The 144,179-nt window shown below is 40.3% G+C and overlaps 6 protein-coding genes and 1 non-coding gene across 9 annotated transcripts; 5 read left to right on the forward strand and 2 right to left on the reverse strand.

The window, feature by feature from the left end:
• Positions 1 to 7,763: 7,763 nt before the first annotated feature.
• On the forward strand, positions 7,764 to 7,835 carry trnaq-uug (transfer RNA glutamine (anticodon UUG)). Its single transcript has one exon. It is a non-coding gene; the product is annotated as a tRNA-Gln (tRNA).
• Positions 7,836 to 8,874: 1,039 nt separating this feature from the next.
• calcrl2 (calcitonin receptor-like 2) lies at positions 8,875 to 48,915 on the reverse strand. Of its 2 annotated transcripts, none has more exons than XM_084917441.1 (13): positions 48,807 to 48,915; positions 27,869 to 27,926; positions 27,554 to 27,728; positions 20,275 to 20,382; positions 18,613 to 18,725; positions 17,781 to 17,872; positions 17,435 to 17,564; positions 17,087 to 17,240; positions 16,530 to 16,590; positions 15,307 to 15,373; positions 13,207 to 13,425; positions 12,935 to 12,976; positions 8,875 to 12,759 (listed from the first exon to the last, which is right to left on the reverse strand). In XM_084917441.1, exons 1-13 carry the CDS (start codon positions 48,854 to 48,856, stop codon positions 12,496 to 12,498), a joined length of 1,533 nt encoding a protein of 510 aa, XP_084773567.1. In that variant the 5' UTR covers positions 48,857 to 48,915; the 3' UTR covers positions 8,875 to 12,495. The 2 variants fall into 2 exon arrangements, with proteins under 2 accessions (XP_084773567.1, XP_084773566.1); XM_084917440.1 differs by lacking the exon at positions 48,807 to 48,915 and adding an exon at positions 28,059 to 28,514.
• An 881-nt stretch (positions 48,916 to 49,796) lies between these two features.
• Positions 49,797 to 75,894, forward strand: itchb (itchy E3 ubiquitin protein ligase b). Its single transcript, XM_084916314.1, has 24 exons — positions 49,797 to 49,955; positions 52,819 to 52,910; positions 54,854 to 54,995; positions 57,080 to 57,204; positions 58,962 to 59,096; positions 59,436 to 59,481; positions 59,604 to 59,785; positions 60,480 to 60,726; positions 61,530 to 61,625; positions 61,851 to 62,025; positions 64,321 to 64,390; positions 65,049 to 65,133; positions 65,346 to 65,474; positions 66,641 to 66,713; positions 67,172 to 67,243; positions 67,421 to 67,509; positions 67,640 to 67,799; positions 69,475 to 69,608; positions 71,336 to 71,476; positions 71,601 to 71,721; positions 71,799 to 71,903; positions 72,004 to 72,100; positions 72,350 to 72,422; positions 72,781 to 75,894. Exons 2-24 carry the CDS (start codon positions 52,841 to 52,843, stop codon positions 72,878 to 72,880), a joined length of 2,667 nt encoding a protein of 888 aa, XP_084772440.1. The 5' UTR covers positions 49,797 to 49,955; positions 52,819 to 52,840; the 3' UTR covers positions 72,881 to 75,894.
• LOC146364145 (uncharacterized) lies at positions 67,820 to 69,468 on the forward strand. The gene has a single exon (XM_084916317.1). It carries the CDS (start codon positions 68,071 to 68,073, stop codon positions 68,704 to 68,706), a length of 636 nt encoding a protein of 211 aa, XP_084772443.1. The 5' UTR covers positions 67,820 to 68,070; the 3' UTR covers positions 68,707 to 69,468.
• Positions 75,895 to 77,216: 1,322 nt separating the features above from the next.
• znf341 (zinc finger protein 341) lies at positions 77,217 to 85,956 on the reverse strand. Of its 2 annotated transcripts, none has more exons than XM_084916313.1 (16): positions 85,865 to 85,956; positions 85,131 to 85,241; positions 83,847 to 84,037; positions 83,417 to 83,566; positions 83,009 to 83,329; positions 82,740 to 82,923; positions 82,498 to 82,588; positions 82,326 to 82,416; positions 82,083 to 82,248; positions 80,028 to 80,245; positions 79,699 to 79,907; positions 79,293 to 79,389; positions 78,957 to 79,089; positions 78,377 to 78,488; positions 78,215 to 78,285; positions 77,217 to 78,085 (listed from the first exon to the last, which is right to left on the reverse strand). In XM_084916313.1, the coding sequence occupies exons 1-16, from the start codon at positions 85,893 to 85,895 to the stop codon at positions 77,544 to 77,546; spliced, it is 2,718 nt and encodes a 905-aa protein (XP_084772439.1). In that variant the 5' UTR covers positions 85,896 to 85,956; the 3' UTR covers positions 77,217 to 77,543. The 2 variants fall into 2 exon arrangements, with proteins under 2 accessions (XP_084772439.1, XP_084772438.1); XM_084916312.1 differs by having other exon boundaries at positions 82,498 to 82,591.
• Positions 85,957 to 86,192: 236 nt separating this feature from the next.
• e2f1 (E2F transcription factor 1) lies at positions 86,193 to 96,011 on the forward strand. Its single transcript, XM_084916316.1, has 7 exons — positions 86,193 to 87,777; positions 88,029 to 88,128; positions 89,030 to 89,249; positions 89,414 to 89,566; positions 89,846 to 89,960; positions 90,051 to 90,333; positions 92,584 to 96,011. The coding sequence occupies exons 1-7, from the start codon at positions 87,526 to 87,528 to the stop codon at positions 92,823 to 92,825; spliced, it is 1,365 nt and encodes a 454-aa protein (XP_084772442.1). The 5' UTR covers positions 86,193 to 87,525; the 3' UTR covers positions 92,826 to 96,011.
• Positions 96,012 to 99,411: 3,400 nt separating this feature from the next.
• LOC146364148 (protein-glutamine gamma-glutamyltransferase 2-like) lies at positions 99,412 to 109,721 on the forward strand. Its single transcript, XM_084917556.1, has 14 exons — positions 99,412 to 99,455; positions 100,079 to 100,273; positions 100,670 to 100,912; positions 101,006 to 101,124; positions 101,221 to 101,349; positions 101,439 to 101,616; positions 102,076 to 102,211; positions 103,229 to 103,332; positions 103,563 to 103,802; positions 103,967 to 104,008; positions 104,530 to 104,742; positions 104,885 to 105,045; positions 107,662 to 107,801; positions 109,006 to 109,721. Exons 1-14 carry the CDS (start codon positions 99,419 to 99,421, stop codon positions 109,157 to 109,159), a joined length of 2,091 nt encoding a protein of 696 aa, XP_084773682.1. The 5' UTR covers positions 99,412 to 99,418; the 3' UTR covers positions 109,160 to 109,721.
• Positions 109,722 to 144,179: the final 34,458 nt, after the last annotated feature.

The raw sequence follows: 144,179 nt of genomic DNA on the forward strand, positions 1-144,179 counted from the left end.
CCTTCAACTACCGCAGTGGAGCAGCAATTTTAACACTATCCTGGCCACTTATGGTATATACTGTGTGTGTTATATTGCAGGGGGCAGTATTACAGATCTTGTAGCATACCAGGTTCAAAAACAAGCAAAGGATAAGATTCACTGGAAAATTAGCTTGTTTGGCAAAAATATATTTTTGCTTGTTTTGATCCAAATGGCCTTTTTTGTGTGATAGTAACTAATATTCAAATGCTGATTTGCAAAACGATTGTCAGAATAATACTCTGATGTGTCTTCTTGCCTTAGACGCCTTCCCTTATGACTCCATTTCATTTGTAAGGCAGCCTCACTATTTTGCACACACACGCACGCACACACACACACACACACACTGAATCCTTGCTTACAGTGTGAGCCTGTCTGTGGGAGTTCTTCTCAGTACAGTATGCAGTCTGTGGGTTTTATCAGAGGCGTCCCACCTGGAGGGAGTCTGGAGGCAAAAACACAGCTTCAGACAGATTTAGAGCTCTTTCTGCTCCACAGGAATGAACGAGCGGTGTTTGTCTTGCACCGTGTTTGAATAGTTCTCTTTTTGGGAGCGAGCCTCCCATTGGAAAGTGGCTCCTGGGGTGTGAGGATGCATAATGATGCCGTTGGATAAAAGTCTTGCATCTGTAAAATGGTGACAGAACACACAGAAGCAACAAAAAGATTAGAATTAAAGGAAAGCAAAGTATTTCTGCACTTTTTCATTATTATTATTCAGTGAAAAGTTAGCCTTGACTAATCTTTGACATGTCAAAGAGTTTTTTTCATCCTATGAATAACAATGTTAAAATGTGTTTTGCAGAATTCCAGCCTTTAATGAGTAAGAGAAATGACAAAAGGCCTCAATGGAAAAAAACATTTTTTAAAAAGAACGTTGGAGTCAAGCATGTTCCTGGTTTGTTAGCTATTAATCTCCCCATGCAAGGCTTTCCCCATAACTTTTTAGCACCTTGTTTAATGTTGGGTAAAGAGGACACTTAAGAAAAGATGGAACGCATAAATGTTCCAGTTTAAGAATTGAATTGCAACTCTGGGCATATCCAGTCATATATTTTCTGTGGATGGATGAGGAAGACGTGTTCGGCAGCTGTCACCACTGAGAACTGTGTATCTTCTTAAAATATAGTGAAGGGCCAAAAATAGGTCACATGCCTGTTTCTGAGGCTGATATGTGCCTCGGATTTAATTTAGTCAGGCTGACTAAGATGAAAACCAAAATTAAGCCTGGCACAAAAGCCTCACCTAATGTGGTTATGCTTTTTTTTTTTTTCTTTAACACGTTTAAAATGCACGAGTATATGCTTTTTTAATGACTTGTCAAAAGTGCATGTGGTTACAATCAGAACACATGTCTGTTTATAGTCTGTTTATAGGTATGCCACATCATAATGATTGCTCTCTCTCTCGCTCTCTCTCTGATATATATATGTATCAATGCAGGGAAACCAAATCAGGTGACCTCTCTATGAGCAGATTCATGAAGCCTCAGAATAAACATATAGCACGTTCAATTAATGTGATAAATGATCATTATAAATCCACAGTTCTCTGTGATGACTCTGAATGCAGTGGAGCTCAGATTAATAATGCCCCTCTTCATGGTGACTGTCTCCAGTGTAGAAAAAGCATTTTGTATTTTTTCTTTTGCTTTAATTTGTGAACTTATTATAATTCTATACATTACGGCTTTGAGCAAAGTGGAAAAGTTGTGAAAGCTGTCGTGTAACTAATAATTTGCCATCATCTACATTTGTGCCTTTGTAGTGCAACTATTGTGTCCTTTAGCTCAGGTCCCCCAGGAACAACAGCAGACTGCGAGGCAATTTTAGCCCCCTGATCACGCTCTAAATTTCACATCACGTGACCATCACAGAACTCGACATGTATTGTTCTCACCGATGGCTACAAAAGAAACGCAATTGGAGCCATTAGGCACACAAAAGTGTCACTGAGATAAAGGGTTTGTGAAGTTTTAAAAAAAATGTTCAACCTATGCAGGCAGGGATCAACTTAGAGGCAACTTAGAAGATTATGCCATGTGCTAACATAACATTCATGGCACACATATTAGCATTAGCGCTGATAAGGATCTGATGTACACTCATAGCTACTGACATCAAACTTTATATATAGCCTGAGTTTTTGTGAGTTATTTTTCTAGATTAAAAAAACAAACAAAATTTTTGATAAAAAGATCAAACTTTATTTATCCCAAAGGACAATTCTTGTACTGCTCAGAAAAATCACATTGAAAAATAATAAAAAATAGAAGAATATATATGGAGCAATAACGTAATAGATTAACATCAACACCTAAAAGTATGACCCTAATAAAAAGTATTCATTGCAGAATTTAAGAGAATCTTAAATTAGGATTAATGTAGGATTATTTATGTTCACTTTATACTTGTACGTGTTTGTTATGTAAAATAATGACAACACAAAAAGTCAATACGTGAAACAGCTACAACAGACAAAAGACAGAGAACTAGGCAATCTGCACAAAGTCGTGAAAACAAGGTTAAAGGGATGTCCTGGCTGCTGTGTTTACAATATTGTTATTATTAGAATATTAGATAAAGCCTCAGAGTGATCCAGTAACTGAAAGTAAAGATGATACAAAAATAAACCACTGTGAAATCGGAGTAAATAAAACAGAAAGAAAGCGAGTATTAGCGGAAAGGCTACAATTTGCGCTGCTTCTGGTTTCAATTTCATCTCATTATCCTGAAATGAGAACATTCTCAGAGCCTTATTTTGAGATACCGCTCACAGTTTTCTAGTGATTATAAATTTGCCAATCTTGCACATGCTTTATGGTTGCATATTTAAGCAAGGTTTAGTACAATTTCATTTTCATTTTGCTTTAAGTGGCCATTTAGAGTGTGGATTTCACTAAAGTGCTTACTGTGACTGAGGTTTAGTCACAATAAAAAACCCACAAAATTTCTACTCATGGTAGCAAGGAAGGTTTGATCTTTGGATGACATGTTCAGCTTTTTATTATGTATTGCTGCAGTATAAACCAGAATGGTATTGGTTTTTTAAATGTATTTACTTTTTCTTTCTGTTTCTGCTGTCTCCTCTGTGGCAATCAGGCAGGGTGACTCTCACCAGGGCCAGGCAGGCATGGAAGCACAGACAGGAAGTGACTAGATCACATGTGACAATACTGCACTGAAGGAGGCCTGCACGTCTACCACTGCGGACAGAGTGACATTACGGAGACATAGAAGGGGGTGGCAGTCGCTGCCCATGCAGAAGTGAACACAAAGGAAGAGGTTGTAATTGGTTCATATACAATTTCCATCACCGTGAAAGCAGGAAGAAATACTAAAGTGATCTGTAACTGTGAGTCTGTGTGAAAAAAAAGAAAATCAATTTGTCAAGAGACCACATCTCAACCGCAGGGAGCGAGAGACGTGTTAGAGTGAGATCAGGAGAGATTATAAGAGCAAGCTGAGAAGGGGGGCGTGGGTCCAAAGGTGCTTATCTGAAGCTGTGTGAGTTACATAAACACTGACCCCTGCCTGCCTGCCTGCCTGCCTGCCTGCTTGCTTTGCTGCTGGATGGAAATCAGGTTGCAGCATCCAGTCAGAGCATTTAAGGTCACAATCATGGCCAGGACACTATGTACAGCCAAGAGGTGACACAGCAGGCTGAGACACCAATAATATCTACAGTACACCAGAGTACACTGAAGGGCTAGGAAATATGTTTTTGGCTTGTTGCCTCATAGCGGTGTTCACAAGTGCTCTGCACTCTTTGCCTTTTGAAAACTAACCAAGATGAACAGATTTTCTGGAGATTAGGGGGGGAAAGGCGTAATTTTGTAATTGTTGTTAAAAGTTGTTTAGATTCATCCTGTTAGGGATACAATGTAATCCCATCCCAAGACGCTGTACCCTTAGTGTGGTTGAAGATATTGCTGTGCGATACTGCACATTTTGGCACCAATCTGATGCCAGATACAGGGCCAGTATCACCAATACCAATACTTTTGATATATAATGGCAGTTTATGTGAGGGAGAGCAGTGTGTCGTGATGAGATGAATGGTCGTTAATTTGCCAATTCTGAACACATTTTAATGACCACTAAATCACTGTGATTTTTACTGTACGTTATAATTAGCTAATACAAAAAAACACATCTTTTAGCTTTTTGTGGGGTTTGGAGATCTGGATTGCAAATATGCCTGTCTCTACACAAAAAGATTCACACATTTTTCACAGTGCATGTTTGAGGTATAGTTTTTTTTTATAACCAAAAAAGTGTCGTTCATGTGTGGCCCATTGGACGCTGCCTGCATTTGCTCTTTCCTGCAGCACCTGCAGTACCCACATTGCTCGAGCCGCACACCTTACATTTTACGAGCTTGGCTAACATCACAGAATATCAGATTAAATATGTGATGGCTTGCAAGGGCGAAATTTGGACACGCTTCAGTTAAAATGCCAAAGAGGGAGCGAGTGTATTCATACCAAGAGAGGCTGCACAGCCATCAAAGAGCTAGATCACAAATCTCAAGAGACACTGCAAAGCGCACCTGCGTACAGTAATGGGGGTTAGCTGAGGTGCCTGCCTGTAAATTTGAAGTTCAGAAGAAACAGTGTGCTTTACTGTCTTTTTCCTCTCCTGAATTTACTGCAAATGCGGGATCTTACTTCATTGTCTTTCGCCAGACCTTTCATTGACACTTTTTCCTGTGAAAAACTGAAATACTATCCCATTGTGATGTTGCCACAAAAGATAAGCCTTAATAAGACCAAGCCTTCCCTTTAAATCAATAACAAATATTCTCAAGAGTAATCCACCTTTTGCAAATCACACCCCTTTAAAATCAGACCAGACAAACCCCAGCTAGACGCTGCTATCTGCAGACGCTGCTATCTGCAGTTATGGCCCAAAGAGCTACATGAAAGCTAAAGACGCTGTTTGCAGATTTGAATTATGTATTTGCAATATGTATTGCAGTATTGCAATACCTGAACTCCTTTTTCTGTCCATAGTGTGTTTGCAAAGAGAGACTTAGGCGATCGGAGCAAATACTTTATGCTGTCAGTTTTGATTGGTCACAAACTAAGCAGTGACATTGCTCACTTAGCTTAGACACTGAATTAAAGCTTTGACATTTATTGTAACACAGGTATAATTCAGCTACAATTTAGTAGCTAAAAATAATGTTTTTCTCAGAATGCTTTTCATGCTCATCTTAACAAATGATTCACTTAATGCTTTTGAAACCTGTTACCTTCACTCATTCTTTTCCTCACTGTAATAGTGAAGGGCAGCAGCAGTTAGGAAGGAGCCATCATTTTACAGCTAAGAAGGACTTAAAAATGATCGGCAGCTCTTTTCTTTTCTCTTTGAAGCATGAACTTTCTGGCTTTGTCTGTCAGACATGTTCTTATAATGATAATGCCTTAAGCTCAGCCTCCAATTTCTTAAATAATAAAGGTTGAACATTTTAGTGCACTGCACGTGTTATACATGAAAGAGTTTTTTTTTTTTTAAAGCTTCAGAAGATTAGATGGTTGATTTGTAACTGATTTGTGTTGATAGAGCTGGGTTTTTTTTTTAAAGCTGTTGACTCATGAAACAGTATTAAGTCAATAGATGTGAAAACTGGGTGAAAAATAAGTCCACTGACCCACTTATCAATAGTTTATGTGCTAACTTGGTAACACTGATTCTACCCCAGTTCACACATGATTAAAATAAACTTTACTGATGCATACTATAGCAAAAAAAATGACTTAAAAATACTAAAACTATAAACATTGTAAAAGCGCATTCCATAAAAATGAAACAGTGTATAGTGTGTAGAACATACTGAAGGGCCACGCATACCATCTTGTCTTGCCTGGACAAGAACTGAGGCTATCACTAAAACAGGATTTAGCCTAAATCTGACAGGCTGAGATTAAAGGAAAAGAAAAGAGGCTCATAGTCAAAGGAGCTTGCAAAGAAAAGCGTCTGGACTTCTTTAAGTTACTTGAAGACGTTTCACCTCTCATCCGAGAAGCTTCTTCAGTTCTAAGGTCAAATGGTGGAGAGTCCCAGATATATACTATGATGACCTGGATGACTGAGAACCTTCACAGACAAAAGAGGCTCATCTACTCCTGTGCCTGCTCACATGTGATGTGCATATGGGATTTATTCATGCTTGCACTCAGCAGTTTTTCACCTTGAATGCTTCAAATGATCTTTGATCATGAAACTTTCAAAATGTCAATAAATGTGTGTGTAAATTTAAGTTGGGTAGAGATAAACATAGCACATCAATAATGACCCTGCATCTGATAATTGGGTGAAATTAAAACTATCAGGGCTGTTCTCAAAATAAAGATTGAAATGATATCTTATCTATTTCCTTCTGTGTGGCTGACCTACTTCTATAGGGGTTACCACAGTATAGGATGATCTGCAACAAACACTCCACTAAATTGATTTCAGTCACATTCCTGCATCCAAAGTTCAACACCACATTGATTTCCCTCTGATCCTTCTTAGGTCGAATGTGAGTGTAACCAAGGGGCCTGTTTGCTTAAACATACGTGCATTAAAACCAGTCTTTAATGGGGCCGAAGGTCAAGCGGGAGGCATCCGCTCACATGCTAGAGATTGTAACGAGTATGGCTGCTTTAAGCTGTTAGTATAGATAAGCTGTGGGGTATCAAGTGAATGTATCACCATAGCACCTCTCTGTTACACTATGTGTGGATGGAGCTGTATTGGATGGACTTGCAGAGCTTATACAGAGAAGCTCATCCACAGCATTCTGTAATTATCTAGGTCTGCACAACTGGGGCAAAACCAGTCGTGCTTATTCGGCTGTAGTGCATAAGCTCAGTGACTGTGGAAAAGTGGAAACTTATTTTTTAGGTTTGATTAAAATATAATCAATCTCATTTAGGGGGAAAATGTCATTACAATAGCTTAAACAGTGTAGGGACAGAACTTGTAGCCTGCCTGATTGCCTGCATTTTCAACAAAGCATCCGGGGGTGGTGATTTAATATGCGTGGAATTCCTTCCTGTACAGCCCAATAAAGAGCACGGTTTTAGTGAAATTATATAATAAAAATGCAAACGATACAAAAACATAGAGAAGTAGACGACGGTGTGGAGTGTGGTTAAAAACACATCCTCTGCTGCCTCCACGTGGCGTATTGTGTTACTACAACTCAGCAATAACCAACAACACCTAATGATAATAACATAACATAACAGATGTATATATGTACTTTATTCTCACCCTGCTTTCTGATTTATCATTCAGTTCATTTCAAGCATCCAAAGTAATTTACGTGTGCGGTAAGAATGAACCTGGAAGCAACGGTTAAGGTTAGCGGCGTTTCATATGAGAACTCACGGTAGTTGTTCTCAGTCGTTGTGTTGTAATGCTAGCTAGTTATACTACTGAGTACACGTAAACTACTACTCATATAAAAGCGCATAGAATCAACGCTGCCTTTTCAGTCTTTGGCATGTTTGAATTAGCTAAAGGAGCTCGCTTAAACTTACAACACGTCTTTGCAGCTAACTTCACTCATATCCTGTTAGCTGTCTTTTAAAAAAGCTATAAACATAAATTACAGTTTACTGTCATCGTTTCAGCTGTGTCGTTGTAATGTAGCTGAACGTAAATAAACAAATACACCTAAAATTTTAAGCAGAGAGTCTCTTCGCTTTCTTCAAAAGTCGACGACCCACACTGGCGATACCATCCGGTCCCATGGTGTAATGGTTAGCACTCTGGACTTTGAATCCAGCGATCCGAGTTCAAATCTCGGTGGGACCTCGTCCTTTTCTACTACAATAAAATACGGTTTTCTTTCAGAAAATCGACATGTACTTAGAAAACAGCGAATAACCTTAAAGCAGATATGTATGCCCATGTTTAAGATATTTTACAAAATAATGTATTATACACCTAAATACTTGGGGAAGATTGTCCTGTCGTATCAACCAAGTGATTTGTTATTTGATGATCTAATGGTAAATGGCCTGTATTTGTATAGCGCTTTTCTAGTCCCTAAGGACCCCAAAGCGCTTTACACATCCAGTCATCCACCCATTCACACACACATTCACACACTGGTGATGGCAAGCTACATTGTAGCCACAGCCACCCTGGGGCGCATTGACAGAGGCGATGGTCAATGGTCAATGGAATGGAAATCTAAATGAATAATTCTAAATGAATTATCAATTCATTAACAAATGCCTATAATGAAAAACGAATTTACAGAAAAAACTCTAAACATTAAACTCTCAATAAAACCTAAATCTATTTAAAATTGCAATTTGCTTTCCCTATTAGCTGCTGGATTAACTATTCAATTAACTTTAGTATTTCAGTGACTATTTTGGTCCTCAGAAATGATCAAACAATGAATTGGTGTATTAAAGGTGGAATATTAATGTGTACACAAATTTACTAATGCATATTTTACTGCACAATTCATTAATAAATCAGGAAACGTTTCATTTTGATGCGCATGACTCTGCTGGTCATCCAAGCAAACCGCTTATTTCCCAACATATAATCTCAATTAGCTGTTAAAGTTAATAGTACTTATTTTAATTACTTTATATAGTGTTGGTTTACACTAAATAAGATATATTAAATAAAATAAATAATAAACAAACCAAAAAAGAAATAAAGTAGCACACAGATTGCCATATTAAATATGCGCCAAATAATAAAGTAACTAGCAAAACTTAAAATAGTTTAATGGGAAAATAGTTGAGCATAAGTATGTAAAAGAAACACTTATGCAAATTACAAATATTCCCAAAATAACCCAAAGTATAGAATAGTAACAGACACAGCAGGATTATAGTCACACAAATTTATTTCCACACATAAATGGCAGTGTTAAAAATATAAATACAGTATTTGTCTGTGTAGGTTCTCAGTCATCCACGTCATGGCGATCTAAGCAGCTGTGAAAGAAACACGACTGGAGTTCTTTAGGGTTCTTGAAGACAGATGGCTTGAAAGAGGAGTGAAAGACGCTATCTATGTCCACTGTGAACGACCATCCTTGAGTCGCTTTTCTTTCCAAGCTCCTTAGAGTAATATGTTTGAAGTGAAAATTTGTTTTGGCACTTTATTGGAATGTTTCTCAAATTGCTTTGCAAATGCATCCATGACAGTTGTTTCTCTGCTGAGCAGGCACTTCCCAAGTGGGTGGGATTAAGTGAAATAGCGCTTTCACAGCACTTTCTCATGCTTAGTTAATTTCCTGTTACCTCACTATATTCACACTGGAGCCTTTGTTTTTCTATTATGATGTGTGTGTATGCATGCTGTAATAACAGCTAAATACATTTGCTAACAGCTCACCTTTAACAATAAGACTTGCTCAGTTTTCTAGTGGACTGTAGCCAGGATACATACAGTGCACTACTATTAAATTGTATTTCTGTAAAGTCACTGTAAATGCATAACTGTGCAAAGGGAGGGGGAAAGCATTGTGTAACAATAATAAGCACTCTTTGAAATAATAAAACAGCAACACTATGGAAAAACTATAACAAAAAAGGCACACCCATCTGTTACGCACAAACTCTTCTCCTGTCTACAGAAGTTAGACAAAAGCTCATCTTCATTTCATCTGAAACCTCAGGGTATTAAAGCTTTACATCAGATCAGTATAACCTGTTCCATTACAATAAAAGTAATATAATTATAAAAGAAACATTAATGGCAGACATTAAATAAGTGCATTATTTTTATACATTGTTCACAAGAAAGTATTGGGGAATTTGTGAAGAAACAAATCGTCTGATACCAACAATTGGTGGTTTAAAGTTCGACATTCCTTTTTTTCCCCTTTAAACACATGAAACATGAATAGATTTTCCTTATATTTTTGTTATGTGTAGCTATTTATTTACTTTTATATGCTCTGCCCAGCTGGTTGTGTTTGCTTCATTCCAAACAGGTGTGTTACCAACAGGGAAGTTGCAGAGTGCCCCCTGGTGGACAAAATATTCATCATCAACATTCATGACATAGTTGAAGGGTAGCTCTCCCATCTTGTTTTCTTTTACAAATTTGAATGATCAACTATATTTAATGTCTTCAGTACCAACAGATTGGCTGAGATTGGCTGATAGTATTGGTCTGCCGATAAATTGGTCAGGGTCTAGTGCACACACTATTTATGGAACTTCTCTGAGCCTTTCCTGTACTTAAACCTCAGCCTCAGAGTTTTGAGCCAACCTAGTTGAGTCGTTCTAGTTCTAATCTCATTGTAGAGAAACTGAAACCGGAGCTCAGCAAGAGACAATGAGAAAAGACGAGCAAAATAAATATTTTTTTGCATATGTAAATATAGTTTGGATAATATGTAAATAAAGTTTCGAAAAATAAAATACCACTCCTGCATTTTAGCTCTTTTGCTGACTGTCCAAAACCCCCAACATTCTGGCTGCTCAGTTACAGATTGAAGTTAAGGGATAAAACTCCAAACTATAACTAGCTACGACAAGTCTAGTTAAACCACAACACACACAATATTGTTTAGTCTTTACCTTACATTCTCTTGAACTGAACTAACTGAATTACATTGTGTAAGAAACAGCTAGCATAGCAGTTGCTAGCTTCACATTTTGCTAAATTTTAACTTGGTTCAGCTTTTCACCTCAGTGGGTTTGCTTGTGTCATTTACTTAGGTGATGAAGTACCATAACGCCACTTCAATTTACCAAAATTGGTATTTTTCGACAAAATGCTAAACAATAAGTAGGGTTTAAGTTTCAGATTATCCAGCTGCAGCTATTGGGCCAGCTAGCTTAAACTTTGGATATAATTTTTAGATTTACATGTCTAGTTAGCTGCCTTTCTGTATCATTTGGTTTTGAAACAAAAAATTAACATCTTATTCTTATTTTTTTTTCTACATTGTTACAGTAAAAACCAACTCAAACTAAATATTACAGCATTTTGCCTTTTTTTGCATTTTGTATAAGGCAGATTAGTTCTATAACAGTGTATTTTCCAAACTCTCTGGGCACAGCACTCCCCCTGGTAATAAATTCCAGCTCTATTATAGGATTCACTGTGGTGTGAAATTTAATATGTGAAACAACTTAAATGGCTTTCAAGACAACATGAGGTGTTTTTATCTTTCTTAAATAAAAGTTTGTAAAAAAAAAAAAAAAAAAAAAAAATCACATCTCTGGGCTACGACATTCACTTGGTCACTCTGATATACAGTTAAGCATTCGGTGGCTCTATGGGGCAACTAATGACACAAACACTCACCTGAAAATATGCATTAACTGTTTAGAAATGAGCAATGTTTTCATACACAGTTATCAGAGGCTTAAATAAGGCTTCAGATAAAATATCTGGATTGATTGCAGTTGCTGGAACTCTTAATATGAGGTCCCGCAAGGTGTCCATGAAAGTGAAAGAGGAAATCATTCCCAAAAAATAAACCTATCAGACAGATAGCAAAAGCTTTTCAAGTGGCCAAATCAACAATCTACTACATTTAGTAGAAAATGTAGTGCTGACCATTAACAGCACTAAAAGATCTGGAAGCCCACAAAAGGCAACTTAAAGAAGATGATTGCAAATTCTTTCCTTGTTTAGCAAGACCCTTTGAATTTAGCTAACCCAAGAACGCTCTCAGGGAGGTAGCTGTATAATTTTAAAGTCTACAATCAAGCTAGTCACCTCATCTCAGTCTAATAAAGCATGCTTTTCAGTTACTAAATACAAAACTAGAGGCAGGGAAATCCACAAACAAGCAGCAACTGGATGTGGCTGCGGTTAAGACCTGGCGGAGCATCTCAAAGGAAATGCACCATTGATGATATCCATAGTTTTTAGACTCCAAAAGGATTTTCATCCAAATCTTAAAAAAACTAAAATTTAAAGTAATTGGTTTATCCAATTACTTAAAGAAAATAGGGGACAATGTAATAAAATGGCTGAAATTCCTAAACAGCTAATGCAATACTTTTATTAATCACATCTTGATTGTTTGATTTGCTGTAGATCGTGTTTGGTGGTGTAGAGATGTGTCATTGTCCAAAAATCTATTTTCCTAACTGCATCTAAGATACAGCGTCAGGATTGTCATCTTTCTCTATTTTGATGAAAACTACAAAAAACAAACAACAACTGAAACTTGACTTGACTGCAGCAACATAACAAAACGTTACAATACGATTACTGGATATTACTGGATATGATGAACGACGATGATGAACGCTTGTTTTTTTCATCAGTTCCTAAAAGTCCAAAAACGTAAGCGTAGAAATGTGCCTGTGTGAGCTACACATTACATGCTTTTAAATCGCTCTCCAGACATTATGTACATACATACAAAACCTAACATTTATTGTGAAAACTCTCCGTCAGTCCCTGTTTTTTTCAGTGTGTGTGTTGTGTGTGTGTGCATATGGCACTAAAACCGTCACCTCTGTGTTTTATCCAATCAGATTTGAGTGGTCTCCAGCATGTTGCTTATCTCCCCATTGGTGCATGCATTGCTCTTCTTCCTGCTGGCGTTTTGCGGCACCACGGAGTTCGAGTCCTTTTTTTCCGAAGGTGCATTGGCAGGCGGCTCTATGTTCATGGTGATGCGGCTGGTTTCGGTGATGGAAGAGTTGGTGTGGTAGTTAAAGTGGTTGTTGGTGAGAGGTGTTTTGCCCCAGGCAGATTTACACTGAAACCACTTCCTCCGCACTGCTGTTTGAGCCTGCACATCAACAGTGAATAAATGTCATCTTATCTATGCTCTTTAGCCAATTCTAAGTCAACATTTTGGAAATTCGGACAGAATTTATATCGAATGAGTAAAAAAAAATCTGCATTATTTGTGTCATGACTGAAGTCTTAGTCAGTTTGGCACTTTGAAAATTTCTTAGACATACCTCAGCATTACAGAAACAGAAAATAGATGCCACCAGGAGTCCCTGAAAAGTAACAGCCACAGATTCAATAGCAGTAAAAAAACATTTCTCAGTGAGAGCACTATATACATGGTAAATTTGGAATGGGCTAATATTAATACACAGTGCTTATTTATGCAGTTTTAGGAGCAAAAAGTGCTCTTTGTCACTGCATGTTGCAAATTATCGAAAGCACTCTTTGGTTTGATCACAGAGTTTAATGTATCTCAAGTGTGCCATTGTTTTGAGTGTACCTGGAAGTGAGTGAAGATGTTAACAAAGAACTCATAGACAGCGTGGCTAATGCGTCCATCCGGTGCCCAAGGCATGAGGATATACTGGATTCCCAGCAGAGGGATGAGGATGAGCGTGGCTCTAACTGCTTTCATGTAGGCCGTGGACTCAGCACAGTGTGTCTCTTTCAGTTTGGTTATCAGAACCCGGACGATATTCAGGAGAAAGAAAAAGTTCACCTGGATAGATGGATGGAGGGGGATAGAGAAAAATATATGTGGTTAAAACAAATATGGAAGAGAAGAATGAGACATAATGTTTATTATGAGGCTTTAAAAAAAAATCTCTTATACGTAAAATACAACAAGTGGCCTGATGGTGGCACTGGAGTCCCAGTAATTAAGGAGACTGAAGTTTAATACATGACTACTTACTGTCTACATTGTGTGCCTTTTACAGTTTAATACAATCATTTTGGCACTCGTTTCAGAACCTGGATGTCATGTTGGGTACTACGTGCTAATGTGTAACATATTTTCAGGCCAAATCTGCTCTACAGTAATACTTTTTCTCCTGTAATTATTCCAGTGGAATTGACACTAAACCAGGCAGAGACACACTCCTAACTGATGAACAATAGTTGGCCGTGATTGGCTTCTTCTGCACCAGAAGACAACTTCAACAATGTGGAATCTGTAAGTATGCCAACCACTGCACATATGCTGAAAAGGTACCGAATTTCCCTAAAACAGCTCTACTATGTGCTTTTCGAGAGAAATGCAGACATAGAGAAGCAACAGACCATTAAGTATGTTCAGTTTATGGCTCTGGATGCAAGTAAAAACACTCTTAAGTTCATTTTTGTGGCTCAGGCAGGCTTCCAACAAGCCAAGACAAAGAGCGAGGTCAGAATTTCATTGGCCAGTGGAACACCATCACAGTATCTTGACAACGTGAGGCCAATATCACATGTCTGCTGCTATATTAGAAGATGGTGTGGTGGGATGCAGATCTTGTGTTGGCTCATACAATGCAGAGCTCCTTGTAGCATTCCTTATGAGCTAAATCTGGTCTCTGGGATTGCTGGGGAATTCTGTGATACTGTGTGGGACAATGTTAATTTGCATGATGCTTTCAGGTGGAGCCATGGTTTCAGGATCATCCACAGTTCACCACCATAGACTTGCCCATGCACTCTCCTTTCCTTTGTGCGACTGAGGATTTTTCCCCACATGGAAGTAGAAAATATGTGACAGGCATCTGCATCAACAAGTGATCATCCTCCAGACATGCAACATGACAGCAGACAAGTGTTGGGCCTAGACTCGCCAAAGGTTCTTTCCAATATGTTCCAATATGTATATTATTTTTAGTAAATTGCTTTCATTTAAAGGGAACCACGCTGTTATTTACAGTGTATTTTATCTATCTAGTCGACTATTTTTCTTCACTTATCTGGGTCCCAGTTGTGGGGGCAGCAGACTAATTGGAGACCAAGTTTTTTCCCAAGCCAAACGAGAGATGTAATCTCTCCAGCATGTCCTGGGTCTGCCCCAGAGGCCTCCTGTTGAGTGGAACATGCCTGGAGCAACTCATCTAGGAGGTGCATAGCAGAGGCTCTCCTCATCTTACAGTGGATTTCATTAGTAAATTTAACATTTCTTCATTGACTCCACTGCATCTGTTGTATTCTCTCTACTGGTTCTTTTACAGCAACGACATATGTGTACTGCATGTACTCTAATATTCAATGATTTTCTGAACAACTAAACAGTGAAACTGTACCAGTTTTCCTTAAAAACATATGACCGCAAATGCAGTGTTTTGAACGAGAATTTTGTTTTTAGCGTTTTGAAAAATGACATCCAGGTTCTGAAACTAGTGCCAAAGCTATGATTTGAAAATTGTAGCATTTTATCATTTTACTGTAATTATGCTGGCAATAGTTATCATGGCACTTAAAGGCTGACACAGCGTATTTGATCTCTCTGTTAATAAATGAATGTGTATCTGGTATATTGTCTATGTCATGTATCAGTGTGTGCAGCAGTGTAATGAGCTGTGACTCAATATTTAAAATTTGGGTAAAAGATATTTAAAACGCACTGTTATCAACTCACAATGAGTGCAACATGAATGGGGGCGTGTATGATGTAGAGCAGCTGAGTGTGTATGCTAATCCAGCACCTGAAACAAACACAAAGAGGAAATCATTGTTCATCGTTTGTGCCACACTCAATGAACACTGCAATTTGATGAGATAATTCTATATTTTGTAATTCCTCTCAACAAAAGACTGTACTATGAGGCTAGAGTAAAGACCTGCAAAAGCACTTTATTCTTTGAGTCCATACCGGAGGCCGAACAAAGGATCACAGTGTTTTTTTTAACATTCTTATATAGTCTCTTATGTTTTATTGTATAAAAATATTTTACTGAAAAAGCAGTTAAATTGACAGATATTCTAAAAAAAAACCTCCCCAAATTTTAAAAACTTCTGAACAAAGTTCAGATGGGAGAAATTTTGTAATTGAAGCTCTGATTCAACCCAAATTAGATGTGACAGATGTGGGCAGAGGGTTCTTCTACGTATCTGAAAAAAAAGAATATAAATATCATGATGGACTGATTGAATAGAGCGCTACATATATAAAAATATAAAGATCAGTAAACACCAAACATTTTTGGGGGGAGAAGGTCTGACTGTGATGAATCCAGCAATATAAACCATGTGACTGTATCAGGTGAACTTAATATTCTACATTAAAAAAGCACGTAGCAAGTAAAATAAAGGTGTGGAAGGGGTGGAGCTATCAAATTATCCAAAAACTATAACTGACAAATTAAAAATGTAATACCACAATATATTTTACTCAACTAATGTCAAAGGTGTTCATCTGCTTATAATAATGATGATGGCAAAACATCTTTTACGAAGCTGCTGTAGACATAGTCACTATATAAACTATCCCTATAAGCCACAATCTTTATCAGTGTTTTCGCAGACTGTAAAGATTGTGGCTTATGGGAATGGGTCACATTGCAGCTTGTACATGTGGATTACAGTGAATCAAATTACTCTCAGCGAGTCAGGCTTTGTCAGTCATTAGCTTATATCCATTATATACTGACCTTAGTTTGTTGAACATTTTTCAGTCAAATATTCCTATACAAGAATCCACTTCATATTTTAGAGACTATAGAAAAGATGAAAAACTCTCTTGTGCTTTGCTCTACTTCCAGTACGGATATCTCTACACGTCTTACTACATTTCTCATCTTAGTCTGAGCTTCTGATTTACAGAGATGACAATGGCAAAACAGTAAATGTGCTACATCTTACGGGTCGTTATGGAAAAGCCCACGAGCCACAGCGTATGTGACAGCAGGAACGATGGGAAAACCTTTGGACAGAGAGAGAGAAAATCAGAAATGAATACTAGTCTGACACCCAGGATCTCTGCAGAGGCTGCTGCAGCTGCAGCAGTACATCTTAGTGTATTAGTGAATGAGGATGTATATGTATGTATAATACATGTTCACGTGTTTGGATACAGTGCCGTGAAAAAGTATTTACCCTCTTCCTGATTTCTTAGTTTTGTTTTGTTGTTTTTTATATATATATATATTTGTCATGCATGTCATGTTTCAGATCATCAAGCAAATTTTAATAGTGGACAAAGATAACCAGAGTAAATAATTAAGAGGAAATAATAATAATAATCCCCTTAACAATAATATTAAGGGGGAAAAAAGCTATCCCAACCTACCTGGCCCTTTGTGGCCAGAGCCAGGTCTGCAAATTTGCTGCTAACATGATGCAAATTCCTACATAACTAGACTAAGCAACTCCAAGAAGAATTGGAAAAGGCACAAATGTGTTTGATCCTCCTGACTCACCCCACCCCAGGATGTAGTACCAGAAGAGCTGCTGTTCCCCAACAAAGACGGCCACTATGATGAGTGTGTGGAGGTAGATGCCTTCACACAGCATCCAGAAGTAGGTGGAAGTAGAGGTATACTGAGTCAGTACAGCCAGGATCTTACAGTTCACCTGATGGAGGGGATATCGTAAGTCCTTATATACTGAATATGTTATAAGCAGATTTTTTATAAATATGTAATTAAACACAAACAGAGGACCACAGGTGAAAACTGAGAAAGGCACTAGACTATGGATTATAAGGCCTTTTTGAAAACAGAGAAAAGTCATGAGTGTAATGAGATAAAGACTAGTTGGTAGCTCACAGAGTTGCTGGTGTCTGTGCCCTGGTTATTGACTATGCTGAATGTGAGCCATATCATAGTAACAATTGAGTTTAAGATGAAGGAAAGAAACATGTTCTTATGAAGGGAGATTCTCTGGCAGCTAAGGCTCCTGAAAGAGAGCAGAGAGAGCAAAGGATCAGCATTAGTGGACTGCCGTATTAGTTACGGGTGCTTCAGAGTGAACTAATACTTTTCTCAGGTGATTATTATTCCCATTCAAGCAATCGCCATTATTTTCTATGATAATTTAATCATATGATTATGAAGAGGGAAAAAACAAGAAGCAGTCAATTAACCCAGACAGAAGAAACCTCCCATGACTCACTTGAAGTAGGAGAAGATGGTCAGACTGATGACTAAGGACACAATGGAAAGACTATGACCGACCATGGCCATGTAGTAGAAACTGATGGCAAGCTGCAGGGAAAAATTGCTCAGCTATGATGAACGTAAATAGATTTATCGCTGATTAAGAATGATTTTCTTTTAAAATTAAGATGTTAGCCAGCACAGAATGCAATCTTTGCATCTTCTCTTCACAGTATGTGAAAGCAGCACACAGCAATGCAAATAAAACAACTGTAAACTCTCTTCTGAGAGAGAAAGTATTTGCTGGATGGCCATCAATTAAGATGCACTAAACAGTAATCATTGCTGGAGAAATGGCATGGGAATTTTAAATTGATTAAAGACAATATACAAAAGGTCTGACAGGCTTTAGAGATTTGTTTCTGACAGGAATATTCTTCAAACAACTGGCTTGTTCAGTCTAGACATGAGGTCGATTAGACTAAAAGCAGATTTGAGCAAGGTGAAAATTTCTATCAGAACTCTACTTAGACAGATTTTTGAGGGTTAGATGAGTTTGCAAAGTTTTATGGCTTTCTAATAGTTAAATTGGCATCTCCAAATCAGATCAAATGAGATAAGATAAAATTGCAAGTTTAAAGTTGAAAGTGCGAATAAATTCTAACTCCAGTCAGAAAATTTCACAAAAAACATTCATTTATTCAGAAAAATAGCTCCCGAAACAGTGGCACACAGAACCACGCTGAGTCCAGATTACAGTAAAGGCCAATGCTCCAATTTGGTCAATTCAGCCAAAACCAAACCAAATTAAACAAATGCAGTAAATGGTGAAAATAGCTCCATTTTACCTTGAGTTTGTGCTTAGTGTGTGCAGAACACATGGTGTAGTTAGACCAGATTCTCTTGCTCTCTGGGTGATGGAACCACTGGCCATCAGGATTACAGACTTTGGTAACCCTCTCTGTTGAATGAACAGATTTTACATGTTGTCATAGTTGGCAATGATAGGCCCATTATACATGAAATACAGCACGTGGACGATTTGTAGTACATGCAGTTAGGTCTGTTCTTTGCTGCACAAAGGGACAATTTTTGCAGTTTTGCCCCTGTAAACCACCACAGTGGATTTTAAATAAAACAATCAAATTGTCCTTGAAGTGAAGGCTTTTAGCTTTAATTAAAAGGGTTTAACAAAATTATCACAGTTTAACAATTGCAACAACTTTTAAACACAGTCCCCCATTTTTGAAGTCTCTAAATTAGTTAGACAAACTAACTTAATTTTTAAATATCAGGACTGTTTTTAATACTTACATGAAGTCAATGACTGCCTTAAGACTTTAACCCATGGACATCTTTAAATGCTGTTTTTTCACCCTCGAAATGATCTGCCATGCGTTTACTGTAGCTTATGTAAGTTACTGTTTGTTTGTGGAACTTTCTGCATTTAACTAGCGAAAGGGTTGTTTTTGCAATATGCTTTGGGTCATTTTCGTCTTACCCAACAGTTTTGCAGCATTTGGCTGAATCTGAGCAGAGAGTATAGCCCTGTTCCCCTCAGTATTCATCCTGCTATTTCAACTAAAAGTCAAAACACCATTCATCACTAGTGATCTAGTTCCACTAGCAGCCGTACGGGCACATGCCATAACAAAGTCTCCACTATGTTGGACAGATGATTCCGCTTTCTCTTCCTTTTCTAGTAAATTACCCTTAGTTTCATCAGATTTTTCTGGAAAGTCAAATCTGGTTTTCAGGTTCATTAGTGTAACCAGTGGTTTGCACCTTGTTGTAAACCATCTGTACTTCATTCATGAAGGTGTCTCTTGATTGCAGACTTTTGACAATGACATGCCTACCCCCTTGAAAGTGTTCTTGACTTGGCTAAATGTTTCAGAGTTGGTTTTCTGAACCAGCGACAGAATTCTGTCATCATCCTCTCTAGTTGTCTTCTGATCAGTGCAAAAAATTGTTTTAACACTGCACAAGATTGTTGATTTGGCTACTCCTTTAGTTTTTTCGATAACACTAATAGATTTATTTTGGTTTTGATCCTAATGATGGGCTTCTTCACTTGCACTGATAACTTTTTGAGCCTTACATTGACTAAAATGACTAAAAAAGCTATAAAACACAAATTCATTACTTTGAATGAAATTCAGACATTACGTGTCCTTTATTTCTCACGAAATAGCAAGGGAATGGACACCTGTCCAAGAAACTTCTTGTCAGTCCAATGAAAATGAAAATTGGTGACTATGTATCGACTATGTATAGAAATGCCTCTAATTCCTAAACAAATAATACAACATTTTTGTTAAACCCGTTTGATTGTGATTTAGAGATCAATCACATCTTCATTACTTGATTTAAAATTAACTATGTTGGTGTAAATTCAAAACTATAACTATCTTTGTTCAATCTATTATTGACTTAACTGTATCAGTACAAAAAAAAACGAAGAATACAAAGAGACACATATTTAACATGTGTGTCCATTACGGCCTTACCAGTAGGGTCAAAGTCCATAAAATATGCTGGGCACATCTGCATGACAGTTCCTGGAGCTGAATCATCCCAACATAGCCAGCCATCCCATGTACGGTTACAGTAAGGACCTAAAGAGGGCAGAGGAGAAATGTCATTGAGATTTGCATGTCTGTGCAGTGGTAATTTAGGGAAAGATAACCATAAAACACACACACACACACACACACACACACACACACACACACACACACACACACACACACACACACACACACACACACAGAGAGAGAGAGAGAGAGAGAGAGAGAGAGCAGCTGGATAGTGTAGTGGTAACACTATAAGCCTTTTGGAAGTTCTAACCAAGTGGTGGCTAAGATGAATAGGCACATAGACAGGGGTGCACATAAGTGGTCCGCAGGTGCGCATTCGCTGTCAAAATAAAATTGAGCTATGTGCACCCCTGCACATAGCTCAATACAGCGGCACACAGAAAGGAATTGGCAGTAATACCAGAGGGGTAAAACACCAGGCACTTGTAGACAGGGCAGTTCCTCAAGACTGCACTGCCTGGATTGACTACAAGAAAGCGTATTACTCAATGCCCCACACATGGATCCTAGAATACCTAACACTATACAAGATCAACAGGACCTTAAGAGACTTTAAAGTTTGTAATATTTGCAGATGACACAAATATATTTTGTTCAGGTGTGGAATTGCCACAGGTTTTGGAGATGATCACGCAGGAATTAACGATATTAAAGAAGTGGTTTGATATAAATGAATTATCATTGAATCTAGATAAAACCAAATTTATGTTGTTTGGAAACCAAAATAAAAATATCAAAGTAGAAATATGTGTTGACAATGTATATTTAGAAAGAGTAAATGAAATAAAATTTCTTGGTGTGATCATTGACCACAAGGTCTGTTGGAAACCACATATTACTTATGTTCGAGGGAAATTGGCACGGGGCATTGCCGTCCTGGGGAAAGCAAATAATATATAAAGTAAGAAATAAAATACTTCCAAAAGAAATCTGTAAATTGTTTATAGAAAGAGAAGGTGGGTGTAACTTAAGAGGGAAATGGAATTTAAAAACTACAAAGCGCTAGAACAACTTTAAAAAGTATGTCAATCTCTATAGCAGGAGTTAAATTATGGAACAGTCTAACAGAAGAAATGAAAGAAAGTAACAACATAAACTAGTTTAAAATGAAATATAAAAAACAAATTTTTAACAAATATAAGAATGAAGAAAACAGGGTTAACCCAGTGCGGAAATGTTGTTCGTAATAGTGTTTTAGTTTGTTTGTCTCATCATTGTCTCACTCAGTCCTTATTTACTATACTGTGGTGGGGCTTGTTTATTTGTTTTGTTTTGTTTTGTTTTGTTTTGTTTTGTTTTGTTTTGTTTTGTTTTGTTTTGTTTTGTTTTGTTTTGTTTTGTTTTGTTTTGTTTTGTCTTTGCTTTACTTTTACTTCATATGTTGTTTGTTTAATTTAAGGCTAAAAGAAAATTAAATCAATGAGAGGCAAAATTTGAGGGGGTAGGGAATAATAAGTGTAGACTTCTGCCTACTCCTTTTCAAACAAAAGAATGGAATGATATTTTGTAATGAATGTGAAGGCACATGTTTGAAATAAAAATGAACTGAACTGAACTGAACTTCATTACGAACTCAATGGGGACATGGCAAACAACTCTAGAAGCCAACTTCAAGCCAACTGCATTGCTGTTCTGCAGCCTTAAACCCCTTGCTGAGCAATGGCTATGGATACCGACTATAGAATGGAGCAATTGACGGCCACCTCCTCTACATGGATCACATCAAGCTATATGCCAAGAGTGAATGAGACATCGATTCACCAATCCGCACCACTAGGATCTACAGCAGTGACATCGGAATGTCATTCGGATTGGAGAAAGTTGAATAGTAACAAAGAGAGCGAAGGTAGTCAGAAAAGAGGGGATCAAACTACCAGAAATGAATTCCTCAGGCAGCAGAAACCCAAGAAAGAAGAAGAGCAAGGAGAAAAATCATCATGGTAGGACAGGCCCCTTCATGGTATGTATGAAGGCAGATTGAGGAAATTGTATCAGTGGCTGGACAAAGTTGGACTGAACGACAATACAGAGGCCCTAATCATGGCACCACAAGAAATAGGTCTTAGTACGAGCTCAATAGAAGCAGGGTTCTACCACACCAAGCAAGATCCCAGGTGAAGGCTGTGCAAAGATTCCCTGGGATACATGGAACAACATAAACAAGTGGCTAGCATATATACAGAAACATCCGTGCTGACTATGGCCTGGAAGTCCCACGGTCAAAATGGGACATGGTTCCTAGGGTGGTTGAGAATGACCAAGCTAAGTTCCTGTGGGACTTCCAGATACAGACAGACAAACTGGTGATAGCTAACCAGCCAGACATGGTAGTGGTAGACAAGCAGAGGAAGATGGCTGTAGTGATAGATGTAGCTATACTGAGTAATAGCAACATCAGGACGAAGGAACACAAGAAGCTTGAGAAGTAGGGCTGAGAGAAGAGCTCAAGAAGATGTTAAGGCTGAAGGCAATAGCTGTTCCATTGGTAATCAGAGCACTGAGTGCAGTGACCTTGAAGCTTGGCGAGTGCCACCAGTAGATCCCAGACATCCAAGATTTCTGTCCAGAAGAGCGCAGTCCAAGGAACAGCAAAGATACAGCTAAAACTGGATCCAAGATGGCGCCGCGTATGGATGCTTCAGTGCGTTACTTCTGTTTTGTTTTTGTGCATAACTTCTGTGTCTGGGCACTCCTCTGGATATTCTTACACCAGAGAAGAGCTTCTTAACTACAGGACTACAACACCTGTGGATTACTTCCAATATTTGTCGCATCTGCGGCAGATTTACTGCAGACTCTGATCAGGAAAGTGAGACGCCGAAAGAGAGGTAAGCAAGCCGGCGCACTCGTGCGTCTGAGGAGACGCGGACTGCAAACTGCTCTTCCTGGGATCTTCCTTTCCAATGTGCGCTCACTCAGGAATAAGATAGATGAGCTGGCCCTGATGAGAAGCATGAACAGAGACTTTGCCTCCTCCTGTGTCTTATGTTTTACGGAATCGTGGCTCTGTGAGGACATCCCGGACAGCGCGCTCAAGCTGGAGGGCTTTCATCTGCTGCGCGCGGACCGGCAGGCCTCTCTCTCTGGTAAGACCAAAGGTGGAGGTGTCTGCTTCTACATTAATAGTGGCTGGTGCACAGATGTAACAGTGATTGCTCAGCACTGCTCTTCCTCTCTGGAATACCTTTTTATTCACTGCAAACCGTTTTATTCTCCGCGGGAGTTTGCTTCATTCATCCTGGCCGCTGTTTACATCCCGCCAGATGCGGATGCGCAGGCAGCTCAGTGCGCACTCGCGGAGCAGATACTGCACATGGAGCGGACATTCCCGGACTCTCTCATCATTGCTCTTGGGGACTTTAACAAAGCCAATCTGAGCCATGAGCTTCCCAAATACAAGCAGTATATTAAATGCCGGACCAGAGAGGAGAGGACATTAGACCACTGTTACAGCACGATCAGCGGGGCCTATCGTGCGGTGCCCCGCGCTTCACTCGGACTTTCTGACCACGTCATGATCCACCTAATCCCCGCGCACAGACAGAGGCTGAAGCTCTCCAAACCTGTCGTGAGGACCAAAAAACTGTGGAGCAACGAGGCTGTGGAGGAGCTTCGCACGTGTTTGGAGTCTACAGACTGGGACACAATGAAGGCTGCTTCTAACAGCTTGGACGAGTTTACGGACACTGTCACCTCCTATATCCACTTCTGTGAGGACAGCATTGTGCCATCACACACCAGGGTGAGTTATAACAATGACAAACCCTGGTTTACTCCTAAACTCAAAAAGCTGTGGCTGGAAAAGAGAAAGGCGTTCAGAAGCGGAGACAGGGACTGCTACAGAGAGGCCAAGTACAGGTTCACTAAAGAAGTGGACATTGCTAAACACCAGCACTCTGAGAAGATGCAGCAGCAGATCTCAGAGAATGACTCGGCCTCTGTGTGGAAAGGTTTTAGGAATATCACCAACTACAAGCCTAAAACCCCCCACTCCACTGATGACTTGCTCTTGGCCAACACCATTAACGACTTTTACTGCCGTTTTGACGAGCCATCAGGCAGCCTTCACACCTCCAACGGACCCAACAATAGAGACACTTTGGACACTCATTCCCCCACCTCTCCCCCCTCCATAGAGCCATCACCACCTTCAAACACTTCACCTACAACACCCCCCTCCTCACCCCACACAAAAGAGGATTTCACACCACCTCCTCCCACCACAACTCTTCATATTCATGAAGCAGGTGTGAGGAAGCAGTTTAAGAGTCTGAATGCTCGAAAAGCTCCCGGCCCAGACGGTGTGTCTCCTGCCACCCTCAGACACTGTGCAAACGAGCTGGCCCCAGTGTTTTCTGGCATTTTCAACTCCTCACTGCAGGCATGTCATGTGCCTGCCTGCTTCAAGTCCTCTACCATAATCCCTGTCCCCAAGAAACCTAGGATCACTGGACTAAATGACTACAGACCTGTGGCTCTGACATCTGTGGTCATGAAGTCATTTGAGCGCCTGGTTCTCTCCTATCTCAAGACCCTCACGGCCCCCCTCCTGGACCCCCTGCAGTTTGCATACAGAGCCAACAGGTCTGTAGATGACGCCATCAACATGGCCCTACACTTCATCCTGCAGCATCTGGACTCCCCAGGAACCTACGCCAGGATCCTGTTTGTGGACTTCAGCTCTGCCTTCAACACCATCCTTCCAGACCATCTCCAAGGCAAGCTTTCCCAGATGAATGTGCCTGATCCCATCTGCCGGTGGATCACTGACTTCCTGACGGACAGGAAGCAGCATGTGAGGCTGGGAAAGAATGTCTCGGACTCCCGGACCATCAGCACCGGCTCTCCTCAGGGCTGTGTTCATTCTCCTCTGCTCTTCTCCCTGTATACCAACTGCTGCACCTCCACCCACCAGTCTGTCAAGCTAATCAAGTTTGCAGATGACACCACCGTTATTGGACTCATCTCGGACAGGGATGAGTCTGCCTACAGGAGGGAGGTTGAACGTCTGGTGTCCTGGTGCAGCCACAACAACCTGGTGCTGAATGCCCAGAAGACAGTGGAGATTATTGTGGACTTCAGGAAGCACACAGCTCCACTCCCCCCCATCATCCTGACTGACACCCCCATCACCTCTGTGGACTCATTCCGCTTCCTGGGTACCACCATCACCCAGGACCTCAAGTGGGAGCCCACCATCACCTCCGTCATTAAGAAAGCCCAGCAGAGGATGTACTTCCTGAGGCAGCTGAAGAAATTCAACCTGCCAACACGGACGATGATGCAATTCTACACTGCAATCATCGAGTCCATCCTCACCTCCTCCATCACCGTGTGGTACGCTGGAGCCACTATCAGGGACAAACAGAGACTGCAGCGTGTTGTGCGCTCTGCTGAGAAGGTGATTGGCTGCAGACTCCCATCTCTGCAGGACCTGTACACCTCCAGGACACTGGGGCGTGCAGCTCGGATCTCAGCTGACCCTTCTCACCCTGGACACAGTCTGTTTGACCTGCTCCCCTCAGGCAGGAGGCTCCGGTCCATTCGCACCAGAACCTCTCGCCATAAGAACAGTTTCTTCCCCTCTGCTGTTGGACACATGAACAATAACCGTATGACTGTTCCCACCACTAACACATGACCCTACGCTGTGTTCACTGCATCATTCCATGTTTGGCACTGATCACCACCTGCACTCATGTATATATCATGTATATATCTATCTACTTAGCACTTTTAATTCTTATTCTTATTTTTATTTTCATGTCTATTTAAGCGTAATTTATGACAGTATGTTTGCACTGAAGCACCGCAGCAATTTCCTAATGTTGTAAACCTGCTCAACATTTGGCAATAAAACCCTTTCTGATTCTGATTCTGATTCTGAAAAGAACACCCGCAGGGGCGAGAGGCACCCTAAAGTGATTATACACCAACTGTTCATTTTGAATTTATTTTATCATCCACAGGCAACCCTTTAAATTATTATTACTATTTATATAGATTTTCCATTCATTATAAATAGTGTGTTACTCTTATATAGAGAGTGTAACCACAGCTGGGCTAAACAAAGCTTCTCAACAATACTCGGAAATTCGCTTATACCAGGTCCCACAGAGGCATGCTGGGAATTGAAACACACAATAACATTTCAAAGGCAGTGAAGTACTGAATGGGAGTAACAGGCACTGGGGAAATACAAAGGGCAAGTTTCCTTTCTTTCTGACTCACTTCCTCTCTCTATCTCTTCCTCTCTGTCCCTCTCTCTTTCTCTTTTCCAAGGAATGTGCACACACCAAATAGGAAGGACTGCCAGTAATACACCTCACTTCCTTACTATTCAACTGCTCTCAGTTACTTAATATGTTATATGTTGCTTTACGATATATATACACTACTGTGCTGTAAACAAAATGCTGTAAACAAAGAGTGCTTTCAGAAAAATAAATGATTGTTTATTGGCCACAAATGTATTCTGCAGTAGGATAATGACCCCAAACACACAGCCAAAGTCATTAAGAACTCTCTTCAGCGTAAAGAAGAACAAGAAGTATTGGAAGTGATGGTATGGCCCCCACAGATCCCTAATATCAACAATACAGCAACTGCTTGATCACACAGAGAGGTCTACACAATAGCAATGGACTCCTTTACTGCCCCCGAAAGGTGGAGGATGGAAAATATCCAGACTTTTGTTGATGGTGGTTCAGGGGTTTATTTCAAGCCAGTTTCACATTCTAAAACAACTTAGTGGGTTAGCGGTAAACAACCCCACCTCATGTGTATGCTTGCTCTACGGAGCTTTTAAATGCCATTGCTACCAACATTTAAAGTCTTCCGATATAGGTGAGGAATTTGAGGAGTTTTTCTTCTGCCTTGGTGAGATCATGAGTGAAAGTTTTATTTCCCTTTCCTCTTCATTTACTAGTAATGCAACAAGTCATCTGTTCTAGCACTGGCTCTGATATAATTATGTGGAATGTTTTCCAAACACAACAAAAACAGATGAATTTTTATTAATTAATTTTATTAATTAATTGTTTCATGCATACTGTGCATGTTTATATTTGCAGAAGAAGGGATTTCAATGCTTCTTTAATACTGCAGCATCCTCCATCTACCAGGAATAATATACTTAAAAGAAATTCATCCAGCTGGGATGGAACAATGGGTAAACTGTTATCATCACCTTCTTCTGTTACTGGATCGTGGATTATTTTCAAGTAGCATTCAAACTGAGCAGCCAGGATCTGCCGTCTCGACTGTCCAAGTAAGTCGGCCAAATCCATGTTAGTAAAATTCTCCTGCCGTGGCATTGTTTTTTCAGTGACCGCCAGGGACTCCATATCCTGACAGTGGGCCACCTGGGCAAGGTAGTCATCAAAAACAAAGAGTATGTTAGAGATACTACAAATCTATGTCCTCTAATTTAATCAAAGCACATTCTGGCTTTGACATAAAGCATTAGACACTTAAATAGCTAATGGGTGAAAGGAGTACTCACCTCTGTGAAGAGTGCCAGTGCAACCAGCAGGGAGAGTGTTAGGGTTTTCCACATTTCTCTAAAAGGAAAAGAAGAACGTGAACAATGTAACAATGTGAAACATCTGTACGCTAAGTCTCCCACCATATGTACATGTGAAGTGGCTTCAGCTGCTTCATTCAAGTACGACATAAAACCACCACTAGCATACATGAAATCAAGCGCTCCGCATAGCGTCACTGTTGCAGGCCGAACCCAAATGCCTCTGTGTGAACGCATGGTTTTATAAGCACGTCCGTGTATGTTTATTCACTGTTTGTGTATCTTCTCATTTATCAGCAAAGGAAGTTCATGCTCCCGCAGTCATTTCTCTCTACTGTCCACTCAGGGTCGCAGAAACAGATGTGTGTTTATTGTTATTTTGGGGCAAAAGAGCAGCGAGTTCCCTTTAGCTTTTCATCTTTAATGAGCCAGCCAGTTACAGAGTCTCTAACAACAAATACACAGTCAGTGCTTTAATTCTGTTGTTCTCGCTCTCTATAGTCAGACTTTGTTTCGGGGATTTGCTCAATGCAAAAATCTACAGCTGCATATTCTGTTTAATTTTTCCTCGAAGCAAAATGTATTGTGAAATGGAGGCATCTACATTTTTTTTAAGATTTCAAATGATTAAAGTCAAACACAACTGATAAAATAGCAACATTTTATCAACATGGTTACAAAAACATTTTGCCAGATGTGAAAGGGATATAAACTGAAGAGTGTATGAGAAAAATATCTGAAAAAGCAATAAGAGTTCACATTATTGTCAATAAATTCTCTGTAGGGGACAGAGTAATGAAAGCATTTTGACAGATGCGAATAAGAGAGATAGAAAAGCAAAAGGGGAAAGAAATGTGTGGAAATGTTGTGAGTCAGTGGTGTTGTTTCTCTAAATATTCAGCTTTATAATTATTTTTGTGTGTGTAAAAGAGCCTGGAGAGAAGACCTCTCAGAATACAGGCAGACTTGATTTCATCGTCCAAAATCATCTGCGTGACTGGATCATTTTCCCCCCACTCAATCCAACAGACTCATATAAGATGAAAACGTTTACAACTGAAATATTCTTGTTTGATGCTTTTGTCTCTGTTGCTTATTTACTCATTGTGACAATAGAATATATAAAAAATAGTTTTGTAACTCTCATGAAAATTTACCGTAATTCCCTTATTTTTAATTGAACATACACTGGTGAAGAAAAGAAAGAAACAAACACTGAACAGAGTAGGTGTGGACAGTAAGCAGGCTTGGTAGACAGATTAACAAATAACAGGACCCATCAAACCCTTAGTTATTCAAATAATTAAACATTTAAGAAAACATGCTTAAAATATAAACTTAATGTATATCAATTAAGTAAATTTCATTTGACCAGATTCCATTATATGTAACATTTTATATTCTACACAAGTAAAATGACCATATAATAAAATGAAGTTAAGTCAGCATTATCGACATCAATATTTTTTTAGTGTACTAAGCATACCTAAAATAAACTCTAATAACACAGAAAATTAAATGTATGCTGATTTCTTCACAGATTACAGCTTGTTCAAAATGCTTCTATCACTCCAGTTCTTGCTGACTTGCATTGGCTACCCATCAAATATTGTATTAATTTTAAAATCTTGTTGCTTACTTTTAAAATAATAAATAATATTGCGCCTAGCTATCTCACTGACCTTCTCAGCCTGTACACTCCTAGTCGAGCGTTAAGATCATCAGGTCAGTTACTCTTGGTGCAACCTAGGTCTCGGCTGAGGACCAGAAGACGATCGTGCCTTTGTCTCAGCTGCACCTAACCTCTGGAACAGCCTTCCTGCTACTACTATTCGTGCCTCGGACTCTATCCAATCTTTCACATTACGGTTGAAAACTTACCTATTTAATCTGGCATTCCCGACTAGCTAGTGCCCTCATCTCATCTATTTTAATCTTATTATTGTATCTTTGTTTAGCCTCTTAGCTGATATTATATTTGTATGAATTGACCCTCCGAATTGAGGTCTGATACCTACTTTATTTAAATCAAATTCAAATTCAAATTTTATTTGTCACGTACACAGTCATACACAGTACGATATGCAGTGAAATGCTTAGACAACTGCTCGTGACCTAAAGAAAAAAAGAAAAGGCTATGAATAAGATAGGAAATAAATATGAAAATTAAAAAGGGTAAATTTAACTAGGAAGGAATAAAATAAAATATAAAAATTAAAGTTAAAAATGAAATAACTGTACAACACAAATTAGAATGAAGGGTAAATTTAACTGGGAAAGAATAAGATAAAATATATAAATTAAAGTTGAAAAATAAAATAACTGTACAACAAAATACACAATACACAGTATAGAACTATATAAGAATATATGAAGAAATATATATATATATATATATATATATATATATATATATATATATATACAATAACAGCAGCTGTACAAGTATTAACTATTAACTGGAAATGAAGAATATAATGACCAGTGTTGTGCAATCCACATTATTTAGTGTCTTGTGCAGTGCAAATATGCTTAAAGTGATTAAGTGATGAAGTGAAAAACAATGTCCAGAATTTCCAGTGTGTGTGTAAGAACTATATGTGTGGGTCAGTACTGTGTGGTGGTGTGATTGAAAGACCGTATCGCCTGCGGGAAGAAGCTCCTCCTCAGTCTCTCTGTGTTGGTCTTCAGGGAGCGGAATCGCTTTCCTGACCTCAACAGAGAGAACAGTCCGTTGTTCGGATGGCTGAGGTCCTTCACGATCTTCCTGGCCTTGGTCCAGCACCACCTGCTGTAGATTGAGTGCAGGTCAGGGAGCTCAGAGCGGATGGTGCGCTCAGCTGACCGCACAACCCTCTGTAGAGCTCGCCTGTCCTGCATGGTGCTGTTCCCGAACCAGGTTAAGATGTTTCCCGTCAGGATGCTCTCTATGGTGCACGAGTAAAAGTTCCTGAGCACCTTGGAGGGCAGTTGGAAGTCTCTCAAGCGTCTGAGGTGGTAGAGACGCTGACGCGCCTTTTTCACCACGGTGTTGATGTGACAGGACCATGACAGGTCCTGCGTGATGTGAACTCCGAGGTATTTGAAGCTGTCGACTCTCTCCACTGGGCACTCGTTGATGACGGGGGTCTGGTAGTTCCTCTCCTGCTTAGTGCTGAAGTCCACTATCAGCTCCTTTGTCTTACTGACGTTTAGAAGGAGGTTGTTCCTCTGGCACCAGTTCTCCAGATTCCTAATCTCCTTCAGGTAGGCCGTCTCGTTGTTATCAGAGATCAGGCCCACCACGACGGTGTCGTCAGCAAACTTGATGATGGTGGTGGAGCTGGTAGTGGCCACACAGTCATATGTGTACAGAGAGTACAGCAGGGGGCTCAGAACACACCCCTGGGGGGCTCCAGTGCTGAGAGTGGTGGAGGCTGAGATATGTCCGCCCATCCTTACTGCCTGTGGTCTGGCAGTTAGGAAGTTGGAGATCCACTGACACATAGATGAGCTGAGTCCCAGATGCTCCAGCTTGGTGGTGAGTGTGGAGGGAATTATGGTATTAAATGCAGAGCTGTAGTCTATGAAGAGCATTTTAACATAATTCCCTCTTCTAGTGTCCAAGTGAGTAAGTGATGTGTGGAGGAGATGAGAGATGGCATCGTCTGTGGAACGATTTGGACGGTAAGCGAACTGTAGTGGGTCCAGTGTGTCTGGTAGTGAAGAAATGATGAAGTCTCTGACCAGGCGTTCAAAGCACTTCATCACTACTGAGGTGAGGGCTACAGGGCGATAGTCATTGAGAGAAGCAGGGTGGGGTTTCTTCGGGACAGGAACAATGATGGACTCTTTAAAGCATGTGGGGATCACCGACTGAGATAAAGATTTGTTGAATATCTCAGTGAACACAGGAGCTAGCTGGTTTAGCCCACACTTTAGCTCACACTTCTGGTCTAATTAGTGCTTCCCATCTGTTAGTGTTAGTGCTAGTGCTTGTTTTGTATTTTGGTAATGCCTTTTATATAAATTTATTTTGATCTATTGTAATATTGTGAAGCACTTTTCAAGCCTTTGGTTTTAAACGTGCTATATAAATAAAGTTGTATTGTATTCTTATAAGTCTGGACACAGACTGGATGTCATGTACTTGTACTGCGTAAAACAGCTTAAACTACACTTATTATAATTAAAATATCAGTTCGCCAGTGTTAAATATTAAAGTCAAGTGTTTCTCAAATACTCATGAGTCAGTCGCAAGCATACAAAAATGACTTGTAACTAGGTTTGAAGTGAAGGCAACACACAGGAAATGTCCCAAGCTCATTACAGTAAAGCTTGCCTGCAAGATTCTTTCCGAACTGCTTGCTTCTGCAGTTTTCCTCCACCAACCCAGAGAAAGTTTTGGTATTGCTGAGTCTGCTAAGATCAAGTGCAACCACGGATTACTTTAGATTGTTTAACCACAGCTTTTTCCCCCAGCTGAGGAGTATTTCAAATTGACTGCAGCACAGGGGGAATTTAATGTGAATATTGATCTTGAAGTAACTTACAGAAGTCAAAAAGTCACTTATGTTTTTGCATTCTTTACATTAAGAATCATAGACTATTATCTTTACTATTACCCTGTGCAAATAGGTTTCTGATTTGGTCTTTTAATGGCGTCCTACCAGCGAAGAACAACATCGTAGCCACAGGCTATTGTAGCCTGCCCTTACTTTTTTTTTTCTTCGCATCACAAACTGTGCTGTGACAGTTTTTCCCATGAACTTCAGTTCTGAGTTTCTGTCAGTGACAATGATGACACACACAAACACACACAAATATTTATAATTATGATTCAATCCATCAAGAACCAAACAATGATTGCCCCTCTTTCTGTTTTGTACACAGTTGCCTCTTGTAATGTATTGTTCCCCATCAGAACATTGTTAACCCAAGGACACGCACCCGCACATATCATAATGCCTTGGCAAGTGCTCGCTATGTGCCATTGTCACCAATAAACACTGCTTGCAATCTATCTGTGAATTGTAGCCAAGTGGTTTGGATTGTCTTTGTTTTGCGGTAACAAACTGAGATGCTATTGCTGATTCGTCACTTCCTTTGTCCCTGTGGTTTTATTGTCTTTTATTTTCTCCCAGGCCGTCACCTCTCAATTTGAACTTAGGTGATCCAGATGCATGCCGATTTGACTGTACCCAGAGAATTCAGCCAGACATATTAAGATGCACACATACAATAAAGCCAACACCCTTTCCGCTTGATCTCTTTCTTTTTCTCTTACTGCTGCTCTTGAAGACTCTTCCCCTCAAACTATTTTTTGTCCTCTGGTTTTTCTCATCCTACACTGCTTCCTGTCAGCATTTATCTCGGTCACACCGGTTCATCTGGTGAGAACAAAATCCCGAAAATCACTGACATGTCAGTGACACTGAAGAATATTGTGACTGCTTTTCTTTTACGGCTATGAAAAAAAGCTGGGAATCACTGCTGACCAGTGTTTGAACTCAGAGATTCAAACAGTGTTTAAAAAAGAAAAGTCGTACTGAGTGCAGACATAAAAAACACACCACTTTGACAAAGCATCAGCACATGCAGCTTACAATAACCTGGTTCATGAAGAAAACAATGAGTCTTTATACTGTAGCTCTAAACGCCATTACCACTGTAGCTACAGCAGGCCAGCTGGGACAGTATCACTAATACTGTGTAAAATAACAACAATAACATTTCCCCCCTAATTTAGTTAACCTTTCCACAGCATTATATTAAGAAATTTTACTTTATAACTCACTATGCTGTCTGCTTAAGTATAAACAGCAATAAATCTAACAATCTCCAAATTTTGACCATGTTTATTAAAAGTCCCAGCACTGTCTGCAGTACATGTAGCAGAGTAGCATAACAGCTGAGCAGACACTGATGTGGGTCAAGTCACTGTGCTTGTGCTTCTTGTGTTGCATCGCATTACTTGGATAGATATTTATATTGCACTATTCTACACTTACCCAGCGCTCAAATATTTACACTGTAAAACCAAAAGATCCACACACATACACGGAGCAGTTTCTATGCCCTTTTGGTGCATTTTGTCCAGCACACGCGCACTCATTGCCACTACATGGTGGTTCGGTAACTTGCAAGAAGGTTCCCCCTGATTAGTAGACCTAAGACACGGCTTTGGTTTTAATCAGCTGTGCTGTGATTTACACCATATTTATACTTGAATGATCAGTTTTCCACAGACGAGGTTTTTTTCTTATCAAAAATAATTAAAAGTCTGTTAAGGCTTTCTTGTGGTTCCTTGACTTTCCAAAATTAAAGCCTTCATGTGTCAGGCTCCTCACCTGTGGAATCAACCCTCAGTTTGACTTCAGGAAGCAGACATCCTCTCTACTTTTCTGCTCATACGCTACTTATCCTTTTCTTTTCTCAAACCCAACAGATCGTGGTAAAAGACTCCCGCCTCTCTGACCTTGATTGTGCTTGAGGTTTCTTCCTGTTAAAAGGGAGCTTTTAATTTCCACCGTCACCTACTGTTTTCTCACAGGTTATCATTTCCCCATTGATACTGTACGTCTTTACCCTACAGTATAAACTGCCTTAAGGTGTTGTTGTTGTGAGCTGGGGCTAAACAAATAACCCTGAATTAAATTAAATACTTTAAAGATTAGGTTTCAAACTTTCTTTTTTATCGGGCAGATCTTGTACACTTAGGTCTGTTGATCAGCACCTATTCGTAATAGCAATTTTCCAGTGGACTTGCACAGCTGACCCTGCATTCTCAGTCATAGCCCCAAAACTCTGGAATCATCTCCCTCCTCAGATTAGGTCATCTACCCAACTACCAATCTTGAATTCCCAACTTTAAACATTCTTCTTTTCATTTTCCACCTTCTGGCCAGCTTCTGTTTTATTTCCCCCACTGTCTCTTTTTCTTTTACTATCTTCATTTTTAGTATTTATCAAAGTTGTTATGAATTTATTTTTATTATTTTTTTTTTATCCTTCATTTGTATTGTTTTCTTTTTTTGATTGATTGATTGATTGATTTTGATTTTACTGTTGTGCAGCATTTTGGTCAATGTCTGTTGTTTAAATGTGCTGTAGAAATAAACTAACTTGACTTGACTTTTTGATAAAGCTTACTGTTACTATGGATCACGCGATCCACTAGCTGCTCACATTACAGTCCTCCATGAGGCTGATCCCGATCTTGGAAAAACTTCCTTCCAGGCTGATGAATAATGACCGTTTAACTGGAAGTGTATTCCTGTTAAAAAGGAAGGCTTGCTCCACATAGTGCTTGCTCATAAGGGATTATTTGAATGTTGGGGTTTTCTCTCCAATATCATATCTCAATAAAACTGAATTTAATTGGAATTAGATTGACATGTATATGATTATTGAACTAGTGACAAAAGCACTAAAATTAGCAACAGCAAGATGATCTGAAATAAGACACCCATGCTATCAAGGTCTGATGGTATATATTTGCAGTTTTTTTTTAAATAAAAATAAAAACATTAGCAAAATTACATAACAGCAACTAAAGTCCAGTATAGGTCAGGCTTTTTCCAATAGCTCAGTGCATTCCTTTAATAGAGTTCTTTCTTTCTTTCTTTCTTTCCCTAGTGAGATGTTTAGATGGTCTGAGAGCGGTCACTGTCAAACTGGTATGCATTGCTTGCTTGTCTGGTAACAGCTGTAAAAACAAATCAAGGCCACCGGTTCACCACATGTAGCAGCCTCACACTAGTAACAATGAAAAGGAGTAACAGCAGAGAGTCATCACCTATTGGAAGTGCTAATAACAGAAAATACTAACATGAGTCCAAACACGTGTCAGATGCTGTAGCCTTTCTTGGCAACCACAGAACTCAAGGTGATGTTTTCAGTGGATGGCGAGGTTTCACTCACAGACCTCGCAACATATGCGCAGCAGTTCGAAGTAATTAGTCCAAACTGCTACTTCACAAGTGATTTTGGCAAATGAATTCTGACTACATTAAGATAAACTGTCAGACTCTAAAAGAAGGAACGACCTAACAATAAAACCTAACACGTTTTATGGAATAGAAAATGAAGAAACATACCAGGATCCTGATGTCCTGAGGTCATAAAATGCTTTAAAAAAAGGATCAGTCATCTGTGATATTGTGAGAAGCCTTTATTGCTAAAGACTTTTTCTCTCCTTAAATAGAAGTGTTTCTCATTATTTTTGTTAAACCAAAGTGACTCTAATAAATCATCCCTTTCCCTCTTTCTGGAAGACAGAACATAAATATGTCTACATCTGAAAAAGTACAAACTGTACCTCTTGATAGTTCATGAGAAACAGAAACATGGGAGTCTGACTGGAGTGGCCTGCATTAAGCAAAAAGTCAGAGAAAAATATTGATAATGTAGAGATAGCTTAACAATAACAACAACCGTGCTATGTTTCTTTGGCCTGTGTTCCACCCTTTCATTTCCTTCCAGTGTTTGAATATCACCACACTGTAATGTTTTTGCACAAAATACACAAGAAGAGCAATCCTGCCCACAAGAAAACCACCACCCTGTAGCTTTAACGCTTCTTGTAATGAGGAGCTTTGAAATGGTTGCTGTTCTTCAGATACAGCAGGCATCAAAACCACATCAACATACTGAAGATTGTGGCCCACATAAAGGACCCCTTGAGCTCTCCTGCATTATCCAGGGCCCAGGGGAGAAAAAGCTTGACCTTGGCGCTTCTAAAACCAATACAATTGTTGTAGATTTCCATTTTTGAAGGAATGGATTACACCTTAAATCGGTGAGGTCATCTTTGCAAAAAAAGCCAACAGTGCCTACATTTTCTGGGGGTGAAAAATGTAAAAATATACAGTCATCAAAAGAATTCTGCAGGTCTTTTGTAAGAGCTTCAGTGATAGCTTGATTTGTAGCTATGGCGAACATTGGCACAATCCCCTTCCGAAGAACATTTGGATCAGGAATACAATAATCGTACTAGATCGGGAATCACGAAACACTTACAGGAACAAACTACAGTTAAATGGGTTAAATGAATCAGGACACAACACACTGTCTACAGGATCAGTACACAATTTTTCCAGCTGCACATAACCATAGCAAGTTTCCCATCAACCTCCTGGTACTTGGACTGGTACTTATACGTTAGAAAGGACTATATCCAGTCCATTTACTAATACTAGTCCATTTACGATTTATCCTTTGCCTTTTGGACACACACTGTTTTATATTTATCTTGAACTATGTCTATAAATATGTCTAATACAGTCAATTCCATCTGAATCGAGCTATTTACTGACAAGCTCCCTAAACGCCTACTTTTTCTCAAACTGCCTTTTCCTTTAAAATCAGTTGTGACGTCCTATAGTTTCCACAATGCCAGTTTGACAGCATCCAAAGAGTGGTCATTTCCATCATGAAGTTACATGTGCAACATGTGTAGGCAGGAGAAGCAGTGGTGATGTTATCAGCAGAAGATACAAGAAGACTTTCAATTAGGGGGGAACTACGAGAGACACAGCATGTCTCATAACATCACTGCATTCCGGTCTTTTGAGGTAACTGTTTCTGAGAAATAGTGTTTCTGTAGTGTGGTCAGTATGTCCTGCAGTCCGAGCTTCTTTGGACCTGTATAGCACTGTTTTCCCTGTTTTACTGTGTTTGCTAAAATCACCTATCGTAGAGTAAGAGTTTAGACCTTCCCCAGTCCTTAATGAATAGATTTAATTCATTATTGAATGTAGTTCTTCATGATCAGTGATATTGTAGCAAAATATATTCAATTCAGTTCAGTTTTATTTATATAGTGCCAAAACACAACGCCAGTCACCTCTACCCACATAGCAAGCAGGTCTGGCCTGGATCTGGTATCAAGCCGGCACTGCTGGTTGACTTCTGGCATTATAAGACGTATGTCATCCAGATATGGGCCAGGTCTGACAATGATGTCACTGTTTATGCGATGGCACGCCACATCTGGCCCGATTGTGGTTTGGTGTATGTGGCCCAGGCCCATAGAAAATAGGTCTTCCCTGGATCCGGCATCAAGCTGGCACTTCTGACTGACTGGTGACATGGCAGGGTGTATATCAACCAGATGTGGGCCAGGTCTGGCAATGATGGCACTATTTATTTTCCTATTTTCCTATTTTAGTCAGAAGACCTAAATGCCATGTTGCAATACTATACTGCTATGGTAGCCAATGTTTAAAATGCAGATTTGACAGGTTTGTGAATGTACACTTTATCTCAGACCTAGTGACGGTTTACTCATCTGTGCCAGTGGGTGGCTGTAGCTCAGGCGGTAGAGCAGGTCACCTACTGATTGGAAGGTTAGTGGTTTGATCCCTGGCTCCTCTAGTCTGCAAGTCTGTGTATGAGTATATTTAGGAAGCGCTCAGTCTAGAGAAAGTGTGTGATTGGGTGAATGTGGCATGTTGTATAGAGTACTTTGAGTAATCTGGGAGAGTAGAAAAGCGCTATATATGAATCAGTCCATTCACTGTCTGAACAGAGTTTTGTCATGTTACTTTTGCACTATTATGTTCCAGCACATGTTGTTATTACATGGCTTGATTAAGGTACACATTAGGCTGACATCTGGGCCAGCACAGGGCCAGCAGTGTGTTTGCAACTGGCCCTTGGCTGCACACAACTTACACATGGCCCACATACCGCAAAGAATGACGGCCCTTTGGTGGCCGAAATCAGGTTTACCAGAGGTAATCCACACATGGGCCAGCAAAGGACCACCAGTGTGTCTGCAACTGGCCTTGTGCTGGCCCATGTGTGGGCCACCTCTGGCAAACCAGATCTGGGCCACCAAAGGGCCGTCATTCTTTGCGGTATGTGGGCCATGTATAAGAACATTGTGTGGGCCAGATCGGGGCCATACCAATTTTGCTATGTGGGTAGGTGATGTACAAGTCATACAGTCTCAAATAATATGTAATAGAGACATGACTGGTATTATCACTTGAACTAACAAAAATGTTATCCAGTGGCTGTAGATAGCAACTACAACTTTTTAGCCAGGGTTTAAAAAAAAATTCCAGTTAATTTATATAAATCATTTCACAGTGAGGAAGGTCGTTAACAAAGGATATAGCTTTTAAATGTCTGACAAGACTCGGCTCCCCAGCAAATTCAGTCTGTTTAAAGAACTCCAAACTTTCATCACTGGATCTGCAGGTAACTCTTGTTAAAGTCCAAGTGTTTGAAACCAGGAGAAGACTGCATTTGTGTGTTTGTGCATTGATTATTATAACACTCTTCTTTCTGGGTTACCAACAAAAGATTTTAGAGGTTTACAGATTTACAGATGGTACAAAACGCAGCTGCTTGCATTTTAGCCAAAAATTGTGAAATTTGAGCACATTACCCCAGTACTGAAATCTCTTCACTGGTTGCCTTGTCATGTTCGAGCAGATTTTAAGGTCCTGTTGCTCACCTAGTGGCCACTACAGTGGACAGCTATCGTTGTGGACAGCTGTTTTCTTGTATTTGTGTCAGTGTTGATATACTTGCACATAAACCACTACACTGGACACTGATGTGTCAAATTCATAAGTCAAAACGTATGTTGTGCACCTAAGTGGACATGTAACCAACTCTTTGAAAAGTACATATTTTAAAAAATGAAGTTCAAAATTCTTTTTTTCATGCCTAAAGATGAATAAAAAAACACTTAATAAAAAATCCTGATTGAGGTTTTCATAATTCATGCATGAAAGGGTTAAAGCTAAGTTAAAGACCTACTTGGTCACCTGATCCTATGCGTCTTAATTTTATGCCTATTAGTTTTTAAATTTTTATCAGTTTTTAAATTGTAATGTTTTTGTATTGCTTTTATTCACTTATCTTTTTTTAAATATTCAAATAGCTGTTCAGCACTTTGTTTGAAAGCGCTTTATAAATAAAGTTATCATTTTTATTATTAATGTAACCTCCATCAGAAGCCTATGTCACATATTTTTGATAAATAAATGAATGAAAGTGCACATTTTTCCTTGCTTGAAGGTAGAACAAATTTCCCTGCCGTGGGATCAATAAAGTCTTATCTTATCTTATCTTATCTTAGACTGTCAATTTTGATAAAATGTTTGCTTCTTGCTCAGAAATGCGAAAAAAAAAATTGGTTAAAAACAAAATTCCTACAATTTTCATGGGACATACTTGTTTTTTTTGCATGACTATATGGTCTGTACTACAGCTCACCAGCCGGAACTAATAGGAAATCCAAATGTTTTTGTTTTTGCTGTCCCAGAATTAGCTTTATTGGTTCTTTTACTCAGTAAAATGGACTGCAGATGCTGCTGTGAAATAAAACGACTTTTTTTTTCTCCACTGACCCGAGTGGTCATTATTGCATAATTGCACAATGGCTAATTTTGTATAAACTAAAATAGAATATTATTGTTAGTACATGTGTTATCAATTACAGTAATTTGAACTGTAGGGAAAAAAAGCATTTTTGCCTTAAAAGCAGGAACTCGAGAAAGTTATTTTGGGAAGAATGCAGTTAGTTTGAGAAAATCCAGACCCCATGGGTATATATAAAAGAACAAAAGCTCAGACTGAAAGCTTAAATTAATTATGAAAAACCAATTTAAAAACTAACAGGCCTAAGAGCAAATAGCTGGCTGGAATTCTCACGCTGCTGTCAGCAACATAACAGAAAAAAGGACTGTGTAATTAAAAACTCTTCTTTGTTAGATAACTAAAACAAATGCCACTCAAAGCAACAATGAATGCACTCCACTGGAGAAAAGAGAGTTTATCAGTGATAAGATAAAATACCACAAACACCATGGAGAGCCAGAGGGAAGAAAAAGAAAAACTGGCCTTGATATTTATTTACAAGCCATATTTCAACTGTAGCTGAAAACTGTTCTGCACATCAAAGCTCTAATAAGCTCTACAGCTTGTTTATGTATCAATAAGTACTTAGAGTTAAATATAAGTGCCAATATTGCAATGTTTAAAAAAATAATAATTGACCTAAACTTCCATTAACAAAAGTCTTTCAAACTACTGAGTGACTGTCTGAAAAGCATACTTAAAAGTGTAAACACTCCTCATTTTGTAAATACTTGAACTTATATATTCATAAAGTGCTAATGAACTATTGATGTTAACACTTCATTCTTACTTTTTGCAGGATGGAAGGACTTTAAGTTGCACGTACTGTAGTAGTTAGATATGGTAGAATCCAACCATAAAGGTCAACCTTCAGGGTCATAACCCAGATAACCCTGGAGGTGACGTAAGATAATAGGCGGGGGTGGTGGTGGCTTTGGTTTGAATACCTCTCTTTTTTGTGGGATATTGGTTCATTTAACTCACCATTGTGCAAGCAGAAGTGAATTTAATGTGCAGGGCAGGGCACTTTATTTTCCCAAGGGGTCCCATGAAAAACTGGGACTGCTGTGGAGGGCCCATTAATCATTCCCAAACACTAAAGCTACTGTGTCTACATTTTCAGGCACCTTATATGACTCTTCCATGTTTGACAGTCAGGGGTATGAATTTAATTTTCTGAAGGGACCATATGACTGGGCCTGTTGTGGAGGGCCACACCAAGAGACTCCAAAGTGCACACAGAATACTTTTAATTTAATAACATTTCATAAAAGTACTGTTTAAACTCAAACCTTGAGGTAGAAAAGTAACTAGTAACTGTATCTCTTAGGGTTGAATTGTTAAATAAAGTGCTCATATACAGTAAATTTAGATTTGAATGAATTTACTTTGTTTCTAATAATGCTTACAGAGTCAAACAGGTATTTGTGGCTCATCCAGCTATATGTTTTATTCAGCTAATTCAGCTTCTCATGTTTTCTTATCTGCTTGATGTTTCTTAAATATCCAACATTTAAAGTGAGTTTTTTCCAGTTCCTTTCAGTAAGTTGCTGTCGAACACTATCTAGTAGGTCAAACTGTCACAGCTTCTCTCCCATGCAGGTCTACTGTGGCTGAGGAAGTGTCCCTCAGTGCATCTGTTCACACATTATTCCTATTTATTTGTATTTCACTGGGGGTGGGGTGGGCATCACAGAGCGGCAACACAAACCATAGTAATATGTGAGGGAAGGGAGACAGGAAGGATGGATCCTCTGTCATCCTGCACCAGCTTCCTGCCTGCTCTCCCCTTGCCACTTCTAAAGAGCCCAACAGGTTAAAAATAAGCCATTGTTACGTGTACACAAAGGGATATGGAAAGGACTTTTATAGCGGGGGGACACAGATAACATTCTCAAAGCTTCTTAATATAAAAACACTCAGTTCGGTAGGGAGAGGTGAGGAAGTTCATTTGCAGAATTAGAAACTGAACAGTGTTGCATCTATTCTATCACCCTTTGTAGTTCAGTTTGTGGGTGTTGAGTACAAAGTAAAATGGGAGGGCAAGTTCGCTGTAAGTCACAACTTTGTTTAACATGCTAATATGTAAACATGCAATAAATCTACACAGTATGCTTGAACAGTATGAAAGGTCTGCACCTTAGAACAACATGCAGCAACACTACACATGAGTAGTGAGCGAGAGGAGGGAGGTTTGGGGTCTTCACACACCCCTGTTCTTTGCTGGCCATCGGGGTGGGGGGGCTGGAAGGAGGTGTTGGCCGTCCGATTGGGATCTGGGATGCGGGGCCTCCCTGCTGCTGCGGAGCCTGGGGCGGTCTGCTTGCCTCCACCCCAGGGGAAAGGGTAACATCTCCTGGGTCTAGGTGCCGTTTCCCCCTCCAGGGGCGAGGGTACCTGGACCTGGGGTATAGAGTTTGTTTGGGGAGTGTGATTGTGTGTACAGTGTCCATGTATGTCTATCCCTACGTTGGGTGAGTGCTGAGTATTTGTATATGTGTGCATGAGGGTGGGAATGCATGTTTGTGTTTGTGTGTGCCTGTTTGTCTGTGTCTATATGTCAGGTCGGGTCTTACACTCCACCTCTCTGGGAACTCTCAGGCCCTCCAAAGGCCTATCTCCCCTCATCACACTCAATGCCGGTAACTGATGCCCTCAGAGGTCGGTGCGTTGGTGGTTCTTGGTGTCCGGGGCTGGGCGCTCAGGTATGTACCAGCTCACTCCCACTGACTACTTGGCGGGGCCTGGTGCCTGTTGCTTAGTCAGGCCTCTTCCGGGGCAAAGGGGGCCCTCGGGCCTCCGGCCTCTGGGCCTGCGGCTCGGTTCACTCTGGCACAGCTGGCTGCCGGCAGTGCCGGCGGGCACGCCACTGCAGCCCCCTCTGGCTTCTGCTCCGTGGCTACTGGGTGACCCCTCATCTGGGGCTCTCCTCAGCTCTTCCCAGGAGGGTGGCACGGATGCCCCTCCGGCGGTCCTCCTTGGGCTCTTGCACTCTGGGGCTCTGGATGTCTGGGGCCTGGATCTCCTCCATGCCTGCTTCATGCCCTGGGGGACGGGGCTATGGCTCTCTACATCCTCTAGCAGACCGTTACATGGGGAAACCTTTTGAATACAAGCGCGCTGATCCACACAGGTGTGCACACGGGTGTTAACTGTTCATAGACATAAACTACACCTTTATTGGCTGCTATTTCCAAGAACATTATGCGCTGTCGGTCCTGCTTGCTACACTACAACATTCAATATTTAGTATTTACTGCTGTTTACACTTAGCTAAATTAACGTGATGGTTGTTGCTCTGTTTTTTTTTCTTGTTTTCTCTTCTTTTTCTCTCAACAGGTGATCCAGGAGATTTTTTTTTTCTCTTCTTTCTCTTTTTAAGTGCCCTTTCTCACTGTCCCTCTCCCCTTCTGTTTTTCTTTTCCTTCATCTTTCTTTCTCCCTTTCCTATCCCTCAGTCATGTCTGTCCCGTCTGTAACAACTGAAAATAAAATAAAATAAATAATAATAACAACAAAGGTTGATCAAATGGACCAATACGGCAAGGCCGTGATGATCCATTTGGCAAAGTAAATCCATTGGGTATCCTTGTTGGTCTTCAGACAACAATTCTGACGGCTAAAGAACCAAATGGGACAGGGAGAAAAAAAGAAAGAAAAAAAATGAACAGTATGAAAGGTCAAACAAGGCCTCCTTTGTTGCTCATAACTTACATCACTAGAAAAATAAGCTCTGTCGTAATTTCAAACAGGGAGGTACTAATTGAAAAAACAGACTATATGCAGCACAGAGCAGCTCAGCTAGTCCTGAACAGCAGCCCCGAGGTCATTTTTCTCACAAGTAGGCAGACGTTTACAGTAATTTGGAGTGTGCTTGGAGATATCAATACCATTACAGATTAATTTGTTTGCCTTAAGTAATATAACACACGTCACATAATTTTTATTATTATTTTTTAATAAACGGGAGGATGAGAATGTCTATTTACCACATCTGCACTCATAGTTCAGTACTGTTCACAAACCCAGAAATAATTTCCATGAGCTGGTTTTACTAAACCTAATCATGCTGTGCAGTCACACAACAGAGGTTATCAACTTGCCAGTCACTTGTGGCCAGGAGCTTGTAAACATGGAGTGAGAGTGCCCACTTCTTGTTCTCTTTCTCACAAAGAGGAAAAAACTATAAACCTAAAAAAATATGAGGAATAAGCGACACAGCTGGTAAAGCCAAAGCCAGGAAGAAAAGCTGGCTCTGGCCAGACTGTGCAAGTTAAAAGGCTTATCAATAACACTTCCCGTGCATTAACAAAAAGGTAGATCCCTCTGTAGTTACAATTCTGTGTTCCACTAAATTAATGTCTTTCTTAGATGTGTGCATGTAGCATGGATTACACTTGTCCTTAATATTGCAACCATGTTGGTGCTGAATGGTGAGTAGTTAAACAACTAACAATAAAAACCCGTACAACCTTATAGTGACAGCCTGCACAAGTCTTTAGGGTTTTAATTAAGATTATATCTAAAAACATCTCATAAAGCTGCCTGTCAGCAAAAGATATGATTTTTGCTGGTCTCTGAGTAAGCCACCTCTTAACGCTTAGCTTTGAAGAGAGTTGAATATCTCACTAGTTCTAACTAAACTGAATTGAAAATATTCTGAAAGCCGAGGTTACCTCGCTAGCACCCCACATCTTGCTTCTAATTTCAGAAATGTTTCCAAAAACACATCCTATAAAATGTTTTTCACTTGATTTGTAAGTCTGGCAAAAGTGGAAATATCTAGTGTATCTAGTATAGTGTCAATTCCATTGCGCACCCTCCCATATAACACTGCTTTTACATTCAGGTATTTAGCTTGCTAAGCAGATGGTTCCTTATTTTGTCTGTTGTTTGATGCAGCTAGTGAGAGCCACGAGACTCAACCATATGTTAAATGTGTTTTGAAAAGCAAGGCAATGATCTACAAGCATCATGGCGGTTCAGAGTTAGGAGATCATTCTCAGTATGTTTGTCACTATGTTTGAATCATTTCACATCATATTTGTATCTGATTCCATTTAATACTGATATTATGTAACAATGCTAACCCTGGATCCAGGCTGATCTGAGGACTGTTTCTGTTTTCCCTTCTATGCAAAGAGATTTTCATTGATATGTTACTGAGTCATATCTGCATGTTATGATCTGTTTAGAAATGCTGACTCATTGCTATAGTTGGTTGTACACTGAAAAAAAATATTTATGCCCCAAATACTGACTTTAAGTAATCTGATTACATTTCAGTTTTCCATGTTACATTAGTACAGTGTAAAATGTTAAATTTGATCAAATCTGGTCAAATGAAATTGACTTGATTGGTATAAATTCAGTTTATACCAAGCATATTTTCCTTAATGATTAGTTATTTGAATAAATGAACCTATAATTTTATATAATTAGTGCTTTACAGATTTTTGTGAGTGTATCTCTGTCCAGCTGCATCGAGAGGCATTTTGGTGCACACTGGCTGATAACTCCTTTCAGAAATCAAAAGTGAACTGAAACATTTCAGAGGTCTTTGCATTTCTGCATTTGTCTGGTGTAATTTAAAAAAAAAAAAACAAGTTGAAAATGTGGAGCTACAAGGAAGACCCCTTGTGAATGCAGGAACAAAGTGAAGGTAGCTTCTTTCTTCTTTTGTCTGGCAATAGCTATACTCACACATCTTATAAGCAGCTGTTTGGAAATAGAAGACATAGTTTAAAAACCTGCCCACTAACCTGTTGCAGAACAACAAGAGCCAGCAACTAGTCAACACACAAGAGCCTGTTATGCAATAACCACAAGGAGCTTTAATTACAGGTCAAACAGGGTACTTGAACCTACCGGCAGGGGGTGATGGAAAGGATGCACAGCGCTTTCATAAAACAAATGCTTTCTACTTAGAGTGACCTCAAAGAAATATGATCTCCACATTGTAAAGTGATCCAGACAAAACGTATTGTTTGATTTAATACACTCTACAGTTGAGGCTCTGTGTTTGTTTAATGCTATGAACAGCGGCAAGGTGTGCAGAAAGTGGTCTCTTAACATTATCTGATCCTGTAAATCACTTATGAGAGTCAGCCCACCAATAGCACCAGGATTTACAGCCACCATGCTGTCCATGTATGACTTATTGGGAGCTTGGTTATGTTCCCATAGCTGGTCCCAAAAATAGCTCCTGCAGTTTGGAGCTATGCCATGCGGTTCCTTTTTTGTTTCTTATTTATACTTTTTTGTCCCTGGGACCATAAAAGAAGCACAAGCAGCACGGACCAGTGAATAGAGGAAGTCTGACATCTTCTTAACTGCTCTATCCAACCAAACACAAGCTATCCCACCTAACAGATTACTGCCAACACCCGTGGCTAATGATGACACAGAGGGAAATTAAAACTAATAAAATGGTAAATATGCCAGGTTTAGCCATCCTTCCCATCTATCAGCCAGCGTGGGAGCAAGCACACCCTGACACAGTTCCCAGATATGGTCAGCCTGACACCATGTTCACCACCAAAGCATCTACTATGATTCTTTTTTTCCCCCCATTTCCCATATATCACACTAAAGTTCTTCTTTAGTTTCCCCTTGAGAATAAACAGACTCAGTCTTGTTCTTTCTTTCCTCCACTTATTCAACTTCCTAGGAAACAGAAAATCTAATATAGCCATGTAAAAAAGGAATAATTCAAATGTGACATCAACAAGCTGGTTCCTGTTGTAGAAATAACCTTTAAAATGACCTTTATTTCTAAAGTTTTATAGATAACACAATCTAAAAAAAAAAATCCTATCTGACTGAATGACAGGTCATCTTAGGCTACCTAACAACAAACCCTGCAACTCACCACCTATTATTAACATACAGCTTGCAACCCAAACTGTCAGTTATCTACCACTGAGCCTAAAATAAGCTCAGATTATTATTATTATTATTATTTTTTGTTTGTTTTATGTAGCAGTGGGGGGGTGGGGGTCGGGGTCGGGCAGGGGGGTTTGTTGGCCTGTTTGTGTTATGAAAACTGAAAAGCCAGTTGGGGGTTGGGACCAAAGTAGCAGCTCAAACACCTATTAATACACTGATAGCTGCCTGGCAAGAGCAGGCTGTTCCACTCAGACACACACTAGAGTGCAGGGGTGCAAAGTTTCCCACAGGCACATGCAAAGTCCAGGAAACATCTTAGAGCATTCACAAGAAATCAAGCAATGAGGTGGTCTGAGAGCTGAGAATGCACAGGTATGATGACTACACCTTGGCAACACTAGGTCGAAAGCACAGTGGGTAGTCTTGAAGAAACTTAATTCGAATGGCAAATATAAGAAACAAATGCACAAAGCAAAACAGGAAACTGTTGTTGACATAAAAGTTTCTTGTAAAGTTTTGATAGAAATGTAATAAAACAAGTGAGAGTCACTTATACAGAGCATGTGATTCTCTATCTCTCTTTTTTTTTAAACACACACACATACAAAGCAGGTCCTACCAGTCTGCAGAGGTTTTCTAGTGATTGCTAATGTGCGTGTAGAAGGAAATGAAAATCACCGGGAGAAATGCAAATGCTAAGAGAAATAACAAAGCACTTGTCAGTCTGCTGTGAACAACTTCGAGCAAGCTTGTGTGCACCTCTGTGTTTCCTATATTATTTTACTCTCTGTGCTAAGTCAGACTGAATGTCAAAAGGAGCACTTGGGGACGCCTTCCTTAATTTGCATTCTGTAATTAGTTTATCAACCAGCATTAGTCAAGGATGTGAAGATTTTACAACAGCAATGTCAATTTCAGCAGAAATCCCTTCCCCACATGGCTTACTGCTTTAAAAAACTGTTCTATTAGAAGCCATCTAGCGCTTGATTGAATCTCAGAGCGCTCCTAATGACAGGAAACACTATCACCTCCCACTAAAGCACTGCTATATTGTCCATCTTTACTGTCAGATGTCATTTACTTTTCATGCCATGTTGACTCACTGCAGACTCCCTGATGTTGACCATCTGCCATCTGTGCTTCACAGTACTGAAGATAATCATGGCATACACTATTTTATCCCTCTGTATTCTATTCATATATTACTTAGAACTGCAACAGCAGTAGCAGCCAAGGAGTCAGCTCAGGGTGTGACCTTCCCTCAACTTGCATGAACCCTATATACAAAACCCCATAAGGGAAAAAAATGTTAGAATCTTTTAATATTGCATAAAATGCTTTCAGTGAGTGTCAGCTACAAAAACCTTATTGTTCTCTATCATAATAAACATACTCATAAATAGTTCTATTATTTTTTGTGAAAAATACAACGTGCATGATTATTACTACGTGTTACAGACACCTTGTATCGGATTTACATGCCTACATCGTGGATTTTCCACAGTCATGGAGCAACTTTTCTTATGCATTGCATTGGTACAGTTTTTCTTTTTCATAAGACACGTTTGCATCTTGCGCTGTGTGGCAACAATTCAAGTGAAGGCTCATAAACATTGTAATAAGTCGTGCCCTGGACTGTTCCTAATGCCTGATGTTGAGATTTGTGGCTTACCTTTTCTTTGAGTTAGCTGTCAAACTGTCTTCTCCTCCAAATATCCCCATGCTTGCATGATCCGAGCAGAGAACTGTCTCATGCTGTCTCTGTATCAACAGTGACCAAACCCGACCACCCCGCTATAGGAGTCAAGACAAACGTCATAGCGAATACTACGTTCCTGTTAGCACTTTCAAAATAAAGCATCTCGGAACTGAACTGACATATTTGTATTCATTAAGTGTATAGTACAATACATCCTATTTTACATTTATGTTCTATTTTTTAGATTGTAATATCTATGAATTATAACACACGCAGTATGTAGTATATTAACCTATTGTAATATTAAATTTAGTAAGCTTTAGTAAACACTCTTCTCTTTGTCCCTACAGCTCTTTGCCCTCACTGAGGAGGTGACAACGGTTAAGTCACCTTACAGTCAGCTATACAGCACAACACTTCCATCTGCCGTTTGTTGTTGGACCACCATCTGTAAATAGCAAACAGCCTCCATAAGAAATATTTCTAACCAAATTAGAAATATGACTACATTTAAAGTCAAATACAAAATATGTTGGTTATCAAGTAGTCTTTTGATATTTTAATGGCATGTTAAATTTTAGGACAGATTAAGATTGAACAGAAATTTCTTTTTGCACACAAGAGATTTGTGGATATTTTATTCTAACTGTATTTACCTAAGCTTATTTTCACTAAACACATCATAAACACATTTATGTATCAAGTTTGCCACAGAAGATGATGGATATCCTCCATATCAAGTATTAATATTTTGTATTATTACTCTTAAGCAACGAAAAAATATATTCGTTATTTAAAAAAAATGCTGCACATGGCATTAAAAACATTGCGTTAACGTAAGGTTTATGAGTAGACTGCAAGTACCTTAAATGCATCATTATGTTTACTGACCGTCTATTGGTTCGTAGCACTACAACTCTTGTCCAATCACGGCACAAAGAGGGAGTAGCGTGCGCGCTCCACCTTGTTTCGATCACGTGATACGAGCTTACGAAGATGGTGGAAGTTTCTTCTTCCTTGAAGTGAAACCCCCAACAGAAACCCAAACATCCTGGTGAGCGAAGGCTGGGTGGACACTTTAGATACAGCGCGTTAGTTTTACAGCTCCTCGCTCGGACTCCGGTAAGTAATGGGAGCCAATAACTGGAGTTCTCATCGGTGATATTAGCTTTTTCCACAGCCGTTGGACTTTGGGATTTCCAGCCAGCCATGATGATGACACAAGCTAGCAGGCTAGTAATTAGCCTGGGCTGGGATGGCACCAGGCTGTCAATTCTGGTGGCCAGCTGACATTCAACACGTACTCAGCAACTCTAGTTAAAAAGCCACAGCGGCGAACATAACTAAAAGTGGTCAGCTTCATGGCTTTTGACTTTGGCAACCAGGACATACTGTACTTCTTTCTCCGGCTAACCGAATTAGCGTTAGCTTGTTATCAATTCCTAGTTGGATTAAATTATGTAATCTTATGAACGTTTCTTAGCTTAGCATCCAAGACACGGAATGTGGAGGTACATTGAGTAGTTTCTTCTCAGCTATGTGCTGTCATTTGCGAAGGAAGGTGCGCCACACTCAATCTGATATTTTAGTAGTTCGATTAAATGTTTACGCTTAGACGTCATGGAGTCATTTCTCAGTACGCTATTGAGGAATGTTGAAGTGATTTGGTAGGAATTTATATTATAATAAATGGGTTCGTGTCAGTGAAGCAGTGAAAAGAAGTGTTATTAAAGGTATACGGAAGCTTGTTGACTCTTCGGGAAACTGACTGCACCTGTCAAACGCCACTGCTCCCAAGTGCCCTCCATTAGCAAGCTGTCCTGACCGCATAGTTTTCTCTTTTGACATAATTGCTTTGTAAACATAATGCAAGAATGACGTTTACGTTATTTTGTGCCCTCAGTCGCAATTGTTCTCAACAGTCTCCGATTTTTACTTATAATGACGGTTTTTGAGTATTGTTTACTTGAATCGTAATATTAGAAAACCCATTTGTCCCTTTTATCTGACAAAGATTTCGTGTTCGTCATTGCGACGGTATGTTGTTTTGATGTGCTGCGTTGTTTTGCCCTCTTAGTCATGATGTAAACAGCGTGTCCATGTGATTTAACAAGGTGTTAGCAACCTTGACAATAGAAGTTCAGCATATAGTAATGAAGAGCTCCTCTTATGCGGTTTTGGTCATACTGTTCAAAATAGTTGGTTCAGCTGCAACACCACAGCACTAACAGGCAATAGTTGAATCAGTCTGAGTTCAGATTAGTTTCAAGAAACCCCAGATGCACTTTGTGAAATAGTGGGAGATGTTGCTTAGCTGAAAACACAAAAATCCAGTTTAGTATCCAGGAAATACACTCATCCATGATACACATTCAGCCTACTTGCAAGGATGCAAAGTCAGCAATTATAATGAATTATTGACTGAGACCAGTAGCCAACGCGAAAGTTTACCCGGGAGCTCCTCACTGTCTCCTGCTCTGCTGTGTGCGTAGACTGTTGGATGAGCTAGAGCTGAGGACCCTGCATTATTCAGTGCCACACTGAAGTAACCACAATCAAGAAAAGATCACAGGGCCTGCTTCAGAGCTTTCGGAGTTCATATACTGTTGACATGCTTATAAGCAAACAGTATAACTGGCCCTGGCAACCTTATCCTCAGAACCAATTATTGCTGTTGTCGGTGTATTTTTGGCGTGAGCTTTATGTAATTGCTCTCATGTATTATATAAATGAAATTGTTATCTTAAAGTGAAGACTGGTGACAAAGATCACAAGTTTTTTTTGTTAGACCCATAAGATTTGCTTTTACAGCCACCTTACAGGTTTCACAGCCTGCAGCCCTGGCCTTTGCCTCTTTTTGTGGTCTTTTATTACCTTCCATGATGACGCAGCATTTAGGAGATTTTTACTGTTGCTTGAACTGATATTCTTTTCATTTTGAGTTTACCGTCAGTCTGTTCCCTTGTTGCAGACGTTTAACAGGTCATTATACTGTTTAGTGTTGTTAAGGATGGAATCCTGAAAGGAAATACAATTATTTTTTTAATGTAGACTTTCTACTATTCAAAATGACTCTCCAGGTGATGACATTATTTAGGTAGAAGTCTTTGTACAAAGGAAAAAATATGTATGCATGTTGCTGATGTCCTAAGTAGGGTGTCCGTTGAGCTAAGCTAAGCTAACTTGTTTGCACAGAATAAGAATAGTGATTTGGCGTATTTCTTGTTTAGCTTAGACTTTGAAGATAATTGGGTAAAGGCTGCTTGCTTCAAGCCAAACCCAGTGAAAGCATTTGCACAGGAATATAGGAAGAAATATGCATTAGAGGTAATTTGGAGCCCACAGTTATGATACTTTTGTGTCAGCAATGGAAGATGTACGAGCTTGATGTGCTTTATGCATCTTGCAAGGTTCTTATAGTGACTGACTGTTATAGCTTTGACTGCTGAACTGCAGCTGATTAAATTGATTAATTCAGTTTTAGTTGCAACAAATGTAGTCTCAGAGCACTTTACAGACAGGTGTTGGAGTGAGTTTTCCATTAATTAAATAGTTAGTGGTTTGTTTCCCAGCTTTGCCACCAAATGTCTGTGACTGTGTATGAATGAAAGTCATTGTGTACTATTTTAATCTCAGATGTTGTACATTTTAAGAGTATTTCAGTAAGAAATATAGTTGCAGTATAACTCCTGTAGTTAATGAAAATTTGCTTAAAGCTCTGATATTTTTCTATTTTACTGTACAGTGTAGATTTGCAGAGATAATTTGTGAAATATAAATATTTTTAATGTAGTGTTTCATATTTTTTTTTAACCTATTAATAGTCAGAAATCAGTTCAGCTCACAATGTAAGCTAAATATATTTGAACTAAATGATCTCACCAGTATGGTGCACATCTGCAACTTACAGATGAGATCATTTAGTCATATCTGTATGACTAAATGATCTCAGATTGTCACCAACCTAATGATGTGTTGTCTACAGGCCTTTATCCCAGCCCTATGTCATGGCCAGTGGAGCCACCAAGTCGGGCACTTCCAATGGATACCCTATTAGGGCGCAGCTACAAATCGTTGGTGAGTCTTCGGTCTTCATCAAAGAAGACAGAGGTTAAAATAAAAGTCAGGTTGACTTATTTTATTTCTGAGCATTCAGATAGCTGCTTAAATTTTTCAGATGTTCTCATTAGTAAAAATCTGTGCTTCTTGCTATTACTGCATATTTTTTACTACCAGTTAAAAAAAAAAATTTGTATGTTTGTTCATTCACAAAGAAAGGAACAGTCTCTAATGGTTATGGTAATAATAGAGTGAGAGAATACCAACCACAAAATCCAGAACAAACTGATTTGCATGTCATAGAGTGAAATAAGAATTTCATCCCCTACAACCACACCACAATTCTGGCTCCCACTAATTACAATCAGTCATTCAATTATATTTATTATATTCCTGATCTCAACTCATATTGTGTATGAAGCACACCTCTCCACAGAATCAATTTCTTCCATTCCAACATATCCGTCACCACGGGCAAGACCAAAGAGCTGCCCAAGACGTCAGCTGGGTCGTAGACATGCACATGGGTCCGTGGATCAGTCTTCCATCATGACAATGTCTCAAAACATACTGTCAAGACAGCACAGAAGTAGCTAAAGAAGCAGCACATTAAGGTCACATAGTGTTCTAACCAGTCTCCAGACCTGAATCCTGTAGAAAAATCTGTGAAGGGAAAAGAAACCTCAAGCTGCCAAGCGGCAGCCTAGAAACCTAAAGGGTTTAGAGTTTTAGCGGTTGGGACTTTGTTTCTCTTCATTAAAATGACTGTCCATTTCTTTGTAAGTAAACTTGTAAATTCAGCAGGGGATCAAATAATTGTTCCCCCACTGCCTTCATACTAGGGCTGCCACAAACGATTATTTTGATAGTCGACTAGTCACCGATTATTTTTGCGATTAGTCGACTAATCAGATCATCATCCATTAGACGTAAAACGTACAGCTTATTGCACCAGCAGCATCTGCTCTTATATAACTATCATTAGCTTACAGCTTTAAGTGTTTAAGGTATGTGCTAACTAAAAATAAAGACAAGATGATAGTTTATTGAATTTTAATGAAATTTGCAGATTGCTTCGGTGAAGTTTAATAAACTCCTTGCTATCTAAAATACAACAGGACACCGGAGTATATTCTCGAGCATCTCACACTTCTGATAATCAGCTGTCTGCTTGACGTTTATTCAGCTGTGTAAAAACTATAACTTTAATCTCAGCCAAACCGATTTACTCAGGAACAAATAAAATACTACAAAAAGCCAAACAATAACATTTTTAAGTTATCTAAGTGACTTATGTATGTTTAACCTGAGTAGCGAAAGACGGCGGTGGGTTTGAAAATGATTTGCTGGTTGTCCGGTGTTCTCACGGGCTCTAGTGAGCCTCGCCCCCGGCTAGCTATCGAGCTAGTGGGTAACAGACGTCTCCGAAAACGTCGGAGCGCTTTTGAAAATATGTGGTGTCTTGATAAACTGAGCAGATATTTGAGGTTTACACAGCTACATTCTCGCCTGAAAATATGTTAAACGTTTATTTTGTGACCCAGAAAGAATAATAAGAGTAATATTAAAACTAACTAGCTGCCGCCATTGTTGACAACTGCGCTGAGCCGCGCTGTGAATTCGGGGACACAGCTTCTTCTTCTTCGGGGTTTAACGGCAGCTGGCATCCTTGTACATGCAGTGCTGCCATCTTCTGTTTCAGTCCGTTATTACACTCTTAAATCCTACTACTTATTCCTGCGTCTTTCAGGATCTTACAAAGCTTCAAACGATGCGTCGACTATTAAATCAGTCGTCGACGATTTTGATAGTCGACGTAATCGTGACTAGTCGACTAATCGTGGCAGCCCTACTTCATACTAGTATTTTGTTCCTAAATTAAAGTTGTAAACAATTTATTTGTTTTGTTTTGGACTCCAACATCTGACTGCTCATTTACTCTATGTATTCTCCCTGTTTAGTGCTATCAGCAAAACTGAAAGAAAACAAGAAAAACTGGTTTGGTCCCAGTCCCTATGTGGAAGTGACAGTCGACGGCCAGTCCAAGAAAACAGAGAAATGTACCAACACTCACAGCCCCAAATGGAAGCAGCCGCTCACTGTGTGAGTCAGTCTTGCCAGGATTACTAGACTCGTATATTAATTCATATCATAGATACTCCTATGCCATACTTCTATTTTATTACCCATAAAAGGTATTTAACTCGAGCCAAACCTGTCTAAATAAAACCTGTATTTAAATTGCAAATGTTTGAATTTATGAGAAAGGATACAGAATGAATTCTAATGTTTAGATGTGCCCATAAAACATCTAATAGCCCACTTACTCGGATAGATGATAGATGCCATAGACTGTTTATTGTCATAAATGTTACTACTTATATTTTCAGGAAACCAAACCAACTGTGTATTTACCAAATCCTCAATTTTGTTCATCTGGATGTAGCGTTTTCAGAGGGAGAAACGAAACAACTAGAGAGCAGAGTAGAGTAATTGCATCATTCACAGTTTAAAAAGATCTGTATTTATCTTATGTTGCGACAGACCCTTTTCAGTCCTCTTCTTGCAAACAGGAGGTTTGAACAGTAGGTTAATACAGCTGTGAGATGACTATATTAAGGATATCCCCTGTTTTTGACATCATACAACATCTAAAACCCTAATTTTTAACTCACCAGAACTACTTGTACAAATGCTGACCTCATTATTTGAAACTTTGCCCATGTTTGTATAAATATCCATATGAAAATCAGCAAAAGCATAAAGGGCACCCTTAAAGATTCTCTAAGCATCTCTATGAAGTGAGAAATATTCAACTATGTTGAAGGAAAACAAAAGTTTTGGCACTAATAAAATGATAGTAGTTTATATTTGTAGCTTATAAAATATGCATATCAAAAAGAGAGCATATAGTAAATAATGCCTGTGCTCCTCGGTGAGAAGAGCATCATTCCATTGTTCAAACATTTTTACAGCCCATTTAATGGCTATAATCCCTAGAGACTGCATTAAGTGATTAATAAAAACAGTGTGGTAATTTGGGTTTTGGCTCAAAGGAAGAAGTGTACCATGCACGATTACTGCTGACTGCACTATGTGGTAAGACAAATCATCATTTCCCCAGCAAACTGTCAGTTTCTCTCATGAGAATATAAAAATAGAATTTCACTGAAACTGTGCAATTGTTTTTCGTGCATACGCTCTTGGGCTTGGTTTTCATAGAGAGTTTCCAGTTTAAAGAGAAGAGAAGTTTAAAGACCTGTGTGTTTGGAATTGGCTTCCATTAGCAATTACAGTCCCACACAGTTGGGTGAGTGTCCTGTGCATTGACAGGACTCCTGTTTCCAAGCATGCACTTCACATTTAGTGCACTCACACCACTTCACTTCCTGCAGTAAAAATATTCACACATTTAGCACCCCCTTAATTTTAGCCTATCCAATGTCTCCTTCTATGCAAAGTGGCCTTCTTATTATAGAACCCTCCTACAGTTTCTTTTAGACCAACGGGGGAAGCGTTATTATATAACAAGTGTTTACTATGGGGTGTAACCGGACACAGTCCACATATCCACTGTCTCTTTTCCTGGTGACTCTTAAACAACTGTCATAGTGACGGTCATGGACACTCACTGTCCCTGAATAGCTTTTGAACTTTATTGTCTGTGGTTCGCTTTCAGGACAACACAAAGATTTTTGCTGCTCATACAGACAAAGTGGCTTTCACTGTTTTGCTTGGTAAAACAGTTGTCAAATAGATTGCAGTGCTGGGAATTCCTGAGAGTAATTGGTTGTTATTTCCTATATTTGTAATTATTGATGCTTGTAGAACTTATCATTGGGAATTGTACTTAACACAAATGTTAGATTGGAGCTGTAAAAGTTTTTAAGACTCACACAAAATGGTATTCACTTGACATTGGCTAGCTAAGGACTTGTGATTGAGAAGTGGAATAAGAACTGCTTACAGATTTATTCATTTAGACAATGGAAAGTCTATAAAAACACTATCAGCACGTATTAATCTGTCAACCTGGTTGTTGAAATGGTGTACACGACCACGAAGGACTTTCCTATGTTAGCTTTTCAATCGAAAAAAGCATGTTTGTTTGTTTTTTTCTTTCTCTTTTTAGTTTGTTTTTTTAAACTTTCAAAGGTAACTGTTTCTAAATATATTGGTTTTCACAGGATCGTAACTCCATTCAGCAAACTAGTGTTTCGTGTGTGGAGCCACCAGACCCTGAAGTCAGATCTGTTGCTAGGGATGGCCACGCTGGATCTTAGTGAAACACTCAAATCTAATGACATGAAAAGTGAGTATATATGACACAAAGGGAAAAAAGGTTCTTGCATACAAGCGGTGCGTTCTGCCTTAAAGATAGAGTAAGGAGTCTAGTCATTTGGATGGGGTCAGAGTAGAGCTCCTGTACTTCCACACTACAAGGAGCCAGCTGAGGTGGTTCAGGCATCTGACTAAGATGCCTCCTAGGTGAGCTGTGTGGGGACATGTCCAATTGAAAGGAAACAGCTGGGAGATTATGCTTCTTGGCTCTCTGAGGAATACCTCAACTTACCCCTAGAAGAGCTGCAGGATGAAGCATGTTAGCTTGGTAAAAACTCTGAGCCTTGCCTCAGAGTTGACATAAATATGATTATAAAGATATATAATTTAGTAAAATTTTTGCGAAGGGATCAAATATAGAGAATAAATTTTGCAAGCATCTGATGACAAAAAAAGGGAAACCCTCAACCCTTTAAAGGATGTTTATCACATACAGACGTTTGCCAGTGATGAAGCAAGATGTACTCAAAAGTACCACAGAAAGTGTAAATTGGAGAAAAAGTCCCTGTTTTACAAATTCTTGTGCCTTGACAAAGAAGTTTGATACACAAGTCAGACAGCTGTGATAGGCTCCAGCACATAATAATATGCAGCAGAAAATCAATGAATTGACTGATCCAGCAAATAAGATATTGGATACAAGCAGTAGAAATGCGCTTTGGCTAACCCAAGTAACACAACAGTTGCACATAGAACAAAGGAGATTGCTACATATAAGAAATTATATGTGTAGACAATTAGACAGTAACGATTAACAAGTTATTATCTACTGCAAAAGTAAACTGCTGCAAGTATAAACCACATCACTTCCTGCCCACCAAAGTTTTTGTCAGATAATTTCCTGCTGTCTGTGTGAGTTGATGCAGGTTTACATGGTTTCACTGCAGCACACGTACATACAGAAAGAATTTCAGAGCGCTTACAGATGTGGTTTATCTGACTTACACCCAGTAAAACAATCAGTAGAGTATTCCATTTATAATCTTTGTCATCTGCTTGTATGCTGGAAGATTTTTGGTCCGTTTATCTTTTTGTTTTTCCCTCATAAAGACCCCATTCAGTTCACTGTGCGGTCATTTTTTTATTTTTTATATGCATGGACCCTGTCCAGCAGAGCAGAGCTAATGTCAGGGAGCTCTGGGAACAAATCAAATGTCAAGAGCTGACTTATGTTTCATATCAGAGCAGGGAAACACATGCTGATTGCCATAACTTTGTAATTTAAATATTCAAGATTTCATGTTTGAAATCATTTGTTGTGTTTGTTTTTTGTGTTTTGGTGTTGTTTTCCCCCTCAAAAATGAACCTTTTCATTATTGTACTAGGTACAATATTTAGCCATAACAGAAGCAGGTAAACAGTCTTTTAAGTAATCTTTCTCATTTAATTAAAAAATGTATTCTAATATATAATTAAATCTGCTGGCGATGAGCAGGGTAAACTGCTTCTGTCACTGTGCTATCAATAAATGGTTATAGCAGTACTTTTATATTTATTTATTTTTGTTAGTATCCAGTATGTGATCTCAGGAGGCTTACGGGGGGCAAAAAGTACTTTTTTTTTCTACTATGAGTGTTGTATAAAATACTACTGTGTATTGTTGGTTAGAATTTTTTTTAAGGGACATTATACCACTGACTGAGGTAAAGTTTGGTGGCATCATTAATGGCAAGGTTTGTATTTCAGATGCCATAGTAGTACTGACCATCGTGTGTTTCTTGTATGTAGTTTCTGAGGTGGTGCAGACCTTACAACTGTGTGCAGACAGGGACGAGTCAGACGTGGTGGGGGACCTGTCTGTCTGCCTTGACGGCATGACTGTTGATCCTGATATGTTCGCAAAAGCAGAAGCCGACCATCACAGTGAGTCACAGAAGAGCACAAAGAGGAACTTACATTAGAAGCATGTGAAGTTTTTCATTTTATGTTGTCATTTTTTTTGTTTTATTTTATTTTACAGGACCTTTGTTTTTTTGTTTTGTTTTTGTTTTTTGTTTTTTTTACAATGTTTTTTTTTGTTTGTTTTTTTTTTTAAACTGAAAAAGGGGACTGAAGATATTTTGACATGTTTTTTTCAGAAGTTCAACTTTTCATCCATATCAGCAGTACTAATAGCAGAGTTCTTAATTATTTGACTGGTTATGTTACATTCTAACAGAATCTCTCATTTTGACTCATTTCTCTTGCATGCTTTTATTTCAGGTACATCAAATGGGGAGTCGCAGCCAAATGGTGATCATTCCATGAGGTACAGTACATCTTCCTGTCTTTAGTCAAGTTCTACCAGTGTCACATTTCTGGTTTCTTCTTCTTTTTTTTTTCTTTTTTTTCCTGCTTTGTTTATCAGTATCCACCCACCCTCCTCCACAGGCACAGTCGAGACAGCTCTCCGGCTGTGGACAGCATAGAGCACAAGTCCTCTCCTAGTGGCCGTAGATCAGTAAACAGCACAGGGTCTCCATCGGTATCTTCAACAGGGCTGAGGCCTGTTAGACCACCTAGGCCATCTAGACCTCCGCCTCCAACCCCACGCAGACCCACTTCTTCACCAGGTAAGAGATTTAATGAGTGAAAACTACTCTAATCTGTCGAGACACTGAAACTATGAACTAAAGGAAAACGAAGAAGAGATACTCTTTTTCTATACCCACTCTCTACCATCATTCCAGTGTCAAATATTTAACCCAGAGGTAGATCTGGAATTGAGCCAAAACACAACTTGCTCTGGATATGTTTGTACAACCGGTTTCCTTAAATATGAGCTTTCTTCATGCACAGCAACACAGAGATGCACAATAAGATCATTTCTAGCTAAATCCTCTCACACATGCGCCTTAATGAGCTGTTATAATCATATTAATTCCACAGTTTTGTCCTTGCACTCCAAAATGGGGCCGATTCACACAATTCATGATTGGCAGCTCAAAATAATCTTAATTTAACTTGCAGTGTTCCTTGTTTCAACTATGCAGTTCATTCGCTGTCTGAAACGAGCCATTTTAAGTTAAGTTTCTTCTAATTGGCTGGCCCTCACCAGTAAAAAAACATTTGAACAAAAGTGCTCATAGTTAGATCCATGTCCCTAAGGTGAATAATTTAAGGAAATAGTGACATCACACAGTAGTGACATTCAAGAGCAGAAAAAACTGTCTTAAAATTTGTTTAGAGCAGTGTGAAGCCTGTTGACGCCTTGTTCATATGCTCTGGCCGTGTTTAAAGTGAGGATCCACCATTTTCTTTCCTCAGCATCTTCCAGCAATGGCTCTGCTGCAGCAGACTGCAGCGACGGCCAGTCAGGTTCTGATACCCCAGTGCGAGCGCCGTCCTCGGGTCCCTCATCAGCCCCAGACTCAAGTCCATCATGGGGCTCTGACAGGAACTCCACAGTGGCCTCCGGTTCTGGAGCTGCAGCAACCAGGCAGCCGACCAGCACCATCACCCCTGCTGTCACTCCCAGAGTCCCCGCAGTCAGCACAGGACCCTTGCCTCCTGGGTTGGTGCTGATTTTCTAATTCTTGCAGAAGAACTGAGAGAGGTTTTCTGTACAGTCATATGTCATGAACGTGAAAGAATGGAAACGATTATCTAATCTCCAAAGCCATGCTAAGCAATAATAGTGCCTAAGCCAAACTGCTAATTGCTAAAGCGGCTGACTGCGCTGCAGTTTAAATAGACCAAGAAAAGGAAGCTTCATCCAGAGAAAAAATGCTTAACTACTGAGGAAAAAATAAAGAAAAGGGGCTGTTGCTAAGCCGTAAATTAATGTTTTCTAAAACAGAACAGAAATACCTGAACAAGGCAAGGTCAGATGAGCATTTATATTCCATTCATCAATCTAATGACACATTAGATGACGGAGCATGCCAAATATTGTAAAGATAAAAAATCAAACAAATAATATGCAGACATGAGTGATAAATGTGAGAGCAGCTTTTAGCATAGCAGAATCTTCTTACTGAAAAGACAAGGTGACATGCTACTTGTTTGTCTGTTGAGAGCAGATATGCCTAAACAGTGAATGACTTTATCTCACATTTTATATATTAAACATGGTTGTGACGATCATGGTCTTTTTTTGGTCTGGCTTCATCCAGCCTGTAATTCTGTAAACATCCCTTTCTGAGCTCTGTGCTCCTATGACATCATTGTGACCTTCACTGGCTGTTAGCTGTTTTTCTACTAGGATGACTCATGTAGAAAATGCTAGAAATTATAAATCTGTACATAATCTGCTCGAGTAGTGTCTTGCACCATTAAGAAAAGTGGCCTGAACTTTATCATTGTTCCTTTTTCTAGATGGGAGCAGAGAGTGGATCAGAACGGCAGGCTTTATTATGTTGATCACGTGGAGAAGAAAACAACGTGGGAACGGCCTGAACCACTGCCCCATGGGTAAACAAAAAAACCCCTCTTTCACTTAGATTTTTCTTAGAAAGTCATCTCTAGTGTTATTGGACTGTTATAATAGTAGATACTGGTAATATTCTTGTTGTTCACTTCGTCCAGTGATATATTTGTCATGTCCTTTAGCCTGGAAAAAGTGTATGGTTTTTCTGTCATTAAAGCACTTATCTTCTCTCTTCCCCCCCCCCCCCCCCCCCCCCCAAACGCCTTCAGCTGGGAGCGTCGTGTTGACCAAATGGGGCGGGTCTACTTTGTTGATCACATGACACGAACCACCACATGGCAACGCCCCACTGTGGAGACAGTGCGCAATTATGAACAATGGCAGCACCAGCGAAGCCAGCTGCAGGGCGCCATGCAGCAATTCAACCAGAGATTTATATTTGGGGTGAGACATCCTCTTTATCATGTGATGCACTGTGTTGACTAGGGCTGCCACGATTAGTCGACTAGTCACGATTACGTCGACTATTAAAATCGTCGACGACTAATTTAATAGTCGACGTGTCGTTTGACGCTTTGTAAGATCCCAAAAGATGCAGGAATAAGTTGTAGGATTTAAGAGTGTAATAACGGACTGAAACAGAAGATGGCAGCACTGCATGTACAAGGATGCCAGCTGCCGTTAAACCCCGAAGAAGAAGAAGCTGTGTCCCCGAATTCATTGCGCAGCCCAGCTCAGTTGTCAACAATGGCGGCAGCTAGTTAGTTTTAATATTACTCTTATTATTCTTTCTGGGTCACAAAATAAACTATTAACATATTTTCAGGCGAGAATGTAGCTGTGTAAACCTCAAATATCTGCTCAGTTTATCAAGACACCACATATTTTCAAAAGCGCTCCGACGTTTTCGGAGATGTCTGTTACCCACCAGCTAGCTCTATAGCTAGCCGGGGGCAAGGCTCACTAGAGCCGGTGAGAACACCGGACTCCTGGCAAATCGTTTTCAAACCCACCGCTGTCTTTCGCTACTCAGGTTAAACATGATATATAAGTCACTTAGATAACTTAAAAATGTTATTGTTTGGCTTTTTTTTTTTAGTATTTTATTGGTTCCTGATTAAATCGGTTTGGCTGAGATTAAAGTTAAAGTTTTTACACAGCTGAATAAACGTCAAGCAGATTAAACTCCATCGAAACAATCTGCAAATGTCATTAAAATGTAATAAACTCTCATCTTATCTTTATTTTTAGTTAGCACATACCTTAAATACTTAAAGCTGTAAGCTAATGATAGTTATATAAGAGCAGATGCTGCTGGTGCAATAAGCTGTATGTTTTACGTCCAATGGATGCACGATCTGATTAGTCGACTAATCGCAAAAATAATCGGTGACTAGTCGACTATCAAAATAATCGTTTGTGGCAGCCCTAGTGTTGACTTGGATGGTAATAAGCTGGAATATAGTGACTATAGGTGTGTCTCATCTGTGAATTTACAGAGTCTTGTAATACAAATACTAAATGCAAAGAAAAGCGTCTGGACTTCTTTAAGTCCCCAAAGAGGGACAAAAGGACCCCCTGATGATCCTCTAATCGCCTGAGCCAAGGTGTGAAAATGGGTGTGGGTCCCAATCAGCCAGGGTTTCGGGTGAGTTCATTGTGAAACCTGGCCCCACCTTATCATGCGAATTCCTACATCCTGGGCCATCTGACCTCAGGAATTTGACCTTAGAACTGAAGAAGCTTCTCGGATGAGAGGTGAAACGTCTTTAAGCAACTTAAAGAAGTCCAGACGCTTTTCTTTGCAAGCTCCTTTGACTACGATGACCTGGATTACTGAGAACCTTCACAGACACAAATACTAAATGATTAGGAAATCAGATTTTGATTGAAGATCGATTGAAGGATGCAAGTTGAGGAAAAAAAGCTAGATATCTTTCTTTTCTTGAAGCATTTTATACAAAATATATACATAAGTACTGTGCTGGATATAGCTTATAGTTTACTTTATGTTGCCATATTTCTGTGACATTGCTATTAATGGAAAAAGGTGGCTCACTGCTTTTGAGATGTTACTTTGGCCCTGTAGTTACAGGCCTCTTGCTCTAATATAGAATAGAATAGCCCTTTATTGTCATTGTACATGTACAATGAAATTGTGGGTGCTCCACGCCACCTGTGTGAGAATAAAATACAAATAGTAGACAGCAGGAATAAGCGGGGTGTGGGGGGACGGTGTTTGTTAACAATCCAAATGGCCCAGTGGAAGAAGCTGTTTTTGACTCTGGAGGTGTGGGACCAGATTGACCTGAGGCGCCGGCCAGAGGGCAGGTGGGTCCAGGTGAGGTCAGCGGATATGTTGGTGCCCAGAAACCTGAAGGTGGAGACAGATTCTACCTGTTCTCCATTTATAATGAGAGGGGAGTGGACCTGTGACCTCCTGCCTGCCTCCTGAAGTCCATTATGAGTTATTTTTGTTTTAAGGACGTTAAACCTCTGGTTATTTTATGAGCAACAGGGGGACAAGTTCTATGCCTCCACCCCGTACTCTGACTTTGTTTGGTGGGTTGAAAACACAAAAAGATGCACAGTAGTTGGGATCGCTGTGCCACTGCATATGTCCTGACACGCCACTATCTTAAAAACATGCCAAGCTTGTTAAACACAAAGCTTGGCATGTCTGTTATGTCATACATACAAGTGAACACGCTTCATTAACGATCATCTTCTGCTGTGTAGGCCCAAGACCAGGCCACAGCCACTCAAAATAAGGAGTATGATCCTCTTGGGCCTCTACCACAGGGATGGGGTAAGTTCATAATGACTTTCTAATTTAAATACAAAAGTTTCTGTCACTGTTAACTACAATTGTTGCTAAGAGACATCCACGCAGGAAGCCATTTGCTTGTTGTGCAATGCTGATAGTGTTTTACCAGCGGACATTCAACGTTCCAGTTGCTGAGATGAACTCTCACATATGTCAATCAGTGTCCTACACTCTCATTGGAAGTGGCTTAAATCACATATTGTTCTCATATTTTCTGTCACATTTGAATTTTTCATTGTTTTAGCATTTGAACATCAGTTTTCAACAGTTATTGTGACTGCCATCTGGAACCTGTTGGATTATATTCAATGTCTACATTAGGGACTTTTTTTCTAGCAGTAGCCTGCTAGCTGCTGAGCTGCCAGCCCTGATATAAAGTGTTATATCGTGATAGCTACAGTAGGATTTATTTTTATTATTTAATATAACCCCTTTAAATTAAGCTATCTTTATATTTGATTAAGGTAGAGATATTTGTAGCATGAAAAAGACACTCGTCCCTAATTTCTCAATAATAATAAAGTTAATGAATTCAAAGGTAGCTATGCTTAATTGTGGCTTTTGCATTAATCTATTATAATGTAAAGTAAAGATGGAGTTAGGGTAGGGCAATATAATGTGTCACTTTGTGTGCTTGCAGAGAAGAGAACAGACTCCAATGGCAGAGTTTATTTTGTGCATCACCCTACACGGTCAACACAGTGGGAGGATCCAAGAACACAGGGGTTAGTGTGTGTGTGTGTTTGCATATTGAGGCGACTTTTGTTGTGATTTGGCGCTATATAAATAAAATTGAATTGAATTGAATATTCCACTGTTTTTGTTATCAGATAAACATGTAAAACGTGTATATCTGTAGTGTTTTTTTTTTGTTTGTTTTTTTTGATAACCTTTACTGAGAACATTAAACAGGAAAAGGTCTAATGTCGTTTTTCAGTTTGCTGAATGAGAAGCCCCTTCCTGAAGGCTGGGAGATGCGCTTCACTGTAGACGGTATTCCTTATTTTGTCGACCACACCAGGAGAACCACCACCTACATCGACCCCCGCACTGGAAAATCCTCACTGTATGTTATTCCAATGCATTCTTTTCCATTCTCCCAAAATTTTAAGACTTCAGAAAGATATAGAATACACAGTCACATTGGCTAACTAAAAGACGTACATTCTTTTCAAAAATAGTTTTATTGCTAATTACTGCCATAATGATACTTTGTAACAGAAGCAACAAACACGTTTATATCTCAAACCATCTTTATGTTCTTCTAAACATAATCATCATTCTTTTAAAAGACATTCTGAGTATTTTGGAAACAACTACCAGGTTTTATCTTAATAGTCTGGTTTGACCGAAGAAGGTACTAAAGAAACACAACAACAAAAAGCTGTGCTGCTATATGAATTTGTTTCTAAACCAACTTATTGGTTTGTCTTTGGGATTTAGTTTTTCCTTTTAGTGGCCCCTTTTTAACTATCATTTGTTAGTGACATTTGATCTGGATTCACTGTCAGTGACATTCTGGCTGCACACAGTCTTTTCAACTGTTCTGCGTGCCACAGATAAGTAAGCAAGTGCGTTTGGGTTTCCAGCCAGAGAATACAAAAGACTAGTTTAATGTTATGCAGAAAGTCATTCTGGTGTGCTGATAAGCTGTTACTGAAACAAAGGCAGGTACTTGAAGACCTTTTTTGTTTGTTGTTGTTTTTTGTTTTGCTTTTTTTTTGGGGGGGGATCAACATAAATAGTTTAATTTCACAGTTGATCTAGCATCTCACAAGGTAGCTTTGATATACCTGGTAGTTATGTTTCAGCTGATTTTCAGTCATATGTGTCACTGTCCTAAGAATCCCTCTCTAATTTTAGAAGTCGTGACGCATTAGCCTGATATGACTAATGGGTCACCTAGTCTCCTACAGCATTCTCAGTCCTGATAGTTACTGAGTTGAGGCTTGGGTCTGGTTTTTTCACTCAGGTGGAAAAACCAGTTTGGGTGGAAGGTGATGAGAATGTGGTTATGTAAACTAAGATGAACAGTGGCAAAATTCACATGTTTATAACCTTCTCGTGTACGTTTTTGTAAGTAGATCGCTTTTTTAAAATATATTTTGCAAGGACATTTATGTGGGCGTTCATGGGAGTGGAAGCGAGTGTGAGATCGAAATATCTGAAAGTAATATTTAAGGTATTAACGAATTAAATGAAACTCTGGTTTTTCCTTCTTTTTTGTCACAGTGAAAATGGACCCCAGATCACCTATGTTCGAGACTTCAAAGCCAAAGTACAGTACTTCAGATTCTGGTGCCAGGTGGGTGTCACTACAGGAAAGGAGAGTTGTTGTCTTTAGAATAAAAATCTGCAGATTCCTGGCATTTTGTGATTACACCATATCCACTGACACTATGTGGAAACTGGATTATTTCATATCTTTCTAATGGATCTCTCAAATTGCGTGATGAAACAAAGTAGAGATGAATTCAGTTTAGTCAGTCATAAATTTATTCACGGTGACTGATGACCTTAGGTTCATTTCAACTCAATTTGTTGTTATCAAGTCTGAACTCCCACAGTCTTCGATGGATAACAAAAATCCCAAGTCATCATAAACAGAGGAGTGCACTGTTTATGCTTTATTTAGTGTGCATGTGTAATATTTGTGTGCGTACCATGTTAAATAAAATAAAAAAAACGTAATCCTTCCTTTAAGGCGAACCAGTGAGTCTTCACTGCAAAATTAACTGTTGCTGGCATTTTTCTTTTCTCCAGCAACTGGCGATGCCTCAACACGTCAAGATCAACGTATCCAGAAAAACCCTGTTTGAGGACTCCTTCCAGCAGGTACAGCAACCACCTTGAGCTACACTGTTCATTGTATTTATTAATGCATAATAATGACAAAAGTGCAGGGCATAAAGTAAGCAGACTGTAAAATTCCTAATTATGATACTGGGGTATTTTGTTTTAGAATAATAGTGATTTCACAGGTGGTATATCGGTTTATTGTCTTTGTTATAGATAATGAGCTTAAATGCTCAAGATCTGCGAAGGAGGCTGTGGATCATCTTCCCTGGAGAAGAAGGGCTTGACTATGGCGGTGTTTCCAGGTTAGTTATGAGAGGTCTCAGAATTCATAGCACAGAACTATTATTGGGCTGCTGCTATCATTTTTATTTATGTATTTGCTGGATTTCTCATCCCACACTCACTTCTGCCTTGTCTTCTCCTCACTCACAGGGAGTGGTTCTTCCTGCTGTCCCATGAGGTTTTGAACCCGATGTATTGCCTGTTTGAATATGCTGGTAAAGATAACTACTGTCTTCAGATCAACCCAGCCTCCTACATCAACCCTGACCACCTCAAGTATTTCAAGTTCATAGGACGCTTTATTGCCATGGTTAGTCACTTTCTCATATGCTGGTTTTAAAGCTGTAATGGCAAGTAAGATATTGTAAGAGTCACTGTAGCATTATTTATAACAGTAAGGTGTTTCTCTTTGGCTCTCAGCGAAGGCGGTCACACTTTTCTCCTCTCCTCTCCCTTATCTTCCCTGCTTAGCTCCTCATGTCCTTGTCTTGTCTCGTGGTTTTTTTTTTGTTTTGTTTTGTTTTGTATTACTTTCCCTGGAACACACTCTCACAGTCTGTTTCTAAAACCTAAAGAGAATTATGGATTTGATCAACTGGTCTCTGAATGCTATTGACACCCTTTTCTCAACGAGAAGTCTGGGCTCGGGAGAGCCCGAGTGCCCTGGAGGGACTTTCCCTGCCGGATACACGATGGACGGGTGGCAGACATGGAGGATCGTGTGCCTGGCGGGACTGTCGATCGAGGACGCTGAAGATATCTACCTATTTGGAACCATGATAACAGGGTTCTTGCTGATCGGAGCTGGCTTGGCCCTGGCTTATCGGAGAATTAAGAAAGCGGAACTGGCTGTTCAAACCCCCCCAAGGCTGCCCGCTGGGATTGAAACGATGGGACGAGGTGCGGCTTCTCAGAAAGGGCTCACTGAATGCAGCATGGTTAAGAGCTTGGAGGCGCTAACGGCTGCAGTGAAGGCTCAGAATAACACCTCTCAGCGTATATTGGATTACATCAGGGAAGAATCCACTCGGAACAACACCTCTGGGCGGAAGCTGGATTACATCGCGGATCAGTTGGCTGCGGTCGTGAGGTCTCAGAATCTGCTCTGTGAGCAAAAGACTGAAAAGACCACGGAATTGAAGGTAAATAACATCATGGAGAAACTCGCAGCTATCCAACGGGAGATTGAGAGACCAGTGTCGGTGTTGGAGTGTTAAAACAGCTTGAAATTCTCATGAGTTGTTTGTAAAAGAAAAATCACCATTATAATAATGCGGCTACCCCTTCGGCGCCAGCTGTGGGCTCAAGGCCGGAGCCGAACAAAAACTCCCTGATAACGACTGTGTTGAGTCGGTTCCTTCCCATTCCATGCAAGGCCACCTGGGTTGGCTGGTAGACTGTTTACTTAGCCTGGCAGGGCGAAGGACACTGTCTCAGCTGAACTATGGACACGCACACACATACACTTACACTGATAAGCACACACTCATCCCCCTCCCTTTCCAAACGCCTTCGATGCTTGTTTCCTGCTGGGGAACACGTCAGGTCTGTGTGACGCGCTGGAATGGTAGCGCTGTGCAGGGCGGCTGCTGTGTTCGCTTCGGATTACTCCTCACCCCCCACCCAATCCTGTGGCTTGTCATGTCCTTCACAATGTTGTGCTGTGGACATTTTTGTGCTTTTTGTGCAGAGGAGTTTTTTTGTTTCCTGTTCTCATGCTGTCCTACCATGGAAGCACAGCATGAGTAGAGGTCTCTTTTTTTCCTCTTGTACTTTCCCATTGTAGTGTACATTTCAGTGTTTTTCTGTAACGCTACCGATCTCCAACTTGTATCCCTATGTAATGTCTGTGTTGTGTGTGTGTGTAAGGTCGGGGGGGTCCCATTTCACTGCAGGGCAACCTGCATGTGGCGAATAAAGCTTTTGATTGATTGATTGATTGATTGATTGTGTGTAATAATGATGAACATGCATTTCCCCCTCAGGCTCTTTTCCATGGCAAGTTCATCGACACTGGTTTCTCACTGCCATTTTACAAGCGCATCCTCAACAAGCCGCTGACCCTCCACGACCTGGAGTCCATTGATCCGGAGTTCTACAACTCCCTCATGTGGATCAAGTGAGTTCACAAAACTGCTGTGTGTGTAAAGCGGTTTGAGAGACGATGCATTCTTAATTATTCTCATTCTAAATGAACTTGTTGACATTTCTTATTACAAAGTTACTAATACATTAGATTGTTTATGTCTTTGTATTGGTGTGTATCACCCTGTACATCTCAGGTTTTATTTATGAAGAGAAGAGTAACAGTGTGCTTAATGTGCTGCTTGTGTTTATTTGTGTGGAGAAATGACACATCACTGCACTTTGTTACACTAAACTCATTAATGAAACAAGAACTGTCCCCCAAACGGCAGGGGCTGTAATAAAACTTTGATGTTTTATGATTTTTATTACAACATGCTGACGTCAGCCTGCTGACAATGCGCTGATACCTGACCTTTGACCTGTGACCTTGAAGCACATACAGTCTAAAATGGTGTATTTTCTATCTTTTTTACCCACATGATTGGGGCAGAATTGGCTGAAATCTTTTGCTTTTATAAGCTGTAAAAACGTGAGATTTTTAAGATGTATTCATGCAGCGTGTGATTTCTTTTGCGAAACATTATCGGTCCATCTTGACGTTGTAGGGTCTCATATTGGGGGGGAGTAACCATATGTCCTTTCATATTGCACTGGTCAACTTGGGCGCTAAAAATGAAGGTCAACCCAGTTGCTCACATCCCCAGAGACCCTGTTATTGGGAAGTTTGAAGAAAAGAAATTGTGGGGAAAATAAAGCTTTTACTGCTTTTCACATTTTGTGGGGCCTTGACTTTGATCCGATAATTTTTTATTTTATTTATTTATTTATTTTTACCAAAATTTAAATAGACTCAAGCTGTCATGGGTTTTTACCATCACATAATATCTTGAAAACTGTGGATGCTACACTGCTGACAAACAAAACAAATTAAGCCGATTACATATTTCCTGTCTTTGTGGGGACAGCCAATTGAAATGATGCCTCAAAACCCCCTCAAGACGAGTACTGAGCTCAGTCATTTGGGATTGCAAAGTCTAGTCCTATTAAGTAATCTAACCTACAAAGAACTGGAGAAAAAAATCAGTGAAGTCTTATCTAAAAAGCTTGAGAAGAAAAGTGGCTAGACTTGAGTGTTTTTTTGAATACGTTTTACATCTCATCCGAGAAGCTTATTCAGTTCTGGAAGTTTTATATTAACTGGCTACAGATGACATAAATATTTTTATGCCATCATTAATTGTCAACAGAACCCCAGCACAATGATCAAAACCTCCATTAACATCCTGCGGTTAGCCAAACATCTCATGTGATTTTTAGTCCTTTTTAGTCACATGAATAACTGTGACTAGTATCTCAAAACTGAATTTACATTTTTACAAAATAATTGATTCCATGTTCTTCAGTCACTTTTAATTACCTTCTAATGCTAATCACACTATTCAAGCTTAACATTTCCTGGGGAAACCCTGAAGAAAATGTTCTTAAAATTGGGCCTTGAGTAGCTCTAAATCCCCTTAGGCAACATTTTAGCTGGATGAGCGGAGGAAGAAATGTCGTCAGCAGCATTAATAGGTCACTGAAACGTGTTGGTCTTTAACCCTTGGTCAGGTTTTCAAATCATTCTTGGCTGCAGCAAATTTCCTGTGGTGTTAGACTCTCAGAGCTTTAAGTGTAGAATGTGTCATGATAACGGAATAACATGACACGGATGAAAACTTGTTGTAACAGTAATGCTGCAGGGACCTTGTTGCTCTTTAGGGATAACAACATTGAGGAGTGCGGGCTGGAGATGTTCTTCTCTGTTGACAAGGAGATCCTGGGGGAGATCTCCACCCATGAGCTGAAACCAGGAGGAGGTGACATCCAAGTCACAGAAGAGAACAAGGAGGAGTACATCAGGTGGATTTCAGGGTTTTCCATTTAGTTGTTAATCATGTCAATTCAATGTAAGGCTCATATGACATGTTTATTAAGATAAGAGTTTTTTTAGGTTTTAAGGTTGGGCTTGTGTTTGCCTGTGCAGGCTGGTGGCAGAGTGGCGCCTGTCCAGAGGAGTAGAAGAGCAGACGCAGGCTTTCTTTGAAGGCTTCAATGAGGTCCTCCCTCAGCAGTACCTGCAGTACTTTGATGCAAAAGAGTTGGAGGTATGCTTAAAGACAAATACTCAAGAATGGAGTGGGTGGTCAACTTTTTGTCTTAATGAAAATGTATTCCGTCCCAGGTCATGCTGTGTGGTATGCAGGAGATTGACCTGGTAGACTGGCAAAGAAACACCATCTACAGACACTATGCTCGCAGCAGTAAACAGATCGTCTGGTTCTGGCAGGTCAGTGTGAAGCCGAAGGAGTGACTCATTAAACTGAAGTGTATAATAATATGATAATATGGTCTTTAATCTTTCTTGTTTGTTTTTTTTTCTCCTGCAGCTGGTGAAGGAGATGGACAATGAGAAGAGGATGAGACTGCTGCAGTTCGTCACTGGTACCTGTCGCCTGCCAGTCGGAGGCTTCAATGACCTCATGGGTAAATATTGCAGGGATGACCATTTGAAGTGCCAAATGATTCTACATGCAGCATGACGCCAAAGGATAACCTACAAAGTTTTGTTGGTGGTTTATTTCAGTTGTATGTTTGTTCTCAGGGTTAAGATTTAAGCCATTTGTAGCCTTTAGTGTGTTAGGTAGGAAACTGTCAAATTATTACAATTTGTTTTGAAAGTTCACCTTTTCTGTAAGGATCAAACTTAACAGTGAGTTGTGCTTCACCTTGTAGGAAGCAACGGTGCTCAAAAGTTCTGCATTGAGAAGGTGGGAAAAGAAAACTGGCTTCCCAGAAGTCACACATGGTGAGTTCATACAGAGGACTAAAGAAACTACTGGGTCCGGATGGATGATAATGGGCATACACCTCACACCCCACCTCATGTAAAAGAACAGAACTGTTTTGAGTTGCAGAAGTGTTATGGACAGTGGTGAAATAACTATGGAGACAGTACAGTTTTCCAATTGGGCCTGGATATTATGAAGGCAGATTTACAACCTACTTCAGAGTTGTTTCAGCTGTCCTTAAACTTCTTTAGTTTTCATCCAAGCACACAGCTCCACACTGACATAGGCTCACTTCAGAATCAAGCTAGGTTTGTTGTGGTAGCACCAGAATCAGCTTTTCAAGCTAAAATAAATTTTTTAATGTTCATTTTCCAGCTTCAACAGACTGGATTTGCCACCCTACAAGAGCTACGAGCAACTGAAAGAGAAGCTGATGTTTGCCATTGAGGAAACGGAAGGCTTTGGACAGGAGTAAAGAAAACCAGGAGGAGCTGAGTGCAGGAGTCTGGAGGAATGAAAAAACCCCACCAGTGTTCAAATCAGGGAGCCTCTTTAGAATAGGCAGGAGTTTTTGGGAGTTTGTGCTCATGCATGCACTCACATGTGTAGTACTTCTATGGGAGCATATGCTAGACTGTTGCCTGCATGTTGTTGGGTTTTGGGCACGGGCCCTGCACACTGCAGTCTCAGCAGGCCTCTGCACGCCCGACAGCTTGGAGAAATTTTGTATCGGTTTCAAACCAAAACACGGACGCTGCTCCCGTCTCTCAGAATGTGCACCGCTCTATGCCCGGTGAACTCGTCCTCTGTGACATCTGTTTAACAAGACTACAGGTTTTTTGTTTTGTGCTTTCGACTCATATGATCATGTCAGGTAAGAAGGAGGGGTTAAACTGAAAACATCTTGACCTGACGGAGCACAAGAAGTTCCAGGAGTAAAACCTTTAAAGAGATTGAGAGGGTCTGCTTTTTCTTCTAAAACTGACGTGAGAGTCACCAAAAATCATTTTTAAATTCTGTTGTTTTAGAATCAAACTCACACTTTGATCTGCATGTTAATTATAACAAGACCCTTTTTTTCTCAAAAGTAGTGCTTCAAACTTTTACTAACAGACAATCCTGGTGCTTCAGAGAGATTTGGCCACATGCCTATTTTGCGTTCCTGCTTCTTTAGTATTTGATCTGGGAATCGATTCGATGATTGTGAAAAGTGTTGTAACCTCCATTGTCTTTAGTGGTGGGAAGAGTGGAAGAGAACTTAGAGGCCCTAGTTTTATAGGGTCAGAGTTTGCACGCTGTGATGTGTGATGGGGGACACTGTGGATTAGAGTATCCTGGGGGAGTCTTTTAAGTTATTCATCTCAGTATCAGCTTTAAAATGTTTTCCAGCTTTCTCCTTTTATTTCACGGGATAGTCTTGATTAAAAATTAAATAAATTAACATCCTGAGGAAATCCTTTTAGTAATTAATGAATCGAGATTTGTTTTGATGCTATTTAAAGTTAAAAGTTTGAAAACAAGACACCAAAATCAAGTCAAACCAAATCAACTTTTAAATGATAATGGATATTTTGAATGCTCACTTAACAGCTTGAAAATAAGCAGTTTGTAGCTTTTCGTACACGTGTAGCATTTGAATTGGATCGAGCTCTTTGCCTTAGTTGAACTTTTACAAACCCTACAGCAAGAGACAAAATGAAAGAGACAAAGTGTTTTGGAATTGAAAAAGGTTGAATTCTGTCTTCCCTTTTCCACTTAGAGGAACATTTTACCTCTAAATGCTTTTAGCAGAGAAAGCAGTTTGTAATTCTATAGTTTGTGGATTTGGGTAATTCTAAGAAAAACAGAATTTTAAAGCTGTGCGAGTCATTGTACTGCTCCAAGGAAAAAAATAAAAGTCATGAATTCCTAAGAAAAAAAAGTCTGAGATTAAAGTGGTAAATTTATAAGAGGGGGAGGGGTGAGCCCGGACTTCAAATTCAGACCCGAGACGACACCACCTGCTGGTTCGTGCCTGCAGTGTATCACAGCTCACAATTATGGTCACAAAATGACCTTCTCATTATAAACATCTGCACTTTGAAGATACTCGCCCATGATTCAGGCCTGTTCAAATGAAAACAACATACAGACTGAGATGACGTGATAGTTGTTATCACAGACCAGCACTCTGTAATGTGACCACTTCTTACCAAAACTTTTTTTTCTCCTAAAATAACCACTTTAATCTCAGACGGGATTTTGATATTTTTTTTTCTTTTTTTTAAATCCTGCATTATTTTTAATGTCATGATTTTAAGCTTTTTGTTTTGTTTTTTTTCTTTAAAAATGATAAGTCTTCCATAGCTTCATATTCTTCAATTTTTTTACCTTACCTAGAATGCATTACGAAAGTGAAAAAGTGTGTTTGTGTGTGAGAGAGATTCTTGCTTCACCTTCTTGGTTATGTATCATGGAACAGCTGACTTGGGCAGATTGTTGTATTAAAATGTGAATGCACAAAGAAACCTCCTGATGCTTTACCAAGGTGGTATCCAGAGTTTTGTGTGTGTGTGTGTGTGTGTGTGTGTGTGTGTGTGTGTGTGCTGAGGTTGGTGTAGTTTGGCATCAATCATATGAAATTTAGAGCAGCAGGTAGTGTGGGTTCTCATTTTTAGAGCGCTCCTTTGAATGATTCAGGTTACACACTTGAAAGACTGTTGCGGTCACTGATGGGGGCATTGGATTCAGGCGGTGTTAGTCTAATAAAGCACGGCACTTTCTTTCCCAACACCCCCAGCGTGTGCGAGTTCCATCCTGCTTTGTCTGTACCCCTGGACTCACCGTTCCCACGTGCATGGTGAGATCATCTGTCATTAGCCTTCAGGTAGCCTTATTTCCACCCTCGGGCTTCAGGCATGCTTTGTTAGCAGCTTGAGGCCGGCAGAGATGATCCACCGCAGGTTGCTTTATGCTAAAGTAAATACTCTGGACTGCACCAGATTGAGCTGGGGGGGGGGTCACGTGGCCTGTTTTTAAATAGTCAAGTGTGACCTTGGCTAGGACAACAACTACTGAGACAATGCTAGCATAAAAACTGATGAATGTATCAAGATGGAAAGTTGGTCTAGTTGCCTATTTACAGCTTTGCCTCAGATTGTTTTCCCTGATGCAGGATGACGTTTTGATCTTGTTCTGGGTCGATCGCATATTAAAATCTTGGGAACATAGTTGAATAGATATGTAAATATTAACTGCTCCTTTTTTTCTTTTTTGGGGTTGGTTTTTTTTTTTTTTTTTTGTCTAGAATTCTCCATATCCAAATAAACCACTGTCACTCCCCTGTACATGAAGTTGTAAATGGTGTCAATAACAAAGTTTCTTTTTTAAAAGAGAGGTTTTAAAAAGAGGTTTATGTTAACACTATTTTCTTTTCCCTGTTTAATTTCTGATGTATATGGACGATGTGTAATATAGATAATGCCACCTTAATAAATTAACTCAAATGTGTGTGTGCGCGTGCCTTTACTGGGATGCAGTTGGCAAAAAAGACATTTTGTATCATCTTGTTTATCACTTTGATTTTCTTAGTCTTGCTTGCCCTGGCAGGTTTAAGGACACAGTTGTGGTTTGGTTCCTTATCCTCTCTGATATGATAAGCATTTTCTCCTTACATGTGGTGTTTCACTACCCACACTATCAGGATATTTACTATGCCAGATGCATCCTGGTTGCTTTTTCCAATAAGCAAGCTTGCATGCTTTCTTGGGACTCTGATCTAAAATGCAACTGCAGTTACCCAACAGCAAGAGGGTCAAGGTCTAAGTCAGTGCGAGCCGTCTGTTATAAACTGCTGAATCTACCCAGGCATATGCAAATTGTAAAGGCTGATGCGTGACCCACCTGTTACTGGGAGACAAACAAGCTCAATAAACTTTGGTCAGAGTAATGGGTTAAATCACAAACTAACTACCTTTATTTACCGATTTTAATTGACCTTTTTATATTAATACATTTCAATAAACATGTAACTACATGTGTTTAATTTCAAGCTGAGTTTCTTCCACACTTTGGGAATCACTGGTCTAAAGCATAATGTAATCTGGATGAAAGAATATACAGAAGTAGTTAAATAAGTGAAATTTGGTGTTGGAAACATTTTTGGGTGATTCACCATTATGAATGAAATGGCAATGAATCGCTCTAAAACAGTAAAGGCTGATTTTAAAGGAAAATTTACCATCTAGTGCGAGTTGAGCTGAGAATAAAAGCAATGGTAAAAACTGGTCATTCTGTATAGTTTAGTTTTTTGGTTTTTTTTAATCAGTCATAGATTACTGGTGTAAATACAGCTAGTTTTTAAATTATTTTATTAATTATGGGAATTTGTTAAACCTGTATGAAAAAGTAATCACCCCCTATTGTTAAATCATGAATTAAATGTAATTAACCCCATTTTTTTATCAGAAATTTGAAATAAATTTCATTATCTAGACCAAGAGATAAGTGAAGCAGGTAAAAGAAAGCCATTTCTAAGGCTTTGGGACTCCAGTGAGCCATGATAAGACCCATTACCCAAACAGAAAACCTGGAATTGTGGTGAACCTTCCCAGCAGTGGCCAGCCTACCAAAATACTCTTGAGTGCATTGACGAGGAGTTCCCCAGAAGTTCCCCTTTCCCCCAGAGCTGCTTTGAAATGCTTCTCAGACTCGCTGAGTGGTTGGGTCACTCAGCGAGTGACCCAACCAAGCTTGGTTGGTTGCAGCTTTGGTGGCACCTGCACTAAAACATGCACTAACATGCATTTAAATAGACACAATTACACTTTGAGTCACGTACAAACCTTAAAGTAATTTTATTTGTCGTTACATGAAATGACATGAAAACAGAACATTTTGGCAAAGGCTTGAGATTATGTTGTGACGGAGCCGGCGTGGTTTGAACTTGCACATAATACAAGAATTTAGAAACTTTCCACTGGGCATCATAGATCCAACAGATCCTTCAAATCTTCCAGTTCCTGTTAATCCAGTGTAATAATTTAAATGACGTTTTAATTTAAAACAAATAATGTTATGTAAGTGTGTGGTTTAAATAATAAAAAAAAAGGATAAAGCTTGTCGACTGGTCCTGGAAACATTCGGACTTGGCATTAGGACTACAAACATGGCTGCTGCAAACAGTTTTGGTCATCGCTTGAAATCTGCTCCAGTCCTCCTCCACCATGATTCACCCCATCATCCTCCTCCTCTTCTCCCTTTGTCTGCCTTTCGATGGTGCTGATGGACAGCACAGCCTGACAGCCCTCATCATTCCTTCTCTCCTCTCCCGCCTCCCCATGTGTTTCCACTTGCTGCCGGATGCCATTTATGCCATTGCCCTCCGCTCCATCATCTCCCCCTGTCACCGTCCTTTTTGCTTTTCTTGTAAACCCGTTTCTTCTCTGCTCATCCTCTCCGTCCTTCTCCTCAGCCTCCTCTACCTCGTCTCCCTCCGTTTCTCCCGTCCCCATTTCTGCTCCCAGCTCATTTCCTGCGGCAGGACATTTGTGATCTCTGTAATAGCTCTGCCTGGTGAAGCCCTTGTTGCAGGTGGAGCAACGGAAGCGGTAGTTATCAGTGTGGGACTGCTGATGCTCGAGCATGTGAGCCCTGCGGCTGAACGCCTTCTGACAGAACAGACACTTGTAGGGCTTGATACCTGGAAAAAAGTTCATGTGATGATGCATTAAAATATTCGTATATACATACTGTATCTGGAATACAGAAGATCCCTAACAGTGCTTCTTCATCTTTTTCCTCAAAAATATTCTTGGTGTTATCCACTCACCAGAGTGTGACAGGATGTGGGCCTTGAGTTTGTCTGGTCTGTTGAATTCTTTGGTGCAACCGACATGTGTCCTGATGAAAATGAGAAAAACAAGAGTGAATAACTTTTAGAAAAGGAAAAACAAACAGAAGAGAACAGGGCTTTCCCACTTAAAGGTCTCACCTGAAAGGACACTTGTATTTCTTAAAGGGTTCATGAATGAGCATGTGTCGCTTCACTTTGTCTTTCCTGTTGAACGTCGCCTCACAGAGGGAACATTTATATGGCTTTTCACCTAGAAAATGGAATCAGCATTAAACTTACGCCTGTACTTTGACTACTAAGCTGTATGCACAGCGAACAAAATCGGGTGTTCACATCTCATGAGATGCTAAAACCAGTCTAGAGTCACTGCACATCTGCAGACCACCTTACAACCCACCCCTCCCAGCACCTTCTTGTCATGCAGCCTGACTTAATCGTTACCTGTCTGTTGTCTGCTCTAGTCTGTCCTGTTATTCCAGTCCCATAGTCTTCCATTGTATGTATCTGTATATATTAGAGCTATTTTGTAACATTGTAATACATTGTATTAATAGTTGCTGTTCTTAGTCACTTGGAGCAACTGTGACCACCTAATTTCCTCTGACATTAATAAATACCTCCTTCATAATAACTGAACAGAAGGGAAACTGTGCATGTTTTACATATAGTCTGCGGTGCATGAGGTCATATAACATAGCCAAACAGATGAAAAGATAACCTGAGTGAATCCGTGTGTGCAGTTTGAGGTAGTGCTCCGTCTTAAAGGCCTTCTTGCAGATCTGACACTTGAACCTGCCGCCAACGCCGTGAGTGGGGAGGTGGCGTCTGAAGTATCTTTCACATGGGAAGACCTGATGGTCGCAAAGGGCGTGAGTCAGAGACTGAACTGACACGGGAAACAAAACGCCTAAACAGCTCAAACCTATGTTCATGAACTAAACCATTCAAGCCAAGTTGCATTAGGCACAGGGAATCTGAAGCCTACTTTAACATGTGCATACACAGAGCTTTGCAAGTGAATAAAAGGTGAAACGTCGGGTGTGTCATAGTGTACCTTTTGACAGTGTGGGCAGGGAAAGCTGTGCGATGCAGTTAGCAGGTGTTGCTCTAACGCCTCTTGCGTAGAATATCGGCTTTGGCATTTCACACATCTGAAGGAAAAACGTAAACTGTCACTGTTAACAAATCCTGAAGAAGCGCATTCAGTCTGACAACTGTAGAAATGACTACTAGACATGCAGTTCAGAGTAAGACGTGATATATAATTTTTGCTACAGGCAAAAGTACAAGTGATTATTTACAGCAGCAGAACAGTGAACGTGAGACCTGCTCAAGACAAACTATGCAACAAAGTAATATGACATATCTATTATGGGATTTATGCAAGCAGGCTCTCTCCACCTCTCCAAACTTCTTCTCTCTACTCCTTCTTCCACTCGAGGATAAGTGCTTGAGCTGACCTGTACACGGTGGCCTCCTTGCGTGTATTTTGCTGCGGGCAGAGGGAATGGGAGTACTGGTGGAGTCCCAGCTCAAAGAGCGAGGGGAACACCTTGCTGCACAGGTGGCAGCGGTAGGTCAGTTGCTCCTGGTGCGTCCGGATGTGTTCCAAAAACTGATCCAGAATCTGGAAGGTCTGGGAGCATGATTTTAACACGCACTTATAAACCTGCAGGAAAACAGTCACAAAGTCCGAGTGACTAACCCCGTGTGTGTCTGGACGTTTTCAGTCAATCCAACTCATCAGCACAGTTTTCTAATGTGTACCCATCATGTCTTTATGACTCACCTGCTCCCCCTTGTGTTGGGTCAGGTGGGACTTGAGCTGGAAGTAGGTCTTAAACCTGCTGCCGCAGAACTGGCACTGGTAGGAGCTGTCTATCACCACGATCTGTTTGGTCTGAGCCGGGCACTGCTGGTTCTGCCTGCTCTGCACATCCTCCGCTTGGCTGCCCTCTGGATCAGCCCGAACCTCGGCCACTCTCTCCTCCAGCTCCCCAGGTGCTTCTGCAGTCAAGCATTGAGTTAACAGTGAGGGCTGTGAGTGTCCACATGTGTCAAGAAACCAAAACCATGAAAAGATAGTAGAGGCTGATTTATCAGTGACAGTCACTGTTACTGACAAAAACAGACTTCTTGAGGAACACCGCCACACCTCTACAGCTGAGGGACACAGCAGCAATCTGCCCACCTGATGTAAATCTGGCTGCTGTCACATTCAACGTTATCTCCTTAGAATCACTGGAATGATTTCACTGATGCTGCTATTTCTGGCTCGCTCATTCACTGTGACTTGGTGTCAGGCAGTGTCAGCGTCAGACCTATCAGCTGTCATTTTGGCGAGGACTACAAAGGAGGCAAATGTGCTGAGTAGTACTGAGCTGACTGCTTTGCTCCAGGAGTTCAGAGCGTTTGCCTAGAAAGCTCCTACTTAGATGTCACAATATTAAACAGTAGAACTTTATCACAAGACCTGAGGTGGTAAAGTGTCTGTGCCTGGTCATGGTCCTGACCTGGAGCACCACATCTGGGCTTGGACCCTGTGAAAAACTGCAGTTTGGTCTCAACATGACAGTCAGGTTGGTTCGACACAGGAAGTCAGTGGTACAAAGGGTCAGAACAGGACTTCCTGTGAGACACGGACTGGAAACAGTCCAGAAGTGTGCGAGGATGCAATCTCGAAGAGAAGTTTGACCAAATTTAAATCAGGTACATTTTTTACTTTACTTTTAAAATTGTCTCGTGTTGTAACTGATCGTTACTTCTAACTTTACATAGCCCTTTTCTCCTGAGTTTCAATTGTTGATGTTCTGAATAACATTTTAAGCGAATTTTTTGAAATCCATTGATTAACTCGTGCTTATCTGGAAATCAGGTCGCAGTGGCAAAGTGTCCCAGATGTCTTTGTCGTCAGCAACATTTTCTAGTTCCTCTTGGGAGATCCTGAAGTATTCCCAGGTCAGACAGGGCATATACGGCAAGATTAACTAAACGTGACAAAATACCATGCAAGTACAATCTCCAAAAAGCGCTCATATGTGTGGTTAGTTTTACAGATGATTTACAAAAGCTGTGCTGCTTTCTAAACACAGGTGCAGTCAGTTCATTTTAATATCAAATGCAAAAACATGCTTTTGTTCTGCGTCAGATATAAGCACAGTTAGCAAATGTTAGTAAATCAGAAAGGAACTCCCAAAAATACATAAAGGGAGAGTAAAACAAGCCCAGTTTTGTACTGACAATGTGTAAGTAAATTGGGCCTTAATCTCTTCAGTGGGTTATGGATCTACACCGGGCTCTGCTTGCAGTTGGGTGTGCCCAGAAAACCTCCAAGAGGAGGCAACCAGAAGGCATCCTAATCAGATGCCTGACGCTCAACTAGCACCTTTCAACCTGAAGAAACAGCGTCTCTGCTCCCTCTGGCTGACCATGCTCCACAGCCTCTAATCCTGAGCCCAGCTACCCCACTTTAGTGAGGAGCCAGCAGTGAGATACTACTAACAGGTAGCTCTCCCTCACACTGTGAGACAGTTTATCAGTTTAAAACATTTCCAGCTTTTAGTCTGTTTACAGTGATGACATCTCCTTCCTACTCATCATCAAATGAAGAATTCCTGAGCATTGACCCACTCTTATTTCACGACCGGCTTATGAGCGTTGGTGTTTATTTCTCTTACGCAATGACAGCAGCTTGTCCATTTCTAAGTTTGTTAGTAGAATCTTAGTCTGTTTTTTCCACTTGGACACTTTGATTGTTTCTTCCCAACATTCCCAGGACATTCAAATGCTGGAATTTCCAGAACACTGATATCCTTTTCACAGTGTGTTATTTAACAGACGGTACCTGCTTGCGTTGGCTCCTCTGCTTGTGTTTCCTGCATCCCGTCCTCATCCCGCTCACTTTCCTGCTGCCGTTCCCCGCCTTCTTCTTCCTCACTGGGGGGCACTGGCACCACCTTTACTGTGATTGGTAGTCTAGACACAGTGCTGGCCACGCTCATAGGCCACACCTGTAAGATAAAGACAGCTGTTTTGTTAGTGTGTTGATTAAAATTTAAATACATCATGCAGATCTATATCACAGCACCTTGTGTGTCTGCATGTGTTTCTTCACATTGGACTTCTGCGCGAAGGCTCGGCCACAGACGATGCACTGAAACGGTTTCTCTCCCGTATGGCTGCAAGAGGGAAACTGTTTTAATGAATCCTTTATTTCAGCTTTAAAGTTGGTCGAGTCTACATCCTGGAAAGCAACTCACCTCCTAATGTGCTGCTGGAGATCAAAGTTTTTCGAGAAGACTTTGTCACAGAAGTTACATTTGAGCTTCGGACCTTTTCCCTTGAGCTGCTCTGCTGAGGAGTCCAATTCAGACAATTAATACAGTTTATATGAACAGTTAATACAGTTTATATAAACAGTTAATACAGTTTATATAAACATCCATCATGTTGTCCTCTACAGTTCCATTAGGTAAAAACTGTAAAACTTTTCCACACGTACCTGCGACTCCATCTGAGCTTTTTTTACAGTTCCTCGGTCGCTTGGGAACGATAACCTTTTCAAAGTCACCCAGCTCCGCCATGCTGGCAGTGATGCTGCAGGTCTTGGTTTTGGTGCCCTGCTTCCCGGGGCTGTACACGGGAGGGGTTGTGAACGAATGACTCTCCACACCCTGACTGGGCACCTGAGGAAGACACGCATGGTCACAGAAGCTGGAAACGTATCATTTTAACCACTGCGACGGAAACCAAACAGCAAGCTTCACTCACTTGCACAGGATGGAAAGGCTGCAGACCCAGTGTGTGGATCTCAGCTCCACCCCCGCCACCCCCTCCACCTCCGACCATGTGGGGCAGAGTGCTGTACACCTGCACCACTGAGTTGCTGTGGCTCGCCGGGACCTGGGAAGTGAGTGTCTGCTGGGTGGGCTGTGCAGGTGGCAGGGGATGGGAGGGCGGCTGCTGCTGCTGCTGTTGTTGTTGTTGCTGCTGCTGCGGGGGCTGCTGCTGCGGTTGATGAAGGTGATGGAGGTGGTGGTGGTGATGGTGCTGTAAGTAGGACACACCGGCTGTGTGCATGCTCAGGTTACTCTGTCATAAAGGAAGCGGACAGATTTGGTGACAGGATGTAATAAATTCAAATGCTGGGCGTGAAGGAGAGAAGGAAGCAAACAGTACCTGTATGGGAGTCTGCATGGGGGCCATGGGCTGGTCGATGGAGGTGAAGGCTGAGATGGCAGACATGAGGATGTCATCGCTGACGAGCACGTTGCCTTGGACCAGAGTGTGCGTCAAAGGGGAGGGAGGGACTGTGATGTAGGTGGACACCTGTGTGAGTGCCAAGTTAAACAGTCACATCAGCTGCTTTTTGAATCATTATAACAAAATCTTTTTCCTTTACAGTCCTGGCCTCTTATATAACGTATTTATAAAATACTTTTACCATCAGGTCAGCTTTACCTCAGACCATTACCTCTTTCCCACTTCTCTTTACATTTCTTATCAGTTTTATTACCGCTTTAAGCTCTGCACTCTGCACAACTAACTTATTAAACTGAGCAAGTTATTTATCACCCCCACAGATAAATTGCCCTTTTGCTTTCCTCACCTGTCTGTTGGCAGGAGTCTGTGGTACCGAACTAATAGACGGGACAGGCGTGTAGGCATTGGTGGAGGCCAAGGACACTGTGGACAGAGAAGGGGTGCTAGACTGGCACTGCTCCCTCTTGTGCGTCATGAAAGCAGGCAAAGAGTTGAACTGTTTTTTACACTTCCCACACAGGAACACGTCTTCGTCGTCTGTATAAAGGTTTTAGGCAGCAAGAAACAGCAGACGGGGAAAAAAAGACACACATGAGTCAATTTTGAGGATGTTAACGCACTTTTGGACATTTAATGGGTGGTGATATTCATCCTTTAATGTTTTTGCAGTGATGCACTTGGCTTTAATAGCTATTTTAGAGGAAAAGTATTTTTCGAAGACTGCACACGATGACATCATTTCACAACAAAAAGTGTGCACCACCAGATAAATGAAACTAGCAGTCGAGTCTGTCACGAGGACCTCATTTTGGTTTGATGAACCAGCTAACAGCTAACTAACTAATAACACAACCGTAATAACGTGTCAAAGTCTTGCCTCTAGATTCTTCTTTTTGTGTAAGGTTTTTGTTATGTGACACAAATATGAGCTGCAATAACATCAGGATGAAAAACATGTGCTTATAAACTACTTACATTGTTTTAACTGACATTTACTTAATAAGCTGATCTGACGACAAGACTTTTCAAGAACCTTGGTCTCTGCGATGATTTAATCAAATTAAACTGAATCCAACCACCACTGACCGCCACCCAATCCATAAGGCACCGAACCCCTGTGGTACCTTCTGTTTGTGGTGGGCTCATTGTTGCTCATTCTGGCTATGCCTGGACAGGCCCCGTGGATAAGGTCTGACCACCAGGCGCTCTGCCTCAAGCCACATGTCTGACTCCATGGTTGGGCCTTGGTAACCCTCTCCCTATTTTTAGTTCTTTTTATTGGGGTTTTCTGAATTGCTCTTTGTCTGATCCTCTTCCACATTGAAAGGAGCCAGTTGAGGTGATTCTGGCAAAAATACCTGCTACCTGAGGGATTTTTCCGACACATCCTCCCTTTAGAATGCACTGGGCAAAATCCAGGACAGAATGAAGAGAAATATCTCAACTGGCTTGGGAATGTCTTGGTGTCCTCCTGGATTAGCTAGAAGAGATGGGCGGGCATCTCTCCTTCTGCCCAACAACGCAGACCCAGATAGGCGGCAGAAAATGGATGGATGACATGTCTCTTGACATAAAAGAATAACAGGACAATAATACAGCCTGTCCCACAGCTGTGCATGCCATTACATACCCATAGACTGGATTGTTGGCGTCCCAGAGACGTTTTGGTTGTTTGGGTCAGGAACACCTCCTTGGCTGTCTAGCAGTGACTGGACTGCCAGCACTGTCTGATTGTCCATGCCTGAAGAGTAAGAAGAAGAATTCACCTGCTGCAAAGATCCATTTTAGTCTGAACACAAGTGATGCATGACTTACTGAAATGTCTAAAAATGAATTAGTAGTTTTATCTTATTAAAAGAAGAATCAACTGTGATCAGAAGCAATATTAGTGTGGAAGACTAACAGCTTTCGATAAGGATATCTCTACATCCACTTCAAATCTGCGTACAGTAATCTCCTGATACTGTACTCACTTACAATAACAATAACAGTAATAATTCATTTACAACAAACAGGCTGTTAATCCAGTAATATTACAAAAAGTCTTGTCATTAAGAGGGCCTGAAGGAAAGAAAATCACCCTGAAATGTAAATACATTTACCATCTGACAGCAATACGATGACTACGATTAATAATAAGCTGTCCGTTAGGTCGAAAAAGTGTTTAATCACTTTGTTTGTTTACATTCATACAGAGTCCTTCCTATGTGCTGTTTTCCTTATTGAAACAAAACCAGAGGCTCGTACGTGGATTTACGTTATTTTTCTGCGTTTCCAAATGGGCCTACATCAGTGAAATGTCTAAAGTAGGAGCAAACGTTTTGGGTAACTGTAATTACGCTGCCAATAAAGAAATACTCATACCTTCCAGCACCTCAAATATTGCCTGCGCCATCTTGTAGCACTCCTACTGCGTGGTAGGCGCTCGATTACCTATGGCTGCCTCTTGAGGTAACTCTGCTCAACTAAGGAAAATCGCTTTCACCCAGACATGTTTTATTATTATTAATGTTATTATTGTTGTTATTATTATTATTATTATTATTATTATTATTATTATTATTATTAGTAGTAGTAGTAGTAGTAGTATTATTATTTGTGAGAAACTCTTCTCGAACACGAGACCGGCAAGAAGAATTGCGGTTAATAGTTTTTTTTTTTACTCCGACAACAACAAAAATGTAAATTTATATTAATTACAAACAACTTGCTTGACATCAGCCTGATAAACTAAATATATTTGCTTCAACTAAAATAAAATGCTTTATTTTCCAAATTCCGCGAATGCGCTTCTCATCGATTTATCTGCGTTCGTAACGTGACAGACACCCACTTCTGCCAATCAGAGCTCCCCGGCCCCGCCCCGCGAAAAGCGCACAGCTCGGACCAATCCCAACCGACTGCTTGGTGCACGTGTTGGTTTCGCGGCAAAAAAGATTTCGCGCGAAAACCGTCAGGGGCTTGTGTGGATGTAGATCAGCTGAGACAATAACAACAATAAAGGACGATAACGGGGTAATGACGGCGTTTTAACGGGTGGATTGCGGCCGGGGTGAGCAGGCGAGGTCCACCGATTGTTATGTTAAACCGTGCGCTTGTTTTTCGCCGCTTTATGTGCTTATATTTCCAGTTTTGTCGGACTGCTTCCTGCGTGCCCCAACAAAACAAGGGGATAGAACAACTGCCGCTAATAAGTTAGCTAACATGCTAATTTGCCCTATATATTCATATTCGACCACGTCTTTGTATTATCCGCTGGACTGATGCTCGCTTTTATAGATATAGTCTCAAAGATGATTTTAAGTTCCCGTGATGCTTTTTTGCGGCGTAGATATTTTGTTCTGATCGCTCACTTCTGTAAGCTGCTGTAAAGTTTTAATAGCCTCTTAACTTCGCTCGGTGTTTAATACAATGAGAAGTAATATTGTTCTACCGGCGTGACCTGCGAATTTGGCGGCAGCTCGAGTTTGTTTTGTGACCCTGTTCGAGTCTTTGTCATTTGGTTGGAAGCTAGCTCGTTAGCCGGGGTGGTAGCTGTTCAGGGGCAGTGTGGCCAGGCCTCGGCTCTACTGTACTGACAGGAGAGATGAAAACAAAAGGTTAGCTTGCTCCCTTTGCTAGCTTGCCAGAGTGGATTTCTCCCACGGCCGGTTTCGGACTGGTTCTCTGATAACTTATTCGCGGCGGAGCTTTTATAGTATGCATTTAGCAATATTTCATGTGCCAAATTTCCTGTTTGGCAGCAAACCCTGGCTTGCTGTTTCAGCCTCAGCCTGAGTTTTAGGACGTGGCTTTACATTGCTGTGGTGTAATCAAAATGTTTAACAAAATAAAACAGTTTATGAAATGTTCCACCTGCTAATGAACTCATTCGAGACAGTTTTCACGAGAATTCACCCTTGTTGCCTTTATTCACAAAAAAAATGGCAGATGTGAGTCGGTGCTGATACTGTCATAACAGCACCTTAGTTTATAACCACCGCCACCCAAGTCCAGTGAAGAGGGGCTCCTGGTGACACACTGCAATGTCAGAGACTCTGATAACAGGGCAGACATCGGAGGATCTGTTAGCAGACTTTGAGACTTTGCTGAACTCTGGGAGTATCAACTTGGACGAGGACCACCAGATAGTGATTATCACCAGCCCCAGCAATGAAGGACTCCACCCAGCCCCTGCCCCGACGAGCACGGGGGAGATCCTGCTGTTCGCCACTCCGCAGGGCCCAGCTGATGTAGGGATCCAGGACAAGAGGAGACCGCCTCTGGGAAGGCCACCGGTGAGGAAGGGAGGTGTGGGAGGAAAGGGGAGAGAGAGAGAGAAAGAAAGTGAAAGAGCAATAAGGGAAGTGGTTAAACTGAGGAGTTGTTCGTTTACATACTGCACGTAGCAGAGCTGCTGTAAGTTACCCACCTGTTGCTGGTATCAGTTTGACATTTCTCTGCTCGTAAACAGTGCGTGTCTGTGTCAGCAGTTAGTCTGTTACTGTCTTATGTCTGTTTCTTACTCCAGACATGTGTGTTCCTTCAGGTAAAAAGGAAGTTGGACCTGGACAGTGACCATCAGTATGTCAGCACCACTCGACCTTCCACAGGCCAGGCACTGCTTTCCACTCCTGCTCCTCCCAGAGGTACAGCTGACAGCCCACACCCCACTCTAAAAAATCCTCGCCCACACATCCTTGCTCACCTTTGCTCTCAGTCATTGTCATAAAAGCAGCTGTTCTTTTATCAGCACAGCCTGTCAACCTGTCTCCTCCAGGCTGGCTGTATTGAGAGAAACTTACAAATATCTGTCTATTCAAATAATGGAGAGACTGGTTTTTTTGAGAATGGAGCAAGAGAAGAGGCGTTGCGATTTATCAGTTCATTTGATCCCTTTCATTTGCAGATTTGGGCTCACTGCATGCACCAAAAGGATCAAATGATGGACTTGAAATGGAAAAGCTACACGTGACACACACATTATATTAATTGGTATAATGTAGAAATATGAGTCTATCTGAATTGTTAGAAATGCAGTCCATGTGGATTTCCACTGGGATCTGTTTGGAAGGAGATGGATGTAAAGCAACTTTTCAGTATCAGTCCTGAGTTCAGTTCCACCATCAAGCCAGGGTCCTTCTCTGTGGAGTTTGCGTTTGTGTTTGCGTTTGTGTTCTCTCCAGGTACTCTGGCTTCCTCCCACTGTCTGAAGACATTGTAGTTAGTGGGGTTAGGTTAATTGTAACCCTAAATTGCCCATTGGTGTGACTGAGTGTGTTGTTGTCTGTCTTTATGTGTTAGCCCTCTGACAGACTGGCAACCTGTCCAGGGTGTACTCTGCCTCTCACCCTAAGGCAGTAAGTAATAAGCAGTAGCAGAAGAGAATGGTTAAGTTCTTTTGACGCTGAAGAGTCCCATTTTTTTTAAAGTGACTGATAATCTTCATTTGAACCTTTTGCCCACCGCAAACCGCTGCCTCAGCTTACGCTCTAGACCAGTAATATGTGCATTTCTTTTAATTCTTGTATGTATTCTCTTTCTGCCCAGTTCCTCGGACCACGGCAGAGAAGTCTCGGTATGACACTTCTTTGAACCTGACCACCAAGCGCTTTCTGGACCTGTTGTCCCAGTCGGCCGACGGCGTGGTGGATCTAAACTGGGCGTCTCAGGTGCTCGATGTTCAGAAGAGACGCATCTACGACATAACCAATGTCCTGGAGGGGATCCAGCTCATCTCCAAGAAGTCAAAGAACAACATCCAGTGGCTGTAAGTGTTCAAAGACGCCTAAAACAGCAAATGAAAGAAATCTGGGAACGGGAGCAAGAACTGTGGCAGAATAAATTTGAGTGCTTGGTGTGTGTGTGTGTGTGTGTGTGTGTGTGTGTCTGGTGACCCTAAGCAGTCAGTTTTTCTCTCGTCTACCCCTGCAGCGGTAATCGCATTGATGCGGCTCTGGTTTCCCGCCATAAGGAGCTGCAGCGGGAGGTGTGTGACCTCACAGATGCTGAGGAGCAGCTGGATGAGCTCATTTCCAAATGCAATCTGCAGCTCAGATTGCTCACAGAGGACCCACAGAACAAAAAATATCCTTTTTGTTTTGAGTATCAGGTTGTCTAAAGTGGTTACAGAGCTCGGAGTGTTGCCGTGTGCAGACTCGTCACGTGTGCACAGCTCTGTGATCTCTAAGTGATGAGCTGCGATCTGTTAAACGGAAAGCGGCTCTAGCAGCAGCAGTGGAGCCGAGCTGGACACGTGATGCTCGTGACTTGTGCGTCACTCAGAAACAGATGTCAAAAACAGATGGCCTAAACATTTACATTAATGAATAAATGAAATTATTCCTTAATCGCTGAGTTCATCACGTTGGGGTATGTGCGCTGTCAGGACTTGAGGCAGTCGTTCGATTCCCCCGACCAGCTGGTTATGGTGATCAGAGCTCCACCAGAGACCCAGATGCAAGTTTCAGAGCCCTCTGAGGTAAAAGCTTTGAAAACATTTTGCCCAGGTCACTGGACTCACTGTTGTTGGAGTTTCTGCTAACGGTGCACATCTGCACGCACATCCCAGGGTTACCAGGTGTCGCTGAAGAGCACGCGAGGTCCGATCGACGTCTTCCTCTGTCCAGAAGACAGCTCTGGCGTCTGCAGCCCTGTGACAGGAGGCAGTCCCTCTAAACCCATTGCCGACCCTTCTCTTGTTCAACCTCCCACACAACCCACCGACCAATCACAACCCAGAACCTGCTCAACAGCCCTGGAAGTGGGTTTATCATCTCCAGCATCCACATCATCCACTGTAACAGCAGTGTCGCAACAGGACCCCTCATCACTGGTGTTAGGTGGCGACACAGGTGAGCGTTGTAAATAAACCACATTTATGTATTAATTTGTATAATTATCATCAGGAACTATCTTAAGGCCACTTCTGCGTAACACAGTCTGTTTCCAACATTGATATTTTAGCCAGTGCAGACAAAACATGAGGAGAATGTTTGCCTCACCTTTCTTGGACTGATATATTTCCTGGAAGTTTTTTTTTTTTAGACCACAAATATTTGCTTCACGGGTAACCGAAGAAGGAGAACAGCAAATAGGTGGAATTAATAACATATCAAACTTGGCAGGAAGTCCCACAATTTTGCTTAAATTTCACCAGGGACATTTGTGGTCTGTCTCTAAAACAGAGTGAAAATGAATCATAGCTGTGTGGCTGACCACGACAAGAAGCGTTTCCTCAGGTTGAGATTATCGGTGGGCTCGGGAGAATCCACAGTCAGTGGGAGACTCTCAGCTGACAGGGTTTTGTGGCATGGTTTCAAAGTTTTATTAATGTAACCTACTACAGATCTCTTCACACTGAACTTTTTGTGTGTTCCTTGGACATATGGAGAGCATCTGTGTTGGAAAAGACCTTTTATTTAATTTAAAGACTTTTATTTATAGTATTATTTGTTTTATCTTTATTATATCACTATATATAGTGAGAACACTAAACAAATGAATAATAAAAACATATTCATGCTTTTGTGTAAGCTATGTATTCAGTGTATAAGACAAAGTATTGAAGAACAGGCAGATATGGATGGCGGCACACTCCACGTCTCATAAAGTGCCGCTGCACTAAAAATCGTTTATCAGAATGTATCTAGAAACATACAGGAAGTCATTAACATAAACACAATGTCAACAGTGAACATGTAACATTGACATGATGTCACAGTTTGTTCTGAGCTATTATACAAAACTTGTGAGGCTTTGAGTTTTATAATAATAGGGTTCCCAAAAGCTATATAGATGATGATAATGCTTCCCGTAGTATTGTCCATATTGATGTAGGATTTAACACAGTAAAATTAACACATTTTAGTGCTAAAACCCCAAAAAGGTAAATGAAGCTTAGATTTCTGCTTTAATTTCTGTTACAGATTTGACAAAGTAAGAATAAATTAAAACTACTACCAATTATCCCAATCAGGGCTCGCAAAATCGCTAGCCCGACGTCCCGGAGCTAGCGATATCTCCGGTTGGGCGACCAAAATCTATCTCAACCCCGCCCGTCGGGCTATATGATAACCCGACGGGCGGGGCTGAGATAGATTTTGGTCGCCCGACTGGAGATATCGCTAGCTCCGGGACGTCGGGCTAGCGATTTTGCGAGCCCTGCCAATATGTACATTTAGTCTGGCTCAGTTCAGAAACTTTGTAACACTTTTTTTGTAAAAAAGTCTTGTAATATGAGACCTTCAACATTTTGTGTCGAGTTGTGTATTTACTAGAAATGGCATTTGCAACAGTTCACATTGATTGTTGTTCTAGCTAGTTACTGCATTTTATCAACATTTTCAATTTGCAACACCTCTGACTTTACATAATATTAAATTCTAACAGTGAAGGTGACACAGTGACACTACAACAATGTCGTGCTCTACCTGCAATGCTTGAAAAAAAAAAATCAACTTCTAGCTAGCTAGTTGGTGTGGGCATGAACATTTGTGCTGATGACTTATTTTACTATTGCTGGAAATTGCTTGCTGGTTGCTATGCAGATGTATATTTATCTCGGGTAAAAAAAGTGAACTGCAGGTTCACTTTTAAGGGTATGAAAAGGTAGATGCAACACTTGAACCCGTGCCTGCCTTCCTAGTGTTTGTGGGATCTCTTGAGTCCTTCTTTTAAATGCAGACACTGTTTTCACTGCTGACACTTTGTGTCATCAAACAGGTGGCTTTAATTGCATTAATCAGTACTTGTAGAATGCAGTCATCCTCTTCCTGCTATGCCACGTCAAAATGTCTACAGCGGAAAAAGCTTTGCTTGAGGCACTGCTGCTGAAGTGTTCCTGACTCCCATAGATAAAATATTATGCACACTGGTACCTAATGCAAAACTAAGAATAAATTGTTTTATTTATGGTCTTTAGCTTGGTTTTGATCATGGTAATGGACTTACTGTGCTTATTTCCAGCTCCATATTTTTTATTCTTGAGCTTTTCATGATTCATTTTGAAATAATTTTCACTGATCTTATACTGTAAGTTGGTGCAGCTCTTTAATCCTCTCTTTAATCTCTTACTATTTCTTACATTTCTCTTCCTGTGACAGAATCCATCCTGGGAGGCGACCCATTCTCCAACCTTGGAGACCTACCTGATTTTGATCTCTCACCGCTCTCTTCTACGGACTTCCTGAACGGAGAGGGCCTTCCTCTCCCATTGGACGGTTTCATCAACTTGTCCCCCCCTCACAGTCACGACTACCACTATGGACTAGAGGACCATGAAGGCATCAGCGAACTGTTTGACTGTGACTTTGGTGACCTGTCACAAGTTTTGGGGGACGATTAGAAGTTAAAAAACAAAAGAAGAGGAGCGTGTGGGCAAATGATTATAAATTCAGGCCTTCTCCACAGTGATCTGGAGCTCCTTTAAAACAAAAAAGAAGAAAAAAAAAGAATGGGAATCAATATTTTATGGACACATCATTATCAAAAATGTAGTGTTTTCATTGTGGGAGTTTGGAGAAATGTTTTGCGTATTGTTTTAAATGTGTTCCCCGAAATACCACCCCAACTAAAATCCCAAATAATTCCCCCTAAATTGTATAGCATATCATTAGCACTTCTCTTTGGCCATTCAAAAGTTTTAGACCAAGAGTTTAGCTTTAGAATAGCTATTTAAATTATTTATATGAATGTTATTTTCATATTTTGTACCTTGTGAGATTTTCGTGTTTGATGTTTTTTTCCAAGCGGATTGTGCAGGTGTTATGTGTGTGTGTGTGTGTGTGTGTGTGTGTGTGTGTTTGCGTGTGTGGCGTTGGGACTCTTAGGGCTGGTTTCTTAAACACTGACATGTTATACCTCTTCAGGTTTGTTCCTCAGATGGCTCGGACTAAACGAGAAACTTCCGCACGCGTCCAGCACGTTTAGCCCAAAGCTGCTTCAGTGAGGCCAGCTGGGCTTTACAGAAGCATGTTGGCGTTGCGGTGTAGTTTAATATTTTTCTTTCACACCCACAGAGATCATTAAAAACCCAAATCTAAAAGGCTTTTCCCTTTTAATAATGTGGTTTAAAATACTGGAGTCGTGATAGAACTGGATCCTGTAACATGGCTTCATTGTGAGCTCCAAATTAGATTTGCACAGACCCAAACTCTACCACAGTCAGTGGATTTGGATACAGTGTTGCTGTTGTTAACACAAAGTAAAACTGTGGGGAAAAAACTGTGGGAAACTGGAACTTAATAAAAGGTAAAAGATTTACCACGACACTTTAAATTTCTTTTTTTTGTAAAGAAAACATCTGCACAGTAGTCAAGCGCTTTAAAGTATGAAAATGGCAAAGATAGAAACTCCACTGCATGACAAAAAAATGGCCACTTTGAAGGATCAATGTGAACTTAGCCTGAAAACCTAAGGTATGTTTTGTCAGTGTGCAGGAAACCAGGTGGGTAAAAACTAATACTGATTTGTTCTCTATTAGTTAGCTAAGCGTTTAGCCATAGTCTCAGGTGTTCGGAGCAGAGCAAAATCTTAAATCAACTGTTTTGATGCAAAGGTGTGTGGGCGTTACGTAGGTTAATGGTAGATTTTTAAAGGTGTGTTTTAAAAAATTGTCGTTTAAATATTTTAGCTGTAGGTAGGTTCAAGTGAGTTCACCGGATGTCTGCAAATGGAAGTTCCTGAAACAACCTGACTGTTCGTGTCGTGTAGGTGGGGAGGAACTTCCAGCAGGTCCCGAACCCCGGACCTCCCAAACTAGTCATTGTTTTCTGGACGCACTCAGTGTGGTTTGTTTGTTGTCCTGGGTGAATCAAAAGACAGCTGGAGCTTTACTTTTACCAATCCAATCAGTGTAAAGCAGTGACGACTCCAGGAAGGATTCTTGAAAGTTCAGAGCAGGCGCATCCTGTTATTGTTCAGTACATGCACATCGAGTCAGTTCAGAAAGTTGTTTGTGATGTTCATGCCTTAAATCCATACCCAGTCAGGTCAACAGGGTGGTACATGTTATCTTAGGTGCGAGTGATCGATTCTGTGTGTCTTCTGCAACGGTCACACCGGCTTCACTGCACGTACTACTTTGTTTTATTTTTTCATTTTTTGTTTTGTTGTTAAGGAAACCATATTGATTTTCAGAAGTATGTGGCAATAACAGACATTTTCACATCATGTACTCAAGAGTATGAGATGATCATTGTAGTTAGAAATGTCTGTCGTATTTTCTCGTCCTAAGTTATGTAAGCTAACATTTTTTTCCCCCCTATCATTCTTTAAATATTGGGTTTTGTGTGTGCAGGTGCATGTGTGTGGAAAATGCACATTTTGTTTTTATTTTTTGGAATTTAATATTTATTTAAAAAGGGTACAAAAATTTTTTTTGATCTATTTTCTGTCAGGAAGGGACTTTTATTTTGTAAATCCATGTAAATCATTAATTTCTAAATGTGCTATTTGTCAATTAGCTTCTTATTCGTAGCACATTTTTAGATTTTTGCCGTGTTTTCTACTCAGTGCATTTTCCTGCCTTAAGCTGTTGTCCATGTGCAACCTTTGAATTGGTGTGTGATGCCAAAATTTGAAAAAGAAATCTTTTTCGTTTTGTTGTTGATTGATTTATCTGTAACTTACTTACAGTTCAGATTTAAGTTTTTGTCATGTTGCAGGCAACATTGCTGTTCTAAGGTTGTACATGAAGTATTTTGTAGCCTTTGGGTGCCTCAGTCTCATCCAAATGTTTTAAAATGTTGTAACTGCTGTCTTGTTTCCGTATATCTTCAAAATACCATCTGAGAGGTTTTCACCTGTTGTTACAAGCAACTAGACTCCCTTTATAACAGATGATGTAACACGTTTCGTCTCCGTGTTGGGCTTCAGCTCCCATCTGCAGCTGAACCGACCAACAAATGTAAGCGTATTGTGTTTGCCGCCCCGCTTCACAGGACAAATGCAGCAAGTGCCTTGCTGAGGTAAAGCAGTAAGTTCCTAAAAATATTCAGATCAGGAAATCTTAATGTGTGGGGTCCTGATTTTCCGCTAGTTGTATGTAGAATCTGTTTGATTTTTGTTTGAAAAACTTTGCACCTTCAGTTTAAACTCAAATCTTTTGCAATTGTAAGATTCAAAGCACGCATAAGGACACAAGTGGGATTTTTCTGAAACAATGGGCTATATTGAACTAATCATGAAATGACATTTGATCCTAGATTTATAACACTATAAAATGCACATTTTGAAAGGCAAATTTCTTTGTGTTGAAGTCACCTTAGAGTACAAAATAAAATCCAGATCTACTGACAAATCTTTAAAAAATGATGTGGCTTAACAGAACAGAAGTGAACGGAGTGCAGCCCTGACTAAGTTGCTGTTCTCTGCTGGCTTATCGAGAAACTTAACAATCTTCTTGTTTTGTTTTTTTCTTCTTCCTTCATTCTGGTTAAAGTTTGTACTTGTGATTTACTTATGGAACCCAATATGCCCTTTTGTATCAAAATGTCTTTTGACAAAATAAAAATAACTATTTTCATTTGAATCATTTGTGTCGCAAATTGTTTTTGTGTGATGTAAAGAAAATACGAGGTGTAGCTATTACCTAAGACTAATGATGCTTTCTTTTACATTAGGTAAGTCTTGTTATCACGTAGTTAAACCTTTACTAGTATTCTATTGAACCATGTTTGTTTACTTCAGAAGGTTGATTGTAATTTAGTACTATCAAAAACATTTCCCCCACAAAGGTTAGCAGTGGAAGTCGCACAGGAGCCACATAAAATCTGTGCTATACATTTCTGAGCTAAAAAATAAAAATTAGAGGTGGGTGGATCGATCCAAATATCATAGTATCGATACCAACACTAGCATTGGTATCGGACTGATACTTTGCTTTTATCCTTCAAGTTCAGTATGCAGCCCCCTGAAGTGTGTTAATTATTTTTTTGGGGGGAAAAGGAAACCTCAAACATGTGCTATGAAAAATGTTCAAACCTTTTTGAGTGCTTTAGAGACCGCTGCCTGAATAACCTAAAATTGTCTGTACTGATATCGGCAATACTGGCCCTGTATTTAGCTGCCACTGGATCAATACCAAACTTTGTAGTGTGGCACAGCACTACTGTGGCCTTGACTGCTGAACACTGACCACTAACACTTCATAGACACTTCACTGTCACTTATCAAAACTACAACACGTATGCACTCCATATTGTACATAAATCCCATTTTTGCACAATATTCATCTGCTGACTTCTGTATATGTTATATATATGTATATACACCCATGCACGTATACTATATGTATGTGTAGATGTATGCATAATTAGTAATGTGCATACATTCTTATATTTGTACATATATTTATTCTTATATTTCTCATATTTCTTATTCTTATATTTTGCTTTGTTTCTTGTGTTTCTTGTATTTTGCACACCGCTGTTGCTTGTGAAGCTTGCACACAAGAATTTCACTCACATGTGCTGCACCAGTGTATCAGCAATGATGTGACAATAAAAGTGATTTGATTTGATACATGTTAAATGACAAGATATATGTGTTCAAATAGCATCAATTAACACACAACTTCAGTTATTTTATTTCTATGTAATAATTCTTCATAATTAAACAATAAGAACAAGTAGTCTGATGTCCTGTAATCATTATGATGCTATAACTTGAAATACATTAAGTTTTTGTACAAAGTATCGGTATCAGATCAGTATCGTAGATGCCACCCTGAATTTTACTTGGTATCAGATCGGAAAGGAAATCAGTGGTATCACATGTCATTAGTTAAAAAATGTGTATTTGTGACCTGGTAGTGTAACAGGCCTCAGCATTTTCCAAGGGGTATGTGAGGAATCTGGGTTAGACTGGCTGTAGATCAGTCCTGAAGTTAGTGATAATCATATGTATATATGCACAAACAGGCATTTCTCTCAACTCCCTGGCATTTTATACTGTAGTCAGAACATTCAAAATAAGCCTACTCTTTTTATGAGCAGTCACTGTTTAGACGGTGACTTTTTCCTCTCCTTTCTTGTAATTTGAACTCTACAGCCAAAGCAGTCTTTAAATGACACAATCGAAGGCAAACTCTGCACTTGCTATAGTCTAAAGACCTCGTATGACTTCATTTTAATTAAACAGTGAGGAGACAAGCCGCAATGAAATTGCTCAAATGTCCAATTAGTTTTTGAGCCTTTGAAAATGACGGCACTCTGCAAAAATGGCTGTAATTCCTGAAGGGTTCAGTCCTTTATATTGACTCTAAAGGACTTTAAAAATATATCTGAAGTTCTTTGTGATATAAAAATGATAAATCATAAATGTATTCATCTAATCCTGCAAGTCCATCACCACACATTTGACTGGCTGACTCACAGTGCTGCCGTGCTGCTGCTCAGCATTTGATCACTGACATTATTTTGTTTCACTTATAGTAATGGGTAATGTGGAAGGCGTTTTTCAGACATCAGGAGATTTTTTTTTTCCTGGATAGACTCTGTGAATCTAACATGCATGTGTGGGGTAGCGAGTTCTCCATGAAAAGGCATCGAGTACTTCACACAGAGATGCCCCAGCTGGCCTGCGGGTTCTTGCTTGCACGCTAACCACTGCACAGCTGTTTATCATATTGACATAAATGCAATGTCGCCCCTATGCCACTAGAGGGAGCGCTACACTCTTGCAGTCCACTTGCAACATCATTCAGGGAAATGTGTGATGTGTTTGTGTTACAGAAACAGGTGGGGCATACCTTGAAAAAAAAAGTAAGAGTCTGTGCAATCTTTCTGCTGATGAAAGTCAGTCCTCTGTTAGTGCTTTATTTTCCGGACCCACTAAGTGAAAGGTTTGAAAATAGGTTTTAAGGTTTGGTTTAAAGCACACAAACTTCATTTCATACTGTTTCATAAACTCATGGATGAACTTTGAGTGTCACCAAAATACCACAGTCTTTTATCTCAGAAGCTAACGATGTAGACTATTATATTAGAGTTGTTCTGTTTGATTGTGTTTTGTGAACTTTTAATAGAATATCAAATAACAATGACAATGCGCTCCAAGATGTTCTCGGTCTATATTTTAAAATACTGAATATTTCATGGAGTACATAGAGCAGCGGTCCCCAACCTTTTTTGCGCGACGGACCGGTTCATGCCCGACAATATTTTCACGGACCGGCCTTTAAGGTGTCGCGGATAAATACAACAAAATAAAACTAGTACCGGCACCGAAAAAAAGAAGATTTATTCATAACACACGTGAAAAGACCAAGGAAAACCGAGTTAACGATAAAAACGATAAAAACCCTGAAAACCATACATTTCACACCTGAGCCTCAACTCTCGCGGCCCGGTACCAAACGACTCACGGACCGGTACCGGTCCGAGGCCCGGGGGTTGGGGACCGCTGACATAGAGTATCATTAAAGACTCAGAGGCAAATGCAAGTTTCATTAGGGTGATAATTCTGCAGAAGACCTTGGCAGGTTTTAGATGTGTCAGCGAGCGTCACAGAAAGTGAATCATAAACTTAATAATAAACCACACAGTTTCTCTGGAAATTTGAAGTGACATAACTCGAATGCTTGACTAGTGAATACTTGAAAAGTTGGAGGGTGTGTCTCCTGCTGGTATGAAGTCTGAAATGTTTTTTGTATTAGGGTTGTTGACTTTTCTGTAGGTTTTGCACTATGAGTTAAGAATAAGGACACTGACACAATTTCCTGCTGTACTTTTGCAATTTGTGATTTGTGTGCAATTTGTTTGTAATGTATGACGTACACTTTGTCAGACACCTGCATAATTAAAATCAAATAAGAAGAAAAAAAATGAATGGTGATTGGTTAATCACTGGAGAGGTGTGAGATGTTTAGCTTTGCGAAGGGCTACTTAAAGCATGCTTGTCATTCGTCTAGACACTTGCAATTCTAGCTGTCACACCATGGACAACATGCAGCAGACAATATACAGCGTCAATGGTAAGTGCACTCTGCCACTCAGATGTAACTTTAATCTTTTTCTTGTCCATAGGAAGGCGCATGTGTGCGTTTGAGCTGCTTTGAGTTTTGCTTAAATGAATTGATTAAATTTCATATGATTTTGAATAAACAGTTTATTTTCCAGCTGAAAGTAATCCAATTAAGTTTTATTCCAGCAGACATTAAGTGCAAAGAGTAAAGAAAATAACACTAATATTCTACCAAGTAATCTGATACATGGAGTTTATGTAATAAATATAAATATTACAGTTGTGAAGCAGAATAGGATAGTTTTTAACATGAATGAGAGAGGCAGCATCATTTGTTAAGTGATTTAGTTTGTTAAGTAGAAAGAAACAATTTTAAATCATTCATTGCAATATTTTTTCTTGTCCTGTTGTTTATTTTTTGTGTTTTCTAAAGTTCATTTTACCCAGCGGTAATCCAGAAAACCTGTAATTCCTTTAACACTGATTTGTAAATTAAAATTGATGGCTTTGCTGAAATTCATCTCCAAAGCTCCCGTCTTACCTTCTTATCCCCGTCTGTTCTCTAGTTCCTGGCAGATCTTTGTCATGTGTACTGTCTTCAGATCAGTATGGGTTGTGCCATCTGTTTTACAGGTACCACTAATGGCCACTGCCGACTAAAGTCCATGAACTTTGAGATTCCCGAAAACAGCATTTCCCATGAAACTCAGGGGCTTAGTAGGAACCAACTTGTGGTTCGACGAGGGAAACCCTTCAAAGTGACGCTAAAGTCTGACAGTTGGCTGTGGAATCCCTGCGCCGAGAGCCTGGTGCTGGAGGTTTGTTTAGGTATCAAAGACTAAGACTTTTCATATTTAAAGCAATACTTCTGATTTATAAATACCACACTCATACTTCTTCAAATGAAAAATTGCACTCAAAAGCATTCAGGAGCACCTTTGCATCAGGGCAGTGCTGATATTAGCAATTAGAAACTGTAGCAGCTGCCAGACAGCAACAGGCCAAAAAGGGGAGAACCACGCCCTTCTGAGGCATTGGGAAGTGTCACCACTTCCCAAAGGCAGTGGCGGTTTTAAACTGTTTGGCGCCCCGGGCGAACACTCCCTCTGCAATTTTTAGAAAAAACTAGTTTAGCCATTATATTTTTTTTTATTACAAATTCAAATTATAAGGTGGAAATGATGCTGCTGTTATCTTTATTTATTTATTTACTTTACCATACAGGTGGCCTGTCAAAGAGGATCCCAGTTCTGTTCTATGAAGAACAGTCCCACCCCCAGCTCTATGACTGGACAGCTACAATCTACCCAGGGAACATGCATCCCCAGTCAGTCATTATCCACATTTGCGCTCCTGTTCAGTCATCAGTGGCTCTGTATGAACTCCTGGCCCACATAGAGACCAGACGGAGCAGAAAAACTTATGTATTGGGAACATTTGTGCTACTGTGCAACCCTTGGCTGAAAGGTGAGTCCATGTAGCTGCTGCCACTTGCTGTTCTTGTCCACAGTCTGCTGTTATCCTTTTGTAGACGTAATTCCACCTATCACCGCTTTTCAGATGATCCAGTATACATGCCACTGGATGCCCATAAAGAAGAGTACATCAAAAGTGACCATGGGCTAGTGTATATGGGGAGCAGTTTAAATGTTAGCAAGCGTCCATGGTCATTTGGTCTGGTATGTGACCCAGAATCATAGAACAAGTCTGCATAGATCATATATAGTAGCATTATTAGCAGGTAACGTGCTAAATTTCCATCCACATGTATGCAGTATGAGCCTGGAGTCCTGGAAGCATGTCTGAAGCTCCTGGAGTTCAGCCCGCAACACCTCACTGACAAAAACAAAGATTATACATTACGAGCAGACCCTGTCTACCTCAGCCGAGTGATCTGCGCTATGGTGAGAGACAATATAGTATAATGCTAAGCAATTTTGTCCACAGTAAAAGGAAAAAAGTGAAGTCATTAATGTGATTCTTCCTGCTCTAGATAAACTGTAACGATGACCTGGGTATTCTGGAGGGGAAGTGGCAGGGCAGTTACAAAAATGGTGTGAAGCCTACAGACTGGAGTGGCAGCGCTGACATCCTTCTCCGCTGGGCCTCATCCAAATGCAGACCTGTGCGTTATGGCCAATGCTGGGTCTTTGCATCCGTCCTCTGTACAGGTAGGATGTGTGTTTAGGACGAGATCATTGGTGAAATCTGTGTTTGATTGAGTTATCTCCTGTGCAGAGCTGTTGTTCTACGTCTCATGGAGTTCTAGATTTGTTGACCTAAATCTGTCTTAATTTCTCTACAGTACAGAAGTGATACCAGTATTAGTCTCAAGAATTGTCCAAACAAGTCAGCACAGACCCAAAATCTAAATATATACAGGCGAGTCCACACAGGATGGATTAAAGTTGCTCTTGTGCTGCTTAAAATGCTGTAGATTGACAGAATTCCATCATATGCCCCTTGATTGTTAGATCAATTATTGGATCTATTTTCTTTCTTTGAAGGGACATACCATTTACACTGCATTCCCATGGTAACTTGCCATAGGCATTATGTCAGCATTGCTATGTGATTATTGAAAATATGGTTTTTAAATTATATTAAAGCCTTTTTTTTCCTCTCTCCAGTAATGAGAGTTCTAGGGATTCCCTCCAGGGTGGTAACAGTTTTCAACGCAGCTCATGATGGAAATGGCAACATGATAATTGAAGAGTTTTACACGAGAACAGGGGAGAAGTTCGGCATGTCAAAGGACAGCATTTGGTTGGTGTCACTTGCTCTTAACCATAAATATACAATTTCTTTTTGTAACTGGTTAAATATCTGGTTCTTGCAATCTGCACTCGGTGACTTCTTTAATAGCTACAGGTGTTCACTTTCTTGGAGAATTCTTCAAGGTGGCAGCAAGGCAACAGTAACTCAATTAACCAGAAACTGCTTATAGAAGAACCGACTCTCAACAGCAGCAGAAGAGTGCACTTGTCAGCAGAGAACAAGAAACTAAGGATACAATTCACACTGGAATAATACACATAAGAAATATTGGAAAAATGTTTTCTAGTCTGATGATTCTCAATTTCTTCTACAAGATTTGGATGGTAGGGTCAGGATTTGTCATAAAACATCATGACTGGAAGGATCCATTCTGCCTCGTATCAATGGTTCAGGTTGCTGCTGGTGGTGTAATGGTGTGGTGGATCCTTTCTTGGAAACTTTGGGCACCTTAGTACAAACTGAGCATCATTTAAACACCACAGCCTGCCTGAGTATTGTTGCTGACCAAGTCATCCACTTAGCACAGTGTCCCTATCTTCTGATGGCTGTTTCTAGGAGGATAACACACCATGTCACAAAACTCAGATCATCTCAAAATGGTTTTTTGACCATGACAATGAGTTCATTGTACTCAAACGGCCTCCACTATCACCAGATCTCAATCCAACAGATCACCTTTGGGATGTAGTGTAATGACAAATTTACATTATAGATGAAGCGACAAATCTACAGCAACTGAGCGATGCTGGAGTAAAATCTGTGAGGAAGCAGCTTGTTGAATGTGAAACACAAATAAATTAAGGCAGTGCGCAAAGCAAAAGAGGGCCCAACCTGCTACTAGCACAGTGTATCTAATAAAGTGGCTTTCAAAATAATTGTGTAACTTGCTAAAAGGACTTTTTACTACTACAAATATTTTTCTGTTTTGTAAAATTAACCTGACTGTTCTGTATATTAATTGTATATGCACATCATCTGTAGTTATCTCTACTTGACCTCTTGCAGGAACTTCCATGTGTGGGTGGAGTGCTGGATGAGGAGACCAGATCTTGGTGCACGGTGTGACGGTTGGCAGGTAGTGGACCCAACACCGCAGGAAAAGAGTCAAGGTACATGTAGGCCCCTGCTCCAAATAGCTGTCAAAATGATGCTCTTTATAGATTGCATTGATTTCTTTCTACTTTTTTGAGTAACTAAGTAAATGATTTGAGTTCACCTACCTGATTAAAACGTTATGTTTGACAAAAGAGTGTCTTTCTTGAGGTGGAAAGTGACGAAATAATGCAACAGATGTGAAAGATACTGACTGATATTTCTCTGTAAACACACTGATCCTCAGGGATATTTTGCTGTGGACCTTGTCCAGTTGCTGCCATCCAGCACCACTGGTTGGACGCCCGATACGACATCCCATTCGTCTGTGCCTCTGTTGATGCGGATGTCGTAAGGTTAATTGTGCACAACGGACTGGTGGTGGGAAAGACGGTGGACACAGAGTGTGTGGGAAAGCTCATCTACACCAAAAGCATCGGATCAGATAAACCAGAGAATCTGATGCTGACATATAAACCTGACAAAAGTAAGAGAATGTGCTCAATCTATCTCTGAGGCTTGTCATAGCAAAACGTTTCTCTTATAATTTTTAAAAAGCTAAAGATCTTCAGCAATTGTTCCTTGAAAAACAGACACTTTCTGTAATGAGAAAAGAAGTACAAGTAGTTTTATTTCTGCTTTTTCTTTCAGGAGGAAACACATCAGTCTGTGCAAGAACACTGCAACACCAAGGTCAGTGTCTGTACCCCAGAGCACCCCCAACAACCTTTAAGACTCCCCTTATTGCCATCGGGGGCTAAGCTAAATTGTTAACACATTCATGTGTTAACTCAGTCACCGGGCGCTTTGCTAGGTTTTAAAGGCTAGATGTTACAGTGCCTAACCTGGTGCATTCAGTCCTCAGTGCAGGTTCTTCCCAGGTGGGTGCGCCTTCCATGTGGAGCTATTGGGGACAGCTGTCTTCTTAACATGCATGTCTGGCAATCTGGGAGTCAGTATTTTCCCATAGTGAGAGTTGAAACGAATGCTATGAAGGAGAACCTATAATATAAAACCTATAATATATATATATATATGCGTGTGTGTGTGTGTGTGTGCGTGTGTGCGTGTGTGTGTGTGTGTGTGTATAATTTCCAGACACCTTTAATCATTTAGGGTTTAATCTAGAACGAGCTAGATTGTTCAAGGGGTGAAAATCAAACCAGCACTAGTCGCATATCTTTAACCTGAAACAATGTACATGTTATTACCAGGTACAATGTCACCCAATTTGAACGTGACCCTAAAAATAGTTGGGGTGCCAAAACTGGGTGAGCCCATCCACATATGTGTGACCATCACAAACCAGTGCAAGAACCCCAGGGTTCTGGTGGGACACATCAACGCTCAGGTGAAAGAGTACGACAGCAGCCCGCGTGAGGCCTTCTGGGACGCACAAACAGAGGTGCAGATACAGCCATTTTCAGGTGACTGAATACATTCATGATTCCAGTACATTTACTATTGTACTGCTTATATATAGATTAGTGTTTGATAAACAAAGTAACTAACCTTCCCTTTGATTTGCTTTGTTTCTTCCCTTTCCCATGACGTTTTCCTCATCCCCAGTGACAACACTCAGTCACAGCATCTCTCATTTTAAATATCAGTCATTCCTGGCTGGTGATGATATTGTGAACTTGGCAGTGGTGCTAAAGGACATGAGGACCAAAGAAACATTTCTGGCTGCTGAAGAGTTCAGCATAAGCCCTCCACAAATAACCATACAGGTACAACAACATCCCCCCTCCTGCCTCTGCAACTCACAAAGTATTATATATGAATTACATAGCACTGTCTTCCTTTCTCTTCCTTCCTCATCTTCCTCACTTTTATCTTTTTCATGGCTGTCAGCTGAATATGACAGGATCAGGTTATTATTGTAATGAAGAACAAAGTCAAAATCACATCAAAAGAGCATGCACAACAACAGTCTCTCTAACACAGTTTGGTGACCTAAATCAAATTACCTTTCACATTATGATGTCAGTCAACTGATAATATGTCGGCCTTGCAGGAAAAGATTCAGTAAAAGAAATACATTTCTTTTGCTGTTCCCTGATCAACTATATTCATTCACTTTACACCATATATTAAATTCCAAAGCCTATTTAGTGTAATTAATGAGCTTTGTTAGGCTCACCAAAACTAGAAAATAAAGACTCACTTTCTGGTCAAGCATTCAGATGGTAGGGTCAAAATTTAGTGTAAAAAATCTGAAAGCATGGATCCATCCTGCCTTGTATCAATGGTTCAAGCTGATGTTGGTGTAATGATGCAGGGGATATTTTCATGAAAAAATCTGCTAGCCTTAGTACCAACTGAGCATTTTATTTTAGTTTAAACACCACAGCCTACAGTGTTGCTGACCATGACTATCCTTTTGTGTGAGCACAGTCTACACCATGTCACAAAGCTCAAACAATGTCAAACTGGTTTCTTGAACATAATGATGAGTTCACTGTACTCAAACAGCCTCCACGGTCACCAGATCTCAGTCCAACAGATCAAGTTTAGGGTGTGTTGATATAAAAAAAAAAAATCACATTATGGATGTGTAGCCGACAAATCTACTGCAGCTGTGTGATGCTATCATGTCAACATGGACCAAAATGTCTGAGGAATGAAGTAGTTGACGACTGTCAAGATGACATGTTTTCAGTATTCAGTAGACTTTAGATGTTTCTCAATAATCTTTTTCTTTCATTTTCCTATTTACACATTATTTTAATTTTTATCGGCATGTTACGGTATTCAAATTTGGAGTGATACAAGTGTTAGAGTAAAGGTCATGAAGCGTTACGATCACGGGCTCACTAAAAACCATATTCTTTACTCTCAGTCAGTAAGCTCTCACAGTCTTATCACTGGTCCTCCTGGGCTTAACAGAAAACAACAGCAATAAAAACTAAAATTTACAAGAAGAAGACGGGCATTGTGCAATGTACATATGAATATACAGAATTATACACTGCTTAAAAGATTAAAGGAACACTTTGAAAACACATCAGATCTCAGTGCTGAATATCTATAGTGACACGGACTGGCCGTGTGTTTGGAAAAGGCGCCACATCATTTCATGGAAAGTGAAAAAATGATACGGTAGGGTAGTCATTTTGATGAAATTTCATAGCGTGGCAGATGGTGTCCTGGGTGGGATCTCCTCCCACATATGGACATGGGCTTTACTGAGCTCCTGGACACTCTGAGGTGCAACTTGTTACACCCTTTTATGTCTGTCACATGTGCTCAGGGTGAACTTGCTCTTATGTGTATTCTATGGCAAATGCCAATCAGGCTCCATGATGCCAGGCAATGAACACAGGGCCCTTTAGAGGTAGAGGATGTCGGGCCCTCAGGCCACTCTCATGAAGTTTGTTTCTAATTATTTGGTCAGACATTCACAGCAGTGTCCTGCTAGAGGTCATTTTTACAGTCTTGGCAGTGCTCATCCTGTGCCACCTTCCATAAAGGAGCAGACACCGGTCTTGCTGATGGGTTAAGGGCGTTGTACGGTTCTGTCCAGCTCTCCTAGAGTACCTGTCTGTTTCCTGGAATCTCCACCATGATATTGAGCTGGTAGACAAAGCAAGCCGTGTGGCAATGGCATGTATTGATGTGCCATCCTGGAGGAGTTGCACCAGCTGTGCAACCTCTGTGAGTTCCAGGTAGCACCTCATGCTACCATATAACGGCGACTCTGGCCAAATGCAAAACTAGTAAAAAACAAAACAGAATCAGTGAGGATGGAAAGAATGTCAGTGGCCTCCACTTGTAAAACAGTTCCTGATTGTCTCACTGTTGTCCCTATTTTACAGCTTTTGTTCATTTCATTAGGACCAAAGCAGCTGAAACGGATTAACCACCCTCTCTGCTACTTAACTGACCAAAAAAATATTGGAGACTTGATGTTTTACTCTGATCAAAAAGTATTAATTCCTTGATTTCTTTCACACAGAGTATAAGTCACTTTGCTAAAGAGCAGATTAGAGCCCAAAATGCTAATGCTATTAGCATTTTTAGCAGTGTCTGGTGAATCATTTACAAAAGCCAAAAGAAAGGTGGATCCATGTAACTCACTTATAAAACACTGCAAGATAATGTTTGGTGCCAGAGAAGATATTGGTGAAAAATGCTGTGTGAAGAAGAACACCACTAGCATTCAAAACTTTATAAAACACAAGCTTCCACCTCGAACTCATATGAAAACTTCCCACGCTTCTTTAAAAATATCCATATTTATTTTCCTTTTTTTATTAGGTTAAAAAAAACAGTATCTGCTACAATCAGTTTTACAGATAATTTTTTTCCCCCTGTGTGCTATTGTAATTGTGGCTGCTCTGCAGATTGAAGGAGGCAACTCTATCCAGCTGAAGAAGCAGCGCACAGTCCTTGTGTCCTTCACCAACTGCCTTGGCACAGCTCTGTATGAAACTATGTTGACTGTGCAGGGAGCCGGCTTGCTGGAGGGCAAACAAGTGGCCAAGTAAGTGTGTCAAAAAACACAAAACTATCTTCCCTTCAAAGCTGAACTGGGCAGATGTCTGAGGAATGTGGCCTGAGAATGCGGTCAGGTATGTTACTGCAACAGTAAAAACAAGTTGCTGTCATATCTGTCGTCCAATTTGGAATATATGTTAGAGCACCATTGCCCACAGGCAATTAATTTACTGTTCCATTTATTTGATGATGACCTGTTTACATTATCTCACTTTTATAAACGCAAGATTTCTTCATCGAGAAATTAGGTTGCTGAAGGTTCATGGTTGTTGTTTAAGATTACAAGTACTGTAAATCTGTGGCTGATGGTAAGGTGGAATGTCTTGAGGAATGTTGATAGGTCATAAAGTCTTGAAAAGTCTACAGTTGTGCCACACCTCCTTTAAAAATAGTGTTGTTTCAGTCATCCCAACTAAACACCTAGCCGTCTAATGACTAGCCTGTATTTTCAGGTTTGGCAGTGAGTGTATTTAGCTTCAGCTAATCTGCCTTGTTTTTTTTACAGTGCCAAATGTAGTTTTAAAAAAACCTAAAAACAACATACCTCTTCATAAAACCCATTCAACCACTTTTTTCCTGCATCACACAAAATATACAGGACTCGGTATTTTTTAACTATCCATAGTTTATTTTTTCCATTTCACTGTTATTATTTTTACACACTGAATTTCACTTGGTTAATTCTTCTTCAGTTTCTTTTTTATGGGCTTCAAGGATGTGTAAGGTATTGTAAATCTGTATCCATTGGCTTTTTATTTGCACAGACACCCCCGGGAGGAATGAATTAGCTAACAAGGGAAGAGATTATGCAGAAATAATGTATCTTGTTAAGATGTTATACATCAGCATTACTGAGACTGGTTTGGCATTGGCTTTTTGGCTTGATATATAGTGGAGAAGAAGAGTAAGGTCTGTGAGCCAGAAAAAAAATCTCTACCTGGCAAAGGTTTCCTTGAGAAATTGGTAGCATTACTCAAAATTCATCATCCACAACACATGGAGATATTAGGATCATTTTGTACTGTGGGATAGAAAATCCCTCACCAATTTCTCCTTTATTCAGTTTGTACTATTACTACCTGCTTTCGCCTGTGCGAAACATTAGATCTCCGAGCTCTGGAGCTGTACTGCGCGTGTCTTTGTGGGAGGTGAGATGTGAAAAGAATACATTTGTCTGCTCTGTCTCTTAGGATAATTCTCCTGCAGCCAGGCGAGAAGATAGAGAAGAAGGTGTCCATCACGGCTACTTCACCTGGCACCAAGCTGCTGATGGCCACTTTGTCACACGCCAACAACCCCAACATCATTGCCAGGTGGTACCACAAAGTGTCTGTCACAGCATAATGACCACGACTTCATCAGCGTAAAACAAATTAAAAAGTAACATTAAAGTAACACTTTAACCTTTTGTCTATTGAAGAATACAAATGATCTTGCATGAAAGAAAAAGTGTGATTCATTGTTATTATTATTCTGTCATGAACACAACTTAGGTGAAGGTGTCAAGTTTACAGAGTGTGTTGGTTTACTTTGCAGTCACTGCTTTAAATATATTCTACTTATTGTCCAAGATATTGTTTCTTTATTTCATTTATTTTTTTCCATCACACCTTCCAATGTTTATATGGCGTGCACACATATGAACACTGCAAGGTCAAAGTTCTGTTTTATGTTACATTAATACATCTTTGTTTGAGTTACCTGGGGGTTGAAGTACTGCTGACAGACTAATTGGACGAAATCACCTTCTTTATTGCATGGGGGATGTTTCAAATTTGTTAAATTGTTTTGTATTAGTTGGTTATATAGTAGCCATTTTTGAGTTTAGTTTATTGAGTTGACCTCTTTTATTTGTCTGCCTGTTTAGGTTTTTGGGTTGTCAATTAATTTTTATGTTTTGGGTCAATAAAACCCCTTTTTTGAATTAAACACCTGTGTCCTTTATGCCTTACTGCTTGGTCCCTGACACAGCAGCTCATGAATGTAGCATATTTCTTATACAACTGTATGTGCTGTCCTACAAAATGTGATTATTATACTGTACCTCCTTCTTCTATGTCTAAATAAAGACATAGACCAGCTTTTCCCCCAACTGCAAGCTATTCTTATTGAAATACCTTCCATAAATATATATAGATTATCAGTGCATGATAGCTTCAGGGATGCGATGAAATTTAAGGTTAAATTCCAAAAAACTGACGCTGGCACCGACGGCTCTTTCATGAAATAAGGCAAAGCTGCTGTCAGGGGAATCAAAGCGTGTGGTCAAATTGTTATCTTAATCTTGTTTTATCTGGTTGATTGAAGCCAATGCAACATTTTCAGCGTCCACTAAATCCACGGGCTTAGTGGGATTAATAAAATATGACACCAATTTGACCTTTTTTGAACAAAAGCGTTTGAAGTAAGGAGATGATAGCGTTGCAAGTTTATGTAATACACACTGTACATTTTAAAAACTGAAATGATTATAAAAAAATTTAAATGGAGAGAGTTTGAATTAAAAATAATATTGCAATATGTAGTTTGTGAAGAGATTCATGACCTATAAATGAACATTAAGTTCATGTTACGTTTCTACCCATGTGACAGGTAAAATTCTTATATTTGTTTTTCTTTTTGAATCGAAAATGCGAACCAGACAGCCTCGGTTTTATCATTTTTTGGTCCTTGATACAGGCCAAAAACCCTTCAGTATCATGCCTATTTCTCTATAATAAGAAATATGAACAACACATGAGTACAGTCTTGACTCCCCCCCCTGAGCTGCATTGCTGTAACACAAAAAGACCACCAGGCGGCAGCAGCGGCTTTCCCAGTTGTCTCTGTTTTTACTTTCTCCCTCATGCAGTTGTTTGTTTAATAAGAGGAAATGAAAGTTTGCCCCGTTTTAATGTCTTTAATGTTGCCTCTGAGGTTCTTTTCATCTTTTCCCCACCCTGGCTTTAGTTTAGCTCTTCCTCTCATGCAGATGCAAATAAGAGGCTGAAATTTAGGCTGCTAAACTTACTGTTGTCTTTGGCTTTGTGATCCCCCCTCCAAAAAAACAAACCCAGTAGATTTGTGGAGGTCAGAGGATATCATCAAAGACTCCTGATATAGGTGAATTTTAACATTTGACTTTAGGTTATTTTTCAGCTTCCTGGGTCTTGCAGGAAGCTGAAAAATAACCTCATGGTAAGAGAGATGTGCATTCCTTATTCTGTTCGGAAACAGGCCCATCAGCCTGTAAAACTATACCTAGTGAGCTTGGATAAGACCTTCTTTTTTTCCCAGCACTACCTCCTCTGTTCCCTGTCAGTTTAATGGGCTTCTAAATGGAATAATATAGAAGATCTTGTCTGCGTTTGGGCATTTCATTTCAGGCACTTCTGGGAGATTAGAAGATGCTTTACACAGAGATACATTGTGTCTGCATGGGTGCAGCCTTTAGATGAGGAGTGTTTCAACCTAAAGGATTTCCGGCTGACGTGCGTACTGAACAGCTTGTGATCTCACCTCGGTGTCAGAGATGGAGGCAGAGGCGTTGGCAGACGGAGACGATAATCAGACTCCACACTCGCTGATTTCCAGACAAATTAAACGTCAGGGGAAAGCAGGGAGCGGGACCGCTGGGCTGCTTTGGAAAGTCGAGGCTATCATAAATTATTAATGGCTCCTCGTCACGGCCTCCCTCTCTCTCATCATCCCTCCCTTTTCAGCCACCCCCTTTCTTCATCCATCCCTCACATTTCCCCTCGTTAAAAAAAATCATCTTTTTTTCCGGCTTCTTTTTTGCCTGTCACCTTATTCCATGCCTCCTTCCTTCCACCTTTTGTCAGTTCATATCTGTCTTCCCTTACCCCTCCTCCCTGCCTTCTTCTTGACTTCACTGATTTTCATCCTTCCCATCCATCTGCTCTTCATTTCCATCTCCCCTGTTAATCTTGATCACTTTTTCCTCCTCTGAATATCCTCTTCTCATCCCTCCTTCCTGTTTACAATCTTGCTCTCCATCCTTCCCCTTTTTGTCTCCTCTCCTTCCTTTTGATAACGTTTTGTGTTCTGGGAGTTTTTTTTCTCCCTGCCATCCTCTCTTCTCTTCTGCCTTGTTCTGTCTTTTCACCTTTGACACGTGTAAAACAGACCCGCGTGATTTTGCATTGACTTTGTGTTTTCAGTTCTGAAATATTTTGGCACTATAGCTAAAACAGAAAAGCCTCATTATACACAGCGCATACGCCTGGCGGGAGGTTTGCTCCTCCTCTCTCTCTCTCTCTCTCTCTCTCTCTCTTTTTTTTCAGAATGCTGAAAGATATCCTCAAGAAAACGAGTTGACAATTTAGAGCTTATTTAAATTTGTTATTTTACTAGACACTACATATTGCTTATCCTTGATTTATGTTGTAGTCAGTTTATTTTTAATTTTTAGCTACTAAAAAAAAGCGAAAACAGTAGGCGACATTGCAGAGGACACCACTTCCACTTTTTTAACGATGGCATCTTGAAGAAAATATTATTTGATGGAATACTAAATGCTCAGAAACTAATTTGTATGCTTATTTGCGGTATTTAATTAAGAGTTTATTAAATCTGTTCAATCTGAATTCAGGGTTGGGGTTGCTAGGATGCGCCATGTGGATTTTTGATTGACTAATCACCCTCGCACAAAAACTTTCACCCTTAATAAAGTTTATATAACCTAGGCTAGTATTCTAGGAGTATTTATACTGAACACTGCTGCACTTTACAGTTTCCATCCAGTGCAGTTACATTCTGTGCAAAGTAGGTGTAACAAGCTGAAAAGGGTGCAGCGTAACCTAACCTACAGGCTGTGCAGGTTAGGTATATTGTGACACAAGAAATGATGCAAGTGATAACAAAAGAGACCAGGATTTGTTCCTTGTTCGTGTTACCTGCATAGAAGAAATTTCCACGCAAAGATATGTAGAAAATATTTGCTGTCAGAGACATTGTAAGTCCTGTGACCATTTTAACCTTGCACATTGTTGGAAGCTATTTGTGTTGAAATGCGCTCAGTAGTGCTGACTGTGTGTTTGTTGCCACTACTAGTATTTGTACCACAAATACTTCTTGTCCACTAGTATAAGCAGTGTGGCTAACTCAGAACCTGTTGCATACATTTCCACACATGCTGCAAAGAGGCAGGAGTCATTTTCAGTCCCATTTTGTTTTGGTTTAGGCAACCAAACCCCAGAATGGGCTTAAAAACATGATGTCATGGAGCATTTACTACATCTTAGAGAGCCTGCTTGACAGAAAGCATCGAAGGTAAATGTGTTGGGGCAAGAAACCAATAATTTGCTATACTGCCTGCAGATTTTGTCTGCTGTAATTTTGTCCTGATGGAAATTATCCCAACTTTGCTACAGTAGATTGTTAAAGGCACTAAAAAGGCTCTGCACCACACAACACTGTACTGATAGCAGCACTGTGAACCTGTAAGATTTACGAAGTGAATTCAAATTAACCCACCATCTTTATGTTGGCCACTTTATGGAAACTGAGACTTTTTTTCTGCTAGAAAAGCAAAATTAATTACTAGTCTCCTAATTGTTCCATATTTATATTCTCAATTAGCAGGGTTGTCTGAAAAACAAGTTGATATCATGTTCAATTAATCTGCAGATGGAGTATGTCATCCATCTGCAGGTAACACAGTATTTAAACCAGGACTTCACTACTGCTCCTTGTCTGAATGCTAACTTGCTCATGTGGTAGCACTGTTTTGTTACTCACGATAAATGGGCTGGGACTCATATAGTGCTTTTCTACTCTGACGAAACAATCTGACATCCGTCTCCACAGTGACATCTATTGGCCACTTTTGGTATTGTCACATCTCGACAAGGTTACACATTACACCAGACTATCAGTAACGATGATCAACACTTATTTTGGAGTAACCGTCTTTATTTGTAGTAAGATTTCTATTCAAAAGCTTTTCGGCTTTTTCCTTTATTCAGCTATTAGGTTGAGATGGTTCGAAGGGTAACACTTTGCTTCTGCCAATAAACTAGTGGATCATGTGGCCTTGAAACAAATGCATCATTGAGATATCGTTTGACCTCTACAGTTCTATTAGCATAGGCACTGTACCTACTGTAGGTTTCACTAACTGTCAAAAAGTTGCCACTGTCTTTTGCTGTGGTTATTCCAGCCGCTCGGCTACTGTTGCTAACTCTTAATCTTTCTGGGAGTTTGTGGTGTCATCAGGTATTACTGGGGTATAAAGACAACAATATAGGCACATCCTATGTGAGGGTTCTGTTTTCTTGTTTAGTAAGCTTCCTGCTTTTATGACCCTTTGGTGAGCAGGAGGTCACACACACATACACACATAGTACCTTATCTTTTGTGACCATAGGTTTTTTTTTTACAATGGGTGGTGCTTGTGTATACCGTAACTGTTTTCAATAAAAGGTGGCAAGCGGAAGCTGGTTCTTCGAAGTGGTCTGACCGAGAGCAGAAGGGCTGCTCTGAGATCCTTCCCTTGCTAGCAAGAAAAACCGGTTAAAGCTGATTGTCTTGCTTCCTTGTCGTTAACGGGAATAAGTTTCTAAACCAGCGGGGCCTGTGGAAGCACAAACCCAACAAAAACTTTCGTGCTTTTTGAACTAGTGACAAAACATCAGTATCGAGCGTCTCATCCCCAGTCAATTCTGCATTGTAGAATTCTCCTTTGCTTGGAGCTTCCTGACCAAGACCCGTCTGCTTACAAGGCCTTGCTCACTCTTGCCTCACTTGCTGCAAATACAACCTTCTTCACATGGCAAAGTACTGCCACCACTTATCCCATCAGGAGAAGGTGAGACAGTGAGTCAATGTTGCATCTTGCCAAACCCATGCTGATGTTGCTGTGTACCCAGGTCAGAGAATGATAACACATCTGCTTAAGTACCCGTTGATTACTTATCTGCTCTCAATACCTGCAACACACTTGTTCTTTCTTCCTGCAATGCACTTACTTACCCATGATCTGTACCTGTTAAATACTTACCTGCTAGAGTATCAGCTGCATACCTATGTTTCCCTGTTCTCTCATTGGCTCCATGAGTAATGAGTAAGTTCCCTGCTGTCGTGAAGCCTGAGAAGCGCAAGTTTGTAAACTTCCCTCTGCCGTTTGACAAGAGAGGGAGCAGCAAGAGGGACCATTGATAGATGACCATTTGATAGATTCAAGTGAACAGATGGAACAGCTGCAAAGCATTGAAGTGGCCGTCCATTGTGTGCATGTGTGCATCCTTGCACACAGTTCTGAGCTCGATGTTTGACTCTGTCATGTCAAAAAGAAAAAAAAAATTAGAATATTCATTCAGGATTCAGTGGGGCTATAAATGGACTTTTCCAAATGTTATTTGAAAGTACAGGCTTCCTCATTACAGCCTATAAAATATGAGAGAATTCTAGTCAAATTGCTCCAAGCTATTGCACAGCACTGAGATAATTTTTCACAGTATTGTAATGGTCTCTAACTACTTGTAATGCTCTCTGTCTTGTGCTTTCAGTCACACAGATGCAGGTTCGCACACAAGCGTGTATCTCGATCAACAACCCCTGCGAGCTGCAATAAAGGCGGTGCTGATAATTATGATAATGAATCTAGCTTCTGTCTGGCGTCTATTGTCACCTGGTAATGAGTTTGTCCCGGAGGTCACTGCTGTAATAGCTCATTAGCAACGTTGGCTATTGCTGCACGGTGATGTAGCGCACAATTGCTGGAGGTGCACTGGTCAGTGAGGCTATTTGTTTGCTGTAGTGGTTGAATTGCTGCTCGCCTGGACTGTCATTCAGTGTTGATCAGTGCAGCTTTGGTTACTCCTGTAGAAGAGTCTGATTGCAGTCTTTTTGCTATACTCCCCCCCCCCCCCCCCCCCACACACACACACACACACACAATCTAATACAAAAAACACTAACAAAAGTAGTACTTTTATGAATTAGAATATGTTCCAAAATACCCATTGAAAGCTGTTAAATATATATTAAAGACCAGCCTACATGTTCTCTCACTCTTTATATATTTATATAAAACATACTGTATGCCCCACATGGTACTGCTTATGTCGAAACACATTACAGCTGCTGTTGCCATGCAATGTTTAGCTTTAAGCACATGGTTGGCATCTTTGTAAGTGATAATTAGATTATGTTTCTAAGCAGCCTGGAGCTGGAGGTGGGAGAACTTTAGTTGTAATGTAACCCTCCACTGTATTGATAAAATATGACATGACCCTCTCTATTGTATAGATATTTTCCATTAATGCCTTAACCACTTATGCGGCTTAGGGTTGAGGGAGCCTGTCCCGGTTGTCATAAAAGGAGAGGATGGGCACACCCAGGACAGGTCTGCAGTGCGTCAGCAGAGAGCGACACATTTATTCAAGCTCACATTCAATTTAGAATCACCAATTAACTTGACTAGCCTGAGTATCAGGAGAGAACACCCATGTATGCACAGACAGAAATGCAAACTCTAATGTAATGCTTTACATTTAAAAGAAGAATAAAAACGTTATTTATCCCAAAAGTTGGGAAATTACTGTGTTACAGGAACACAAAGCAAAACAAAACAAAAGAACAAAAGATAATAAGGATCTTAAAATAAATGCATGTATCGTGGTATGAGATAATAATGTTTTTGTATCTGTTCTTGAGGTAGCAGAGTTGAAACATTTGTTAGAGAAAGTGTTTAGATGGTAGGATCACAGAGGGTCGGGATCCATTCATCACCTTTGGGAATGTCCAACCACCTCACATTCCCTATGATGATCATTGGAACAAGTCCAGCACTGAAACCATTCACCACAGTCATTTAAACGAACTCTTTCACAAATGGTAGAGGACTGAAACAGATTCACACCAGAGCAACGATGATAAATTCCTTTAGTGAGTTATATAGATGCATTCCAGTAGTATCAGTTCAGTTTTTCTGTCCACCAGAAAAAAAACAAACCTGAAGCCAAGTTGGGTCACACTTTGGTCTGGGCGATGTGTACGTGGTCCGTCTTGCTACAGTGCCCCAATGCTGTTCAAAGCACATCAAACTATGTTCACTGTGTTCCACCTGAGTCTTAATGAACTCACCGAGCCTGTCTATACTACTGTCCGAACACCTCACATTCCCCAAGATGATCGTTTGAACAGCGCCGAAGGCCTTTCTCCACGACTGCCAGCTCCATCATCTGGTGAAGATCTATTACCAGGAGTGTAATGTGAAGAAAGATCATTAGTAGATTTGTGTAAATAATGCAGTTTCCCTGTGCTTGGGGCAGAAGGTCATGTTGGACCACTAGTTCCCAGAAGTATCCGTGAAGGAATGGTGCAGTTGCTCAGAACAATATCTTCTAACTAGCCACAAGAAATAAGGCTCACTTGTTGCACCAGGACTCTATTGAGTAGATGCAGGAGACTGAAAGGAAAGGAGGCACAGAAGTCCCTGGGACGTTGATGTCCTAGCTGTCTCTCTGGAACCAAAGAAGATAGTAATGTTATTCCAAGATCTTGCTTTCTTGCTTGAGATTGAGAGTATAAGCAACATGTTATGCCATCCAACCTGCCAGTGGCTGATGATAAATGATCCCTGTCCACAGTTCTCAAGTGTGCCTGGGAGGCATCAGATTAGTCTTTTCTTGTCTGAGGTGCAGAGAAGAACATTTATGCAATCGTGACTTCAGCGTTGGTAAAGATACTGACCAGGCACACTCATTGCTAAGGCCAACACATGTCTGCTTGATTTTAAAATGATGGAAATCAAAGGCTTGAAGAGTCCATGCATATTTGGTTTTTATATAACTAGGGCTGACAGCCAGTGTGCAGCCACCACAGGTGTGCGTCTCAAATAGCAGCCATTTCAAATGGAAATGGTTGGGGTCAGTCCCTGTGCACATGGAATATGCAGGGTGGAAAGCTAGTCTTAATCTTTGGGAGGTTAGTCTAATTGTTTAGCTGACAGCCTTCTCATTATGTCTACAATAAAAGTAGCAGTTCATTTTCTTGCTGGATGTTTTCTTCCACATTAAACATAATTATGGACCTGTGAGCTCAGTCTACAGCTTTTCTTATAAAAGAAAAAAAAAGAAACAGTGACTCTCAGCCCCATCCAGAAAGTTCCTATAATTTAAGAAAGTATTAGACCCTTGACAGGGTCTTAGGGTAAGACCCTAGTTGTCCATATATTTATAGACCCTAACCCTATTTGTTTTACATAAACTGTCTAACAAAACATATTCAAGTTACAGTTATTTAATGATTAGGGGTTTAATTCTTCAAAAATTATGTTTGGGAAATCTTGTCCATTCCCACTCTATTACAGGCACAGCTGTTTTCCTGCCATTGCAATTAAATAGCTTTTCACCAGCTAAATTGCATAACCACTGCTATAGCTGTTACACTGCCACCTTAACTTTACCAATCAGTGTTTATAAGGTGCAGATAGAAAAAGTTTTATATTGACCAAATTTCTATACACAGGCTTATTAATTTGAATACTGTGCCTTTTAAGTTTCAGTCTGATTTTTACTCTTGGCAATTTTTACTCATTCTGTAATCTTCCGGCATACAGTGCATCCAAAAAGTATTCACAGCGCTTCACTTGTTCTACATTTTGTAGGTTATGGCCTTATTCCAAAATGGATGAAATTCTTTTTTAACTTCAGAATTCTACACAGTATTCGAAGCCTTTCCACCTTTCTATCCTGTTTCCACTGATCGTATGTCACATGTTTGGACAGGAGTCCACCTGTGGTAAATTCAGTTGACTGGATATGATTTGGAAAGGCACACACGTGTCTATATAATGTCCCATAGTTGAGCCATGAAGTCCAAGGAATCGTCTGTAGACCTCAGAGACAGGATTGTATCGAGGCACAGATCTGGTGGAGGGGACAGAATAATTTCTGCAGCATTGAAGACCCCAATGAGAAAAGAGGCCTACATCATCCATAATTGGAATAAGTTTGAAACCACCAGGACTCTTCCTAGAGCTGGCTGCCTGGTCAGTCTGAGTGATCCTGGTTAAATGGCCTTAGTCAGGGAGGTTACCATGAACCCAATGGTCACTCTGACAGAGCTCCAACATTGCTTTGTGGAGAAAGGAGAACTTTCTAGAAGGACAATTTCTGCTGCGCTCTACCAATCACGCCTGCATGCTACAGTGGCCAACCTACACGACAGGCCACCTGAAGGACTTTCTAATCATGACAAACTGCCAAAAATCATATCTGAAGGAAACCAGGCAATGCTCATCACCTGGCTGGAACCGGAAGACTAGTCAGGGTCAAGGGAAAGATGAATGCAGTAGTGCACAGAGACACCACTGATAACAACCTGCTCTGGACCTCGTGCTGGGGTGAAAGTTCATCTTCCAACAGGACAATGACCCTAAGCACACAGCCAAGATCCCAAAAGAGTGGCTTCAGCACCACTTTTTGACTGTGCTTAAGTGAACAACCACCTCAGTGAACATCTCTGGAGAGATCTGAAAATGGCTGTGCACAGATATCTCACTATCCACCCTAATGGAGCTTGAGAGTCTACAGCTTTTCTTATAAAAGAAAAAAAAAGAAACAGTGACTCTCAGCCCCATCCAGAAAGTTCCTATAATTTAAGAAATGGTTTGAAGAGTAGTAGCTTATTTGCTTAGCAATTTAATTAACAACTTTTAAATACATTCTTCTTTCATAGTATAATCTTCACGTGCTTCATCCGAAGCACACTTTCTGTGTACTCACTACCTAATTTATAGCCAAAGTATTCACTCACTGTCTCTGTACTGTTTCGCTAGCTTAGCTTAGCTCGTAGCCGACTCGTTAGCACCATGGCTACTTCACCTGTCCCTCCTGCACTTTCTTGCTCATTGTGTCAGATGTTTAGTTACTTCTCGGCCTCCTTTAGCAGTAATGATATCTGTAACAAATGTAGCATATTTGCAGCTCTGGAGGCCAGGATTACTGAATTGGAGACTCGGCTTCGCACCCTTCATTCACCCGTAGCTAGCAAGGCCCCTGTAGCTGGTGCAGCCGAAGATAGCGTAGGCCCCGCTAGCTGTTCCCCGGCAGACCCCAAGCAGCTGGGGAAAGAGGGCGGCTGGGTCACGGTGAGGAGGAAGCATAGTCCTAAACAGAAGCCCCAGGTACACCACCAACCCGTTCATGTGTCTAACCGTTTTTCCCCACTCGGTGACACACCCGCCGGGGGTCAAACTCTGGTAATTGGTGATTCTGTTCTCAGACATGTGAAGCTAGAGACACCGGCAACCATAGTCAATTGTCTTCCAGGGGCCAGAGCAGGCGACATTGAAGGAAATTTAAAACTGCTGGCTAAGGGTAAACGTAAATTCAGTAAAATCATAATTCACGTCGGCAGTAATGACACCCGGTTACGCCAATCGGAGGTCACTAAAATCAATATTGAATCGATGTGCAACTTTGCTAAAACAATGTCGGACTCTGTAGTTTTCTCTGGTCCCCTCCCCAATCAGACCAGGAGTGACATGTTTAGCCGCATGTTCTCCTTAAATTGCTGGCTGTCTGAGTGGTGTCCCAGAAACGATGTGGGCTTCATAGATAATTGGCAAACCTTCTGGAGGAAACCTGGTCTTGTTAGGAGAGACGGCATCCATCCCACTTTGGATGGAGCAGCTCTCATTTCTAGAAATATGGACAAATTTATTAAACCCCCCAAAATATGACTATCCAGAGTTGGGACCAGGAAGCAGAGTTGCAGTCTTACACGCCTCTCTGCAGCTTCTCTCCTCCTGCTACCCCCCCAAAAACCCATCTCCATAGAGACTGTGTCAGCTTCCAAAAAGACAAAAAACAAACTAAAAACCAGCAACAAACAACTTAAACATAAACAATCAAAAAGAAAGAACAATACAGTATCCACATCTGAACCAAAGAGTAAAACAGTGAAATGTGGATTATTAAATATTAGGTCTCTCTCCTCCAAGTCTCTGTTAGTACATGACTTAATAATTGATCAACAAATTGATTTACTCTGCCTTACAGAAACCTGGTTGCAGCAGGATGATTATGTTAGTTTAAATGAATCAACACCCCCGAGTCATTCTAACTACCAGAAACCTCGAAGCACAGGCCGAGGGGGCGGTGTGGCAGCAATTTTTCACACCAGCCTATTAATTAATGAAAGACCAAGACAGACTTTTAATTCATTTGAAAGCCTGATGCTTAACATTGTCCACCCCAGCTGTGAAACTCAGAAACCAGTCTTACTTGTTATCATCTATCGTCCACCTGGGCCTTACACAGAGTTTCTGTCTGATTTCTCAGACTTTATATCTAATTTAGTTCTGAGCTCAAATAAAATAATTATTGTGGGTGATTTTAACATCCATGTAGATGCTAAAAATGACAGCCTCAACATGGCATTTAGTCTGTTATTAGACTCAATTGGCTTCTCTCAAAATGTAAAAGAACCCACCCACCACTTTAATCACACTCTAGATCTTGTTTTAACATATGGCATAGAAACTGAACATTTAACAGTGTTTCCTGAAAACCCTCTCCTGTCTGATCATTTCCTGATAACATTTACATTTACAATAATTGATTACACAGCAGTGGAGAGTAGATTTTATCAAAGTAGATGTCTTTCTGAAAGCGCTGTAACTAAGTTTAAGAATATAATCCACCCACTGTTATCATCTTCAATGCCCTGTACCAACACAGAGCAGAGCAGCTATCTGAACGCTACCCCAACAGAGGTCGATTATCTTGTTAATAATTTCACCTCCTCACTACGTACGACTCTGGATACTGTAGCTCCAGTGAAAACTAAGGTCTCTAATCAGAAGTACCTGACTCCGTGGTATAATTCTCAAACACGTACCCTAAAGCAGATGACTCGTAATCTGGAGAGGAAATGGCGTGTCACAAATTTAGAGGATCATCATTTAGCCTGGAGAAATAGTTTGCTGCTTTATAAGAAAGCCCTCCGCAAAGCCAGAACATCTTACTATTCATCACTGATTGAAGAAAATAAGAACAACCCCAGGTTTCTCTTCAGCACTGTAGCCAGGCTGACAAAGAGTCAGAGCTCTGTTGAGCCAACCATCCCTTTAACGTTAACTAGTAATGACTTCATGAACTTCTTCACAAATAAAATTTTTATCATTAGAGAAAAAATTACCAGTAATCATCCCACAGATGTAATATTATCTACAGCTACTCTTAGTACCATTGATGTTAAGTTAGACTCTTTTTCTCCAATTGATCTTTCTGAGTTAACTTCAATAATTACTTCCTCCAAACCATCAACGTGTCTTTTAGACCCCATTCCTACAAAACTGCTCAAAGAAGTCCTGCCATTGATTAATTCTTCGATCTTAAATATGATCAACCTATCTCTAATAATCGGCTATGTACCACAGGCCTTCAAGCTGGCTGTGGTTAAACCTTTACTCAAAAAGCCATCTCTAGACCCAGCAGTCTTAGCTAATTATAGGCCAATCTCCAACCTTCCTTTCATATCAAAAATCCTTGAAAGAGTAGTTGTCAAACAGCTAACAGATCATCTGCAGAGGAATGGTTTATTTGAAGAGTTTCAGTCAGGTTTCAGAGCTCATCACAGCACAGAAACAGCTTTAGTGAAGGTTACAAATGATCTTCTTATGGCCTCTGACAGTGGACTCATCTCTGTGCTTGTCCTGCTAGACCTCAGTGCAGCGTTCGATACTGTCGACCATAATATCCTATTAGAGCGATTAGAACATGCTGTAGGTATTACAGGTACTGCACTGCAGTGGTTTGTATCATATCTATCTAATAGACTCCAATTTGTGCATGTAAATGGAGAGTCCTCTTCACACACTGAGGTTAATTATGGAGTTCCACAGGGTTCAGTGCTAGGACCAATTCTGTTTACATTATACATGCTTCCCTTAGGCAGCATCATTAGAAGACATAGCATACATTTTCACTGCTATGCAGATGACACCAAGCTCTATCTGTCCATGAAGCCAGATAACACACACCAATTAGTTAAACTGCAGGAATGTCTTAAAGACATAAAGACCTGGATGGCCGCTAACTTTCTGCTTCTTAATTCAGATAAAACTGAGGTTATTGTACTCGGCCCTGAAAATCTTAGAAATATGGTATCTAACCAGATTCATACTCTGGATGGCATTACCTTGGCCTCCAGTAACACTGTGAGGAACCTTGGAGTCATTTTTGACCAGGACATGTCCTTCAACGCACATATTAAACAAATATGTAAGACTGCTTTCTTCCATTTGCGCAACATCTCTAAAATTAGAAATATCCTGTCTCAGAGTGACGCTGAAAAACTAGTTCATGCATTTATTACTTCCAGGCTGGACTACTGTAATTCATTATTATTAGGATGTCCAAAAAACTCACTGAAAAGCCTTCAGCTAATCCAAAATGCTGCAGCAAGAGTACTGACAGGGACTAGAAGGAGAGAGCATATTTCTCCTGTTTTGGCTTCCCTTCATTGGCTTCCTGTTAAGTCCAGAATTGAATTCAAAATCCTGCTCCTCACATACAAGGTCTTAAATAATCAGGCCCCATCTTATCTTAATGACCTTGTAGTACCATATCACCCTATTAGAGCACTTCGCTCTCGCTCTGCAGGCCTACTTGTTGTTCCTAGAGTATTTAAAAGTAGAATGGGAGGCAGAGCCTTCAGTTTTCAGGCCCCTCTTCTGTGGAACCAGCTTCCAGTTTGGATTCGGGAGACAGAAACTATCTCTACTTTTAAGATTAGGCTTAAAACTTTCCTTTTTGCTAAAGCATATAGTTAGGGCTGGACCAGGTGACCCTGAATCCTCCCTTAGTTATGCTGCAATAGACGTAGGCTGCCGGGGGATTCCCAAGATGCATTGAGTTTTTCCTTTCCAGTCACCTTTCTCACTCACTATGTATTAATAGACCTCTCTGCATTGAATCATATCTGTTATTAACCTCTGTCTCTCTTCCACAGCATGTCTTTTATCCTGTCTTCCTTCTCTCACCCCAACCGGTCGCAGCAGATGGCCGCCCCTCCCTGAGCCTGGTTCTGCCGGAGGTTTCTTCCTGTTAAAAGGGAGTTTTTCCTTCCCACTGTCGCCAAAGTGCTTGCTCATAGGGGGTCATATGATTGTTGGGTTTTTCTCTGTATCTATGAAGCGCCTTGAGGCGACTTTTGTTGTGATTTGGCGCTATATAAATAAAATTGAATTGAATTGAATTGAATTGAATTGAGAGATTCAAAGAAACAAGACTGGAGAAACTGCAAAGCTTGTATCATCATACTCAAAAACTTGTTGCCAAACGTGCTCCAAAAAGTATTGACCAAAATCTTTGAATACTTACGTGCATGTTATATTTTTTCTCACTTTGTCATCACGGTGTGTTGTGTGTCCAATTCTGAGGTGAAGAATGAATTTAATCCATTTTGGAATAATGCTGTAACATGACAAAATGTGAGACAAAACAGCTGAATACTTTCCAGATGTACTGTATGTCTGATCTGCTCATTTTCAACAGTTTCAGACAGTGTTGTCTTTCCACAGCCAAATTGCTCATTATTGCATCTTTAATGAGAATTTGGCAGCTAGGGTTTCAGTTCTCTTTTCTAATGTACCCATATCAACACCTAATTATTTATATATCAGTGACTTATCACTCATCAATTACGTGATTGATGTAATATATTCTTGATTATGTAGCCCCATTAAAAGCCAGCTTAGCCCCAGTTGCCAATCCTTTACTCTGGATCAACAATAATATTTGTCATTAGAGAAGCATGTATAGAAAGGCAGAATGGAGATGGTACAACAGAAACCTCCATATATATACTACCTTCACATGAAGAAATTAGATGCAGATGTAAGGTTTGGTGGTTTGTTTGTAAGCACAATCCAAGGTTTTTGTTGAAGACCAGTAACAGAATCCTTAATCCTGCTCAGTATGCTTTCCCTGCCATGTGCTCTGATGACTTCTACTTTTCTTTGTTGGAAAGATCAGTAGTATGTGACTTGAACAGGTCACAGTCACAGTTCAATACAAGATCCTATCAACCTGCCCAAGTGTATCATCCAGTGCTATTATCTGAGTTTAATCTCATTTCCAGGACACATCTCCTTGATAAAAATTTCTCAGATGTACACATCTTCCTGCCCAACTGACATTATATCCCTCCTAAATTTATTAAACGAGTTCTACCTGTCATCTCTCCCTGGCTTCTCTCTATTATTAATCAATCCCTTTCATCTGGGTGCATACAAGATGAAAAAAAAAACAGCCAGCATTTTCACGTTACTTAAAAAAACCCTTCCTAGATCCAGCGTTGGATGCAACATGTTCCAAAGTTATGTATTACTGTAATCACATTACATTTTTCAGTAATACACGAATGCAATACATTACCGCACTACATTAAGTAATTAACTACAGTTACAATTAGGCCAGCCTTAACTACAGACCCAGTTATAAACTGCTGTTCATTTCAACAATTCTTGAGCAAGTTGTTGCTCATCAGCTCTGTCAGCTAGTTGATGGAAACTATCTTTGATAAATTTTGATAAGTGATATTCTTATGAACTTAGATCAAGATGAATATTGCATTTTAGTCCTGCTATTTTTATCTGCAGCCTTTGACATCGCTTTTTCTCAGCTTCATCTGCATGACTGGTTCCACACTATTTCTTACCATTGCTACGCTGACAATATACTGCTGTACTTTTCTGCCAACCAACCTCAGCAGCCTCTCAGTGAAGGCTTTTACAGACATTAGTGTCTTAGTTTCCTTCATCTCAGTCCTGGCAAAACTAAGACTCTTACTGAGAACCTTAAAACAGATTTGTATAGGTTAGCTTTTCCTTTGTTTCTCCCATTATTTTTGTCCATAGTTCAAATCAGACATGTACCTGGAAATGTATATGTTGGAATGAATGTAAGACATTATGTTTGACAGCAAGCACATTTGTCTTTAAAACATGGTTTTATTCAAGTTTTGTAACTATGTTTTTTTATAATGTGATTTTGTTATTCATAACTTTTTCCATAGCACAACACTGAAGAAAATATATTTCTTAAAGTCCAATAATACCACAGATTCAGAACTGAATCAACATTTCATAGATTATTTTAGAAACTTCAGAAAGAAAAAAAAAGAAAACCATCTCTTTTCTGAATGCTGCCACGAACACCATAACTTTCTGCCCTGTTTCTATATCCTGTTCACAAATGCATCACTTGCGAGTAAGAATGCGTGTGACTATGTTTTGCTAGGAGAAGTACTCACTAACTCCTTGCTGCCTCATTAGCTCAGTGCAGATGGATTTCCCTGGCCGCTATATTTTCCTGCATTTTCCTGTAGACAAACTCTTGCCATGGGGGATGCTAATATAATGAATTGGTCCCAGCGGGTTCTTGCACAGACACTTGGCAGCCCACAGGTAGCACATTTCCTCTCCAATGCAGGCCTTATTTCTTAACCTGGGACCCGTATGACAAATTCATCCTCATTCTGGGACCAAGGCTTATGAAAATATATTGCTAATTTTGCCAGCGAAGAAGAGGTCATTTTGAGTTTTCTCATATTTTATTGATGGAGGACAGAAGGCAGGGAGTTCAACAAAATCTTGGACAGAGGGATATAATAATGGTGATACACTTACCTACATAATCCTGCCAGGTATAAAAATGATAGCTCTGGCTATGAAATGAATCACATTTCTTTTACAGTCGCTGGATTCCTGCTGAATAAATACAATTTTAACTTAGTGACTTAGTTATAAAGTCAGAACAGGAACATCCTCTTTTAAAAAAATCCTTGAAAATGTTCTTGAGACTTTAGCAAACAGATTAAACTTTTATGAACAGTAAATAATATTCAGACAGCCGTCACTAAGCTCAGCTTATTTAGCTTTAAGTTCAGAAGCTGTGACTGTGTGTGAGAGCTCACCTGTCTCAAATGAAAAAAGCACAGAGCATCAGCGTAGGTCTCGACTTATCTGTGTCAGGAATGAATAATAGTTCTGAAAAATTAATGAAGTTGTTGCTATGCCACATGCAACTCTCTTCCTTTGGAAACACTCATTGATTGAACGTGTGGTTTCGCAGAAGATGCTGGACTCAACACTAAATCTGAATTAATGGAAAAAAGGACAAATTTTAGTGCCTATAAAAGACGGGGAAATTGGATTGCAGTCAGCCATTTTGCAACCAGAATATGTGTCATAGTTTAATGAGTCAGTCAGCCATTTTGGCTTCTGGAGACACGACTTAATCAGTCAATTAGAGCAGCACTTGATTAATATGGCTGGACTGGGAGCAACCTGCAGCCAAGAGAGAATAGGGCCAGTGAATGAATAATCACCACCTGAGTGCTGGAGCACTGCTGCGTGAGTTATAATCATCAAAGATTAAAGGGGAAATAAACTCAAATTTTAAATATGGCCCTGGCTCTCAGCTTTGCATGATGATGAGCCGTAGCAATTTTTCTGAATGAGCGGCGAAGGAAAAAAAAAAGTTCAAAGATGGTTATTTGGCAATTGAGCAATAATGATACCTCTGGGGGCTATAAGGAACAAAGTCATGAATAAAACAGGACTGGCTGTAATTCTTAACACTCTCCATGGCTTCCAAGAGGCCATGATTCAAGAAAATCGGACTATATGTTTCAATAATCAATATTTTATGAGCTACAGAGTCATTTTCATCTGCCTTCAGCTCCTTTTTGGTCATCTGTGAACCGGGATACATCATCGTTGAGCTGGTGTCGCGGAGGGCGCTATTAGACTATCAAAGCTGACCGATTGCTAAAGTTGCCTCAGAGGCAGCATTGCTGAAAATCCAATATGTAACAGCAGAAGTTTAGTTGGAACTTTTATGCCTTCAAAACAGTAAGTTACAGCTTGTAGAGCTGGAACTGCATTGCTTCAACGCGGGTAATTTAAAGACTAAAAGAATTACAGTCTGCTGTTTCATCTCTATTAACATCCTCTAGAAGAACCATAATGTTATTATTCTGCAGTCATACTGGTGCTATTTGTTCATACTCGCAGCAAGTAATACTCTGTGTTTTACTTGAAGAAAAAAGTGTATTCTGGGAATTCTTCAATTAAAAAAAACTTAATTGACGACAATTATGTGCTTTTGTATTTCTAGTATATAAAACAGCATATGGCAGGAAAAGGTAACTAAAGTAAAGCAGCCTTTTCATGTATGGCAAAGCCCCATATCACACAATATGTTTATGCTGGGTGGTGAAACTTTAGATTTCCAGTTTTACTGACTTCTGGAAAGCTTTTGAATATGCACAAGTACACAGATCCATAGGTAATCGTAGCTGGTTAATTGGTTTCTTTGTTTAGTTTAAATGCAAATTAGTTTCAATTAGACACCATAAACATGACTGTGCATTAACTACTATGTTACTAACAGCTGAGAGGAAGATGCTTTTTGGCTAAGTATAAAGAGAGCGTGCATAATTAGCCCAGTGCACAAAGGAGTTACATCACTTCCTGCGTTCACCATGTGGAATCAGAGAGCACTCACTAATCACATGTATAAGATGTAAATTGGATAATGCTATCTGTTGCAACGACATTTGTTCACACCTAGATGTTTATCATGTATGAACAGACTGATGACGCACATTTTGGAGAAGATTCGATCATTTACATTTGACTCACAGTATTTTTTCTGAGTATCCATCCATCCATCCGCTTCCACTTATCCTTCTTCAGGGTTGCGGGGAGCGCTGGAGCCTATCCCAGCTGTCTTAGGGCGAGAAGCAGGGTACATCCTGGACAGGTCGCCAGTCTGTCCAGTCAACCTATTTCCAATCAACCTATCCCCACTTATTTTCCCCACTAATTTAATGCTGCATTCAAAGAGAAATAAAAAGTCAAAATTCTGTACATTTTGTGCATTTTCAGAAGCAGTCTTCATATCAGTAGGTTTGAAGAACCAAATATTGTAATTTTGCCTCGTTACACCACTGTCAGGGTTCCTGGGTGGTTCATCCAGCGTTTTCAGTTTTGTCATGTTCAGTTTATTTTTCACATCCATGTTTTTCACTTCCTGTTTTTTGTGCCAGCCTGTCTACCTGTGTATTGTGTTCCAGTTTATTCCATGCATCATTAGTCAGGCTAAGTTCAGCCGCATACTCACCTGTCTCCAATCGTCGTCATTGTTCGTCTTGTATTTAAGCCCTCAGTTCCCTCCAGTCCTTCGTCTCGTCATTGATGTTGTCATTCCCGTGAGTGTCGTATGCTCAGTCAGCCTTCGTAGGCATCCTTTGGAGGACCCGGCCTTCGTGGTCTACGTGGGCCGGGTCCTTCGAAGGATGCAGCCTACGTTTTGGGACACAACTTTTCAGTTGTCCAGTCAGTCAGCCGTCTTATGTTCTGTTCATTTCTCCATTATCTACAATAAATCACCAATCCTCACCTAGCTCTAGTTCTAGTTCTGCGTTTGGGTCCTCTCTTCCTCTCATCCACACACACCCATGACAACCACCACACAGGATTTTAATGAAAAATTGTGCAAATTCTACCCTTTAATTTAAGGTGTTTGACAAAAGTATTGCATTAACTGCTCCATTTTCACAGGATCATTTGTAACTTGACAAACTAAATATTTTTAAACAAGATTTTTTTTCTGTTACATTTTCCATCCATCCATCCATTCGCTTCCGCTTATCCTTTTTCAGGGTCGCGGGGGGCGCTGGAGCCTATCCCAGCTGTCATAGGGCGAGAGGCGGGGTACACCCTGGACAGGTCGCCAGTCTGTCATAGGGCCAACACACAGGGACAGACAACCATTCGCACTCACATTCATTCACACATTCACACCTAGTGACAATTTGTTACATTTTCCTTTGATCAATAATTTATCACTGGCCCGATGATGCCCATACAAAGAACATGGTCAGGCCTTGAAACCATATGCTCAAATCATAGCTTGTACTGGTCAGATCTAACACTTTACCTAAGAAAAACACAGATTCTTTAAGGCACTTGAGGACATGAAGAGAATTCATAAATGGCCATGAAAAACAGCACGCCCTGTTAAACATGGCAGCCACATTCCCAGAGGAAAGAGTCATGTATGCTGAACAATAATAGGCAGTGGATAATTCTACCATGAAGGAAAATAAGTGTAAAAGTGTTTTCATCACTGAGCCTTGGACCAAGTCCAACCTCATCAGGAGGGTGAATTTATTTCAGAGTCAGAAATGCATTGGCTTTAATTTCACGCTGCACGCATTTTGATACCAGCAAAAGGAGAGGGCAGAAAAGAGGGACAGAGAGAGAGAGAGAGAGACAAAGAAGTACAGAGAGAAAATATGAAGTTTAATTTTCTGCCAAAAAGAATTAAAGTTGATACACTTACAAACAAAAGAGGGAAAATAAGATAAGGGGACAGGGGGAATGGAATAAACACTTTATATAAATTCGGAGGAGGTAATTGGAATTTTGTTTTGGAAATAATTTAATTCATTCAGAATTTAATGTTCGGCTTTGTATAACCCGTCTTCATGAATGCTGCAGTGCTTGTAAAATGTCTCCATTTTATTTCTGGATGTAGACTCAAAGGAAGACTATTAACAGAAGGAACTGGTACTTTAAGAAAAAAGAAATACTTTGTTGTGAGCCTGTATGTGTGTTTTTTTTTTTAGCTCTTATTTTGGAGAGAAATGCTCCGTTTTAATCTCTTAGGATGTGCCATGCCTCTTGGTGCCTTACATTTGGCCACTTTTAGCATGGCGATACTTGCCAGGTAAGACTCTGCCTGCGCACTGAGCTGCTGGGTGTTTTACTTGTGGCCTTTGGTCTTTTTACATCGTGTCCAAAGCTTTTCTCCATTGTTTGCACGAGTATGATATGCAAAAGGAATTAGTGTAAAGGTGTATTGTGACTTTAATAAAAGGACTCCATCATGATTTTGTGTAGCCTGATAATATATACCAATCACTGACAGGTGACACTGATCGTCTCTTCCTCATGCACCTGTTAGGTATTTTAGGGAACAAGTGAGTTAGAAGCAGGAAAAATAAAACTGAATAACTGAGATGGTGTATTAGCAAAGTCACTGTTTAACTGGTTTTTTATGTACTAATCTGCAAAGGCAGACTGTAACAAAGCAAAAATAGTTTGTTACTATACTTAAGTAGAATTTTCAGCTATCTGCACTTTATTTGAATATTTATTTTTCTCTCAACTTTTGCTATTATACATTCTAAAACAGATGTCTGTCATTCCCATCCCTTGCATTTTCAAAAAAGGTTCGTTAGTTTAGGTTTAAGCCATTTCAGGGGAGTCATTTCTTCTCCCTGCACGCCTTCAAACATCAAACCAATTTAAATTTAAATTGACAGAACAATAACACATAAACAACAGTGCTATTGGTGTATCCATAACCAGTGCTTATCACACACAAAAAGATGCAAGACACAAAAGCATATAATTTCTGTATCATTTATTGTGCAAAAGTGTTAAAGTGGGTTGGAATGATCCAGAATTATGTTTCTTTGTACAGATGTAAATGAAGTTGCAGTCACAGTACAGCTCCAGCATTTAGTTGGAGCTACAGAAGAGGAGCAATGTTTTTTTTAAGGTAAGGTAATTTCAAATGCAACATTTCTAACAGCTCAACAAATACCAGCAAACACACAAAGTGTTTCTGTGCAAACTGTGACACAGTGTGTCTGCTAGCTAAAGGTACAAATGCTGTATTACTCAGGGAGAGAAAATAATGTGAGATGAGGAAGAAGAGAGATTACATTAGAAGGTAAGGAGTGTACAGTGACATTTGATGAACTGGAAATGTAAAGCTTACAGCTAATGTCCTCATTTAGTTTAGTTTAGTTTTCTGTTTTTCCTGTCAGACAGAGGATCCATACATGACATGAGGTTGAAGTTAATTTTCTCAAATTGTGAGTGTCCTGAAAAAGAAACTGAAGTATATTAACTTTTTGTTATTTAAAGGTTGCATGAAAACAAAGCAAAGTGCACAAGAGGTTGATTTTCAGCACCGTGGTGAAGTTTAGTATATAACAGTAATGCACTATGTTGTGAGGCAGCTGTGATGTTCATGGTTACTGGTAGGTTACATCAAAGCAGATATCATCATTTAAGTGGATAATGGAGATTAGATTAACTCTATATTTATACCATCTTTGTAATATCTAGGATGGGACCATGTGCCATAAAGTCTTTGATGAGAACTTCCTGCTCTAAGCCAGAATGTGTAATTCATGTAATTTAACACTCAATAAGGAGCAGTGATCCTGGCCAGGTTCTGGCAAGTTCTAGGAAGTTTGAGATCATTGACTGGGATCTGATAGGTGGGGAAGCAGTGATTTTGGATGTGTGCTGGTGGGTGGAGGAGGGTACAGCCTCAGTCCTGATAGTTGGAGGACAGTGATGGAGGAGAAATGACAATGGCTGATGGTTGCTGGGTGATTGAGCATTTACAGTCATGATAGCAGGCTTGATAGCACGTTGGGAGCTGTTCATATACTTGCTTGGGGGTTGCTTGAGCCTTCGATTGTCCAGTATGGTTCCTTTCCATTTTTTCGACTTGGTGCCAGAATGGCCATCTTTTAAATGTTTTTTCTTGATCTCTTATAAGCTTGCAGCAGTTTGCTCTAGCAGCACTGCCATATTGTGCTGTTTTGCATTTTTCACACATGCTGACAAACGTGATGATTTTTTGTAATATGCAGCCTGCAAGATAAAAGTGAACACACTTCACAGATTTTGTGCTTGACTCACAACCATCAGCTGTTCCAGTCTCATTGACGGGGTGGTATTTTTCTCTACTGTGTCCAAGATGTTTGCCAGAAGGCTACTGTCATCTTCCTGGTAGCTCCCAGGCCTGGTGGTGGTAAAGAGCTGCCCAAGAGATATCATTCTTAGTTCATATTGTAATTTCATTGGAGTTGGGACAGGATTTCAAAATGGTAAACAGAATGGTATGTATATGGCACTTTTCTACACTCAAAGGGCTTTCTACTACAAGCCTCATTCACCCAATGAACACATCTGTGAGAGTATTCACTCACACAGATGTGTTGGGGGCAACTTATGGTTCAGTATTGTACCCGTGAACACTTTGATATGGAGACTTGAAGAGCCAGTCAGACTACAACCTTCTGATTAGAAGATGTCTCACTTTACCTCCTGAGCCACGACAACCCAGAAAACCTTTTTAGATCTTTAGACCCCACACAGCTGAAAGTATTTACAAGGCAGTGATATGTTAAACATGGAGTTAACATAAGCGTAAGTACAGCACATGTATAAATACTTGTGTAACTGCAGCTGTGTGACCAGGTTCCCAGTGTGCATGTGCAATGCCACATTTGGTGTGATTACCATTTCATCTCTTTAGCAACATAGAGATGATGTCATCAGACAATCTTCACTGGGTGTTTTGACCCTTAACTGTGACACCCACCATGTCACCAGTACATGTCATTTGTTGTGTGTGTGTGTGTGTGTGCTTTTAGAAGCTGATAGTAGCTCTTAAAAATGCACACAGCTCTTGGTATTGTTCACGTAAAGAACAAACAACAAAACAAACACCAATAAACTAACATTTAACAAAGTATTTTGAAAATAATTTCCCAGAGGACCTACTGAGTTGAGCATCCATTCAGCTATCCTTTTTTTTTGAAAACTTACCTAACATCCTAGTTAGTCACTGGGAAACTTTGTGTGGACCAATAGAGAAGATGCTAACAATCCCCATCCCTTCGGCTCTCCCAGTCTCCAGCTGAATTGAAACTGGCCACTTGACAAACCAAAAATCCCTCAGAAAAAAGTACTTTAGGCTCTGTTAGAATTTTCTCTTTCTTAGCTTGCAACAGTCTGCTGTCTGCTTTACAGTACCTGCCAAAAGCTGCTTCTATTTCTGGAGCAGAGAAACTGCTGCATATAAGCATATCAATACAATACAGGCACAGAGCGTCACTTCATTCACGTGATTATTGCACAGATGATAAAAAAAGAAGTCTTAGACATTACATAAAAAATTCAGCTTGGTTTTTAAAAGATCCTCAAATCAGCCATTGACTCAATGTTTTTGCTTTTTTTTTCTAGACAGAGGCCTAGGGATGCTCTGAAAATGACAACTGCACGGGAAGCTTGTTGCTCAGCTGAGTCACCGCTCTGCTGCTTGTGTGTGGGAGATGTATATGCAGGGCAAAGGTAAGCAGACTGCAGAGCAGGTACCTCCCATAAACACACACTACCTGGCAATGTGTCACAAAAAGTATGGCATATTTAGCAGTAGCTGATTGTCTGTACCCTGTGATAGACTGGAGACATGTCCAGGGTGTGCACTGTCTCTTGACCCATGTCAGCTGGGATAGACTTCAGTGCTCCCGCAGCGCTGGGGATAGTTGGATACGTGGTTAAGAAACTGAATGGATTCTTTCCTGATTTTCTAGGATGTAAGGATATTTATGCATTTATGCATGGTTAAATATTTCTTTGTTGTACTGATGCTTCATAGGGATGTTGGAAAGCCTGTTTATTTTCCCCCTAATGGTGCCACATTTGTAAGGAAGATGCATTTGTGGGTTGAGCAGCAACGTTGAGTATGTGGGTTGCGCCAAAAAAACCACTTGCCAGATCTTCTCTGCTGGTGCCAAACAGCTTATTCTGCTATTGACTCTTTTTTTGGAGCTTCTAGTTCCCCGTGTGCTGACAGATATCACCTATAAATAATCACTGAAACACTAAGTGCTATATCATATAACCTTTTTGATATTTTTTGCCTGGAGCATTGCATTTGGACCCAAAAACATTTTAGATATAACAGCATTTGAAAATGATGAGAACAGTTGGGAAGTAATAGAACATTTGCTAAAATTTCCCTTTGGAGAGATTTGTGTCCTGTGAGGCACCAGAATTTTTTTAGACACCCTAAACCAAATAATTAGGAAATAAATGTGGTTTTAATTAAATTTGTTGGGTGTTAAAAAGGTTTTCCACACATCATAGAAGAAAAAACCCACTTTCTTAGAGTGGACAGGTTAATCTAGTACACACATTGGTGCGATAGTGGACTGGACGACACTAGCATAGATTTTACCAGCTCTTATTCTGGAGAGGTTGCTTATGTAATCTGGGCCATTTCTGCTTTATCAGTGATCAGAATGGATGATGCAGACATTCTGGCCTATTAGTATGGTACTACAGGCACTTAGGTAAAGTACCTGTAGTACAATTAATGGATTGATATCAGGGATAAGAGTCATTTAATGATCTGATAACCTTTGAAGCAGCTGTACACAGTTAACATATTAACACTATAGGTGTATGAGGTGAAATCATTGTCCCTTAAAACACAATGTGCTGCGAACATTGATTTTGACTATTGTCTGTGTCCAGCAAATCTGATAAACCTCTTCAGCAGTTAAATGTGCCACTGTGTTCAGAAATGAGCCATTATCCTTATCTGTATGAGGGTTGATCATCTTCACTAGGTTTAAGCAGATAATAAGAGTTAAATGAAAATGCCATAAAACCAAAATAGTGAAATAGACGGTGCTTTAGGTTTGCCACTATGCATGCATCCACATGCAAACCACGTGCAGGTATTGGATACATTGTTAAAAAGAGAATGTTGACTAAAGTAACCTTTAATCACTAATTTAAATATGATTTAATTAGACACAATCAAGATATGATCTTCTGCAAGGCTCTACTCTTCTTTACCAGTGCCCTTGGTAACCCACTGCTCATCGAGCATGTGACTCTGTTACAGAAAAGGCCTAAGTAAGTGTCATGTCTACATGTTGCTCTTTATTTGCAACTCAACATGCTGGATTCTTGAGATAAACTTAAAAACGTTTTGTATCAAGTTCTGTAATTTTAGGTAATTTGTAATAAAATAGCAGAGCAAACGATTAGCCTGTTAACTTTGCAGCGAAACAGAGAGGCCATCAAAGGGTGCCTGCAGCCTGTAGAGCAAGCAGCCCTTTGCTGACTGAGCACTCAGCAGTCACAAGCATGCATCCTGACACATAAAGGCAGACACTGAAACCATCACATCGTAATGTGCCTCTATCTTTACGACATGTTCATATTGAATTTGTGCTACAAACTATGTGGTGGCATGAGGACGATGATGGATGACTTACAAAACCGAGTCCGTCATGGAGATGCATGTTACATGCACAACTGAGAAAGCAATTACGGCAGATATAATTCTCACATATACACAAATGTCAACCCGCTAGTGTCGTTCCTCTTCATCCAACTTCCCCTGCCGGTCTGTGTCTCCTTCACTGCCACTTCCTTTTTCAAATATTTGAACAAGTCAAGCAACACCGTGGGTATTTGATGTGATTCATTCATTCAGCAGACTCAGAAAGACATGCAGCAGTGTATGAGAAGGATACATGGAGAGTGATTACACTTAAAGAAAGCCGTGCCCTTTATATTTGTAATGTAAGTTTCTTTGAGGGTCGACTAAATGGTTTAAAGAAATGTTTGTACACTGCGTTTAAAGCACTTTGTTCATTTGCCTTTGCATACATGAACTTGGGTGACGTCCCATTCTTAATCCATAGGGATGAGATGTCAGACAATCCTTTGCAGCTACAACAGCTTCAGCTCTTCTGAGAAGGCTTTCCACAAAGTTTAGGAGTATGTTTGACCATTCTTCCAGAAGCCAAACCCTGATGTTGGATGAAACGCCCTGAAATGCAGTCTCTGCTCTAATTCATCCCAAAGATGTTCCATCAGGTCACAACTCTGACCTTCCTTATCGAGCTTGTTCAACCGTGTCTTTATGGACCTAACTTAGTGCGCTGGTGGATAGTCATGGTGGAACAGGAAGGGGCCATCCCCAAACTGTTCCCACAAAGAAGAATGAAATTTTCCGAATTGTCTTGGTATGCTGAAGGAGTTCCTTTCACTGTAACGTAGGGACCAAGCCCAACTCCTGAAAAACCTCCCCACACCACAATCACCCCCAGCTGTTTGTAGAAGCAGTCTGCATGCCTACGTGCTTGATTTTATACAACTGAGGCCATGGAAGTGATTGGAACACCTGATTTGAATGTGGTGAGTGAATATTTTTGGCAATATAGTGAGGTTAGTGAGCACTTAAATTGCTTCACACCAGGAAAGGAATGTAAGAAGGTGTTGATTACACGAAAGGTGGCAGGCGCCATCAATTACTCAAACAATAATAATGATAATAATAAAGTCGCAGCTTGCTCTTCTTCTAACAGAGAGAAGGAAAAAATCCCCCACTGCTGTGCCCCACCTTGCTACTTTTGACCAACTCCCCTCTTTTATTTTCTCAGTGCAGTATTCCTGAGCTCTAATACAGAATTAGGACACCCTCCCCCCAAAAACGATGTCTTGCATACACAAATCATCTACTGACTGGTTCTATTTTCAATGAATAAAACATTAACTTGTCTTTACTGTGACATCTGTGAGATGTTAATTCATAAAGCAACTCAATAAAAGGTCCAGGATTCAGGGAGCCTATAAACACACCAAAAAACAACCATATTTCTTTCTCCCATCTTGGCTGTGCGCACACACACACACGAACTCACACAAATGCACGCACACGCACGCACGCGCGCGCGCACACACACACACACACACACACACAATTTGCTAAGGCAGACAGTTGTTGTTTTAACCCATGTAGGCATACACACACACAGGCTTATAGGATACTTACGCTCACACTCCTTATGAGACTTGAGATGACTGTGTTGCTATAGTAACATGAGTAGTGAGATACATGGAGCATCTTGTTTGGTCACTGCCCTTTTCAAAGAATCGTCCCCCGAGGCACTGAAATGAGAATGTAGCCTAAAGACGTGGACTATATAGGACTGCAGCAGCTATAGAAAAGATCTGAACATGTTGAACTCTGTGTGTGTTTGTGTGTTCAAGTCTCTGGCCTCAGTGCATTAAGTAAGTACTTGTTCAATGTGGCTTGGACACAATGTAACTCATGGATTTGTAGACACAATTGACGGATTTTACTGTCCCCTAAAACATCACATGCAGGAAATCATTAAATACCTGTTTTAAAAAGGGTAGTCTACAGAGGACTGAAAAGTTGCTCTATGGATACAGTGTGTGTGTAATTGTGCCCGCTCAAGACGAGACTATGGGGAAGAGACATATTGTGGCAGATTACAGGTTTGCAGCTTTTGTCCCAAAAAAATATGAGCAAGTAACTGAAGTTATTTGATACAGGAGCCATTGACAAAAAAATAAATAAATGAACAATAACCCGTCAAACTATCAGAACCTTTCCAGCTCATTTTTCCTCACACTTTCAAAGGCCTGTTTGAGTGGAAAGACTTTGTTTTAGGATTTAGGTTAGACCTAGGTTCATGTTAGGGTTAGGATAAGTCTACTCTACTGAGCAATTATTCAACATGCCTATTTCACCCATTTATACTTTTTTCTGCATCTAATTGTTTTCTATCTAACGTTCTCAAAACATTAATATGGTGACGAATGCATTAGAGAGCAACTTGGGGTTCAGTATCAAGGATACATAGGTTTGCGTACTGGTGCAGCCAGGGATTGAACCACCAACCTTCCAATTATTCAATGACCTACTCTGCTTTATAAGCTGCAGCCACCCAGGCCCAAGGTTACGGGGCTTGGAGATGCTTGACTCTCAGTTTGTCATAGCAGAGGCTATGTCAGTGAATTTTCTTAAAAAGGCTAAACAAGCATATATGTATGAGCGGACCCCTCAAGATAGGTAGAAAATGTACAGACGGACATCCAGAAATTACTCAAATAATTAGCAAGATGTGTTCTTTAGACTGTAATTAGATGCAATTTTCATGCAATTCCTTCTTAGTCGAATCTATCTCGCAGTATCAGTTGGTTAGCCTTCGTAAAAGTGTATTTTTGCATGCTGTTTTTGAGCATTTGAAAATATGTTGAAGAGATTGAGCATCATATGAAACATCACATTTGGTTGTTTATGTAGCGTTTCTGTCTCTAAAGATTCCTTGTGTTCCATTTGTAATGTGGAACTACCTCAGTGTTAAGTGGAAGCTGTTGCAGCAGCTTGTTTACACAGCACAAGTGGTGTGTCAAATAAAATAGGTACATCATTTTGGGGAAATTCATCATTTGCATCGGAGTCATGTTGCAGTGTACAATTAGTCCCCAGTTCAAAAGACACGGAGCATTATGTGACATACTCCGGTGATCTGTGAGCCACAATCAGTCACCTGTTCCAGATTAACTATCAGTGTCTGAATCAGGGTGTGAATGCTTTCATTTTGCAACAACTTTCAAGCAAATGACATTAAATTACTTCTTTTCACTGAAAATCCCATAACACATTTACTGTGTATTTGCTGTACTTCACTATGCCCTTATAACACAGCAGTGGCATTTCAGTTCTGTCAACATGACTATCATTAATGGTGTGCGAGAACTGAATTTTGGAATCTGTAGACTGATTCATGATTGAGTGGTTCTGAGGCTGTAAATCAAGTCTGGCAGGATAATAAATAAATTGCATCAATATTCAATTGTTCACCTTGCAATTTAAGTCCTGTCTGAACTGTGGGATTATGTAAAGAGACAGATCGTTAGGATGTGAAGGTTGTGGCAGTGCATGGTTGTAGTGAGTCATAGTGTCATGCAGAAGCCGACATCCTGCAAATTAATGTTTGTATTCATCATAACCACCATCTTTCTCCTGCCTTAACAAATCTGGGCGTGTTTACCATGAGCACAGCAAGCTTTAGATATTTTAGCCTAAGTTCTGTAGTTCTCGTGTGATTTGTAGTACATGCATCAGCTTTTTGCTTTATTGTCCAATACTAGTTAACATTGTTTTGCAATAGCGATAACAGAAGCCCTTTCTTTATATCATATTCAACTTCTCTCATGTCCTGGGTCCAGAGGGGATTACTTCTAAACAAGACTGAGGTATGCTGACAAGTCTTGGTCTTCAATCTTAGAAATATGGCTCTCTATACTCTCTATACTATATTTATATCTGTCTAGGTCCTCAGTCATCTTGGTCATGATAGTCTTAAGAGCCTGAAAAGATGACGAGTGGACTTCTTTAGGTTTTTTGGAAGACCTTTCACCTCTCACCCAAAAAGTTTTGAATCAGAAAAGGTGGAGAGTCTCAGGTATTTAAACCTTACTAGGGGTTCTCCTTTAGGAGGTGGTTGTTGACCCATTATTAATCATATGCGTCATCACAGGAGCAAATGTGAGAAAAAAAGGCATGGGTCATTACCACTAAAGGTTTTTAACCACCCATTACAGACCTTCCACTGGTTGGTTTCAGAACTGAAGAAGTCTCTTGGATGAAAGGTGAGACATCTTCAAAAAAAAACCTAAAGAAGTTCAGCTGCCTTCTTTTCTAGCTCTTAAAATAACTATATGTATTCGTGTTGAACAAATATAACACTCCAGAGCAGGTTATATTTAGAGTTTTGGTTTAAAATCAGCTTTAAAAAATACCACATGGATGTAAGATATTTTCTAGATGAGATTTTCCATGATCATTACGTTGAAACCAAGCACACCATTGTTTTTCTTGTGACATTACCAATAAGTATGATGTGTCACATGGCCCCCTTCCTATTGAAAAAACAAATGTTGTATCCAAGATGGCCGACTTCTAAATGGCCACCATGGTCACCACCCATCTTGAGGAGTTTGCCTCCTCACATATACTCATGTGCCACAAACAGGACTTTAATATCACCAACCATTCCCATTTTATTACGGTGTATCCATATAAATGGCCCACCCTGTAGTTTGTCTGTTGACTGTATATATTTTCTCTTTTATTTTTCATGGGTTCTTTACTTATGGCAAACTCTTTTTGTCGTGAGTCGTTCTGGTGACAGACCTCATTGTTGTAGCCTTTCTAGCAGTCATAATAGCTCTGAATAGATTTTCTGTGATTACAACTGATAAAATGGCGTACACCACATGGCCAGTGGTCATGTCCGGCAGAAGCACAATGGATTCAAAATTCACTGCAGTCAAACTAGAGACAAAAGGTTGCCCTGCAGAATCTTTATAACTTGTCAAATAAACACAAAGGTAACAATCTTAATAATGTTTAGCTTGGTCCTAAACTTCATTAAGCATTTTCCAGGGTGTAAATGTGTAGACAGTTCTTTTAAACGGACCGTCAGTCTGACAGGCAGAAATACAATTCAAGAGAAAATGCAAAGAAGGGTAGCAGTGAAATCGTGAATTCTTCATAAGGTGTTACAGCTCAATATTAAGAAGGTGTTGTGGTGACACTGTGAACCCAGTGCATAGCTAGCAGGTTTATATGATTGCAGGCTGTGTGGGTGGTGATGCACTGTGGTCGATAGGATTCACACCGGGCTTTCAATATCACAGCATCACGCAGTCTCTTCAGCTCAAAGCTCCATCTTAACAGAGGTAATCATTTATCCTCTGTGGATCCACTGAAATGACTGTCTGTCTCTCTCTCTCTCACACACACACACACACACACACACACACACACACACACACACACACACACACATTAGTCAGTTCTCCCTCTCCCCTGTGACACCATCTCAGATAGAGTGATGAAATAATTTTCTCCTCCAGTGCTTTTCAATTCACATTAGGGGGAATATTGTGCACCCCCCTTTTTAAATGGCTACAGGTAAATCAAACTATATTGGGTGCACTGAAAGCTAACCCTTGTTGCTTTATCCGTACGAACTACAAAGAGGCAGATACGTGATTGCATGTAAGTGCAATGGGAATGCAAAGTCTATATTTGAATTATTTTCTCTTGAATTTTAGAGGATGAAATATTTTAGAATATTGCTAAAACAGTGAAAGTGCATTTGCCGCATACATTTACATCGTCTTAATGGATGCTGCATTTGAAGACAGCAATCAAGTCTGCCAGCAGCTATACCAATGTTCTTTTCTCGTTTCAAAGTTTGCTCGGATGGGGAGCTAGCACGGCTTCATTAGCAACAATTTATAGCGGCAACAACAAACCCACACGTACATACAAACTCAAAGAAGTCAGAGTTTCCTGTTAAAAATGCCTGCAGTGAAACTCTTGAACAAATAGCTCTCCAAACAAGAACAAAGCACTACAAAGCAAATCAACGCTTGATGCCAGCTTAATGACATCTGGGAATTAAATCACTTTCGAGAGCTGCAGTCAGGTAACTCAAAAAAAAAAAGAAATACAAACAAACTCTGCATTTCAAACTGACGGCACATACCGAACACATTTCTTCTCCTTCAGCTTCCACCTGCCACTGGATTGATGTCCTGACAGCTGTTTTTGTAGTCCTAAAAATAGTTGAGAATAGCTTTGTTTTGGCCCAAGGATCAGCACAGAACTTTAAAAACTGCAGTCTGCAACTGACACAACATTTAATGCAGCTTTCTTGATTTCACTCACACATTTTTTTCTAGGGATTGATCCTGAAGTAGAAGTAGTGGTTGCATGAAGCAGTGTCTTGGAATAAGTTGGGTTTTTGAATTTTGTTTTCAGCTTCACATAATAAAAGTTTGTCTTTAGTCCAGCAACTAAGTCTTCAACTCTGCAACTCTGGGTCCACATTATCCACACACTATGATATAGCCAAGATGGGAATTATAGTCTTACTAGAAATCTGCACAGTCTTCTATAAGACTTATATTTATATAATTGAACAGATGTGCTAAGAAGTCAAGCACAGCTGCAGTGCACATTTCCTGTGCGCCTGCAAGTCGCTTTGCAGCCCACCTCCACAACAGCTGCTCCTTTTGTTTTGGATCTGACTTAAAGAGTAGCAGATCTCTTGTCGCTGGTGCCTGCTCTGTTTGGTGTTGGGTCTTGCTGCGGCTTTCCCTATGTACCGGTTTCCCTGGATGCACATGGAAAGGCAGGCAGGAATGATTATTCTGTCTTATGCAGTCATGCACGTATAATATAAAATATAAGTTACTTTAGCTGGAACTAACAATCGTCCCTCAACTACAGTGGTGCTGACTGAACTGAATTCTCTAAGGCAAGTATAATGATCTCCAGGGTAAAAGTGACAACTAGTAATTGATCATCTCAGTACAATTTTCAAATATAGCTGACTCAGAATTAAAGATATGCCAATGACAAAAAGAATGAAGGCTTGTCAGTCCAACAAACTTCCTCCCCCATTGTTTCCCTAATGAGTTTCTCCTAAGCTACATAACAAGGATTTTGTTGTTGCTCAAGTCAGCCTTACAAATTACAGCATTGTGCTTGTACACATCCATGTGAGCATATATGCACTTGACTGTGGAGCATTCTGGTTCTTAGTAAAAGTTTAGTGGATGTAACTTTTCTCACAACTGGTTTGTTGTGAATAGTGTTCATATTAAACTGATGTGTGTGTATACATTTACACACATTTTAACTTTAAACATGCAGGTATTATTCATTTATGTTTGGATGTATCTCCAGTTCACCTGAAGGACCTCCAAAGGTTACAGCTTTCACTACCCTACACGCTTTAATTACTCTGGAACAGCTCTATGTGGGTGTCACGGTGTAGGAGGATGGAAGTGATATTGTTTGTCTGACCACAGAACAGTTTTCCACTTTGTCTCAGTCCACTTTAAATGAGCTTTAGCCCAGAGAAAACAGCAGTATTATTGGATTGTTTGTGTCATGGTCTCCGTGCCTGCCCGGCCGGCCCCACAAGGCTACATTTGCTGTTTCGGTTCTCTCCCTCTCTGCCTGGGCGGAGCTCACTGTGGGCTCCCGCCCTTGGCCCACACACCTGACAACAATCACCTGTCATCACCGGGAGCACTATTTGAGGCTGGAACACAGATCCTCTCGTCGCTGGATGATTGTACTACTGACGTTAGTGTTCTCACAGCTCCTGTGAACTTGTGCTTCGTGATTTGTGATTAGTTTGTGACTTCCCTTCTCTTCTGCTTCAGACCTCCCCCCCCCGGACCTGCGACCTCCCTGCTGTATGAACGTGTGTGAGTGTGGGCAAGAAGACGTGAGCGAGTGTGAGAGAGCTACCTTGTGATTCCCTGGAGTTTTGGATTCCCTTCACTGTATATATATTGTGCACTGGAGCCGTAAATAAACTGTTTTTTGGAGACATCTAACCGCTCTGCGCTTGAGTCCCTACAACCAGATCGTGACAGAATCATCCAGCCAAGAAAATGGATTCAGCAGACCCAGCAGTCTCGACCCCCACCCTCGCCACTTTGGCCGCGATGCTGGCGCGCCATGAACAAATGTTTGTTCACCTTCGAGCAGAGCTCGCAAACCTCACACAGGCCGTGGCCCAGTTAACACCGCTACCGACCGCTCCACCTGTCGCCGCTCCTCCGCCGGAGGCGCCAGTTCCAGCAGTAAGTGCCACG

Source organism: Perissodus microlepis, chromosome 20 (genome assembly GCF_051167445.1).
Source record: "Perissodus microlepis isolate ML-2025 ecotype Zambia chromosome 20, ASM5116744v1, whole genome shotgun sequence".
Taxonomy (NCBI): Eukaryota; Metazoa; Chordata; class Actinopteri; order Cichliformes; family Cichlidae; genus Perissodus; species Perissodus microlepis.

Excerpts from the sequence above, each read along its gene's own strand:
- calcrl2 (XM_084917440.1), bottom strand. The coding sequence starts at position 28,126 with ATGCGTTCACACAGAGGCATTTGGGTTCGGCCTGCAACAGTGACGCTA. Across the intron at positions 17,565-17,780 it reads ACCATCTTCTCCTACTTCAA|GAGCCTTAGCTGCCAGAGAA; the intron begins GTGAGTCATGGG and ends GCTCTCTTTCAG. Across the intron at positions 17,241-17,434 it reads GCACAGACACCAGCAACTCT|GTGAACTGTAAGATCCTGGC; the intron begins GTGAGCTACCAA and ends CCCCTCCATCAG.
- itchb (XM_084916314.1), top strand. The coding sequence starts at position 52,841 with ATGGCCAGTGGAGCCACCAAGTCGGGCACTTCCAATGGATACCCTATT. Across the intron at positions 69,609-71,335 it reads AACTCCCTCATGTGGATCAA|GGATAACAACATTGAGGAGT; the intron begins GTGAGTTCACAA and ends GTTGCTCTTTAG. Across the intron at positions 72,101-72,349 it reads AGGCTTCAATGACCTCATGG|GAAGCAACGGTGCTCAAAAG; the intron begins GTAAATATTGCA and ends TTCACCTTGTAG.
- LOC146364145 (XM_084916317.1), top strand. The coding sequence starts at position 68,071 with ATGGATTTGATCAACTGGTCTCTGAATGCTATTGACACCCTTTTCTCA.
- znf341 (XM_084916312.1), bottom strand. The coding sequence starts at position 85,895 with ATGGCGCAGGCAATATTTGAGGTGCTGGAAG. Across the intron at positions 83,330-83,416 it reads CCATGCAGACTCCCATACAG|AGTAACCTGAGCATGCACAC; the intron begins GTACTGTTTGCT and ends CCTTTATGACAG. Across the intron at positions 79,390-79,698 it reads AAGGAGGCCACCGTGTACAG|ATGTGTGAAATGCCAAAGCC; the intron begins GTCAGCTCAAGC and ends TTTTTCCTTCAG.
- e2f1 (XM_084916316.1), top strand. The coding sequence starts at position 87,526 with ATGTCAGAGACTCTGATAACAGGGCAGACATCGGAGGATCTGTTAGCA. Across the intron at positions 87,778-88,028 it reads CGCCTCTGGGAAGGCCACCG|GTAAAAAGGAAGTTGGACCT; the intron begins GTGAGGAAGGGA and ends GTGTTCCTTCAG. Across the intron at positions 89,250-89,413 it reads AAGAACAACATCCAGTGGCT|CGGTAATCGCATTGATGCGG; the intron begins GTAAGTGTTCAA and ends CTACCCCTGCAG.
- LOC146364148 (XM_084917556.1), top strand. The coding sequence starts at position 99,419 with ATGGACAACATGCAGCAGACAATATACAGCGTCAATG. Across the intron at positions 101,125-101,220 it reads GTCCATGGTCATTTGGTCTG|TATGAGCCTGGAGTCCTGGA; the intron begins GTATGTGACCCA and ends ACATGTATGCAG. Across the intron at positions 103,803-103,966 it reads GACATATAAACCTGACAAAA|GAGGAAACACATCAGTCTGT; the intron begins GTAAGAGAATGT and ends TTTTTCTTTCAG.